A 141,869-nucleotide genomic window follows, 5' to 3' on the forward strand; every position below is an offset into this window, starting at 1 on the left:
CTGCGGGGAAAATAGACGGAAAAGGCAAGGTCAGGACTACCACAGCAAGTCATAAGTTCTTTCTCACATAAGTTTTGTATGCATTCGATTTCCACCTCCCCAAGTCCTTGATCCTCTCCGTGGAGAGCCCTAAGTGCACTGCGGTGGTGGCGGCCCCGATGCGGAAGGAATGGGCTGAAAATTCCTCGGCTGGAAAACCGCAAGCTGCAAGTGCCACCCGCAGCACGCGCGTGAACTGGTGTCTGGACAAGGATGACCCATCTGCATGGACAAGAAATGGGCCAGGGCCACTGGGTCTCAAATAGAGAAAACGCCGTGTGTCTCTTACGGGACAGGGGCCACTACCCTGCACGGCAGATAGTCGTAGGAGCGCGCCCTTACCGAGCTGGTCTGTCTTAGAACTCCGCACCTGGACAAACAGCTCGGACTCGGACAGGGGCAGATCACTTAGTAGTAAGCCTCTCTGAGGATGGGCCAGCCCGTGCTCGCAGACTAGCTCACCAATGCGCAGGGCGCCGAAGAATGCTATGGAATAGGCGGCCGAGAACAAGCGCGCCTCATATTTTGACCAGCATATAGAGCGTAACTTCTTGTGAATCTGAGTCAAAGCGTCAAATGTTATGGGCCTCCTCCTGTCTAAGCTGGGAGGGTGCTGCCGACGCCAACCCTCTAGGGTCTTACGGACGATAAAAGCTGAACATGGGTCAGCGGCAAAAAAGGCCTTACAAAAGTATGAAATTCCTGCGGACTGAATATTAAGAGTTTTAGGGGCCCTTCCCAACTCCCTTAGGTGAGCCAAATAGCGGAGAACCTCCCTCGTTGAGGGAATGGAATAAGGCCCCGTGCAGGGCCTGCTGCTGCGAAATTTTAAGAAGTCGGCCCAGGCCTTCTTGTATGATCTCATTGTGGAAGGGGCCACGGCACCGATTAAACCTTTCATCACTTCTTGCTCCCAACGCTCCAGAGATGCTCCGGGAAAGGCATAGATGATTGCTCGGCATCCGGCGCTAACAAGCGGAAGCGCTCCATCTGAAAGCGAGACAAAGCATCCGCGATGTCATTGTTAATGCCGGGTACGAATTTAGCAGAAAAGTATATGTTGTGCTCTAGACAGAAAAGGACAAAAGACCGTAGGAGGTTCCCCACCCTGGATGAACGCGCAGACTGCTTAGCTAGAACTGCTACGACTGCTTGATTATCTGTATTGAAGCAAACCCTGTGATTGCGGAACTGATCTACCCAAAGATGTACTGCTACCAGAATAGGGAAGAATTCCAGGAAAGTGAGATCCCGGGTGATGGGCTGGCCCTGCCATTCTAGGAGCCACCTTTTGGCGCACCACTGACCCCGGAAGTACACCCCAAAGCCCAACGCACCAGCGGCGTCTGACTGTACTTGGAAGTCGGCCATTAGGGACATGGAATTTTGCCATAGTGATATGCCGTTGTACCTGTCAAGGAATTGCAACCACATGCCCAAGTCCGCCTTAACTTCCCTGGAAAGCCGGACTCTATGCTGGGGAGCCCTGAGTCCTGCGGCCAATCTAGCTAGACGGTTGCAGAAGGGGCGGCCTGGCGCCACCACCCTACAAGCGAAGTTGAGGTGACCCAGCAAGGACTGGATTTGTCTCAGAGTGATTTTCTTTAGGGGCAGGAGCTGCTGAATCAGTGCTTTTAGAGCGGACAGCTTCTCCACGGGCAGCCGAGAAGTCTGCGCTACTGTATCCAATTCGATGCCTAAGTAAACCAAGGAAGTGGTCGGGCCCTCCGTTTTTTCAGCTGCCAGGGGAACCCCAAGTTCCTCTGACAAGGCTGTGAAGGCACCCAGGAGGGCGGAGCAGCCCTGAGTACTGTCAGACACCAAGATAAAGTCATTGAGATAATGGGACACGCCTACGGACCTAGATCTGAAGCGGAGGGCCCATTCAAGGAAAGTGCTAAAGGACTCGAATGCTGCGCAGGCCACCGAGCAGCCCATAGGCATCGCTTTGTCGACGAAATACTCCCCTTGAAATTTAAAGCCCAACCAGCGGAAATCAGCTGGGTGGACCGGGAGGAGTCGAAACGCTGACTCGATATCACATTTTGCAAGCAGCGCACCCCTCCTGAATTGCCGAATCATCTTAACTGCTTGGTCGAAAGAGGCATACTTGACCGTGCAGAATTCCTGAGGAATAGCATCGTTGACAGAGCCCCCTTTTGGATAAGATAGGTTATGTATCATCCAAAATTCCCCCGGGGTCTTTTTAGGAATGATGCCCAGTAGGGACAAGTGAAGCCCTTCAAATGGAGGCACGGCAAAGGGGCCCGCCACCCTGCCAGCTTTGATTTCTTTTTCAATCTTTTTCCTAGCTATATCGGGCCTTTCCCTAACCGACTTTTGATTTTCTGGCTCCCTGGGTGTAGGGGGAACTGTCACGGGGATTCTGAAGCCTTTCGAGAAGCCCTCCCAAAGGTACTGCACAGCTTTTCGGTCTGGATACAGATCTAGTAGGGTCTTCAGGGGCTGTAGACGGATAGGGGTATAGGCCAATGGGAGCTTGTGGTTACTGGCGGTTACTGGGTCCTTGATTAGCGGGGGCACCTCTAGCGTTGTGGAAGTACCCCCTGCCCCCACGAAAGGGCTGCTGTTTACTCTTAAAACACGCGGTGGCGGGGTGGTTACCCCAACACCGCTCGCATTCGTGAGAATACTTACAATAGGGGCGAGAACAGACACCCCGATTGAACTCCCAGCACTGGCGGCGCCTTTTTGTTTCAGTCTTACCATTTTTGGCCGTGTCCTGACTTTTCTTTTCTATGTAGGGATTGACGTCTACGCCCCAATAATTAGGATCGGTCAGGTCCCAACGAGTGGACGGCAGGAGAGATGCATTCCTGCGGAAATTCTCATCATACGTTAAGGCTGCGTTTTCTCCGGCGAGAGAGTACGCAGTTCTGACGTGTGTCAGATAGGCCACTAGATCCATCGATCTCTGTGGATAAGCGGCGCAAACAACTCCCATGAAGACTTGATACCCGTCTAACCAATTTTCAAATGTGCGCTCCGCCCTAGGCGTTCTGTACCTCTTTTTACCGTAAGAGCGCCTCTTTTCGCCCTTTCCCGTTAGCTTGGCCGGGGGGAGAAGAGTGAAGATATCGACATAGTCCCCGTTGAGGATCTTATTCCTCTTCCTTTGGGACAAATGGTTCCCCACTATGAAATCGGTTGGCTGGTTGGTGGATACTTTAGCGTCTTCAACCAACGCCCCATCCTTCCAGTCCAGTACCCCTTTGAAAGCTTTTCGGTGTGAGTTGGCCCTCCTTTCGTGTGCCCAAAGGGGAATCCCGTGATTGCTCTCACCTAAAACCCAGTACCCATCCATCTGATCCTCAGAGTCTGACCCCGAAGAAGACGTACCTGAGTCGTCCTCTGTTTCCGATTGCTTGTTCCGCTTCCTCTTGGCCGACGTATGTTTCTTCTTAGCCTTCCTCTTACCCCCCTGTGCCTCACCTGTTGGCGAGCCACCGATGGCCACCGGCTGAGCACTAGGAGGATCCGGCTGCTCCCCGTCTGAGCCGGAACACGCGCTGTCCTCTGTTGAGCTGTGCTGTGACTGATGTTCCTGAAAAACACTAGGGATGCCTGCGGCCTGTGAGAGGGTGTTGCTTCTGGCGGTCTTGGAAGGCGCCTTCCCTTTGCTGGGACCCTTTGCTGGTGCCTTCCCCTTACCTATGCCAAGGCTTGCCTTTTTAGCGATAGCTGTCTGGGCGCGCGTATTGGGGCAGCTTGTTGACGACGGCCTGGGGTGTGCGTTACCCCCTGCGTTCGCCTCTGACCCTTGTTGCCCCTGGTTATTTGGGGGCGTATCAGGGATCATGTCTTGTGATGGCTCGGGAGCCGGGAGCGCTCCTCCCGACTTGCATTTTTTGTAAAAGGTCTCGAAAGCCATAAAGAATTGGGCTATTCCTCCCGACTTGCATTTTTTGTAAAAGGTCTCGAAAGCCATAAAGAATTGGGCTATAATGCTATTCCCACCAAGTTTTGCTTATCCCGATTTACCTTATTCAATGCTGCAACCTCACTTTTGATATGTATTATTTACTATTTCTCACAAAATTATATTATTACCAATACAATTCTGTATATGTACTTAGCTATTACTTAATTGCTCCTCTACTAGTTTAGAAAATTTGCACCAATTGAATATATATTTCTTTTTGAAAATGCTAATATTTATCTAATTTCCTTATTATATAGTAATAAATCTCTTACAATGCCCAAAATCAATTATAGAGTAAATTGCCGGACTACTTACAGTGATAGAATGCTGTAGAAAATAAGGGATCCGAATTACTGGGCTGCAATATGACTCCTGCCGCTAGGTGGCAGTGTTCGCTAGGAATTAGGCCAACCAACCCTCAGCTGAGGACAGTAAAGCAGTTCACGCGCAAAAACCTAAAACAAAGATCGTTGTCCCCCAATAACAGCCAAAATTCACCAAAACCAATGCAATACCAATTAAATTCTACCAAGCAATTAAGGCAAAAGATCGGTGTTCCCCCGTAAAGGCTAAAAAACAGCAGAACAGAAGCGTGCCAAAGTTATTTTCCTCTGATTAAGCGCTGAGGAGAACCTGGGCTAGATAACCAGATATGTATGCAGCTGCTCCCCTACGGCCTACCGCCCTGGGAAAGGTGTGTGGCCAGGCAAATGAATACTTCTGAAACCGGGCAATAAATGCAGGGAAAACCACTAAAAAACAGACAAAAACGGAGAAAAAACACTTAAAATGGCCCACTCAAAATGGCCGCCGCGGCAGCACCACGTGGACCTTACCAAGATGGCGGCCGCTATAACTTCCTGCCTCACTATGTCCTGTAATGTCGGCCCCCTGCCCTGCTTCAATTGCCCTCAAAGATGGCGCTGCCCTCTTTTCCCCCGAATCCCTTGAAGACAATGGCGGCCTTAGCTTCAAACACCCGCCCCGCCAAGCCAGACGACTGAAGTGATCGCGACAACCCCCAACAGCGACCGGCAAAAACAGCAAAAAACAACCCCGAACGCAAGGCAAGTAAGCGGCAGAACGGGAAAGCAACGAGAGATGGGGGGGTTATTCCAGGACGTAGGACGGGCACCGGAGATGCAGCGCAGCAGGAAAAGAGTGGGGGGAAGCCGACGAATAGAGCAGGGGAAGCCGACGATGGACGTGGGGAAAAGGACCGTCAGGCGGCAAGCAAGCGCCGCGCAGGGGGCTGAAGCCCAAGCGGTGGCTACCGCGTTAACTTTACCCCTCTTCGTTTCCTGGTGTGATCCGAAGAAGAGCGCCAGATCCCGCGTCGTTTTGCCGCCGGACGAATTAGCGAAGGGAAAGACACACAAGCAGCGAAGGAGAAGAAAACCGCTCGCCAGCTGGTCGAAGAAAACCGCTCTGCAGCTGGCGAGGAGAAAAGAGGGCGGTCCCCGGGCGTGCCTGGACCTAAATAGCCCGGGCCACGCCTCCCCCGCCCGCCGATTGGCGGGCTGGGCGGCAGACACGCCCGGGGATTCCCCCAAGTCTCGCGGGGGCAAGGGAAGCCCCCGCGGATGTGGGAGGAGGATCCTGCCCGCAACACCCTCTCCGCTGCAGGGGCGGAAAGGGCTTTGTTGTTGTGAACCATCGCTAGATCTGTGAACGAAGGGCAGTACAGTGGACGCTCGGGTTGTGAACATGATCCATGCGAGATGCACGTTCGCAACCTGTAGTGTTTGCAACCCGTACACGCGCACACACGGGTTGCAATTTGGCGCTCCTGCACATGTGCAAAGCACAATTTAGCACTTCTGTGCATGCGCAACCCCCGAAACCCGGAAGTAACCTGTTCTGGTTCTTCTGGGTTTTGGTGGGTCTATAACCTGGAAAAATGCAACCTGAAGCGTCTGTACCCGAGGTTTGACAGTATACATCCATACGTCTGTGAGTGTGTGTGTGTGTGTTCACTGAATACATTCAGTCCCAGAGCAAGGAGCAGCAAAATAAAATGATGAGAAAAGAAATGTGCCTTTTTCTAATAGTGCACACAATTGAAAAAAATTCACAAAAGCAAATACAGTAAATGGCAAACAAATTGGCAGCTCCTTCATCAGGGCATAGGACCAACAGAAGCAATCACAAGATGAATCTCCTTGCCCCTTCTGGAGTTCAGGCATCAGGGTTAGTAGCCACTGAAAGCCTTCTTTTTTATTTTTATATACCACCCTATACTCGTAGGTCTCGGGGTGGTTCACAGACTAAAATCAGAATATAAAACCACAAAATGCTCAATCTCCTCCACAAATCTTCCAACATTCAGTTCATTTAATGCCCACATGTTTTTCAAAAAAGCATTTTCCTTCTCACATCCTCCAGCAGTGTGTTGTTGCAGACCAGGCATGTCCAAAGTCCTAATCTGGCCCCCGTGGCAGTATATATCCTGTGGTAAAACCCTTAAAAATTTGTAAAAAAAAGCTCAACAACTTTGGTCGGCCCTCACACATGTTCACTTCATCAAATTTGGCCCTCTTTGAAAAATAGTTTCGGCGCCCCTGGTGTAGACAGTCCCTTGAGAGCCAGTGTGGTGTAGTGGTTAAGAGGGGTGGACTCGTAATCTGGTGAACCGGGTTCGTGTCTCCGCTCCTCCACCTGCAGCTGCTGGGTGACCTTGGGCCAGTCACACTTCTCTGAAGTCTCTCAGCCCCACTCACCTCACAGAGTGTTTGTTGTGGGGGAGGCAGGGAAAGGAGAATGTTAGCTGCTTTGAGACTCCTTAAAGGGAGTGAAAGGCGGGATATCAAATCCAAACTCTTCTTCTTCTTCTTTCTAAGCAAGAGTAGTGGAGTCCAATAAATTCTAAATCAAATTTATTCAGCACATCCCCTCCTGCTGTTTCTGGCAACCGGTATTCAATGCCATACTGTGGCGTTAGACAGGAGAGGTAAAACATCAGAGTAAATAGCCATCAAAAGCCTTGGCCTCTGTGAATTTGTCTAATCCTATTGGAGGAGCGAGTTCCATAGTTTAGTGATGAACTGCTTGAATCTGTCCTGACTCTTCCAACATTCAGGTCCGTTTAATCCCCACGAGTGCCAGTGTGATGAGAAAGACCTGTCCCTCTCCACTTTCTCCATGCCTTAATAATAAGCAGGTGGTCTTCCCAACAGCTGCCATCCCATCTCTCACAGCTGGGGAGATGCTCCTCAGTTAGTAGCCTTCCTTATGTTTGAAGTAGGGGGTTTTCATCACGAGTTGTGTGAACAAGGACTGCCTTTCGTCTGCTGCAGACTTGTTGTCCATTAACTCCATTAGATTCTTTTGGCCGGCCACCCGTAACCTTTCTATCAGTAGATGACAGATCTAGTAAAGGGACCCCTGACTATTAGGTTCAGTCGTGGCCGACTCTGGGGTTGCGGCGCTCATCTCGCTTTACTGGCCAAGGGAGCCGGCCTACAGATTCCAGGTCATGTGGCCAGCATGACTAAGCTGCTTCTGGCAAACCAAACCAGTGCATGGAAACACCATTTACCTTCCCGCCGGAGTGGTACCTGTTTATCTACTTGCACTGCATGCTTTCGAACTGCTAGGTTGGCAGGAGCAGGGACTGCGCAACCTTTCTTTCAATAGATGACAGATCTAGAGGATACTATAAAATGCACAATCCCATTTCACAGATCTCAGGAGTCTCTTCTTCTTTTCTTCTCTCTCCTCAGGTGCCGATGGGATGCATCACTTTCTTCCACCTCCCCATTTCGGGCTTCCTGATTGCCTGCTCCTTTCTACAAGGTACATCCCACCTGGGCTCCACAAACCTGGACTGGGAGAAGCCAAGCAGATAGCAATCATTAGGAGAAAAGGCATGGCTCATGAGGCAAATCCTAGTAATATAGATTTGAAACATCATTCAGAGGACGAAACGGGGGCACCAAGGCTCCCTCCCTCCCTCCCTCCCTCCCTTCCTCCCTTCCTTTCTTCCTTCCTCCCTCCCTCCCTCCCTTCCTTCCTTCCTTCCTTCCTTCCTTCCTTCCTTATTGATTGGTTTTCACCTATTACATTACAATACAAATGTACCAAAGCCAACACCATTTCCTCCCCATCCCCCCATACATTTACATTTATATTTCCTCAGTCCATCATATTATTCTCTTCTCCCTCTTCCCACTTCCCTCTTCCCCCACTCGATTTCCTCCACATTATACAATTTACAATAATCTTTGCATTCTACAGTCTTCTCAAGTCATCTATATATTCTTATTATCTTTCCTTACTAATTTTTCTTCCATCCAGTACTTCACATTTTAATTTAGGCATATTAGCATATCTTTTTTTGAGCAATATTTTGCCAACCAAGGCTCTTTTTCAGCCGGAATTTCCAGTTTCAACCCTCAGTCCTGGGTGAACATCCCCCTCCTGCTAATAATCTGGATTGTGGATTCATCTCGTAGAGATCTCCTCCCCAAACTGACCTTTATAATGTTTTCCCTCTTCTCTGGCAGGCACAGAAACATCCGGCTGCCCTCAGAATTGGTTCAGGTTTCAGGGACATTGTTATTTATTAAGAAAAGTGAAGCGGAACTGGAATGATGCAGAGGTAATGAGAGATTCTCGGAAGCCCTGTGTTGCAAATTCCTCAAGACACCATGTTTGGTGTCAGAGAGACAGACAGGCACACCCATGCAGAACTTCACTAGTGTTCTCCCTTCCCTCTTGGTACATAAGACCTGCTTGGTAATGTACAAAAATACAATATATTAGGGGAAAACACTTGCAAAAAAAAAAAATGTGTTTCTTAGAGGAAACTTGCAATAAAGTGCTGGTGAATTTTCATGAGGATTAAAAAAAACAACACACACACCCAAAACTGATGTAGAAATGTGGGGTTGCGAAAAGGAGAAACTGGGGGAATAAAAATGGAGAAAGGAGAAATAGAAAAGGAGAAATCAAAAAATTCCACGAGAACTTCTTCTTTAATAAACCAATCAAAGGGATGTGGAAATCTGGTGGCGCTAAACTTAATGTTGGAAAAATGAGAAATTGGGGGAAATCAAAACGGACAGTTTCACCTCCACCTAGTAAGCACACAAAGAGCACCTGTTGAACCAGGGAAAGGATTCTAAGTACACCTGCCCTCCATTTATTCCCCACCTCGGATCTCTCTTTCTGGCCTCAGATGCCATCTTTGAGAGAAGCAGAACCAATCACTGTCTTGATCACACTGCTTTGTATCTCCCTGGCACCTGCAGATCCATCCATGGTTGTGAGGTCACAGTGATCTACACAAAAATCTTATCGTTGTGCTGTGGTCCTTGCACAATCCTGCTTGGGAAATCTTACAGGAGCCGCTCGATGCAACCAGGCAGCTTTCCCTCACCTCCAGGGCAAAACCCCTTATTCTTTTCTCTCTTTTTTATAAGATATTTATTAAGATTTTCAAAAAAAAATACAAAAGAAAAAGAAAAAAGAAAAATACAAAATAAAAATAGTTAAAAAACAGTTCAGTCTTTCCATCACATATTTTTCATTTGCTTATTTCCCGGACCTCCTCACGCCTTCCTTTTCTGTATTCCAGTTCAAATTGTTAATTCAGCAAATCCCTCCCCTCTTCATTCATCTTAATCTTCAATTTTTAAAATATTATAACAATTTTTTACCTATTAATAACCATTTTCTCATATTCCCTTATAGCATTACAGCAAAAGACCACTTAGTTTCTATCCAACATCATTCTAACATTCATTAATTTTACAGTATTTCTGTAAATAATCTTTGAACTTTTTCCAATCTTCTTCCACCGACTCTTCTCCCTGGTCTCGGATTCTGCCAGTCATTTCTGCCAGTTCCACATAGTCCATCACCTTCATCTGCCATTCTTCCAAGGTGGGTAGATCTTGTGTCTTCCAATACTTTGCGATAAGTATTCTTGCTGCTGTTGTGGCATACATAAAGAAAGTTCTATCCTTCTTTGGCACCAATTGGCTGACCATGCCCAGGAGAAAGGCCTCTGGTTTCTTCAGGAAGGTATATTTAAATACCTTTTTCATTTCATTATAAATCATCTCCCAGAAAGCCTTAATCCTTGGGCACGTCCACCAAAGGTGAAAGAATGTACCTTCAGTTTCTTTACATTTCCAACATTTATTATTGGGCAAATGGTAGATTTTTTCAAGCTTGACTGGTGTCATGTACCACCTATAAATCATTTTCATTAAATTTTCTCTTAGGGCATTACATGCCGTAAATTTCATACCTGTGGTCCATTACCGTTCCCAGTCAGCCATCATTATGTTATGTCCAACATCTTGTGCCCATCTAATCATAGCTGATTTCACCGTTTCATCCTGAGTATTCCATTTCAACAGCAAGTTATACATTCTTGACAAATTCTTGGTTTTTGGATCTAACAATTCTGTTTCCAATTTTGATTTTTCCACCTGGAAACCAACTTTTTTGTCCAATTTGTATGCCTCCATTATTTGATAATAATGGAGCCAATCTCACACTTTGTTTTTCAATTTTTCAAAGCTCTGCAATTTTATTCTGTCTCCATCTTGCACCAGAATTTCCCAATATTTCGGCCATTTGGCTTCCATATTGAGTTTTTTCTGTGCCTTCGCTTCCATTGGTGACAACCATCTTGGGGTTTTCTTTTCTAACAAATCCTTATATCTTATCCAAACATTAAACAATGCTTTTCTAACAATATGATTTTTGAACGCTTTATGTACTTTTACCTTATCGTACCACAAATATGCATGCCAACCAAATACATTGTTAAAACCTTCTAAATCCTATACTTCAGTATTTTCAAGAAGCAGCCATTCTCTCAGCCAGCAAAAAAAGCAGCTGATTCATAATAAAGTTTAAGGTCTGGCAGGGCAAATCCACCTCTTTCTTTGGCATCCATTAATATCTTAAATTTTATTTGAGGCTTCTTGCCCTGCCAAACAAATCTAGAAATATCCTTCTGCCACTTCTTGAAACAATCCATCTTATCCAAAATTTGCAATGTTTGGAACAAAAATAACATCTTTGGCAGCACATTCATTTTTATCACGGCAATTCGGCCTAACAATGATAACTTCAAATTTGTCCATACTTCTAAATCCTTTTTCACTTCAGTCCAACATTTTTCATAATTATCCTTAAATAAATTCACATTTTTAGTAGTCATGTTAACCCCTAAGTATTTCACTTTTTTAACCAATGTTAGTCCTGTCTCCTCCTGAAACTTCTCTCTCTCTCATTCATAGTTAAATTTTTCTCTAAAACCTTGGTTTTCATCTTATTCAACTTGAAACCTGCAACCTGTCCAAATTCTTGAATCAGTTCCAATACCCTTTTAGTACTAGGTCCTGGCTCCTGTAGAGTCAATACTAAATCATCAGCAAATGCTTTCAGTTTGTACTGTTTAGCTCCCACTTGTATACCTTTAACCTTTTGGTCCTTTCTAATCATGTTTAACAAAACCTTGAGGACCGATATAAAAAGCAATGGAGAAATTGGGCAACTTTGTCGTGTCCCTTTTTCAATCTTAAACTCTTCTGTCATCACATTATTCACAATTAATTTTGCCTTTTATTCTGAATAAATTGCACTTATACCATTTTCAAAACCTTGTCCTACCCCCATCCCCTGTAAATTCTTCTTCATAAAACTCCAAGAAATATTGTCGAAGGCTTTCTCTGCATCCACAAATATCAAGACTGCTTTTGTATTGATATTCACTTGTAGTTTTTCTAGAATATTAATTATATTCCTCGTATTGTCAGACAAATGTCTGCCCGGGAGAAAGCCCGCTTGGTCTATATTAATTTCTTCTACTAACACCTTTTTTAATCTTTTAGCCAAAATATCTGAAAAAAATTTGTAATCCACATTAAGCAGCGATATAGGGCGGTAGTTCTTAAGCTGTGTCTTTTCAGTCTCTGTTTTCGGTATAAGTGTAATGTAAGCTTCCTTCCACGACTCTGGTGCCTGTCTTCCTTCCAATATTTCATTACAGACTTCCTTCAATGGTTGTATTAACCATTCTTTCAACGATCTGTAATATCTTGAAGTCAAACCATCTGGTCCTGGAGATTTGCCTAATTGCATGTTTCGGATGGCCCCTTCCACCTCCTGATCCTTTATCTTATAATTCAACATTAACTGTTTTTCCTGAGAGATTTTACATAGTCCATTCATTTTTAAAAAACGATCAATATCCATTTCTTTTTGCTTCTCCTGTGTATAAAGTTGTTTGAAATATCTCTGAAAACACTTCCTGATCTCCACTGGGTTCTGTATATTCTTTCCTTCCACTTCCAAGTTCGTAATAGTATTAAGTTTTTGTCTTTTTTTCATCTGCCAGACCAACAATTTTCCACACTTATTTGCTGATTCAAATGTCTTTTGCCTCATCTGTTTAATCTTCCATCCTATTTCCTAATTCATCAGCTTCATATACTGTGTTTGGTATAACTTTATCTCTTTCAGGATCTCCTGTGACTTTGGTTTTGCTCTCAGTTTTTTTCTCTCCTTCCTTTATTTTCCCCAGGATTTTATCCTTTTTTTCATTCTGAATTCTCCTTAATTGCATTCTGTTGTATTAGGAATCCTCTCATAACCACTTTGCTTGCGTCCCAAATTACTCTTTTTTCCACTGTAGTATTCATATTTATCTCAAAATAATCTCTTAGAGTTTTTTGGGCCTTCTTAGTCACCTCTTCATTCCTGAACAGAGTATCATTCATCCTCCATCTAAAGGAACCAATTGACGTCAATTTCATTTCCATCTTCACAGCATTATGGTCAGAACAAGTTTTAGGGCAAATCTCCGTTTTGCAGATCTTCGGAACCAGTCCCCTGGTTACCCAGATTTGGTCAATTCTTGTCCAAGTCATTTTAGCCTCAGAGAAAAAAGTTCCCTCTCTTCCCAAAGGGTTCTTCATTCTCCAAATGTCAACTAAGTCCATACTTTCAGTCATGTCAAAAAAGGTTTTTGGTAGTCTACCATCTTTGGTGACTACCTGTCTCTGTGCCTTGTCCATATTTGTGGACACCACTCCATTCATATCTCCCATCAAGATCATATTGTAGTCCATATAGTCCATCAGAGTCTCATGTAGCTTCTTAAAGAACTCCGATTTTCCTTCATTTGGTGCATAAATACCTACAATCAGAAATTTCTCTCTTTGTAATTGAATTTCAATTGCAACAAATCTTCCTTGATCATCTTTGAATATGAATTTTGGTGATAGGCTCTCCTTTGCATAGAGGACCACTCCTTTTTTTAACTTTATCTGATGAGATAAATTCTTGGCCTAATCTTTTGTTACTCAATATCTTCCTATGTAGCCTTATCACATGTGTTTCTTGTAAACAAATCAAGTCCAAATGCTCTTTTTTCAATAAATGAAATACTCTCCGCCTTTTTTCGGGGGAGTTAAGTCCATTAACATTCCAGCTCAAAACCTGCAGTGCCATCATGTAATTACTCTGGTATCCCCCCAACTGCACCCAATGCTTGCTCCTCTTCTGTTGGTGGTGGTGGTGACACATTCACTGGAAGGTCCAATCCAAAGGATAATGTCAATATATCCAGTATTCCCCTATTTGGTGATCTTCTGTCTGATGCTCTTTGCTCTGGTCCTCTATCTGGTGATCTTCTATCCAATGCTGTTGGCTGTTTTCCAATTCCCTTCTGCAGATGGTACCTATTTATCTACTTGCACTTTGACGTGCTTTTGAACTGCTAGTTGGCAGGAGCAGGGACCAAGCAACGGGAGCTCATCCTGTTGTGGGGATTCGAACCGCCAACCTTCTGATCAGCAAGCCCTAGGCTCTGTGGTTTAACCCACAGCGCCACCCGTGTCTAATAATAATAATAATAGTAATAATAATTTATTATTTCTACCCTGCTCATCTGGCTGGGTTTCTGGGAGGCTTCCAACAAAAGATTTAAAATACATTAAAACATCAGTCATTAAAAACTTCCCTAAGCAGGGCAGCCTTCAGATGTCTTCTAAAAGTCAGGTAGTTGTTTTTCTCTTTGACATCTGATGGGAGGGCGTTCCACAGGGCAGGTGCCACTACCGAGAAGGCCCTTTGCCTAGTTCCCTGTAAGTTTGCTTCTCACAGGGAGGGAACTGCCAGAAGGCCCTCAGAGCTGGACCTCAGTGTCTGGGCTGAATGATGCAGTGGAGATGCTCCTTCAGGTATGCTGGGCCTTCAGGAATACTTCAGGTATATGCTTCTTTAGGTATACTATTTTTAGCAGGCACAGAAAGGTGAAGGCTCTTGCCCAAGTGGAACGGGTGATTATGTGGCACTGGTTAACTATGCCAGTTGCACTGATGGATGCAGCCGAGTGGGCCTTTGTGGGGCTAGGGGATCTAGGAGGTAAATTTATAGCTAACTAATTGCAGGGTCCAGTTGCCTCTTAAAGAACTCAGATGAGAAACTGCAAAATGGTTCCAGAATGTGCTGGTCTACAAAGGAAGTGCAGTTATCTTTGGATTCCCACTCTAAGTCCCACATCATCCTGGCTCTCTCCCGCTTCACGTTTCCCACTTTGGGAACCCTTTTCAAATGTCCCAGATCTTGCAGAGGATCTCACAGAACTGCAGCACAAAGATTACCCCAGCTGCGGCGTGTACTGATAGCATTGTGCGATGAATACCTTCGCAAAGGGAGCCGTCTATTGATGGCTATCTCCAATCAGCTGCTCATGGTTCAGAAACTTGATGCCATCAGGAAGTCACGCCATGCACCAGGGGGCCTAAAGTCCCCAGACCAGCTTGCAATCTGGCCACTAACTTCCTCAAGCCATTAAAAACCAAAGCAAGGAGAACTTTGCAAGGTGCAATTACCTCTCATCACCATTCACTGCCTCGGTTCCCCAGACTCCCCTTCCTGCAAAATTTAGTCAATTGGGCTTTGGTTGGGCAAGGGGAATCTCCCCTCCTCGCGCACAGTTGCATTGCTGTTCTGGATTGTTTTGCAATTATTTTGTTAGGTTTCTGTTATGCCGCTGTGCAGTTCTTGGAGTCACAAGACTCTGTTGACATTCCAGACTGTTGGAAGTCTCACGGGAGATGGGAGATGGATGTTGATGTTACTGATTTCCTTTTTCTTTGTCCTGTTGTTTTCTGTCTCTCACAGAGAGCAGATGCAAATTCTTTTCTGTCCTACGTAGCTAGAAATAAAGTGGCAATGTAGCACATATTTCTGTCTCCTTCTCCTGCTGTCTGGGTACTCTGCGCAATGGGGAGCGTGCCTGAAGCCTCATTCAAAGGCTTAGGTCATTATTCACTGTCGGAGGAGAGCCTAGATGGGTTCTGAAAATACAGAGGAGGAGTAGCCATTACAGCTCAGTCGTATGGAGGTTCCGACATATTTTTGGTAGGGGTGGTGTCGGCTCCCTCCCCCGGTGGCAGCCGAAAAAGCAGATAACACGAAGAGGCCTTACCACGTAATTTATTCAGTATTCACAGAGAGAGACAAAGGAATGTAGTCTCTAAGCCATGATGGTGTTGCTCCAAGTCCAACCCCTCTACATCATCCCTATTCTACGTCACCCCTGCGCCGGCTAATCTGAGCTTTCTGCCTCTGAGCTTTCTGTTCTCCTACTCTCAATACACGCCTGGTCCTGGGAGAGGGAGGATCAGGAATGCTTTCTAGAGACACTGAGTCTGTCAGCTGTCTCCCCCCTGCTGCTTCTTCCTGCTGTTCCAATATTTCTCAGGTTCTCCCCTCTGCAGCTTCTGAACTATGCCCTTCTGCAAACCACTGTTTTAAATCTATACTGTTCTCTTGTTCTTGGGAAGGTTCAGGAGAAGGAGGGGGGCCTGACATCAGGGGACATTCAGTGAGTTTTGCCATCTAGGACAAGTATGGGGGAAGCTAGTATCTTCCAAGTGGGGTTGGACTTGAAAACTCCCATTAGCCCTGGCAACTCACACAGTGAATGGTCGGGGATGATCAGGGCCGGATTTAGGTTCCTAGCGTCATAGAAGCAAAAACAGGGGTCACCGAAACGAGTCTCGTCGCTGCAGGTAGCAAGACTGGAGCAGGGCCAGATTTGGGTTTGATGAGTCTAGGACTTGCAGATCAGAAGGTCAGCAGTTCGAATCCCTGCGATGGGGTGAGCTCCCATTGCTCAGTCCCTGCTCCTGCCGACTTAGCAGTTCGAAAGCACCTCAAAGTGCAAGTAGATAAATAGGCACCGCTCCAGCGGGAAGGTAAACGGCGTTTCCGTGAGCTGCTCTGGTTCGCCAGAAGTGGCTTAGTCATGCTGGCCACATGACCCAGAAGCTGTACGCCGGCTCCCTCGGCCAATAAAGCAGGATGAGTGCTGCAACCCCAGAGTCGGCCACGACAGGACCTAATGGTCAGGGGTCCCTTTACCTTTACCTTTAAGCTACTGAAGGTAATGGGGCCCTTTATATGTCCAGCTGTCCTTTGTCAACAACAAACGGTCTTTTTTGTGTTAAATATATACTATATGGTAATTTATGGACGTAATAGGTATCTAAAGCCATTTGCACATGTTGTCATGCAACCAGGCGATGCAGAATGTAGGCACCCTATATATAGAAAGGAGCAAAGCAGTGATATTTTAGGGAGCAGGCGAGCAGGCAGGGCCCATGACTTATATCAGGCATAGGCAACCTTCGGCCCTCCAGATGTTTTCGCCTACAATTCCCATCATCCCTGACCACTGGTCCTGTTAGCTAGGGATCATGGGAGTTGTAGGCCAAAAGATCTGGAGGGCTGAAAGTTGCCTATGCCTGACTTACATCATAGGAGCCTACACAACACAAAACACGGTTGCTGTAGGTAGGTTTTATTTTATTTGTTTTTTATCTTATATTTTGGAAATGTACATCCAGGGGTTTTTTTCCCTTTAGATTTTTTTTGGGGGCCCCCAAGAGAGTGGGGCCCTAAGCTATATCTTGTTTAGCTTATACGTAAATCCGGCACTGGGGATGATGGGAGTTGTATTCCAGGGACAACAGAGGCTCTCCACCTCTGCTGTGTGGCGTGGAGCAAACCATCAAGCTCATATTAACTCAACCTTCGCCAACCCGGTGCCAACAACCCGGTGCCAACTACTGCCATCAGTTGGCTGGGGCAGAAGCGATCAACTCTCCCCTCTTGCGGTTTCCAGAAACTGATATTCCAGAAACATTGCTACTTCTGACTATGCAGGCATCCTGGCTAGGAGCCACCGAGAGCCCTCTCTGTGATGGCCTGGGACTCGGGGTCGGAGTCAGAGACAGAGGGGGTCTCAGTCTGAACCGGATCCTTTGCCTCAGACGGCAGCTGAACCAAATCTGGGGCTTGATCCTGAAGAGTCCCAGTCTGCACAGGTTCCCCTGCAGCAAACCCCAGGTGGGCCGAGTCAGGGGCCTGAGCCTGCCCTGGCTCCAGATGCGGGGATGACCTCGTTGCCTCCAGCTGGGCCATCACTTACAGCTGCTCCACTACCAGTTGGGTCAGGAGAGGCTGAGGCGGCCCCTGGGTCTAGTAACCCACCGACGTCTCCCGAGCTGCAGAGACTGAGGTCTGAGAGAAGGAGAGACCTGAGTACTTGCAGGAGGAGTGCTCGCCTTCAGGTGAGAAAGGGAGGTGAGTCACCGGGGGATCAGGACCGGCCGTTACCCTGACAGAGATAAAAGGCTGCTGGACCCCGCCCCAGGTTGTGGGAGCAACGTTGCTGTTTGCCAGAAACTGCCTGAGACCCTGCGCCTGACCTTGTCTGGTTTCCTGCCTTGACCCTGTCGGACTGACTCCAAGTGGAACCCTTGGATTCAGGGCCAGACCTGGACTGCGTTACTCGAGTTACCCCCGGGCCCAGCACACTCTCCTCCTCTGGGAATTGGTCCAATCCTCTTTCAAAGCTATCCAAGTGGCGGGCAAACCTGCCTCCTGATGGAGGGAGTTCTGCAGGTTAACTCTGTGCCATGTGAAGAAGGACTTTCTGTCCTCTGTCCCAAGTCTGCCAACGTTCAGCTTCGTCAGATGTCCTGGATTTCTAAAGGTTATCGGAGAAGCTATAAGAACTTCTTAAGCTTGGGCAAGCTTAGTTTGGTCGCCTAACCTGCAAGGACGAAGGGATCCAATTTCCTGTGTTCTTGCTGTGCCCATTTCCTTCCTCGCTCCGGGGGCACTGCTCAACCATGCAAGCCCTGAAATAAAAAAAACTACCTGAGTTTGGCTGGGGGCTGAGCCACAGCGGTTGTGCCTGACATCTGCAACCTGGGGAACATTTGCTCATTCACCTGTGTGGCTTCACTTCCCCTAAGAAGGACGGCATTTTGCAGCGGAGAGAGACGTGCAACAGGCAAGTGAAACCCCTTTGCACCCTTTTTGCACCCTCAGGGGAAGCACTTTGAAAGAACAGGTCTCCCCATGGGGAAAAGGGAAACAAAGGTTGCTGGAAGGACAAGTCGGTTTGGATAGACGTTCTGCAAAAGGCGCTCATCTCAGCTTTTGTTCCTCTTGTTCCTTCCTTCCTCTCTCTACCACCGAAGGTCCTGATCCTGATGTCTCCGATCTCCTGCTTCCACTGTGTCCTCCTGGGTCTCTTGGCCACCGGCTTCTTCCCGCAAGGTGAGTCCCCCTTTCTAAAGCCCTCAGAATCCAGCCCATGCTACACAAAGCAAACAAATCACAAATTTGAAGAGCTCAGAGGAAACCCCCAGCGGTCATCTAGCCCAACCCCCCTGAAATACAGGAACCGCAGCTAAATAATCCCTGAGAGAAGGCTATCCAGACATGGGAACCATCAGTCTCCCCAGGATTCGAGTTCCATTTACTGGTCCAGGACTAGCACGGCTTCTCCTGAGATCCCTGCACTGCTCGGGGTTGGGCTAGATGACCTTTGGGGGGGTCCCTTCCAAGGCAACGATTCTGTCATTCCTGACTCATGTGTAATAGAGACATGGAGCTGGGTATTGCCAGCATACTGTAAGCTGTCCCATTCCTCTGGGGGGTGTCCCTTCTGTGGGCACCATTTGGGTTGGGAAACTCCCTCTCTCTCTCTCTCTCTCTCTCTCTCTCTCTCTCTATATATATATATATATATATATATGTTTGCTTTCGAAGATTTTCACGGGTACAGGAATGTAGGTTTTGGTGTCTTCGGGTGTCTTCCCGTGTAAGAGTTGGGGTGTCTAGGCGACGTTTCGACGAGGTCTCACTCGTCATCTTCAGGCTGGTGCTTTCGGCTTCTTGTTACTAGAACAGAGCAGGATCTCAGTGTTTGAGTTCCTATAAATACTGTTGAGGGGGTGTGGTGTATAGCCTCCAACGTTCTGGGCAGATAGGAAGTTCCTAGGTTAATGTGCCTTTTCTTCTTTTGTTCATTAATTACTTGAGGGATATCTTGAGTGATTACTTGAGTGATATTCTGAGTACCACTTAGGAGGGTCATTAGGTGTGGATTAGTTGCTAAAGCTTTCGTGTCTTGACCTCTTGACCTTGTGAAGAGTTTTTCTGAGAAGATGGCTGTACTGCACTTAGTTGTGCTCTGGCTTGGCTTCGTGTATAGGGGCGAGCTGTGGTTTTGTGCCCTGTGCCAGCCAGATCTGTGTAGGGATTGCAGGGGGGTGCAGCATCCGGAGGTGCCACTATGGTTTGGCTACTGGATGGTGTCTGTAATTTATCTGTGGAGAGGGTCTGGGTTTGGGTCTGGTGTGGTTGATTGGAGATGGCGTTCTGTGTGCCTCTGGTTCTGGTGTCGGTTTTTGTGGGGAGGGCTAATTTCCAGATGTCTGGCAGGCGGGACGTGTCGTCACGCTTGTTCATGTTGTGAGGGTGTTTCTCTATCTCGATGGCTTCCATGATTATTCTCTTGTGGTGATGTTCCATGTTAAAGAGTAAGATGTAATCCCTACACAGATCTGGCTGGCACAGGGCACAAAACCACAGCTCGCCCCTATACACGAAGCCAAGCCAGAGCACAACTAAGTGCAGTACAGCCATCTTCTCAGAAAAACTCTTCACAAGGTCAAGAGGTCAAGACACGAAAGCTTTAGCAACTAATCCACACCTAATGACCCTCCTAAGTGGTACTCAGAATATCACTCAAGTAATCACTCAAGATATCCCTCAAGTAATTAATGAACAAAAGAAGAAAAGGCACATTAACCTAGGAACTTCCTATCTGCCCAGAACGTTGGAGGCTATACACCACACCCCCTCAACAGTATTTATAGGAACTCAAACACTGAGATCCTGCTCTGTTCTAGTAACAAGAAGCCGAAAGCACCAGCCTGAAGATGACGAGTGAGACCTCGTCGAAACGTCGCCTAGACACCCCAACTCTTACACGGGAAGACACCCGAAGACACCAAAACCTACATATATATGTTTATTTAAACATACCATTTTCAACAGTAATTAAACATATTTTTACATCTTACTCAATATTTTTGACTTCCATCAGTCCTGTCTGAAAACTTTCCAATCTTATCTCTTAGTATACATTTCTTATTTTCCCTGTTGCGTTTAAAACTCATAACCAATATCTCTGTTCTTTATCTGCTTTGCAGCACTTCATATATTCCTCCTTACAAAACTTCTTGTGCTCCTACTACCGTAATTTGTTGGCTACAATTGCTTTTCAAATAGTTCATCTACTTCTTCCAATCTTCTGTAAATCTCTGGTCCCGCAGGTTTCGAATCCTTCCTGTCCTTTTGTCCAATTCTGCATAGTCCATTGCTTTCGTCTGCCATTTTTCAGTTCGGGGAAACTATTTCCACCCCTCTCGTTCCAGTATTGTGTCCCTGACTATGTTTCTGTGCCCCACATACAGGCACCGAGGCGGTTGAGTGTCCCACCGACTGGCTGCTGCACGGAGCCTACTGCTATGGAGTCTTCAGCACTAAATTATCCTGGAAAGAGGCTGATGTAAGAGGGATGTTATTGTTGCTTGGAAGGCACTGAAACTCATCTCGAGAGATGCTTGCGAGCAGAAAAGGGTCAGGCAGGAGGAGCTGCGTCAAGCAAAGGCCTTTGTTAGAAACACAGTGGCCTTATGATGGCCACATGGTGTGTGGTTTGCTCCAAGGCAGCGTCCACAGCCCTCCCTGCCCTATTTCATCCTCGCAACCAGTGCCGTCTTTCCCATACAGCTTAGTTGTTCGTTGTACCAGGGCGATGGCCTCTCAAGAGTGCCCCAGCGAGTAGGGGAGCTGCGTGGCTTTGCCGGTGGCCTCCCCTTTCCCTGAACGCCCACCAGCAGCTCCCCGTCAAACATATGGCTGGCGGGCATGCAGCTTCCTTCCCAAGCCTCCGTGGGAGGAGAGCGATTTTGGCAGAGGCATGGGAAAAGGTCGACAACTCTGGGAAATGGAGGAGGGGCACCAGAGGGATCTTTGCACCACGGTCGTTCAGCACAGACACTGAGGTCCAGCTCCGAGGGGCTTCTGGCGGTTCCCTCACTGTGAGATTACAGGGAACCAGGCAGAGGGCCTTCTCGGTGGTGGTGCCCACCCTGTGGAATGCCCTCCTATCAGATGTCAAGAAAATAAACAACTACAGTGGTACCTCGGGTTACAGATGGTTCAGGTTACAGACTCTGCTAACCCAGAAATATTACGTCAGGTTAAGAACTTTGCTTCAGGGTGAGAACAGAAATCGTGTGGCGGCAGCAGGAGGCCCCATTAGCTAAAGTGGTACCTCAAGTTAAGAACGGTTTCAGGTTAAGTTAGGGCAGGGCAGGGTTGAGACTAGCAGATGACCAGGTGAAATCCACTTGGCAGCTTCCCATTAAACACCGAAGCTTCATCCCTTCCTCCTAGAACATGGGTTGGTAAACTAAGTGTCATGCGCTGGATCAGGAACATTTGCCTTCTGAATCTGGCCTGTGGACGGTCCGGGAATTGCCACGTGGATCGCCAGCGCATGCGTTCTTTCCCTCTCCCTCCCTCTCCCATGATGGCGGTGGCACCTCCTACTCCTCCCCCCGGCTTCTCCCCACCCTGCCTAGAGGAGGAAGGGGGCTGGGCTTTGTTGGTGCCAGCAGCAGCAGCAGCCCTACGGCAGCCACTATTTTAAGCAGCCCCTCTCCGGAGCCCTTTTGTGCGCTGCTCAGCGTCCCTCTGCCACCACCACCAGCCCCTGCCGCTTGCAAGACACAGGTAAGCAGCCACTGGGGCTCATGGTGCTCTCGCATCATTCCCCCCCCCAAAAAAAAATATAGTCCAGGCCCCCACAGGGTCTGAGCGACAGTGGAGCGGCCCTCTGCTGGAAAAGTTTGCTGACCTCTGTCCTAAAAGGTAAAGGGACCCCTGACCATTAGGTCCGGTTGTGGCTGACTCTGGTGTTACGGTGCTGATCTCGCTTTATTGGCCGAGGGAGCCGGCGTACAGCTTCCGGGTCATGTGGCCAGCATGATTGAGCCGCTTCTGGCAAACTAGAGCAGTGCACAGAAGCACCGTTTACCTTCCCGTCAAAGTGGTACCTATTTATCTACTTGCACTTTGATGTGCTTTCAAACTGCTAGGTTGGCAGGAGCAGGGACCGAGCAACGGGAGCTCACCCCGTCGCGGGGATTTGAACCGCCGACCTTCTGATCGGCAAGTCCTAGGCTCTGTGGTTTAACCCACAGCGCCACCCACATCCCCTTTTCCTTAGGACATCCTTATTTTTGTCGGAGAAATGTTGGAGGGTATGGAGTTATGTGACCCCCCTCCCCCCGAGCCAAAGAGATAAGTAGGTTGGGTTTATTTAGCCTGGAAAAGCTCTTGAGCTTTTGTTTTGGCAAAGTTTTTTTTAAGGAAAATCACCCAAAAAATCTAAACAGGTTGCCCTAGGGTCTTAGGCCCTGGTTCCCCCCGACATTTTAAATGATTTTCGGAAATTCTGCCCTGGCGCTATTTCCGGCAGACGGATCCTGAATATGTGTGGGGAATCTGAGACATATGGCAGACCTACTTAAAAAAAAGAGTGGCGTGTGCCATTCGTGGCTTCTTCAAGCGTGCAACAGTGAGCTACAAATCCAATAGTAATGAGCCCTGCTTTTTCTCGGACCAATTCAGGAGGACTGCATGGATTACAGCAAGCGAGGACACTTGGCTTCCATCCTCTCCTCGACTCAGGGTGCGATGATCAGCAGCCACCTCCAGACCATGGAGGTCGAAGAGGATTTTCCGACCGGTATCTGGATTGGATTGCATGACCCCAACAAGGTGAACGTCCAATCCCAGACCTGCAGACCCCTCTCTGCCAAAGCCCCACAGGGTAGAAGGCGTGGGTCGGAGAAGGCAGGAGCAGGGAGGTGCGAGAAAGCCAAAGAGGGGCACCAGGGATAATCATCATCATCATCAACATCATCATTTATTATTTATTTCCCCAGGTTTCCCCAGCCCCTCTGGGCGGCTTCCAACAAAGTATTAAAATACAGTGGTCTGTTAAACATTAAAAACTTCCCTAAACAGGGCTGCCTTCAGATGTCTTCTAAATAGTTGTTTATTTCCTTGACATCTGACAGGAGCGAGTTCCACGGGGCGGGTGCCACTACCGAGAAGGCCCTCTGCCTCTTTTCCAGGCTAAACATACCCAGCTCCTTCAACTGTTCTTCATCAGGCTTAGTTTCCAGACCCTTGATCATCTTGGTCACCCTCCTCTGCACACCTTCCAGCTTGTCAACATCCTTCTTAAATTGTGGTGCCCAGAACTGGACACAGTATTCCAGGTGTGGTCTGACCAAGGCAGAATAGAGCGGGACTATGACTTCCCTTGATCTGGACACCAGACTTCTGTGGTTGCAGCCTAGAATAGCATTAGCTTTTTTTGCTGCTGCATCACGCTGTTGACTCATGATAAGCTTGTGGTCCACCAAGACTCCCAGATCCTTGCTGTGAGGATTAAAGGGGGATGAGAATTATATAAGCATCCTTCAGCTCCTTGGAGGAATGGTGGCATACATATTAAATAATAACAATAATAATAATAACAACAACAATAATAATATCCGTCATCATCTTTGCAGAAGGGATATTGGAAATGGGCAGATCGTTCGATAATCAACTATCTACCTTGGAGTAAAGCGGAGGTTTTGCCTGAACCTGGTACCCCGACAAAAGGAGGCTGTGTCTACCTGTCTCCCAGAACAGGTGAGGAGGTGCTCAGGCAACCGGGAGTCAAGGATCTCACCCCAGGTCCCACAAGCCCCCTTCACTCCTTTCTCAATCAAAAGTCAAGTGCACCAACTCTGGCCTGTCTCATCATTTTCTGCTGGCAAAGGGGGGAACTGAGCTATGACCCCCGTGCTCTGTGTGTGAATCAGGCCAAAGTGGGACCATCTAGTCCAGTGTCCAGATTCCCCCAAATTCACCTCCGTCCCCACATTTCTACAGCAATTTGCAATGACCTTTTTTAAAAAAAATCCTCATTAAAATCTGCCAGTGTTTCACTGCACACTTCCCCCAATAAACACATATCGGGGTGCAGGTTTTGACTAAGGCACACATCCCCCCCTGCAAGCAACCTCCCCTAATATAATGGACTTATACTTTTCACCAACGTGTTGGCTTTTATGCGTACTTGTGCATTTTTGTAAAATTTTCAGGTTGCCAGCTTCAGATTGAATGTGATTTCTGAAGGTGTTTTGGTTCAGGTATAGCGTTGGAAAGTGAAAATTCGATAGCTTCGGTTTTAAACGTGAGCTGGATCGAATTTCTCCATCGTCCCTATCTATAAGCACCAGCAAAGCTCTGTTCCTCGGGGCACATCAGTGCTTGGAAAGAGGGGAACTTCTCCTCTACGTTTCCGAGCACAATTTAAAGTGTTGGTGCTGACCTTGAAAGCCCTAAGTGGCCTCGGTCCTGTATACCTGAAGGAGCATCTCCACCCCATCGTTCAGCCTGGACACTGAGGTCCAGCTCCGAGGGCCTTCTGGCGGTTTGTTCACTGTGAGAAGCCAAGTTACAGGGAACCAGGCACAGGGCCTTCTCAGCGGTGGCACCCACCCTGTGAAACGCCCTCCCACCAAATGTCAAAGAGGAAAACAACTACAGTGGTGCCCCGCAAGACGAATGCCTCGCAAGACGGAAAACCCGCTAGATGAAAGGGCTTTCCGTTTTGGAGGTGCTTCGCAAAAAGAATTTCCTATGGGCTTGCTTCGCAAGATGAAAATGTCTTGCGAGTTCCTGCGGGTTTTTTTTCCTTTCCCCCCCGTTTTTCCCAAGCTGCTAAGCCGCTTATCAGCTGATCCTAAGCCGCTAAGCCGCTTAACAGCTGATCCGCTAAGCCGCTTAACAGCTGATCCGCTAAGCCGCTAAGCCGCTTATCAGCTGATCCGCTGATCCGCTAAGCCGCTAAGCCGCTTATCAGCTGATCCGCTAAGCCGCTTATCAGCTGATCCGCTAAGCCGCTAATAGCGCTAATCCGCTAAGCCGCTAATGGGCTTGCTTCGCAAGACGAAAAAAACGCAAGACGAAGAGACTCGCGGAACGGATTCTTTTCGTCTTGCGAGGCACCACTGTACCAGACTTTTAGAAGGCAGCCCTGTTTAGGGAAGCTTTTAATGTTTAATAGGTTATTGTATTTTAGTGTTCTGTTGGAAGTCGCCCAGAGTGGCTGGGGAAACCCAGCCAGATTTGCGGGATATAAATAATAATTTTTTATTATTATTGTCCTCTGGGTGAATCGTAGAATCGTAGAATTGGAAGGGACCCCAAGTTTCATCTAGTCCAACCCTCTGCAATGCAGGAATCTCAACCGAAATATGCATTCACTGTCAAGGGCAGTGTAGGTAGAGACAGTGTCTGCCTTACTTTGCTCATATCTTCTTCTTTTAAAAAAAATGAACTTTATTATACATCAATTAAGATCAGTTTAGGTAAAGGTAAAGGGACCCCTGACCATTAGGTCCAGTCGCAGATGACTCTGGGGTTGTGGCACTCATCTCGCTTTACTGGCTGAGGGAGCCAGCGTACAGCTTCCGGGTCATGTGGCCAGCATGACTAAGCCGCTTCTGGCGAACCAGAGCAGCACATGGAAATGCCATTTACCTTCCCACCAAAGTGGTACCTATTTATCTACTGGCACTTTTTGGTGTGCTTTCAAACTGCTAGGTTGGCAGGAGCTGGGACTGAGCAATGGGAGCTCACCCCGTCGCGGGGATTCGAACCGCTGACCTTCCGATCAGCAAGCCCTAGGCTCTGTGGTTTAACTTTACATATTAGTAATAACATTCAACTTAGACAGTACAAACAAGACATCCAATACACACTACACATATTACAACATAAACACGCCACACACACCATTGGCACTAACTTCCGATTGCTTTCATTGTGCTATTTTTCATTTTGTTAACCTATACACATTTCATTATTTTAGTTTCCATTTCTTCCAACAGATTTTATTATATACTTTCTTTATATTTTATGGTTCATTCTATGTCTGCCAGGAGGTTAGCATTATCACAGTAATGTCTAATGTATTCTTTTTAAAATTACCCAATCTTTATTAACTTTTTGTATTGAGTTTATTCTTATTCTCCCTCTCATCTTTGCGAGTTGTAAACATCCAATCATTTTCACTCGCCAGTCCGTTTCGGCAGGGATGTTGTCACTTTTCCGGTTCTTAGCTATTAGAATCCTAGCCGCTGTGGTTACGTACATGAAAAGGGGTATCAGATTTTACATTATTTCTGTGGGCATTATCCCTAACAGGAAGTTTTTTGGGGGGAATGAAAATTTAAGAATCTTCTTAAGTTCATTATATATGGCATCCCAAAATCCTCTTATTCTTTTACACTCCCACCACATGTGCATAAATGTACCTTTGCTCATATCTTCCAGATTTTGCAAAATTTCACATTGCACCATGCTCAGAAAAGATGAGGTACATGTGCAAGATGACGTTCGGGTGAAAGCAGCTGTCTGACTGTGTCTGCAAAGGACCCCTGGCAGCAGAAAAGCAGCACTTGGAGAGTCCTTGGACAAGAAAAACGGCAAAGAATGGCCCCTTCCCAACTCCAGCACACCAGGCCCCTCTCCTTATCATCATGGGAGTTGTGATGAGGCAAACTGGCTCCTGCTGAACCCAATAAACCATGTTTTGGTCATTCAACCGCTGACTCCTTTCTGTCCTGCAGACAAACTGGGGATGGGGAGACACAGGAGAAAGGGGTTGCGGTGGGGACGGACCGCCCCGGGGTGTCTTCGCTGAGGGGAGTGGCATTCAGCGTGCCACCTTGTTACAGTTTGTGGGTCGTAAATCCTTTGACCCACGGAGTCTGCTGCAACGGCACTGCAATAAATTTGATTTATTGCCACTCCAACAAATTTCAATGGCGCCCACACGCTGCCACTCACACACTGACACTCTTCTCAGTTGTTGGAGCACACGCAGCGTGCACACACAGCATAGAATGGCTTTGTCTGTGTCAACGTGGCATCCTTAATAACTCAGCTTGACACCAGTGCTTCTAATCTATCACTCTTTATTTAGAAGCTTGTTATTGTTGTTTAGTCGTTTAGTCATGTCCTACTCTTCGTGACCACCTGAACCAGAGCACGCCAGGCATTCCTGTCTTCCACTGCCTCCCGCAGTTGGGTCAAACTCATGTTTGTAGCTTCGAGAACACTGTCCCACCATCTCGTCCTCTGTCGTCCCCTTCTCCTTGTGCCCTCCATCTTTCCCAACATCAGGGTCTTTTCCAGGGAGTCTTCTCTTCTCATGAGGTGGCCAAAATCTTGGAGCCTCAGCTTCAGGATCTGTCCTTCCAGTGAGCACTCAGGGCTGGTTTCCTTCAGAATGGATAGGTCTGATCTTCTTGCAGTCCATGGGACTCTCAAGAGTCTCCTCCAGCACCAGAATTCAAAAGCATCAATTCTTCAGCAATCGGCCTTCTTTATGGTCCAGCTCTCACTTCCATACATCATACTTCCATACATTTAGAAGTTTACAAAAACAGAAAAGAAAGACATACAGAATCTAGCTGCATATTCGCAGCTTTCTGTCTCTAACAAAACAAAATAATCTTGCTCACAGTCTCAGACAGACTGCTCCCAGGGAAAGCTCACCCCCCACAGAGCACAGATCAAAGGAAAATGCCCAGGTCATGTGGGCAGTGCACCCAGCGAATCAGAACGCTTCCTGGAGTGTTAACTCTTAACTGTGCAGAACCACAACACACCTGCCCATGACTCCCAAGCCCACCGGCGATTGCTGTGCGATCTCCAGTCCTTGGAGCAGCTTCAGCGACCCCAGTTTCAGAAGCTGGAGCACGCTCTATTCAGCAGAGTAAACGCTACGCAACAGAAGTGGCAGGGAGACGCTGTGATGAGCATATTTACAAGCAGTTTATTCAGCATACATCAGGACAAAAGGAAAAACATGTCTTCTCCCCCTTCATGTCCAAGCAAGCAGCTTAAGCAATAGCTACAAACAAAATGGAAGTTCCCAGCAAGCTGTGCTGGAGTGTAAACAGGCATGTGACACACAACAATCATGCCTGTACTTAAGGTGGAATGGAATATCCCAACAATTCGGTGTGCCACCCGCCCATGACTCCCAAGCCTGCCCCAGGGGAAGGGGGGAGCTGCGCTGTTTTGCCGGCGGCATTCCCCCCTCCCCCCTTCATTTTGACAGCTGAGGGAGGCTTGGGAGTCGCATGCGGGTGGTGCGCTGAACGCCCGCCATCAGCGGCTCACTCCGCCCCCAGCTGCAGAACACGCGCACAGCTCCGTGCACCCGAGCAGTTATCCCGGGCCTGGGAGGGCACCCTCCGTGCCCTGCGCCCCTGAGGAGCGTGCCCGCCCTGGGCAGTGTGGGCATGTGCTCTTCTGCTGGGAAGACATCCTCAAATTGCTTAGCAATCTCCTCCACGGGCATTTCCTATAAATAATAATAATAATAATAAATTATTGATTTTAATATCACCAGTCAACAGCATAACAAAGCAAATAACATACATAAATGAAAACATTTCTAGACATAAAAAAAATTCCTTCCACCTATATTGATTTCCACTCTCCCGATCCCGGGTTCCAAGTTTTCTTTATCAATTGCATATTATTTGATATCTACCTTACGTTTATCCACAATATCCATAATTGCAGGAGCCATTCCAAGTCTGCCAAAGATTTCATACGATTACAATGTTCTATTAAATATAATCTGCATTTATCCCATTCTCTTTTGAACCTTTGATCAGATAGGTTTCTGATTCTCCATGTCATTTTTGCCAATTCTACATAATCCAATAATGTCTCCTGCCATTCCAGTTTCGTGGGTATATTCTCTCTCTTCCACCCTTTGGCTATTAGTGTTCTCGCAGCAGTTGGTTGCATGCATGAAAACCTTTTTCAGATCTCTCAGTATACCCATTACAGTGGTACCTCGGGTTACATACGCTTCAGGTTACAGACGCTTCAGGTTACAGACTCCGCTAACCCAGAAATAGTACCTTGGGTTAAGAACTTTGCTTCAGGATGAGAACAGAAATCGTGCTCCGGCAGTGCAGCAGCAGGAGGAGGCCCCATTAGCTAAAGTGGTGCTTCAGGTTAAGAACAGTTTCAGGTTAAGAACAGACCTCCAGAACGAATTAAGTACTTAATCCGAGGTACCACTGTATACCTAGGAGAAAGGCTTCAGGTCTTTTGACAAAAGCTAAATTTAAACTTTTTTTTTTAATTCATCGTAAATTATTTCCCAAAATCCCTTTATCTTTTTGCAATTCCACCACATATGACACCTGGCACACTCAGCCTCTTTGCATTTCCAGCAGATGTTGGAGCTGGTTCTATACATTTTCAACCTCCACGGGCATTCACTTTCCCTTGAGCAACCCTTTATGTGCTCTGCACAAAAGCTCTCCTCGCGGACTCATAGAATCATGGAGCTGTAGAGTTGAAAGGGACCCCCAGCGCTCATCCAGTCCAACCCCCTGCAGTGCAGGAATCACAGCTAAAGAACCCCTGAGAGGTGGCCATCTGTTTCAAAACCACCAGTGAAGGAGTCCATCCAGTGCCGGATTTATGTATAAGCTAAACAAGCTATAGCTTATATATACTCTCTTAAGTCCCCACTCAATTCGGGCGCCCCCAAAAAATTTAAAGGAGGGCGAAAAACTGGGTGTACATTTCCAAAATATAAGATAAAAAATGGGAGGTGGGCTCTTTCCTGGACTCCAACTCTCGAGCCCTGGACTCTTGGCCTGGTATCCATTCAGGAAACGGAAAGTAGGTTGGTTTGCATTGAGAAGTGGATTCAGCCGACTCTGCCTACTTATCAAGTATGGGAGTCCGCCCTCTCCCTCCTGGTAGCTCATGGATATGAATTAATGAGCAGCATCTGGTAGATTTATAGTCTTTTTATGACAGTATCATGCTGTGAACACAGATTGGCATCTCTCTGCAAGGATCAGAGTTGCTTCCACTGGATCAGAGTTGCTTGGAAGGGCATTCCACAGGGAGGGCGCCACCACCGAGAAGGCCCTCTGCCTGCTTCCTTGTAGCTTCGCTTCTTGCAGGGAGGGAACCGCCAGAAGGCACTCAGAGCTGGACCTCAGTGTCCGGGCAGAACAATGGGAGTGGAGACGCTCCCTCAGGTCTACTGGAAGGTCAGCACCAACACTTTGAATTGTGCTCGGAAACCGATGTAGGTCTTTCAAGACCTGTGTTATACGGTCTCGGCGGCCACTCCCAGTCACCAGTCTAGCTGCCGCATTCTGGATTAATTGCAGTTTCCGAGTCACCTTCAAAGGTAGCCCCACGTAGCGCGCATTGCCGTAGTCCAAGCAAGAGATAACCAGAGCATGCACCACTCTGGTGAGACAGTCCGCAGGCAGGGAGGGTCTCAACCTGTGTACCAGATGGAGCTGGCAGGCAGCTGCCCTGGACACAGAATTGACCTGTGCCTCCATGGACAGCTGTGAGTCCAAAACGATTCCCAGACTGTGCAACTGGTCCTTTAGGGGCACAGTTACCCCATTCAGGATCAGTGATTGCTCCACAACAGCCCACCACCAACTGAGCTGAGTCTCTCCCCTCCCCTAGCTGCAGGGGACTGAAATAACTCGCTGTCTTGGACTTCCGGGTTGGCGCCTCTGGCAATGGCTGATTTCCTCCGATCGGGAGGAATCCGCTCCGTGGAAAACAGGGTCTGAACCGCCACGGCGAGGCGGAGACCCATCAAAAACCACAGGCGGTAGAAGCCTGTGGACGTGGGATTCGGCTGGCACCTTTGCGCCCCCCCCCTACTCGCGGGGAAACCCGGTTTTCGGGGATCCGGAGCAACGTGGGGTGAGTGGCGCGGTGCTTTGAATTGACTGCTTCTTTCACGGAGTGAAGCAGCATTGCTGTTGCCGGAGAGCGCTGACTTTCTCCTGTGGACAATTGGATTTTAAACAACTGCCCATGAGTAGAACGGAAAATTGGATTAAGAAATTTTTTAATTTGGCACTGAAGCGGGAAGGTCCAAACAGGAAGTCCGCCTTCCCCTTTTTGTAGATAGATTGAAGCAAAGACACAGCAAGCTAGAGTTTAGAAAGTCGTCTGTAAAGGACCAAAATTTCATCATTTAAAATTACTGAACCCCCCTTGGAAGCAGGAGAAGAGGGGGGAACCTTTTTTAAGACTGTTTAAACCTGCAGAAGAGAGAGTAAAGAAAGGCAATTTTCCACCGTCTTGAACCTGGGAGCGGGGTGTCAGGACAGACGTTCTGGGGAAGTTCATTGACTATGGACAAACGTTTTTGACAGATAGTTAAAAGAAGAGAAACATATTGATTCCATTGTTCCCCTTCGCATTTAAAAGGAACAAAATATTGACAAAATGTCCGAAAAAGGAAAACTTTGTTGCTAGATCTGCTTTTAAAAAAAAGAAAAGGATGGATACAAAAAGAAATTGTTTCCCCTAGAGGGAGCTTGTGAAACTGTTATTAAAACCGAACTGGGGAGCTTTGCAGCTGTAACAGATTAAGATTGTGGGACCAGACTTTGACCTTGAACAACAATGTACTTGGAGGCTCTGGTGCTTGCCTTTTGCAAGACAAGTGCTTTATTGGAACAGTTACATGAGAAGATGGATTTGATGACTGTTGCGATCAGAAATTTTGGACAGACAGTGGGTATCTATATAGAACCCACTCAGGAATTAATCCAGGAATGTGCTTTGACAGATGAGATGAAGGAGGAGGCTGTTGCTGGACCCCGGGTGGCAGAGATGGAGGGAGCTGTGGCCCAGCAGGAACATGAGTTGTTGGATTTGACGAATGAACCTGGAAAAAGTCAGATTTGGAGAGATGGAGTTCTGTTTAGCTTGGAGATGGGGGGCTGGATGGACCCCCCTATGCAGGGATGTTTTGATTTTTCAAGTCTGGCTTTGGGCTGGGGGGGGCTCGGAGTTGTGGGGGCCCTTAACTTTGGAGGGGCCTTGAAACATGCCTTCAAATACCACGTGGATTTCGGTGTTGACTATGGAAAAGGGGCTGACTTGTCGAGAAGGGACAAAAATATTGTCAAGCTGGAGTCTCCCCGAGTGAAAGGAGCAGAAGACAAAGTAAAGTACAGGTATAAATATGAAGAAGACCTGCGGAAGGGACATGGAAGAGACTTAAGAGCCTCGGACATAAGGTCACCAGGTTGATGGACTAGATGGATGGGATAGAAAGGACTGACAAAACCCGAGACCAGGAAGAAGAGATGATGGATGAAGATTGGTAGAAAGTTTTAAAAATTCATTTAGAAAAGTATTGTAAAATTAATGAGTATTAGAAAAATGTTGGAATGAAATTATTGGGCTTTAGCAGAAATGTTAAAAAGAATTATGTAAGATTATGTAATGGCTAAGAGAATTTGGTATAAATAAGATATAAATAAGATTTAAGTTTTAAGTTTTAGGACTTTTTATGGTAAGATAAGGTTAAAATAGATTAAGGTAATTTAATGACAGAATATTGTGAAAGATGGAATGGATTTGCTGAGATAATTAATAACTAGAATACAAAAAGGGAGGTGCGAGGAGGTCGATGAAATAAGGTAATGACAGTTAAGGATCTGGGAATATTGGATTTGTTTTTAAATTTTTTGTTTATTTTTGCTTTTTGATTTTGATGTATTGTGTGTTTTGTTTTTTGTTTTTAACTTTCATTTTTATTGATTTGTATTGTTTAATTGTTACTTTTATCTACTTTTTTCTTTCCTTTTTTCCTCTTGGTTTATCCTTCTTATTTCTTTGTAACCTTAAAATTCTCAATAAATATCATTTAAAAGAAAAGAAAAGAAAAGAAATAACTTGCTGTCTTGAAAACATAAAGCCATTGATGGATTCCAGCTGCCAAGTCCCATTTCTTTGTCCTTCCTGGTACCTAGATCACTGCTCAACCATGAGAGCATGAAAATGCACATTATCCGAGTTTGATGTAGCGTTGAAACACAGAGGTCACTTCCAGCATTTGCACCAGAGCAAAGAAACAGCACCCACCTTCGCCTCGAACCCCTGCAAGAAAGATTGAGTTCTCTAAGGAAGGGAAGTTGCCATCATTTCTAACAGACACGGGCAAATAAGTGAGTATCGTGGTTTCATTCTGCCCATGACTTAAGAGGCGCTCAGTCGCTGTCGGTGACACAGCAGTTGAAAAGGGGGCGATGGATGAACTCAGTTGGAGAAGGGAAAGCAAATGTTTCTGGATTTGACATTTGGGCACATATTGCAAGTTGTTTTCGAGGGACCTTCAGCAAAATCACCTCGCCCCCCCCCCCCATGCTGTTCCTGCCCTTCCCTGTTTTCTCTCTTTCTCCCAGATGGGTCCAGCCTCCAACCTCCATCTCTTCCTCCTGGGGCTCCTGATCACCAGCTCCATCTCGCAAGGTGAGTCCTCTTTGGGATCCAGCCCTGGCGACTGAACCTAAGCAGTCATAGAATCATAGGAGAGTTGGGAGGTCATTCCCAGGGGTCATCTAGTCCAACCCCCTGAAATGCAAGGGGGGAGAGAGTAGAAGCTTCAGGCTATAGGAGAAGACCAAGTCCCCAGCCTCAGGCTTTTAGCAAAGTTGTGCCTTAGCTCCAACCTTGATTGATTGATTGATTGATTGATTGATTGATTGATTGCATTTACAATCATACCTTGATTGTTGAACGCCTTGGTACTCAGCCGTTTTGGCTCCCGAATGCCAAAGTGAGCGTTCGATTTGCGAATGTTCTTTGGAACCCAAAAGTCTGACATGGCTTCCGATTGAGCACAGGTTTTCGAACGTTTTCGGAAGTCAAATGGACTTCCAGAACGGATTCCGTTCGAGAACCAAGGTACGACTGTATGCCCCATTTTCTATCTAAGGAGGTAGGCTAGGCTGGGGGGGAGAGAGAGACAGAGAGTGACTCTACCAAAGGGCAGGGATTCGAACTGTGGTCTCCCAGATCCTAATCCGACCTTCTGACCATTACAAAGGGACAGCCCAGCTCCCAGCTCTATCAGGGAGGAGACACGTGCCATCCTGTCCCTTGTTGTATAATGGAATTTGGGGGCGCTCCATTATCATCATCATCATCATCATCATTATTTATACCCTCCCCTCCCTGGCCAGAGCCAGGCTCAGGGAGGCTAACACCGGAAAATCACAATAAAAACATAATATTTTATTTTTATTTTTTATTTATAAATTTTTTCAAATATAACAATAAAGGAAAAACACTCCATCCAAAATTTACATCCAATTCTAATCTTTCTACTTGCAGACTTCCCTCAGTCTATCTGGAAATTTTCCATATTATCACAATTATTCACATTTCTTCCATCTATATTGTTTTTTTAAAAACCATATTAATCTTAACAATTATTATAAAACAATATTTCTTTCCATTATTATCACAGAGCTTCTTGAAAACCTACAAACGTTAATTGTTCTTCACATATATTTTTAATATACTCTGCAAATTTATTCCAGTCCTCGGTAAATCTTTGGTCTCGCCGGTTCCGAATTCTCCCCGTTAATTTATCTAATTCTGCGTACTCCATCAACTTCATTCTCCATTCTTCTTTCGTCGGGATTTTTTCCTGTTTTCATTTTTGTGCCCCCAGAATTCTTGCTGCTGTTACTGCATATAAAAACAACTTCTCATCCTTCTTTTTTATATTATTTCTTAGTATTCCTAACAGAAAAGTTTCTGGTTTCTTAACAAAAGTATATTTCAACATTTTTTTCAACTCATTGTAAATCATTTCCCAGAAACCTTTCATTTTTTTTACATTCCCACCACATATGATAGAATGTTCCTTCTTTCTCCTCACATTTCCAACATTTATTACTAACTTTATACATCTTTCCAAGTTTGACTGGTGTTATATACCATCTATATAACATTTTCATAACATTTTCTTTTATTGTAGTACATGCAGTAAATTTCATTCCTTCTTTCCACAGTCTTATCCAATCATCAAATTGAATATTATAACCAAAATCTTTGGTCCACTGAATCATTGCAACTTTAACCTCTTCATCCTTAGTATGCCACTCAAGTAATAATTTATACATTTTAGATAAAAATTTAACATCATTATTCAAAATTTCTTTTTGAAATCTAGATTTTTCTTCTTGAAAACCTCTTTCCAGCATCTCTTTTTTAAACATCGCATTCAATTGGAAGTAATGTAACCAATCATACACATATTCTTTAACTTCTTCGTATGGTTTCAATTTCCATTTATTTCCTTCTTTTATAATTAAATTCTCATATGTAATCCAACTCCCCGTCATATTGATCTTCTTAACACTCATTACCTCCAATGGCGACAGCCAAAATGGGGTTTTAAACTCTAATATATTTTTGTACCTATTCCACACTTCAATCAACGGACCTCGGAAAATGTGATTTTCAAAACCTTTATGCACTCTTTTTTCTCATACCATAAATATGTGTGCCAACCAAATCTATTATCATAACCTTCTAAGTCCATAAGTTCTGAATTTTCTAGCTTTATCCATTCTTTCACCCAGCAAAGACATGCGGCCTCAAAGTATAACTTTAAGTCTGGCAGGGCAAAGCCTCCTCTATCTTTTGCATCTGTTAAAATCTTAAATTTTATTCTGGGCTTCTTGCCCTGCCAGATATATCTTGATAATACTCTTTGCCATTCTTTAAATATCGTCACACCTTTAATTATTGGTATTGATTGAAATAAAAACAACATTTTTGGTAGCACGTTCATTTTTATCATTGCAATTCTTCCCCAAAGTGATAACTTCATTCTCCCCCACACTTCCAGGTCCTTCCTAATCTTATTCCATATCGGTACATAATTATTTTGAAAAAGATCAATACTCTTGGGAGTTAATATTATCCCAAGATATTTAACTTTCTTAACCACTTCAATCTCTGTTTGTTGCTGAATTCTTTCTAATATCTCTTGGTCCATATTTTTAACCATTATTTTCATTTTGTTTTGAAACCGGCAACTTGACCAAATTGCTCTATCTCTTCTAAGACTTCCTTAACACTTTTAATAGGGTGTTCTATTGTTATAATCATCAGCGAAGGCTTTTACCTTGTATTCCTTACAGCCAACTGTCACACCTTTTATCTGTTCATTACTTCTTAAAGCTCTCAACAAGACTTCCAGGACCGATATGAATAACAATGGTGATAAAGGACACCCTTGTCTTGTACCCTTAGTTATAGCAATATTTTCTGTCATTACATTATTAACAAATAATTTTGCTCTTTGTTCAGTGTATATTGCCTTTACACCATTCACAAACGATTGACCCATATCCATAAATTCCAGATTCTTTAACATAAATTCCCAAGAAATATTATCAAATGCCTTTTCCGCGTCAACAAATATCAACATCGCTTGCTTATCTTTCTTATTAGTCAGATAGTCTATTATATTTATTATGTTTCTTATATTGCCTTTCATCTGCCTCCCTGGAAGAAATCCTGTTTGGTCCTTATGAATCAACTCCTTTAATATCTTTTTCATCCTATTTGCCAAAATATTAGCAAACATTTTATAATCATTATTCAATAGCGAAATTGGCCTGTAGTTTTTAACTTGAGTTAAATCTGGATCCTGTTTGGGAATTGGTGTTATGTACGCTTATTTCCATGTTTCTGGTATTTGTCCTTCTTTCAAAATGTTATTCATAACTTCTACCAACGGTACAAGTACGATGTCCTTCATTTCTTTATAATATCTTGCACTAAATCCATCCGGTCCCAGAGTCTTCCCACTTTTTAGTTCTTTTATGGCCATTTTGATTTCTTCTATTCCAATTGGTTCATTCAATTTAGTTTTGTTTATCTCTGAAATTTTTTGCACCCCTTTCTTCCTTAAATAGTCCTCCATCATCTTTATCTTGGATTTCTCTTTCCTTTTATATAGATCTCTATAAAAGTCCACAAATCCTTTCCTTATCCCTTTCGAATTCTCAATGTCTTCTACTTTAATCTTCTACTTTAATCTTTTAAATTATATTTTGTTCTTTCCTTTTTTAAATTTAATTTAAATAAATAAAATATTTAAAAAATTAAAAAATATTTTTTTTAAAAAAAATAAAAAATTTATTTAAAAAAAATTTAAAAAATTGCAATAAAAACTTAATAGGGGAGGGGAAGAGGGGGAACAATTTAAAATATGAGTTATGGAGCCTCATTTTAATAGTAGCCCATAGATCAAAACCATAAGGGGAGGGAAACATAAGGGTCAGACTGAGTCCAAACCAAAGGCCAGGCGGAACAGCTCTGTCTTGCAGGCCCTGCAGAAAGATCTCAAGTCCCGCAGGGCCCTAGTCTCTTGTGACGGAGCATTCAACCAAGTCGGGGCCAGTACTGAAAAGGCCTTGGCTCTAGTTGAGACCAATCTAACCACCTTGTGACTTGGGACCTCCAAAGTGTTGTCATTTGTGTAACTTAAGGTCCTCCGTGGGTCATACAAGGAGAGGCGGTCCTGTAGGTACGAGGGTCCTAGGCCCTGCCCATGCATTCCCAGCCAGGGTTTCCATGTGCCCTCTTTTTCTAGGACACGTCCTCTTTTTCAGGGGTAACATTTGAGACAAGTTGCATTTCTTTGCTTTGAACGGCCATCATAGCGTCCTCTTTTCTACTCTTCGAAATGTGGCGACCCTAAATTCCCTGCCCCTCGAACAGGTGCACCAGAAAACTTGAGCTGCCCCGAAAACTGGTTGTACATTCAGAAAATCTGCTATGGAGTCTTCGACACACTAGCCACGTGGGAAGATGCAGAAGTAAGGAACGTTCCTACGGTGCCTTGAGGAGAACTGATTCTTGCCAAAATGAATGCAAATATTATTTTACTTGTGCTGCCGAAGCCGTTGCAAAGAAACCATAAAACAAAATAAGCCACATTGTGCAATTAAAATAATTAGAGTGGGGTAGGAGAGCTGAATGGGACGTGGGTGAAGCTGTACGCCGGCTCCCTCAGCCAGTAAAGTGAGATGAGCACCGCAACCCCAGAGTCAGCCATGACTGGACCTAATGGTCAGGGGTCCCTTTACCTTTACCTAGGAGAGCTGAAAATAACACCAAATACATTTCACCTCTGGCAATCCATGCTCCCCTTGGGTTTTAGATAGCACATGGGTAGAAGAGTCTAAAAAGACTGGGACAGGAATTTTCACAGCCCTCTAGTAGCTATAGTGGCCCATTTACCAGAAGTAATGTATGTAGCATGGGTAGGCAAACTAAGGCCCGAGGGCCGAATCCGGCCCAATTGCCTTCTAAATCTGGCCCTCGGACAGTCCAGGAATCAACGTGTCTTTACATGAGTAGAATGTGTCCTTTTATTTAAAATGCATCTCTGGGTTATTTGTGGGGCATAGGAATTTGTTCCTTTCCCCCCCTCCAAAATATAGTCCAGCCCCCCACAAGGTCTGAGGGACAGTGGACCGGCCCCCTGCTGAAAAAGTTTGCTGTCCCCTGGATAGAGCATCAATTCTGGAAGTGTATACTCCAGGGGTACCAACTTGAATAAAATATTGGAGGGGGGATAAGTAAGTTTTGCTCTTCATATTCGATCGTGCTGCACAGACACTATTTGAACGGCAATGTTTGTCAACTTGGGGGGGGGCAACCCTCTCAAATATTTGATTGGGGGGGAAGCAAAGACCCTTTGGCCCATAGGAGTTGACTCCTATAGTATATACTCGATTCTGACCAAACTAAGCCTCCTACAGCAAAATATACATCAGGACAGTGAAAAAGAACCATCTGAAACATCCAAAAGAACAATAATTAAGTCAGTGTTATGCTAAAATCCAGGGTTGCGGGTGGCGCTGTGGGTTAAACCACAGAGCCTAGCACTTGCCGATCTGAAGGTCGGCTTTTCGAATCCCCACAATGGGGTGAGCTCCCGTTGCTCGGTCCCTGCTCCTGCCAACCTAGCAGTTCAAAAGCACGTCAAAGTGCAAGTAGATAAATAGGTACCACTCCGGTGGGAAGGTAAACAGTGTTTCCGTGCGCTGCTCTGGTTCCCAGAAGCGGCTTAGTCATGCTGGTCACATGACCCGGAAGCTGTACACCAGCTCCCTCAGCCAGTAAAGCGAGATGAGCGCTGCAACCCCAGAGTCGGCCACGACTGGTCCTTATGGTCAGGGGTCTCTTTACTCTTTATGCTAAAAGCCAGATCAAAACATGCACCAGCATTCTGCATTTCTGGGCAGGCTGGCCGAGAGAAGAATGTTTTCCACAGGCACCAGAGAGTATGCAGCGAAGGTCCTTGTCAAGAGGCGGGGAGTTCCAAAGGATGGGGCCTGGTTTCTCACAAATGTGGAATTAAGCAGCAGCTTTAACGGAGCCAGTTCTGCAGAGTGAAGGGGTCGAAGTGGGTGCAAATGGAGTGGGGCAATTTCATGGGTGCACCACTCCCAAGTTGTTAAGGGAATTATACACTAAATAGGAACAACTTGAACCTGGCCTGGGAGCAAATGGTCAACCAGTACTGAGTTCTAATCACGGGTGTTATATGCTCACAGGATCTTCCTGCTTTTCACCTGCCCACCCCCAATGTGCAATGCTTGGAGAACTTTCAAGATATCCTTCAGATTTCCCTGCCCTCACCTTACCTTTTGAATGCACAGGGAATGGGCATAGTTCAGGCATGTCCAGCAGGTAGATCATGATGTAACGGTAGATCACTGGAAGTCTGTGGTAGATCACTGGTAGATCACTGGCTCCCCTAAAAAGCTCAGCAACTTTGACCTGAACCCCCCAAAATGGTCACTGCCAGTTTTTAACTCTGTGAGTAGATCGCAGTCTCTTGGGAGTTGGCCACCCCTATAGTTCAATGGAGGTGGACTCCATGTAGAGGCCTTGATTGATTGATTGATTGATTGATTGATTGATTGATTTTCTCAGTAGCACGTCTTAACTTCAACCCAACTCTTGGGAGTTGGCCACCCCTATAGTTTAATGGATGTGGACTCCATGCAGGCCTTGATTGATGGATGGATGGATGGATGGATGGATGGATGGATGGATGGATTTTCCCAGTAGCACGTCTTAACTTCAACCCATTGTCTTGCGCCAACGCAGAACACCTGCCAGAAATATGGCCCCAATGCCCATCTCTCCTCCATCCTCACCGAGACGGAGGCGGTTCTGATCAGCCGCTACATCCTGGACAAGCATCCCGGTTCTGAAGGAATCTGGATCGGACTCCACGACCCATTCCAGGTGAGTGTCTGAACCTCCCCCTGACACCCCGACTGGGCACAGAAGGTGTGGGTCCGTGTATGTGGGAGCAGGGGGGTGATGAGGTCCAGCTCCAAGGGCCTTCTGGCGGTTCCCTAACTGCGAGAAGTGAGGTTGCAGGGAACCAGGCAGAGGGCCTTCTCTGTGGTGGCGACCGCCCTGTGGAACGCCCTCCCTTCATATGTAAAGGAAATAAGCAGATATCTTATCTTTAAAAGACATCTGAAGGCCGCCCTGTTTAGGGAAGTTTTTAATATTTGATCTTCTATCATGTTTTTAATGTTTTATTATTATTATTATTATTATTATTATTATTATTATTATTATTCTGCTACCTCATGGCTTCGCCATGTTTTTTTGTCCTGCAACAGTCCTTGAAATGCAACTTTAAAGGTAAAGGGACCCCTGACCATTAGGTCCAGTCGTGGCCAACTCTGGGGTTGCGGCGCTCATCTCGCTTTATTGGCCGAGGGAGCCGGCGTACAGCTTCCAGGTCATGTGGCCAGCATGACTGAGCCGCTTCTGGCGAACTAGAGCAGCGCATGGAAGCACCATTTACCTTCCTGCCAGAGTGGTACCTATTTATCTACTTGCACTTTGACGTGCTTTCGAACTGCTAGGTTGGCAGGAGCTGGGACCGAGCAACGGGAGCTCACCCCGTTGCGGGGATTCGAACCGCCGACCTTCTGATCGGCAAGTCCTAGGCTAGGTGGTTTAACCCACAGCACCACCCGCATCCCTAAATGCAACTTTATTCAACCCATTTTTTACTGTGCACACAGAGCCCTCCTTGAACTTTAAGTAGAGTCAGTTTTCGCTCTCCTTTAACCGTTTTGTGACCAGGCTGGCCTCCTGCATACAAGGCGCTGTCCCGGCTAATAACGAGTTTTGCAGAAATTCCACGTCAGCTTCCGAAAACTGTATGACACCTTTCCAGGGCAACTGAAAGTTTCCAGTTTTTTCAGGGCATGTGCAGAGTGCTGGCCGAACCAAGCACTCCAGCCTTACCTTCTCTGAGAAATAAGTTGTCCGTTTTTTGCTCTCTTTGCAGAGTGGAAAGTGGAGATGGGCAGATTCCTCCACGGTCTTTTTCTTACCTTGGATTGATTCCGCCCCACAACCTTCGTGGACCGACTTATGTGCCATGCTGACATATGACAAAGGTAAGAGGGCAATCGGCCTCAAGAGCCTTTGCAAATGAGGAATGCAAAAGGGTTTTGAATTGCAGAAGCTTTGGGGGAGAAAGGGGGAACCTGGATGGCTGGATCTTCCCAGTAGTGATGTATGGAAGTGAGAGCTGGACCATAAAGAAGGCTGATCGCCGAAGAATGGATGCTTTTGAATTCTGGTGCTGGAGGAGACTCTTGAGAGTCCCATGGACTGCAAGAAGATCCAACCTCTCCATTCTGAAGGAAATCAGCCCTGAGCGCTCCCTGGAAGGACAGATCCTGAAGCTGAGGCTCCAAGACTTTGGCCACCTCATGAGAAGAGAAGACTCCCTGGAAAAGACCCTGATGTTGGGAAAGATGGAGGGCACAAGGAGAAGGGGACAACAGAGGACGAGAAGGTTGGACGGTGTTCTCGAAGCTACCAGTTTGCCCAAACTGCGGGAGGCAGTGGAAGACAGGAGTGCGGGGTGTGCTCTGGTCCAGGGGGTCACAAAGAGTTGGACACGACTAAACGACTTAACAACAAGAAGGATGGCTGGAAAGGAAACTTCACTAGTCTGGGACTCAGAAACAAAAGCCCAGTTGCTGATTTCTCTGCATTGGGAAGCGACAGACCAAGGAGAGATGATGTCATTTTCAAAAAAAAATCATTTTTTATTGTTTTTCCAAAAAAAAATATAAAACAAACATATTAACAAACAAACAAACAAACATAAATCTCAACTGTATTTAAACCAAACTTTGTATCATTGTTAAGTGACTTCCTCGTATCCCCCTGGTTGAAGTTTAGTGTATAACATTTTAACGGTTTTCCACAACCTAAATTCTTTAAAAATTTACTTAAACACTTAACATCTTTCTTTCTTTCCAATTCAGCATGAAACATATTAATTCATCACATTAAATCCTAAGCCTATCTGGTATTTGCAAGCTTTTCCAATTAATTTAACTTAACATATTTAACTAAATAGTCTTTAAATTTCTCATTCTGCCTAATGGTAGGACCGGCCCCAACAGGGATGCAGGTGGCACTGTGGGTTAAACCACAGAGCCTAGGACTTACTGATCAGAAGATCAGCGGTTCGAATCCCCATGGCGGGGTGAGCTCCCGTTGCTCGGTCCCTGCTCCTGCCAACCTAGCAGTTCAAAAGCACGTCAAAGTGCAAGGTAAATGGCGGGAAGGTAAACGGCATTTCCGTGCGCTGCTCTGGTTCGCCAGAAGTGGTTTAGTCATGCTGGCCACATGACCCGGAAGTTGTACGCCGGCTCCCTCGGCCAGTAAAGTGAGATGAGCGCCGCAACCCCAGAGTCATCCGCGACTGGACCTAATGGTCAGGGGACCCTTTACCTTCTGAAGGGATCTGAGACCCCCGCCTTACTTTATAACTCCTTACTTTATATAGTTGGTCCCTTCAACAGCCCGATTAGCTGTCTAGAAAGTGGAATGCTTTCCTTTTAATTTCTCCTTGGCAATCTGATTGTAGTTTTGTGTTGTGCACAGGAACAACTTGACTTAGTTGGATGCACTTGAGCAAACCTTGGGAAACGATTAGGGCAAACCATATTATTCTGCCTAATGGTAGCACCGGCCCCAATCACTGAGGACAGGGAAAATCAATCCTGTGCAGACAGACGCAACATGTTCCTTCCTCTGCCGTTGTCTTTCAGAGTTCACAAAATGGAAAGCTGCCCCCTGTTCGCTGAGGCTGAGGTATATGTGCAGCTTGCCCCTGGAATGATGGCAGCCGTTCGTCTGGGCACTCAACGAATGAAGCCAAGAAACCAGCCGAGAGGGACCCCTAACCAACCAGCCCCTGGCAAGCCAGCCCTCTTCCCCTCTGCTCCCCACAGCCTTGCAGTGGTAAAGATGTTGCGGTTGTGCTACCTAACCTCTTTACTCTGTAACTTTTGAGAATCCTTGCTAAGTAAAAAAATAAAATAAAAATATTTTAGCTGACTTTAGTCCCAGAGATTTCTTACCGAGTCCTAAATTCTTTGATTCCAAATGAACATCACCCCGTTCCAACGTGGTCTTTGCCACTTGTGGCTTAGGGCCCTCGTATTTATGGGACCGTCTCTCCTGGTCTGCCCCGCAGAGGACCTTAAGGTCCATGAATAATTATAGTTTAGAGGTCCCTAAGGAAGTCAGGCTATCCTCCACCAGGGTCAGGGCCTTCTCAGTGATGGCTCCGACCTGGTGGAATGCTCTGTCCCATGAGACTAGGGCCCTGCAGGATTTAACATCCTTCCGCAGGGCCTGTAAGACAGAGCTATTCCGCCTGGCTTTCAACTTGAACCTGGCCTGATCTTTTATTCCCCTTCCTCCCCCCCCCTCCCCTTTTATGAAGATTCCCTGCTCTGGGATCCCACAGCTAATTCTCCCCTGCTCTCCTCGCTGGCCCAAAGAGGACTAATTTAGCCAGCTAGCCCTGGTGATCATCCAATGTTTATTGGATTGATTTCCCCCTAAAATGATTTTTGAATTCAGAATTTATTGTTAGTCATGTTTTATACTGTATTTTATGCTGTTTTTTGTTGCATCAATTAAGAGTTTTAAATTTGTTGTTAGCCACCCTGAGTCCAGTTTTCTGAACCAGAAAGGGCGGGGTATAAATAAACATTTATTATTATTATTTGCTACAGTCTAGCTATCTTCTTCTTCGGCGATCCCTCATAGATTGTCTTCCACAAACACGGTTTTAACAGTGAGTCCTTAAGTGACTGTGGAGGCAAATTCTGGATCCACACGTCCTTCCACAGTGGGGACATTGGTTTCCGGACTGGAGTTGATCACGGTGAGGATTTGCCAAGCATGCCTTCCTCTTAGCACGTTTCTCCCTTGTGTCCTGAGTTCGAGTGTCTTCAAAGCCCATGACATCTTTGGGAAAGTCTGTTCTCCAACTGGAGCGCTCGCAGGCCAGTGTTTCCCAGTTGCCGGAGTTCATACTACATTTTTTAAAAGATTTGCCTTGAGATATCTTTTGTTTAAAGAAGTTGTGTAAAGAGGATGCGGGTGGCGCTGTGGTGTAAACCACTGAGCCTAGGACTTGCAGATCAGAAGGTCGGCGGTTCGAATCCCTGCGACGGGGTGAGCTCCCGTTGCTCCGTCCCTGCTCCTGGCAACCTAGCAGTTCAAAAGCACCTCAAAGTGCAAGTAGATAAATAGGTACTGCTCCGGCGGGAAGCTAAACGGCGTTTCCGTGTGCTGCTCTGGTTCGCCAGAAGCGGCTTAGTCATGCTGGCCACATGACGCCGAAGCTGTACGCCGGCTCCCTCGGCCAATAAAGCAAGATCAGTGCCGCAACCCCAGAGTTGTCCGCAACTGGACCTAATGGTCAGGGGTCCCTTTACCTTCTCAAGGGATCTGAGACCCCCACGGCTAAGGGGAGGGGGGGTCTGGCTGGCTGTGCAGCCCAAGATTTCCAGGCACACCGTCCAGGCTTGTGCCCAGGGAGGGGGTCACTTTGGTGCTACGAACGTAGCAAAAGCAGCGCAGGAGGGAGCAATGGAGAGTTGCCCGTCTCTGCAGCCACAACTGGCGCTGTGATTCCCCAGTGGTTTGACTTCACCCCCAGAGGTGCACTCCATTGTCTCTCGACAATGGTTAAGAGTAAGGTCAAGAAGCAAATCAAGGCTGTAAGTTATAGGAGTGCAGTGCTGGAAGGGACCCAGGGTGGGGGTCATCCTAAGGCCTGGGGGTGGGCAACTTAAGGTCCGGAGGCTGGATGCGGCCCAATCACCTTCTCAATCCGGCCCACGGACAATCCGGTTATCAGCGTGTTTTTACATGAGTAGAATGTGTCCTTTTATTTAAAATGCATCTCTGGGTTATTTTGGAGGCATAGGCATTCGTTCATTCCCCCCCCCAAAAAAAATATAGTCCAGCCCATGGTCTGAGGGACGGTGGACCGGCTCATGGCTGAAAAAGGTTGCTGACCCCGAGCTAGTCCAGCAGGAATCACAGGTGAAATATCTCTGACATGAACACCAGTGAGGCCATGAATTAGCCAGAGGGTGCTTCGAACCCAGGACATGGGCACAGGCTGGGATGACTGGGTTTCACAAACTGAGGAAAAACTTATGTTCTGCTGCATGCCTCTTACAATTGCAAAAAAAATGGTGGGTGCAGCTGGGTCCTGTCTTTGTTCCATTCATTAAGCCTGAGGACAGATGGCAATTTGACGGGCGATTACCTGGCTCATTCATTTGTGAATAAGAACGATCAGGAAACGTCAGCCGATAACATCAGCAGGCCTGTACATAACGTAAGATATAAAAATGCAATGACACGTGCGATGCAAAAGTCCATCGCACTGTCGTTAGGCAGAATGAAAGCCATTACGTAATGTTTTAATCGCTATACTGAGCCAGGACTGGGAGTCCTGTTTCTAGTTATGGGCATCGCAATTTAAGGAGGATATTGACAAGCTGGAAAGTGTGCAAGACCAAGACGATCAAGGATCTGGAAACCAAGCCTGATGAGGAACGGTTGAAGGAGCTGGATATGTTTGGCCTGGAGAGGAGGAGGCTGAGAGGAGATACGAGAGCCATCTTCAAACATCTCAAGAGCTGTCCCATGCTCTGTAGAAAGTGCAACTTGGAAAAAAGAGAATGCATGTATTTTTGTAAACTAAGAAATCTTTAATAAAAATATATTTTTTAAAAAAAGAGAGCTGTCCCATGGATGACTGAGTAAGCATGTTTGATCCCGCTCCACAGAGCAGCTGTTGAAAGAATTTAATATTAAAAATATTATTATTATTATTATTGATTCCACATAGCTCTGTGGGTAGAGCTCTTAATCCCAGGGTTGGGGGTTCAAACCCCACATTAGGCAAACGATTCCTGCATTGTGGTGGAGTTGGACTAGATGGCCCTAGTCTACAGTTCTCTGATTCTACTGTTAGCATGAGAATTATGAAGAGCAAGGCTTTTTACGCATGTTTGTTACATCTCCCTGGGCTTAGGCCATGGGTGGAATGTGTCTCAGAAAAATTTTACACATCACTTGGGAAGACAGGCGAACTAATGCCAGTGTACTGGAAGAAGCAAAGATCACCAGTTTCAAAGCGATGATTCTTCAGCATCAATTTCATTGGACTGGTCATGTTGTGTGGATGGCTGACTACCGTCTGCCAAAGCAACTACAGTGGTACCTTGGGTTACAGATGCTTCAGGTTACAGACTCCGCTAAGCCAGAAATAGTACCTCGGGTTAAGAACTTTGCTTCAGGATGAGAACAGGAACCGTGATACGTCGGCACGTTGGCAGTGGGAGGCCCCATTAGCTAAAGTGGTTAAGAACAGTTTTAGGTTAAGAACAGACCTCCAGAACGAATTAAGTTCTTAACCCAAGGTACCACTGTACTCTATTCCAAACTTAAAAATGGAAAGCATTATGCTGGTGGTCAACAGAAGAAGTTTAAAGACTGTCTCAAGGCAAATCTAAAAAAGGTATTATAAACACTGACAACTGGGAAACACTGACCTGCAAGCACTCCAGTTGGAGAACAGCCTTGACCAAAGGTGTCATGGGCTTTGAAGACACTCGAACTCAGGACGCAAGGGAGAAACATGCTAAGAGGAAGGCACGCTTGGCAAATCCACACCATGATCAACTCCCACCCGGAAACCAATGTCCCCACTATGGAAGGACGTGTAGATCCAGAATTGGCCTCCACAGTCACTTAAGGACTCATTGTTAAAACCGTGTTTATGGAAGACAATCTTACTCGGCTACGAGGAATTGCCAAAGAAGAAGAAGCAGATTAGAAAGGGCAAGCAGCCAATCAGGGCGCAGGAGGAGCTGAATGGTGAGGTTCTGGAATGTTCTGCATCAAATCTGAAGGTGGTCGAAGCCGTTGGAGGGAGGGGCATCTGCCGGAAGAGCCGGAGGCAGAGCAAAGGGGGATCGATCCATCAATGCGCCAAGGTAACCAACTGGGCAACGCAGAGGGAGGGAAATCGCCTTGTCTTTCATCAGCTCACTGGTGATCTGTGTCCCAGGGACTGCTGGAAACAGCTCCCCAAAATCTCTAGAGAAAGGAGATCTCTCCTGATTATAACCCCCAAGACCCTTCATCTGGGTCTTCGAACCCGGGTTCAACCCAGGAAACTCCCACGTGCAAAATACAGGCATTCAGCTTCAACTCACCAAAGTCCAACTGGACGGTTGCTTTACTTTTTAAAAAAACTATTTAGTTGGTTTTTCAAATTAAAATTTTACAGAGATATATCCAACATAAATCATAAAAACCAGATTCGAAGGAATCTCCTAGACTTCCATCCTCCCCTTTGTGGGTCCTACTATTAATCATGTCCTCCTGCATCTTTTGTGATAATCCAAACCCTTTACCTCTTCCATTGTGTCCAGAATTCACCATTAAACTACAGGTGTTATTCCAGTCCTACTAACGATTTTAACTGTTTACAGGGGTTTTTAAGATATATTATAAATTTCCCCCATTATTAAAATTTTGGTCTTCCTGATTTCTGACTCTTCCGGTCATCTTAGCCATTTCTGCATAGTCCATTAACTTCATCTGCCATTCTTCTCTGATAGGGACTTTATCTTCTTTCCATCTCTGCGCCAATAGCATCCGCGCAGCTGTAGCCACACACATAAGTAGTCTTTTCTGCTCCCTGGGAGGGCTACTAGACAGGAAGCAAAACATGAGATGTAAGGTGCGAAAGTTCGATATTCTGTAGATACCGGAAGAAGTCTTCAGAAGGTTCATCTTGAGTAATGATGCCATTGGCTTTGTTAGAACCGTCCGGAGCTATCTGTTTGTTTTCTCAATAAATCCTCCTTTTTAATTATCTATGCCAGGGGTCGGCAAACTAAGGCCCATGGGCCGGATGAGGCCCAATTGCCTTCAGGATCTGGCCCGCAGACTGTCCGTGGATGAGCGTGGGGATTCTATTCGTTTGAGCTGCACCATTTTTTCCCCTGTGCCATTCCATTTCTTCCCCCCTCTCCCTCACACACACCGTGGCGGCGCCTCCTCCCTCCCTCCTCCTGGCTTCTCCCTGCCCTGCCTAGAGGAGGAAGGGGACTGGGCTGAATTGGCTGAGCACCATTTTAAGCAGCTCCTCTCCGGAACCAGTCCTTTCACACCGCTCATCTTTCCTCCGCCGCTGCCACCCTGGTGCTCCTGTGGGCCAGAGAGTGGAGCGGATGAGCTCACTCTGTCTACCCATGAGAAGCAGTGGTGGCGGCGGCAGCAGCGGCAGCCCCTGGGAAGGTAAGTGCAGAGGCTGGGGTGGGGAGGAGTACTTGCCCCCCTCGGCTCTTCTTCCAGCCCCCAGCCCCCCCCCCCGCTGCTTCTCTGGCCTGCCACAAGGTCTGAGGGACAGTGGACCGGCCCGCAGCTAAAAATATTTGCCGACCCCTGATCTACACTTACTGTGTTATCAAGCTAGGAACCTGGACTCCTGACAGTCACAAAATCCCAAATGTGCCTTTTTTGTTTTGTTTTTATTATGTTTTTGTTGTGTTTTTGTTCTGTTCTTTGTCAGGGGGAGGGTTGCCAACCATTCCAGACCCAGGTGGATGAGGAAGCGGGTATAATTAGGTCGGCAGTTCGAATCCCTGTGACGGGGTGAGCTCCCGTTGCTCGGTCCCTGCTCCTGCCAACCTAGCAGTTCCAAAGCCCATCAAAGTACAAGTAGATAAATAGGTACCACTCCAGAGGGAAGGTAAATGGCGTTTCTGTGTGCTACTCTGGTTCGCCAGGAGCGGCTTTGTCATGATGGCCACATGACCCGGAAGCTGTACGTTGGCTCCCTTGGCCATTAAAGCAAGATGAGCGCTGCAACCCCAGAGTCGTCCACAACTGGACCTAATGGTCAGGGGTCCCTCTACCTTTACCTTGCCAGGGCGAGGGTTGGCAACCATTCTGGACCCGGGTGGACGAGAAACCGGGTACAATTAGGTTGCACCTTGTTTCTACATCCGGCATTTTCTGGCCTGGACTTTCCATGGGACATAGTGACAAGAAAGATTTGGGTGGTTTTTAGAAGTTCTTAGATGCCACAATGGCTCTGATCTGCCGCCACAGTCAGAGGCAGCAATGCTTCAGAAAACCAGTTGCTGGAAGCAACAGGACTCTTATCTGGCTTGTGGGTTTCTGTGTGAACAGGATGCTGGACTGACTACATGCCTGCTCCACCAGGGCTGGATCTACACTAATCTGCAAAAACCTTATTCAATATAACGTTATCTAACTCTCAACACAGTTCTCCATTGCCAAAGGTTCACTGTTCTGAAGCGCCCTCTGGTGCCACATTTTAATAACGCCTTTTTGTTTTTGTTAAATAATTTCTTCATTTTCAATAACAATCTTCCAATTTTAAGCAGAGGCTTGACAACCATATGTCAGGAGTGCTCTGATGGTGTTTCCTGCTTGGCAGGGGGTTGGACTCGATAGCCCTTGTGGTCTCTTCCAACTCTAGGATTCTATGATTCTATGACAAATCAAATCAAATCAATCCAAATTACAGTAATAACAATATACCAATTATATTTTCCAATAAAAAAAATTCTTGGGACTTCCCATGTTCCAGATGTCTAGAGGTAATTGTCCCCATTCATGTCTCTGCATTTTTGGTATTTTTCAAATTCAAAACTAATATTATTCATCTTTATTCTCAATCCAATCCATGGGAATCAATGTGTTTTTACATGAGTAGAATGTGCCCTTTTATCTGAAATGCATCTCTGGGTTATTTGTGGGGCATAGGAATTTGTTCTTCTTTTTTTCTTAAAAATATAATCTGGCCCCCCACAAGGTCTGAGGGACAGTGAACCGGCCCCCTGCTGAAAAAGTTTGCTGACCCCTGGTCTAATCAGCCATTGTTTCTTGGCTCGCATCTTCTGTAGCAAAGTTTTCGTGTTGTTAACCGCAAGAGGCATTTTAAAAAATAATGCCTTTTTAACGTTATAAACCACGAGTGTAGATCCATCCCAGGTCATTCCTATGTCCTTATAACCTTAAGTCTGCTGTGCACTGATATTCTCCATTCTTGTTTTGCAGAGAACATGAAAGGATGCCTGCAGTAGGTACGTATGCTGCCATGCCCATACCGGGTTCAGGAACAGACAGTGGAAGGGGGTGAGAAAGTCTTCTCTGTGGGTGCCCAAGCTAGACAGCCAGCTGCTTTGCCAAGGATTTCATGTCCTGCTTTTTCAAGGTTCTTCTTTCTTTGGCGATCCCTCGTAGCCGAGTAAGATTGCCTACCATAAACACGGTTTTATCAGTGAGTCTGTAAGTGACTGTGGAGGCCAATTCTGGATCCACACGTCCTTCCACAGTGGGGACATTGGTTTCCAGGCAGGAGCTGATCACGGTGTCGATTTGCCAAACGTGCCTTCCTCTTAGCCCATTTCTCCCTTGTGTCCTGAGTTCGAGTGTCTTCAAAGCCCACGACACCTTTGATCAAAGCTGTTCTCCAGTTGGAGCGCTCGCAGGCCAGAGTTTCCCAGTTGCCGGTGTTTATACTACATTTTTAAAGATTTGCCTTGAGACAGTCTTTAAACCTCTTTTGTTGACCACCAGCATTACGCTTTCCATTTTTAAGTTCGGAACAGAGCAGTTGCTTTGGAAGACGATCATCAGGCATCTGCACAACATGACCAGTCCAATGAAGTTGATGTTGAAGAATCATTGCTTCAAGCCCAGGGAACCCCATAAGGAGCTGGGCCGCATTGTGGTGGTGCTTAACATCACATCAACTAGCAAAAACGTATAAAAATGTTCCGGATTCATGCTGGAAATGCCAACAGAAGGAAGGGTTGTTTTATCACATGTGGTGGTAAAGGTAAAGGGCTTTCGGGAAATGATATATAATGAATGGGAAAGGATGTTTAAATTGATAATCCCTTTTAAAAAACAAACCCACAACCTGAAGCCTTTTTATTAGGAATAATGGGGACAGGGGTCCCAAGAAAGGTGGCTAGTTTATTTATGGACGCAACAACAGCAGCTAGAAGTTTATATGAACCGAAGTGGAAAGAGAAAGGATTGCCAACTAAGGAGGAATGGCTTATGAAACTGATGGAATATGTTTGTGCTGGTCCCATGGGTTACCTGAGAGGCAAGGTCCAAGTCCGCTCTGTGGTCAAAGGTGCAATGTGGAGGCAGTCCGTAGTAGATGAATCTGGGTGCAGGGCAGGGAGTTAGGTGAAGTCAGGACAGGCATGCAAGCAGGGAGCCAAGGCGGGTCAGGAGCTCAGGCAGAAAAGCAGGACAGGATTCAGGTAGGAACTAGCAACCAACAATGTTGCTCCCGCAACCTGGGACTGGGCTGGCTGGCTTTTATCTGCCCCGAGGCATAGGGTGGCCCCGATCCTCTGGTGACTCGCCTCTCCTGGCCTGGAGGTGAGCACTCCTCCTGCGGGAACTTAGTTCCCTCCGCCTCTCTGCCCTGAGCCTCTGCAGCTCAGGAGAGGCTGGAGGGTCACCGGACCCAGAGGCAACCTCAGCTTCCTCTAACGGGGCTGAGAGTGGAGCACCTGCAGGCAATGGGTCCTCCATCACCTCAGGAGCGAGAGCAGACTCCGTTGGTGCCTGCACCTGAGGACCCAGCAGAGGTGAGGACCCTTCAGGCTCAAGCCCCAGCCCCAGCTCAGCTGGTTCTGGAGGCGGGGAATCCTGTGCAGGCTGGGATCCCTCAGGTTCAGCATCTGATTCTGAATCCCAGGCCATCACAATGCTGATGGAAGTGATCCTGTTCTCCCGGGTTTCCTGATACAGAGGAAAGGGAGAGTGTAGTTGGACATGCACTCTGGACTTTAGGAAGGCCAGTTTCAAAAAACTGAAGGAGCTCCTGGGTGAGATCCCGTGGTCCAAAGTACTCAGAGAGAAGGGAGGCCAAGATGGGTGGGAGATTCTAAAAGGAGAAATATTGAAGGCTCAAAGGCAGACAATTCCAACAAGAAAGAAGTGGAACAGTCTCTCTTGGGAGGATGTGGACCAGTGGCATAGCGTGGGTTGTCAGCACCCGGGGCAAGCCAAGTAATTTGCGCCCCCTAACCTGTGGATTTGCGCCCCCTAACCTGTGGATTTGCGCCCCCTAATCCTAACCCCCAGATGTTGCGCCCGGTGCGGCTGGCCCCCCCTGCACCCCCCACGCTACGCCACTGATGTGGACTCTCCTTCCTTGGAGTAATAATAATAGTAATAATAATAATAATATACCCCACTCATCTGGCCTCCCCAGCCACTCTGGGCAGCTTCCAACAGGATTAAAAAAAAGAAAAACAATAAAAGATCAAACATTAAAAACTTCCCTAAACAGGGCTGCCTTCAGATGTCTTCTAAAAGTCAGATAGTTGTTTATTTCCTTGACATCTGACCGGAGGGCGCCACCACCAAGAAGGCCCTCTGCCTGGAGGTTTTCAAGCAGAGGTTGGATGACCATCTGTCATGGATGCTTTAGCTGAGATTCCTGCATTGAAGGGGGTTGGGCTGGATGACCCTCAGGGTCCCTTCCAACTCTACAGTTCCATGATTCTAGGAAGGCAGCTGCAAATTCCTGAAGATTTGTTGAAATAATAAGAGGAAGAAGAAAACTAAGAAGGAAATCGGTGTGACTGCATAAGGAGCTTACAGAAGGGTTGAGAGTTAAGAAGGGCATGAATAATAATTAATAATAATAATAATAATAATAATAATAATAATAATAATAATAGCATGCCCACTCTGGGCAGCTTACAGCATATATAAAAACATAATGAAACGTCAAACGTTAACAACTTCCTGATACAGGGCTGCTTTCAGATGTCTTCTAAAAGTCAGGAAGTTCTTTATTTCCTTGACATCTGATGGGAGGGCATTGCACAGGGCAGGTGCCACCACCGATAAGGCCCTCTGCCTGGTTCCCTGTAGCTTCACTTCTCGCAGGGAGAGAACCTCCAGAAGGCCCTCGGAGCTGGACCTCAGTGTCCGTGATGGACGATGGGGGTGAAGACGCTCCTTCAGGGATACTAGGCTGAGGCCATTTAGGGCTTTCAAGGTCATGTATAAGAAATAGAAGAAAGGAGGACTCTCAAAGGAGGCGTATACACAAGTAGCCAGCAGTTGCAGCGGGAAAGTCAGGCTGGCTAAAGCTCATAATGAGCTCAGGCTTGCAAGAGAGGTGGAAAATAATAAAAGGTTTCCTCAGCTATGTCTGATGGAAGAGGAAGAACAAGCAACTGGTAGGTGTTCAACTTGGAGAAAACGGAGAAATGGTATTGGGTGACAGAGAGAAGGCAGAACTACTCGACTTCTTGTAATTCTGGCGTGTGTTGCTGGCCTCTTCTAACACAGACATTATTTTGCAGATAAGAAAGCAAAGAAAGGAGGGGCAGAAGCAAAAAAAGGTGGGAAAAAAGGCGAAGAAGGAGAAGGAGAAGGAGGAGGAGAAGGAGGAGAAAAAGAGGTAGAAGAGGAAGTAGAAGGAGAGGAAAAAGAATTAACTGAAGAAGAAAAAGATCAACGTGGTCTGTATCCTGCGCACCTAATCAAAGAATCTTAGAGTTGCATTTTTGCAAGCAGTTGCCTTGAATGGAATCTATTTCGTACGTTACACAAGATGCACGTTCTCACATACATCTCAAAATCCAGAAAGCATGCCTTTCAAAGGCTACTACAGTAATAATATAATAATAATAATTTATTATTTATACCCCGCCCGTCTCATTGAGTCCATTACCTTCAGCAGCTGAGGGCCTCATCAAACCTAAATGTGGCCCTGGAAGCTGGCTGTCTCTTCCTCATTTACATAGTCTGCCACGGGATATTTCATTTATTTATTGCATTTATGCCCCCAAAGAGCTCAAGGGGTCGTCCATCATCATCATCATCATCATCATCATCATTTATACCCCGCTCATCTGCCTGGGTTTCCCTAGCCACTCTGGGCACCTCCCAACAGAATTAAAAACATGATAAAACATCAAACCTTAAAAACTTCCCTAAACAGGGCTGCCTTCAGATGTCTTCTAAAAGTCAGGTACAGTGGTACCTCTGGTTACGTACTTAATTCATTCTGGAGGTCCGTTCTTAACCTGAAACTGTTCTTAACCTGAAGTACCACTTTAGCTAATGGGGCCTCCTGCTGCCGCTGTGCCGCCACCACATGATTTCTGTTCTTATCCTGAAGCAAAGTTCTTAACCTGAAGCACTATTTCTGGGTTAGCGGAGTCTGTAACCTGAAGCGTATGTAACCCGAGATGCCACTGTACAGTGGTGCCCCGCAAGACGAATGCCTCGCAAGACGGAAAACTCGCTAGATGAAAGAGTTTTCCGTTTTGGAGGTGCTTCGCAAAACGAATCTCCTATGGGCTTGCTTCACAAGACGAAAATGTCTTGCGAGTTCCTGCGAGTTTTTTCCTCCCCCCCCCTTTTTCTAAGCCACTAAGCCGCTTATCAGCTGATCCGATAAGCCGATAAGCCGCTAAAAGCCGCTAATAGCGCTAATCCGCTAATCCATCAATGGGCTTGCTTCGCAAGACGAAAAAACCGCTAGACGAAGAGAATCACAGAACGGATTCTTTTCGTCTTGCGAGGCACCACTGTAGTTGTTTTTCTCTTTGACATCTGGCGGAAGGGTGTTCCACAGGGCGGGCGCCACCACTGAGAAGGCCCTCTGCCTGGTTGCCTGTAACCTCACTTCTCGCAGGGAGGGAACCGCCAGAAGGCCCTCAGAGCTGGACCTCCTCCTGCTATGCAATTAATCTGTGCAACGACCCTGTGAGACTGAGATCAGGCCACGGCCCTTCCCAGGTCACCCAGTGAAGTTCACGGCGAAGTAGGGATTCGAACCCAAGTCCTCACCTAGCACTGTAACCACTGCTCCACACTGTCTCCGATAGCCTTGCCAAAGTGATGAGAGGGGCATATTTGCTACTGGTGGCGCCGGATTAATTTCCATTCCCTCTCTTCCCTTTAGAAAAAGAGGAAGCTATCCAGAAAATTAAAAGGGGAGCAACGAATACATTCTGGCTGTGTTTGTTGATGATAATCGGCTCAAGTGTGCTGTACCATAACTGTAAGTACACCTCTGTTCAGAATAAGTGTGTTTTACTCCAACGTAGGGCAAGGCGGGGGACACACCTTGAAGAAAAAGGCCAGAATCGTTTTAATTTCAAATGTCCTTGCTCTTCTTTTAATAATTGATTCTAGGTTGCCCAATTACTTTTCATATTTATTTTTGTAACTGCAGTCACCCCGCCGATTGGCTCCAGTATCACCAGTTAAATAATATATTTAATATGGATAAAAAAATTAGGTTTCGGAAAAGAAGACTCTAAACTGCAAATTGTTCTATTAAGAACCAATAAGAATTTAGTATCTAAAATTCATGACTTACTACTAGAACGGGATCTGAAAGACGAACAAGTAAAAGATGTTATGATAAAATGGGCCCAGGACATCAGCTATACAATTATTTTTTTATTTTTATATAAATTTTTATTAGTTTTTCGACATATCATTTTCAACAGTAATTAAACATACTTTCATATCTTATACCATATTTTTTTTGACTTCCATCAATCACATCTGAAAATTTTCCAATCCATTCACTAAATAAACCTTTCTTACTTCCACAGCTACATTTAACTCATAACTAATATCTCTATTCTTTCTCTACTTTGCAATGCTTCCTACATTTCTCCTTACAAAACTTCTTGTAGTCCTACTGGCGTAATTTGTTGATTACAATTGCTCTTCAAATAGTTCGTATCGGCCATACAATTCAGATGGAACAGTGGGAGAGACTTTGGAGGTTGGATATTAGATTTACCGCCTGTAATGCCATCAAGGAAAACCTAATGTTTAAAATTTCAGTAGAAAAGATACTGCAGGCATATTTATTAGGGATTTTAGGAAAAGACATCCCACAGGATAAGAAAAAATTATTCTTATATGCTACAGCCGCAGCCGGATTATTACTTGCTAGAAAATGGAAAGGGGATACTATCCCCACAAAGAAAGATTGGATCAGTAGATTATGTGAATGTATAGGGTTAGCTAAACTAACGGCAGCCATAAGAAATCAGTCTAATCAGTCTAAGGAAGGAATGGCAATGTTTTGAGGAATATATGGCAAAACACTGTTCTAAAGAAAACACATTGATATGCATAGAATAAGTGTGTAAAGAGGAACTAATTCAAGGTAAAGTTATTAATAGATATAAAAGGATCAATATAAGGACACAAAGTAAATAAGATTATGCAGTAAAGGATGTCGAGTTGTGGTGGAGGGAAGCAGCACGGGTGCAAATTATAGTTATTTATTTCCCCACAGAGGAAAATGAGCCCAAGGGTCGACATGTCGACCGGTTGGACATCCCTGGACTATGACAACAATAAGTTTTTTTAAAAAGAGTAGGAATCGTCTATTGTTTATGTGCAAAAATACTGCAAACAAGTTGGTACATTGGTGGGGTTTTAAGTAAACACTTGCAACTAGCAGGAAATTAGATAAAATTAAGGGAAATAATAATTGGGAAAGTTTTAAGTATGGAAATGCAACCGAACTTTGTTTACATAGGGAACCAGGAGAGGGTAGGGAAGGAAGATTCAAAGCATCTCAAAGAGAAGGTTCGTGAAAATGTATCTGCATAAATCTAGATCTGATAGAAATGTGAGCTAACTTTTGCTTTTAATTGTAAAAACGTAACTGTGGAAAATTGATGAAAATTTATTGACAGAAAAATAAACAAATCCTGATGTCCTCTCTGCAGTCTGCTGCCCACACTCCGGGGCTGAGTCGTGACCTTGCAAAGAGGCGCTGGTGTTGAAGCCTGGTGTCAGCTCTGGCTTTCTGGGTGGGGTGGGGGGCAAGGGATGCCCAACCCGCCAGTCTCGCCTGGGACGTGCCCCCTGCGTTATAGCAGCCTGTCTTTCTTGCCTTCCTCCATGATAGATGAGCAACGGGTCATACGGCTATCAGACAACATCGATGCTGCGAAGACGATACGGGTCTTTTTCGTCAGTCACAATCAAACCCTTGATGCATTGAACGGTAAGAGATGTCTTGCCGCGAGAATGCCCACGTCCCGCCTACCTGCCCACCCGCCACTCTCACCAAGCCCCCAACCACTGTTAGGATATTTCCATTCCACCTTAAAAGGGAGCAGGATGTTTGTGTCACAGCCTGCGTATTTCCTGTTTTCACAGGATGTTTCTGCTGTGTCTTTGCTTTCGTTTCTCTCTGTGTGTCTGGAGACACTGACGCAGGCAGTCATGTCTTTCTTTGTTCTGATCAACGCTGAATAAAACTTGTAAATAATGCTCTCCTGAGTGCAACTTCTGGCTGTGCATTATCTGCTGATAGAGAGTGTGCATTGACTCTAGATGTTGGGCTATTTCTGGAGCTCATGTCACTAATTGCTGATACTGCGTGACTACGGGAGATCGATGGATCGTCCGGCAGCCGGCTTGGGGGCCATGATGGACTTTATCTCCCTGGCAGTATCCCAACAACCACTGCCCCCTGTTAGGATATAGTTCCATTCCACCTTTAGAACAGATGTATGGATTGTTGTATGTCACATGTCTGTTTCCTTCCACCACAGTCTGCTGGGAACTTCCATTGTATATAGCTTTTGCCTATGCTTTTTGCTTGGGTACAAAGGGAAGCAGACATGTTTCCTTTGTCCTGCTGCCGAATAAAAGGCTGTAAATATGCTTACACATGTCTCTGTCCGCCACTTCCGTTATGAAAAGTTATTCACTCTGCTAATTAGAGCGTGCTCAGTCTCTGAAGGTTTCTGAGGCTCGATAGATGCTGTTCCGAGAACCGGAGTTTGCCCGGCTGCCGGCCGGTGGCTGGAGCCAGCTGGGGGCCTGCCAAATGCCCCTGTATCCCTGGACCCATCCCAACACCCCCATCCTTTAGTATCATGGCTCACAGGGCCGTCTTAATTATATCCGGTGCCGTGGTGCAAAGATCCCTCCGGCCCGATCCCTCCCCATTTCCCAGAGTTGCTGACCTTTTTATGGTGTTTTGTGGGGCTAGAGGGGGTGGACAGTGGCTGGAGGGCAGGTCCTCCAGCGGGGTAGAGGCCAGAGGCTCTGGGCGCAGCGCTGCTTCAGCAAGGCGGGCAAGGGCGGTGAGCTGATGCCAGGAGGCACCGCATCCAGCCTCCACCTCTTCCCTGGCACCCTGCAGAACTTTGCGCCCTGGCGCCCTGCGCCATTTGCCTCTACGGGCAAGGCGCCCCTGGTGGCTCAGCAGGTGGGCTGAAGTGGGGAGGGGGCAGAGAGGGGTGTGCCCGCTTGTCATAGGATCATGTAGTTGGAAGACACACAGGGCCGATTTTATGTGATTCGTTGCATCAGTAGGTAGCTTTTATAATCCAACTAGGGTTCTGTCTAAACTTTTTTCAAAGAGAGCCAGATTTGATGAAGTGAACATGTGTGAGGGTCGACACCAAAGTTGTTGACCTTTTTTTTAGGGTGATTGAAGTTGTTTGCCTCAAAGTTGTTTTAGGATTGAAGTTGTTGGGATTAAACAGGTCGGCAGGCCAGATGGGGCCCCCAAAACAGACTTCGGACATGCCTGAGTCTACAGTATCCACTTACTACACTTTTAAGTGATCGCTGATCCATGGCCATTTGATGTACCTTTGGTTTATTTTGGTATGTGTTTCTTATTGGTTGTTCATATGCACGCCTGTCATATCATTCTCTGCATTGTACAATGGACGCTCGGGTTGGGAACATGATCCGTGCGGGATGCGTGTTCGCAACCCGCAGTGTTCGCAGCCCGCAGCGCCAAGCAGGTTGCAATTCGGCACTTCTGCACATGCGCAAACTGCGATTTAGTGCTTCTGCAGATGCGCGACCGCCGAAACACGGAAGTAACCCATTCCGGTACTTCCAGGTTTTGGCAGGTCCGTAACCCAAAAAAAAGCAACCTGAAGCATCTGTAACCCAAGGTTTGACTGTATTTGAATGCAATGGATTTCATTTTATATTATCGCCAGCTGATGAAGAATTGTCATTGGAACAGTTCGCTAGCCCGGAAGAACTGTTCTGTCTGCTGCTGTGCTGGGAGCAACCTTTTGTGACTTTTGGCGCACCTACCATCTCACTTCTGTGTTGCTGTTCTTATATTATTATTTTTTTATAAAATATTTATTAAAGTTTCACAAATTGTACAGACAAACACAACAATACAAACAAACACAAACAAAAAAAAGAACAAGTATAATTTCAAACCCTTATTTTCTTATAACTTACTTCTCCGACCTCCTCATACCTCCCCTTTCTGCATTCCAATTTCAAATTTTGATTCAGCAAATCCTCACCCTTAAATTTATCTAATTTTTAACCTTTCTTTTCTTTTAACTTAATCCTTACAACTGTAATCCATTTAATTTATAAACCAGCATCATTCTAACATTCATTAATTTTACAATGTTTCTTAAGATAGTTCTTAAATTTCTTCCAATCTTCTTCCGCCGTCTCTTTTCCCTGGTCTCGGATTCTGCCGGTCATTTCTGCCAGTCCCATATAGTCTATCACCTTCATCTGCCATTCTTCCAAGGTGGGTAGATCTTGTGTCTTCCAATACACCAATTGGCCAGCCATGCCCAGGAGAAAGGCCTCTGGTTTCTTAAGAAAGGTATATTTAAATACCTTTTTCATTTCATTATATATCATTTCCCAGAAAGCCTTAATCTTTGGGCACGTCCACCAAAGGTGGAAGAATGTACCTTCCGTTTCTTTACATTTCCAACATTTGTTATCGGGCAAATGATAGATTTTTGCAAGCTTGACTGGGGTCATGTACCACCTATAAATCATTTTCATAATATTTTCTTTTAAGGCATTACATGCCGTAAATTTCATACCGGTGGTCCACAACTGTTCCCAGTCAGCAAACATAATGTTATGACCAATATCTTGTGCCCACTTAATCATAGCTGATTTGGCTGTTTCATCCTGCGTATTCCATTTCAACAGCAAGTTATACATCTTTGACAAATTCTTAGTTTTGGATTCCAACAACTCTGTTTCTAATTTTGACTTTTCCACCTGGAAGCCAATTTTCCTGTCCAATTTATAAACCTCCATTATCTGATAATAATGAAGCCAATCTCTCACTTCGTCTTTCAGTTTTTCAAAACTCTGCAATTTCAATTTGTCTCCTTCTTGTTCCAGAATTTCCCAATATTTCGGCCATTTGGCCTCCATATTAAGCTTTTTCAAAGCTTTCGCTTCCATCGGTGATAACCACCTTGGGGTTTTGTTTTCCAATAAATCCTTATATCTTGTCCAAACATTAAACAATGCTTTCCTTGCAATATGATTTTTAAATGCTTTATGTGCTTTGAGCTTATCATACCATAAATATGCATGCCATCCAAATACATTGTTAAAACCTTCTAAATCCAAAATGTCTGTATTTTCAAGAAGTAGCCACTCTTTCAACCAGCAGAAAGCTGCTGATTCATAGTAAAGTTTTAAGTCTGGCAGGGCGAATCCACCTCTTTCCTTTGCATCAGTTAATATCTTAAATTTTATTCTAGGTTTCTTGCCCTGCCAGACAAATCTGGAAATGTCTCTCTGCCACTTCTTGAAACAATCCATCTTGTCCACAATTTGCAATGTTTGAAATAGAAACAACATTCTAGGCAATACATTCATTTTAATCACAGCAATATGGCCTAACAATGAAAGTTTCAAGTTTGACCATATTTTTAAGTCTTTTTTAACTTCTGCCCAGCATTTCTCATAATTATCTTTAAATAGATTCACATTCTTAGCTGTCATGTTAATCCCCAAGTATTTCACTTTCTTGACCACAGTTAAACCTGTTTCATTCTGGAACCTCTCCCTTTCAATAGCTGTTAAATTTTTCTCTAATACCTTAGTCTTTAGTTTATTCAATTTAAATCCTGCGACTTGACCAAACTCTTGAATTAATTCCAAAACTCTTTTAGTACTAGAGTCTGGCTCTTGTAGTATAAGTACCTGTAGTGGTTTGGAGTTACTCGTGCGTAAACTGTCCCCTTTTGGAGCTTGGCTGCCTGGGTTAAACCGTCCTGACTGCACAGCCCATCTCGGCGTGGCTGCCTCAGTCGCTCGCAGCCTCTGTCTGTGGGCGTTTCTTAAACCATTGCCAGCATAAGAGTTGTTTGACTCCCAATCGTCTCCGCCTCTCATTGCGCGGGAGTCTCCTGCGCGAGGAGGGCGTGGGTAGTGGAGGACCAGGGCTCTCCTCACTGACTTCCAAGGAAGAATCCCGGAGCCCTTCCACCTCTTCTCCCATTTGCTCTCCTGGCTCCTTGGTGTTACGCTGATTTCCTTCCCCCTCCATCAAGCTGCGTCTCCCCCTAGTGCTTGTTCCTTCTCCTGCAGAATCAGAGAGCCTCTCCTTCGCCTGTTGCTCTGATGTCAGTTTCCTGACAGTACCAAATCATCTGCAAAAGCTCTCAATTTGTACTGTTTTGCTCCGACCTGTACACCTTTAACCAGCTGGTCCTTTCTAATCATGTTCAGCAAAACCTCCAGGACCGATATAAAAAGCAATGGGGAGATTGGGCACCCTTGTCATGTCCCTTTTTCTATTTTAAATTCTTCCGTAACCACATTATTTACAATTAGCTTAGCCTTTTGCTCAGAGTATATTGCACCTATACCATTCTCGAAGCCTTGGCCTACCCCCATCCCATGTAGATTCTTCTTCATAAAACTCCAAGAGATGTTGTCAAAAGCTTTCTCCGCATCCACAAATATCAATACTGCTTTAGTGTTTATATTCACTTCTAGTTTTCCCAAAATATCTATTATGTTCCTCACATTGTCTGACAAATGTCTTCCTGGGAGAAAGCCTGCTTGGTCCTTATGAATCTCTTCCATCAATACTTTTTTCAGCCTTTTGGCCAAAATATCAGCAAAAATTTTCTAATCCACATTAAGTAACGATATAGGGCGGTAGTTCTTAAGCTGAGTCTTTTCAGTCTCTGTTTTCGGTATAAGTGTGATATAAGCCTCTTTCCATGATTCTGGTGCCTTTTTCCCCTCTAGAATTTCGTTGCAGACTTCCTTCAAGGGTTGTAATAGCCACTCCTTCAAAGCTTTGTAGTATCTGGAAGTCAGTCCATCCGGTCCCGGAGATTTGCCCAATTGCATGTTTTGAATGGCACCTTCTATCTCCTGTTCAGTTATTTTCTGATTCAAAGCTATTTCACTTTGATGAGAGATTTTTTGTAATCCATTTTTCTTGAGAAATTCGTCTATGTCCATTTCTTTCTGCGGGCCTTGTGAATATAGTTGTTTAAAATATCTCTGGAAGCAATTTCTAATCTCATTTGGATTATAAATGTTCTTTCCTTCCACTTCTAAATTTGTAACCATATTTAATTTTTGTCTTTTCTTCATTTGCCAAGCCAATAATTTACCACATTTATCTGCTGATTTGAATGTCTTTTGTCTCATTTGTTTAATTTTCCATTCTATTTCTTGATTCATTAATTCCATATATTGTGTCTGGTATAACTTAATTTCTCTCAGGAACTCTTGAGACTTTGGTTTAGATCTTAGTTTCCTTTCCCCTTCTTTTATCTTTTCCAAGATCTTATCCTTTTTCTCATTTTGGCTTCTCTTCTTTATTGCATTTTGTTGTATCAAGAATCCTCGCATAACAGCTTTACTTGCATCCCAGATTACTCTTTTTTCAACATTGGTCTTTATGTTTATTTCGAAATAGTCTCTCAAAGTTTTTTTGGCCTTTTTGTATACTTCTTCATCTCTAAATAAGGTGTCATTCATCCTCCATCTGAAGGAACCAGCTGTTGTTAGCTTCATCTCCATCCTTACAGCGTTATGGTCAGAGCACGTTTTTGGGCAGATTTCCACTTTCTTTGTGTTGCTGTTCTTATAACTCCACCGTGCTCCAGTTCACTCTAGACAGCATTTTGGATATAATATTTACTGTAGAAAGGTGTTTGGCCTCAATTTCAGTGATTCTTTATAGTGACATACCATTCTTATCATTCTGCTTATGGAATAGTTAGGTAAAGGTAAAGGTAAAGGTAAAGGGACCCCTGACCATTAGGTCCAATCATGACCGACTCTGGAGTTGCAGTGCTCATCTCGCTTTATTGGCTGAGGGAGCCGGAGTACAGCTTCTGGGTGTGGCGTTCATACGGAGCCCCCGGTCATCTCACAGACTATTGACCCGTACACCACTAATCCGCTGCCACCAACCAGGTCCTCCCTGGTAAAATCACTTCAGTCTCAGTCAGCTTTTCAATTAATAAAGAAGAGTGTATTTTATTTCAGACATAAAACAAAACTTGTACAGCGTTCCAAACGGTGTTCCTCTTTACTTTCTTAGTCTTATGTTCCTCTCTCTATCTCTGCTACCTCCCCACACTCAAGGACCAACTGCCCTAACTGTCTCTCTATTACCAACTGCCTTTCCCAACCAGCCAACCCATGAAACCCAACCAACTACCCACCCACAACTCCCAACGAACTCCTCTCAGAACTAGTTTTATATACCCACTGACTCCACCCCCCTGGGTCCTGTCTGTGCATTTAACTATTTCCCCTCCAGCACTCTCTCATATAGGTTAACGTCACACTGGGTCATGTGGCCAGCATGACTAAGCCGCTTCTTGCGAACCAGAGCAGTGCATGGAAACACCATTTACCTTCCCGCCGGAGCGGTACCTATTTATCTACTTGCACTTTGATGTGCTTTCGAACTGCTAGGTTGGCAGGAGCAGGGACCGAGCAACGGGAGCTCACCCCATCGCGGGGATTCGAACTGCCGACCTTCTGACCAGCAAGTTCCAGGCTCTGTGGTTTAACCCACAGTGCCACCGGCGTCCCTTTATGGAATAGTTACTTGACTCTTATTAGTTTGTGACTCCCTGCACATATTACATGTCTTCTGCTTATGAATTTTGAAACAGTTTGAATAGGGTTATAGAAATATTGTCAATATATTATTAGCCTATGTGTTGCTTGATGTTGTTCGGATTGTTCTGTTTTGCAACACAGGGGGATTTTTCGGGTTTATTATTCTCCGGACTGGAGGCAGGCCACGTCGCTTGTACCCAACGCAATCGGCAGGCAGACACACTTCACACTCCTGGGAACCTTTCTATATATTTATGCTTGACTGCCCAAGACCTCCCTGACTTGCACTTTTGCAAATTGTTCTAGATACGGAAATCCTAGGGTTGGCAGAGAATTTAGCGGGGTTTCTACGCGACATCAAGACAAGGACTGCTGCAGTGAATGTCGCAATTGGTAAGTTTGTCTGCAGAAGAATCGGGGAGGGGGGGAGACACAAGCTGGAAGCCTTTTCTCCCCCCACCCCTCATTTATTGGTAAAAACCTCTTGGTGTTTCGCAAGTTTCTGACTAGTTGCAGGACCTTAGCCAGACCTAGCAGGGTAAACGCAGAATCCACGGAAGCAATTGGCAACTTGGCTGCAGACAGGATAGACGAAGCAGGAACCAGGAACTTGTAGTTGGGTGTTTATTATATACAGTGGACTATTTACAGGAACAGAACACGGATCTTTAGCTAGCTCTCTCTGACACGACTCACAACTCCTACACTGACACACAGAACTCTGAACCTCTGAACTCACGAACTAACACATTCCAGTTAGTAGGCCATTAATTATCACTCCCTTGAGAGAGCTTGACCAATCAGGGAGCTGTCTCCATGCCTCTGTTATCACCAGGCAGACGTACTCCTTCACATGACCTTCTGGCTGTCTGCCAAACCTTAATTGCCTCTGTGTGAGTAGCTGCACATACACAGTTTCCCAACACCATTTCCAGAACTGGAGAATTTATTCCCTTCCTCAATTCTGGCTGCCCTTGCTGAAGGCCAACCCAGCAATGACCTGTATTTGGTTTAGGACCAATGGCTGGAGTTATAATGCACATTTGTTACAAATGTGTGTTCACTCTTAACCTTACACCCACAAGTTCTCACACAGGAGGTGTTATGTACTGAAGTTCTCACCCTGGGCTAGCAGGGGGATATGTTCACCCACAACTTAACAGGAGGAATGAAGAAAGATTCAGGGGGTGTTGTTTTTTTTACATGATACAGTGGCGCCTTGGTTCTCAAACGCCTTGGTACTCAAACAACTTGGAACCCAAACACTGCAAACCCCGAAGTAAGTGTTCCGGTTTGCAAACTTCTTTCGGAAGCCGAACATTCTCCGTTTTGAGTGTTATGCTTCCGTTTTGTAGAACCCAGTTCAGCTACTGATAGACTGATTGTGTGACTGCAGTACATTGTTTGTTGCTTTCATTTTATCGATCAATGGTCTCGTTAGATAGTAAAATTCATGTTAAATCGCTGTTGTTTTCCAAAGTCTGGAACGGATTAATCCATTTTGCATTACTTTCTGTGGGAAAGCGCACCTTGATTTTTGAACGCTTTGCTTTTGAAGCAGACATCCGGAATGGATTAAGTTTGAGAACCAAGGTACCGCTGTATTAAAGAAAAGGTATATGAATGCTGCTTCAGGTGGCAAAATCGCAATATAATCAGGCAGGAAATCCCATAATATGCATGTATAGTTGTTGTTTATATAGTATATGTATAGCCTGATCTTCGTTAATTGTTGCAACAGGGTCCCCACTCACCACGCGCAGGGGGGAGGAGAACCCTGAGCAATGGTGCGTAAGCCCTTATATAAACTTTTGAAATTGCCCACCCTGTAGCTCAAGACCACCCCCCAAAACATCATACATATATCACAAAAGGAGGTGGTCTACAGCAGAAATCCTTTCTGCCAGAATACCTGATAATGGTCACTGACTGCTTTACATGGACAGCCCGGCCATTCTTTTGTGTGATGGTTAATACTTTAATTCCTGGGTCCAGCTCACAGACTCATCCTATTCATCCACAAATACGCCCTTAAGTCAAGTAAGCAAAAGACAATGGAGAGGCTTTCCCATTTCCTTCCTCCTTGCAGAGAAATATTTGAGGTCACTGGGAGAGTTAAAATAGCTTCAGGATTGTTCTCCTGTACTATAAGAATAAAAATAAATATAATAATAATAATTTATTATTTATTATTTATACCCCGCCCATCTGGCTGGGCTTCCCCAGCCACTCTGGGCGGCTTCCAACCAAATATTAAAATACAGTAGTCTATTAAACATTAAAAGCTTCCCTAAAGAGGGCTGCCTTCAGATGTCTTCTAAACATCAGGTAGTTATTTTTCTCTTTGACATCTGGTGGGAGGGCGTTCCACAGGGTGGGCACCACCACTGAGAAGGCCCTCTGCCTGGTTCCCTGTAACTTGGCTTCTCGCAGTGAGGGAACCGCCAGAAGGCCCTCAGAGCTGGACCTCAGTGTCCGGGCAGAATGATGGAGGTGGAGACGCTCCTTCAGGTCTACTGGACCGAGGCCGTTTAGGGCTTTCAAGGTCAGCTCCAACACTTTGAATTGTGCTCGGAAACATACTAGGAGCCAATGCAGATCTGTCAGGACCGGTGTTATGTGGTCTCGGCGGTCGCTCCCAGTTGCCAGTCTAGCTGCCGCATTCTGGATTAATTGTAGTTTCTGGGTCACCTTCAAAGGTAGCCCCACGTAGAGCACATTGCAGTAGTCCAAGCGGGAGATAACCAGAGCATGCACCACTCTGGTGAGACAGTCCGCTGGCAGGTAGGGTCTCAGCCTGCGTACCAGATGGTTTATATACTTAGGTCTGCGTTTGCCTCCTACATTTATGAATGCTTATTTTATATTTGGGACCTGAGAATTCTAACACAAAGATTACCTTTGAGGTGCATTAAACCTGTAACTTAAACATTCCATACATTAGCATTTCCTTTTATTTATTTGTACACTGGATTGACACACCACCTTTATCTCAAGGGGGTGTGCTTGGTTCACCCCTCCCCATTTCATCTTCACAACAACCCTGCAAAATAGGCCAGGCCAAGAAAGGCGGCCACTGACTCCAAGGTCGCCCCATGAGCTTCATATTTGTGTGGGGATTCAAACCCAGCTCTCTCATCTCAGGCCTTAGCCCAACACTCCAACCATTACACCACATCGGCTCCCGCAAAGGAACTTTTGATGATTTTCCGGTGCTATTCTGCTGTCACAGTAACATAAGCACTGGCACACACACACTGGCACACACATGAGGATTGGCATCATTCATTCTGGACCCTAATCCAGAATGTGGCAGCTAGACTGGTGACTGAGAGCGGCCGCCGAGACCACATAACACCTGTCTTGAAAGACCTACACTGGCTCCCAGTACGTTTCCGAGCACAATTCAAAGTGCTGGTCCTGATCTTGAAAGCCCTAAACGGCCTCAGTCCAGTATACCTGAAGGAGCGTCTCCACCCCCATCGTTCTGCCCGGACACTGAGGTCCAGCACCGAGGGCCTTCTGGTGGTTCCCTCTCTGCGAGAAGTGAAGTTACAGGGAACCAGGCAGAGGGCCTTCTCGGTGGTGGCACCCGCCCTGTGAAACGCCCTCCCACCAGATGTCAAAGAGAAAAATAACTACCAAACTTTTAGAAGACATCCGAAGGCTTTTAATGTTTAATAGGTTACTGTATTTTAGTGTTTGTTGGAAGCCGCCCAGAGTGGCTGGGGAAGCCCAGCCAGATGGGCGGGGTATAAATAAATTATTATTATTATTATTATTATTATTATTATTATTATTATTATTATTATTATTATTATTATTTTATATTATTATTATTATTATTATTATTATTATTATTATTATTATTATTATTATACAGATGGACTGGCTGATTTATAACACATCTCCTTCTCTCTCTCTCTCCTGCATGCTTCTGGTTCGCCTCGCAAGACAACATAATTAAACTAATCAACGGCGGGTGGCAGCCCTTCAAAGGCCGCCTCTTTTACCTCATCTCGCACCCGATGGGTTTTGATTTCGCTCAGAGTGAATGTGAGAAACTAAGGACAGTATTGCCCACCATTGTCACGAAGGAAGAGGAGGTAAGTTTGAGGACCGCGATCCACATGTTCGCTCTCCCCAGGAAAACCCACTGTGGACCGTTGGATCAGGACAAATGTCTACCATTTTTTTTCCTGCAAATGGAAATTTGTTATAGCCGGGAGGGGTCCCAAAGTCCGTCTAGTTCCAACCCCCTGCAATGCAGGAATCTCAACTAAAGCACGCATGACAGGATCACAGGTGGAAGGAAACCAAGTCAATATGCTCCCGTGAAGCTCTTTTGCAGAAATACTCTACACCAGGGGTCAGCAAACTTACCGCGCCTCGGGCCAGTGTCTCCAGCACCGATCTTGGGGCAAGCCAGAGGGCAGGGGAGCCTGTACCCATAATCGTGCGCACATGCTATTTCCGGCGCACTTCCGGGTCAGGGGAGCACCGGAAATAGCTTGTGCACATGTGCACGGGCCTCCTCCGACCCAGATGTGCACCGGAAATAATGCTTGCACAGGCGCACAATGCTTGCGCATGCGCACAAGCTATTTTCGGTGCTCCTCCGACCCGGAAGTGGGCGGCCGCACAGCGCAGATGCAGTAAGAGTGGGCAGCGGGGGGCGGGGGTCGCCGCGGGCCCGATAAACGAGTCCCTCAGGCCTTATCTAGCCTGCAGGCCATAGTGTGGAGACCCTTGATCGACACCTTGTGGAAATAATCAGAAAGCAGTTTGGGTTTATGAATCGTTTAATAAATTGGAGTTCTTGTTATTATATATACCAAGAAAAAGGCACACCGAGAACTCTGGCCAATATAAGTTTCAGCAGTGGGAGGGGTCCCTACTCGCAAATCAATAATCAATTGTAACAAACACTAATCCATTCAAAAGTATGTATTCTGACAAGGATTACAAACTCAAATAGAGATTATAAACCCAGAGATTACAAACTCAAACTCATAAGGATATGCATAGCACAATAATTTGTTACAGAATTAGAGATAAGAGTTTATGAGTAAAGATAAGTTCATGTTAGTCCATAGTCAGATTTGATGTGAAGGTCTTAGTTTCAATCACTGAGCAGACTCCTGACTTCTGCGCAGTGGTTGAAACTAAGACCTTCACATCTCTATTTGAGTTCGTAATCCTTGCTATCCTGCAGACAATTCCAGCGGTGTAGCGTGGGTTGCCAGAGCCCGGGGCTATGGAGGGAAATGGACAGAGTATGTGTGTGTGTAATCGGCTGCCTAATGACGCCCGCGTCACCCAATAGATTGTAGACGCAGAGATAAGAAAAGAAGAATTGTTCCATTGGTCTGGAGAGGTTCACTTCCTGGTCTCATGGAGAAGCTGTTTTCAACAGAGTCCAGCGACGGAAGAGCGCAGCTGCATTGCGGCAGCACCGGGCGTTGATATTTTGCATCCCTAATAATTTTGTCGTCCCGTTCCCCCACCACCAGCACGCTATGCCACTGGACAAATCTGAACGCATGGTCAATGAAGCCAGGGTTTCATCTGACCTTGCGTGGCAAGGGGTGTAGATCAATTGGTAGAGAATGTACCTTGCAAACAGAAGATGCCTGGTTCATTCTTCCTGAAACCCTGGAGAGGCATGGCTGCCTGCCAGTGTAGGGTCTGACTCAGTACAGACCGCTTCATGTTATATTCTTTCAGGTTACACCTCGCGGCAACCTGGAAGTACCGGAAAGGGTTACTTCCGGGTTTCGCCGCTTGCACATGCACAGATGCTCAAAATGACGTCACACGCATGCGCAGAAACGGCGACCCGCACCCCGCGCATGCGCAGACGTGCTGCTGTGGGTTGTGCTCTTTTCATGTTGCGAACAGGCCTCCGGAACGTTCGCAGCCAGAGGTACCACTGTATAGCACATCTACCTCACTCCTGTGTGAGCTTTCTGCCGGAAAATTGACGAACAGTTCTCCCGAAAGGGTCCTTCGTCCCAGTCAGGCCTTCTGTTTGGCTCTCTTGCAGCTTTTCATTGAGGCGATTGCCAAGGAGTCGAGTAAGGGAGTGTGGATTGGGCTCAAAAAGGACGGCCTCTCATGGAGTTGGCTTGATGGGACACCGTACAATGTAAATAGCAGGCAAGTGTCTGGAGAAACCTCTATACCGTAAAGAAACTCTCGGGTGTTTTCTCCTTCCCACCCTGAAAGCAGCTTACGGAAGGTTGCCTTTCCCCGACTTCAACTTCACAAGAAGCGGGAATAGGGCAGACTCGGAAAACGAGGTTCTCTTGGCATTCTGACGAGAAGCTACCTTGTTCACATCTCCAGTGTGGTGTAGTGGTTAAGAGCGGTAGTCTCGTAATCTGGGGAACCAGGTTCGCTTCCCCGCTCCTCCACATGCAGCTGCTGGGTGACCTTGGGCCAGTCACACTTCTCTGAAGTCTCTCAGCCCCACTCACCTCACAGAGTGTTTGTTGTGGGGGAGGAAGGGAAAGGAGAATGTTAGCCGCTTTGAGACTCCTTCGGGTAGTGATAAAGCGGGATATCAAATCCAAACGCTTCTTCCAGTCAATGCACAGACCGAAACACAATCGTGCTTCGAATTTTGGTCTTGTCCGAATTTCGCAGCACAATTCACCAGCCATTCTAGGCATTCCTGTTTGGATAGGCCTACTACGCAAGGTGCTTGGAAGTTTTGTAAACAAAAATCTGCCCTTTTTTCCCTTATGGGGTACCCAAGAGCCCATATAGAGCCCTTACGAAGGTTCCCTATTGGTAGGAGAAAATAACAGAGGCCAACCAGAGAATATTGGGAAGCAAAGCAGCTCGTAAGCCTGGTCTTTATTGATCTGTTGCAATAGGGTCCTCGCTCACCACGCGCAGGAGGGAGGAGGAACCCAGAACAAAAGTGTGCCTGCCCTTATATAGACATTTTTAATTCCCTCCCTGGAGTCCAAGACCACCCCCAGAAACATCATACCTACGTCACAGAAAGGGCGGTCTACATCAGAAATCTGAGTGCTTTGTTTACCTCCTGTCTGCCAGGTTACCTGTTTAATGGTCACTTGATTGGCTTGCCTGGGGAGCCTGGCCAGTCTTTTGTAATGATAAATACTTAGTTCCTGAGCCAGGTCACAGCCTCACACCCTATTCATACCTTAAATGTGCCCTTAAGACAGGATTTGTGAAGGAAAAGCCAACGGGGAGGTTTTTCCATTTTCCTTTGACCTTGCAGAAGAAACATTTGGTCAGTTTGGGAATCAAAATGGTTTCAGGTTGGTCTTCCTGTGCTGATCTTTGTATGTGCTTGGTTGGTACATTTATGAACATTTCATCTATATTTGAGACCTTAAAATTCTTATCACAGAAGGTGGATGCGAGTTCCCTGTAACTTGGATTCTCGCAGTGAGGGAACCGCCAGAAGGCCCTCGGTGCTGGATCTCAGTGTCCAGGCAGAACGATGGGGGTGGAGACGCTCCTTCAGGTATTCTGGACCAAGGCCGTTTAGGGCTTTAAAGGTCAGCACCAACACTTTGAATTGTGCCCGGAAATGTATTGGGAGCCAATGTAGGACTTTCAAGACCCTTGCCACATTCTGGATTAATTGTAGTTTCCGGGTCACCTTCAAAGGTAGCCCCACATAGAGCACATTGCAGTAGTCCAAGCGGAAGATAACCAGAGCATGCACCACTCTGGCGAGGCAGTCCACAGGCAGGGAGGGTCTCAGCCTGGGTACCAGATGGTAAACAGCTGCCCTGGACACAGAATTGACTTGTGCCTCCATAGAATACAGTAAATGCTCATAAATGTGCAAGGCAAACACACATACATAAGCAGATAAGCCACAGGTCTGAAATAGTACAGGAGGGCAATCCTGAAGCCATCTGGACTCTCCTCAAAGGGCCTCAGATATTTCTCTGCAAGGAAGCTTTCCAATTGTCTTTTCACTTGCAAATCCCATGAACAAAACTTCCTGGAACGTAGTTGTGGCACCCAGAACTGGACACAGGTGTGGTAGTTTGAAAGGAGCTGGACACAGAGGCGGGACGCATCAAATTGCTGAGAAATTTTGTTATGGTGTACAGAACAGAACCAAAGTAGGATTGCAATCTGCAAACTGACGAACGTTGCCTCTTCTTTTCAGTTACTGGAATGAATTAAGCAAGATCCCGGGGCCAGTACTGGAAGAATGTGTTGAAGTTCTCAATGAATGCAGTACTCCAGGCCTCTGCTGGGAAGATGCAGACTGCACTGATCAAAGAAGCCCAGTTTGTGTGATGTTCCCAGACTCAATATATTTGCCTTAAGCTCTACACAAGAGGGAAAAAATGGACAGAGGACCATTTCATCCCAAGAAACCAAAGGATAACCCAGTCAGCTAGCAGACGCAGAGAGACGGGGAAGGAATCCACTCCGCTTTCTGGCTCTCACACCTTATCAATAATGTTGCTTCCCTAAATTGGGAGACCTTATTTTGAACCCCTCAAAGATGCAGATGATGAAGACCCAAAATAAAACCATTTGCCTCCTCACGTTCTCCTTTCCCAGTTTTCCATCTTTGGGGGAGTTTCCTCACGAGCACCACGAATAATAATATTTTAAAAAAATATTTATCTGGAAATGTCATGTAGCAGGAAAGGAGGAGAAATGCTTTTCAAAGTTCCCCACCAAACCTCTTCGTTGAAATAAATAAAGGAGTGTCTCTCCACCGTGGCGTAGCACGTGTTCCTAATCTGGACAAGACACCCTTTTAAGATCCATCGAAAGGCGAGAGAGACAGCGTGGTGTAGTGGTGAGAGGATTGGGCTAGGACCTGGGAGAGACCAGCGTTCGGAGCCCCACTGGGCCTTGAAGCTCACAGGGTGACCTTGAGGGGCCAGTCCCTGGCTCTCAGCCTAACCCATGGGTCAGCAAACTAAGGCACGGGGGCCGGATCTGGCCCAATTGACTTCTGGATCTGGCTCGCGGACAGTCCGGGAATCGCCGCGTGGATCTGATTCTGATTGTTCAAGATGCATCATTCTCCACACACACACACAGCGGCAGCGCCTCCTCCCTCCCTCCTCCTGGCTTCTCCCCGCCCTGCCTAGAGGAGGAAGGGGGCTGGGCCCTTTCGTGCACTCCACCACCGCCGCCACCAGCCCCTGCTACTCGTAAGACAGGAGCCATGGTTGGCTGAGCGCCCCCTCGAGCGGCCGCCATTTAAAGCAGCCCCTATCTGGATGTGCTGAGCCCGGGGGGGGGGGGTAACCCGAGTAACGCGGTCCAGGTCCGGTCCCGAATCCAAGGGTTCCGCTAGGAGTCAGTCCAATGGGGCCAAGGCAGGACACGAGGCAGGGAACCAGCAAGGTCAGGCGTAGGGTCTCAGGCAGGTTCTGGCAAACAGCAACATTGCTCCCGCAACCTGGGGCAGGGTCCAGTAGCCTTTTATCTCTGTCGGGGTAACGGCTGGTCCTGGTCCTCCGGCGACTCACCTCCCTTTCTCACCTGAAGGCGAGCACTCCTCCTGCAAGTACTCAGGTCTCTCCTTCTCTCAGACCTCAGTCTCTGCAGCTCGGGAGACGTTGGCGGGTAACTAGACCCAGGGGCCACCTCAGCCTCCCCTGACCCAACTGGTAGTGGAGCTGCTGTAAGTGACGGCCCAGCTGGAGGCAACGAGGTAATCCCCGCATCTGGAGCCAGGGCAGGATCAGGCCCCTGACTCGGCTCAGCTGGTGCTTGTTGCAGGGGAACCTGTGCAGACTGGGACTCTTCAGGATCAGGCCCCAGACTGGGTTCAGATGCCGCCTGAGGCAAAGGATCCGATGCAGACTGAGACTCCTCTGGTTCCGAGTCCAAGCCGAGTCCAAGCCCTTTCGCACGCCGCTCATCGTCCCTCATTCATCCCCCCCCAAAAAAATATAGTCCACCCCCCCACAAGGTCTGAGGGACAGTGGACCATTCCCCCTGCTGAAAAATTTTGCAGACCCCTGGCCTAACCTATCTCAAGGTCACAGACTGGTTGGATGCAGAGGAACAGAGAGGGGAACCAGATGTGGAGCCCCCATGGGAAGGAGTCTCAGATCCCAGGAAGGGGTGGTGGGATGACGATGAGGGGTCAGAGGGAGAAGACTGGGAGGAGGAGGAGGAGGAGGAGGAGGAAGCAGAAGAGGCAACAGGACTTAGTGAGCTGGGAGAGTTGGTGGCAGACAGAAGTCCAGAATCAGAGGCGGAAGCTGAAGCAGGAGAGGAAGGGGTCCAAGAGGCAGGCAGGAATCAGTCATGGGTATCCCCTCCTGCTGCTGAGACAAGCTCTCCTCTCCCTGGTCTCCCAGAACCAGGAGTGGCATGAGCAAAGACAGACTTGCACAGTCTCTGATTGCTTGGGGGGAACCCCAGAGAGGAGGGGACAGCTTTGGGGAGGCAGGAAGCTGTAGTCTCAGCAACTGCTGCGTGGGGGGCAAGACTTGAGCTGCTGTGCTCATTCGGCCTGACCCTGCTCTGCAGATCCTGTTTTGCTAATATCTGCCCTCCCTTCCCCACAAGTGGCGGGGTTTGCGGCACCGAGCGGGGCTCACCTGGGCGGGTGCCACCCACCTGCTTGAGCTGGCCTTTGACCCGCCCTTGGACAGGGAGGACAATGGACGGCTGGCCGGGGGTGGGCCTAAGGCCAAAAGAAAAGAGGCTGACTCCTTGGCCCAAGCCTCTTTTGCTGTTCCTCCTTCCAGGATCACCCACCCACCCTCAAATTAATAATTTCTTGCCTTATTAATTTCAGCCTAGGCCTGCGATCTCCAAGTTAATGATTCTTTTTTACAGGCTAATATTTTGCATTCCAGGTCAGCGGGCGCTGCTGCGGTCGTAAGATGGTTGCTATATTCAGAACCGGGAAGGAATTTTCCCTGCATTGGCAGGTTTCGCCTTCCCCATAGCATTTTCGTCACAACTTTGGCGGTTTTTAGGCCTTGGCAAGGTAGCCTTTAGTCTAACATCAAGTTGGGGCGATGCATTTATGCTCCCTGCCCATGCGGCGGCGCTTGCAGGGCCTGTTAAAGGGCAAAAACCGGGAGTCCCTGGCCCTAGAGCGGCGGCATGTAGGTCAAACTCCTGGGAAGAGGTCGGTGGAAGGGCAATCTGTGTAAGTTTGCGCTTTGCAGTCCCCTCTCACTGGGCCTCAACTGCCTGCATACCCTCAGCCAGGCGGGCTGAGAGGGTTACCTGCCAAGGCCTGTGCCAAGTTTCCCACTTCTGAAGTTCAATAAAGTTGTGGCCAATTTGAACCCATACTCTGGTCTCTTGTCTCATCATTTGGGATAATGGGGTAGGCACCACAGACAGGGTTTAGCACGTGTGCCTGCAATAAAGAGTTAACTGCAACTCATTTGGTGTGATTTACTGCTGGTTCACTGTTGGTTAAATGAGGCTCCTTGAAGGAAAAGGTGGGGTAGAAATGCAATTAACAAACATATTAGCCAGGTCCTTTGCTGTTAAGCAGCAAAGACCTTTGCCTTTGCTTTGTGTACCAATCACCGTTCCAGGACCACTGCGTCTAATATTGCAAGAATTCAAAGAAATTTGGATTTTGAAGGATGGCTGTTTTGGTTCTCATGTTGTTCCGGAAAGTTCAAATGAGTTGAGTTCCCCTCTAAATGTAAACTAAATCCATTTGCCCCCATTCTAGCTCCTCCAGATCACCCGATTTTTTAATGTTTTCATTTAATTATTGATTTCCCCCTTCCCTCCCCCAAAGATTAAGTGGAGGTTAGAAAATGTCCAGACTTCACTGAGCATTTTTTCAGCTTAATCAGGGCAGTTATATTCATTCTGCCTCCATCCTGATTTGCTTGCAGGATGTCCACATGTACTGCTGTTATTCATTCGTTCACCACACTTTTCCCAATGAATTTTCATCTGTGGCTATTTTAAGTGGAATCGTTGTGCTATGGCAGGCACGTCCAACAGGTCAATCGCAATGTACTGGTCGATTGCGGGGTTTCCCTGGTTGATCTATGGACCCCCTCCACCAGGGCCAGGGCCTTCTCAGTGATGGCTCCGACCTGGTGGAATGCTCTGTCCCATGAGACCAGGGCCCTTCAGGATTTCACATCCTTCCATGGGGCCTCTAAGACAAAGCTATTCCACCTGGCTTTCAATTTGAACTTAAACTGATATTTTATTCCCCTTCCTTCCCTCCCCCTTCCCTTTTTTATGAAGATTACCCGCTCTGGGATCCCACAGCTAATTCTCCCCTGGTCTCCTCACTGGCCCAAATGGGACTAATTTAGTCAGCTAGCCCTGGGATCATCCAATGTTTATTGGATGGCTTTCCCCCCTAAATTGATTTTTGAATTCTGAATTTATTGTTTTTCACATTTTATGCTGTTTCTTGTTGCATCAATTAAGTGTTTTAAATTTGTTGTTAGCTGCCCTGAGCCCGGTTTTCTGAACCAGGAAGGGTGGGGTATAAATAAAAAATTATTATTATTATTATTATTATTATTATTATTATTATTATTATTGAAGAATGAAGTCGCTACATCAGGAAGTAATGGACGTAGGTTTGCAACAGGAGCGGAAAACCTGATTTTTTAAAAAAAGAAATTGTATTAAATTTAAATACTTTGGACCGATTTGTAAATATGTGGAAAAATGATAAAAAATAATGTGTGTGTGTGGGGGGGGGAATCAATAGTCTCAAGACATTCTGAGAAATGGAAATTTATTTACTGTAATGTTCTGGGGACTTCTGAAGGGAAACGGCCACAACATTGCCGTGAGATGGGGGAGAGGAGGGGGTCCTGATCTGACGGGATGCTGGGATCACAACCGCATACCCACACCGGCTTCTGCGCCTCCTTCTCCTCTTCCAGCCCCTCCACAGCTGCTCAACTCCAGCCAATTCGGAGCGCCGTCTGACACATGACGTAAGCCAATTCCTCACACTCCTGGGAGAAAAGCGATCCGTTTTGGAGGTAGGCGCAGCCCTTGGGTGGCAGCTTTCCATGCCTGCAACACAGAAAGGGAGAAGATGTTGGTTTGTCTTTATCTTAAGGTCAATGGCGCTACTCAGAGGTGCATGTTTGCAGTTTGACCTACTTAGCTGCACACCTGTGGTCCCTCTCTCTCTCTTTTTTTAAAAAATAATTAATTGGTTTTTCCATGTATACATCCTCTAACAATATTACTCTAACAATTTTCCATACTCCCCCCCCCCCCGCCTCCCCTGGACTTCCCTCATATTCCTATTTTGTTTTATTTCCTTTTTACCCACCCTGCGTGTTGTTTCCCAAAATTTTCCCAATCCATATCATCTTACTTTTTGTTATATACAATTGTGTTTGTTTATTCAAACCCTGCCAGTGAGTCCAATTCTTCACGCTGCTTCTTCATATATCTTGTAAATGGTTCCCATTCTCTCTTAAAGTCTTCGTTATCCTTTTCATGTAATTTATCTGTTAATTTTGCCAGTTCTGCATATTCCGTAAGTTATGCACTTATGCACACCTGCGGTCTCTTGACTGTTTGACTAATTAAACGGGGAGTTTGCTTTCTGCACCGGCTGCAGGAAGGGATGTGATAGGATAACTGATTATTTGAAAACTGCATTTAAGTTGATTACAGTGGTACCTCAGGTTAAGTACTTAATTCGTTCTGGAGGTCCGTTCTTAACCTGAAACTGTTCTTAACCTGAAGCACCACTTTAGCTAATGGGGCCTCCTGCTGCTGCCACGCCGCGGAGCACGATTTCTGTTCTCATCCTGAAGCAAAGTTCTTAACCCAAGGTAATATTTCTGGGTTAGCAGAGTCTGTAACCTGAAGCGTATGTAACCTGAAGCGTATGTAACCCAAGGTACCACTGTAAATGTTTTGTATGCTGCTGGTGAGGAGGAGTGATGGCTTGCAGTTTTTGACGGTTACATTTTTGAAAATAAAACTAAGCAAAGATATTGTGGACAGCCTTTTATTTCTATGCAGGGCCGTCTTTACCATCGGGCGTGGTGGCGCAGCGAGCCAGGGCACCAAGCAGTGGAGGGCGCCAGGCGGAGAGTCCAGGGAGGTAAGTGAGGCGGAGTGGGGGCTTGGTGCCTACGCACCTCCAGTGCCCATCGGAGGCGGGAAGGCTTCGGGTGCTTTCCCGTGGTCCAGAGCTCTCTCCGCTGGCTCCGCAACACACCACCTCCTCGGCTGCGTGGTGTGTGCTTGCCTCCCAAGCTCTGCGCATACAGTATTTTCCGCTCAATAAGACACACTTTTCCCCTGCTAAAAAGTAAGGGGAAGTGTGTGTGCGTCTTATGGAGTGAATGTAGGTGGGAGGCTCTGATCAGCACTCCCTTTAAAGAGCCGCGTGGAGCGTGTGTGTGTGGCTCTTGGGGGCTTTTCCCCAAACAGCCGCACCCACACTCCGTGTGCTCTTTAAAGGGAGCGTGGCTCTTGGGAAGGCCTTAGCTGCGTGCAGCCTCTCCTGGGCAGGGGATGAAGGCTCCCCTTGCCCGGGAGAGGCTACACGCAGCCAAGCAAGAAGCCAGGACAGCCAGCGGGATCGCTGCACTGCGATCCCACTGGCTGTCCTGTCTTCTTGCCTAGCTGCACGCAGCCTCCCTAGTCTGGGAGAGGCTGCACGCGGCTATCCCATAAGCCAGGGCAGCCAGCGGGATCGCAGCGATGCCGCTGGGTGTCCTGGCTTCTGGGAATCAGAATTTTTTTTTCTTGTTTTCATCTTCCAAAAACTAGGTGCGTCTTATGGTCTGGTGCGTCTTATAGAGCGAAAAATACGATAATAGATGTGACTCTATCATTGCTCCCCCTGTCCACTCTACCTTGAAAGATCCCCTCGCTCGAGGCTACACACTGCAACTGCTGCCTCCTCCAGCACCCCTCCCTCCTTCTCCTGCTTCTCCACCACCTTGCACGGAGCCTGCTTCCTCCCACTGCCCCCCCCCCACCTCATGGTTTATTGAATATTTACAAGTACAGTGGTACCTTGATTCTCAAACAGCTTATCTGCTGAACAAATCGGCTCCCGAATACCGCAAGTAAGTGTTCCAGTTTGAGAACGATTTTTGGAAGCCGAACGTCCGACGTGGCCTCCACTTGAGTGCAGGAATTTCCTGCAGCCAAACGGAAGTCGCGCCTTGGTTTTTGTATAGTTTCGGGAGGCAAACGGACTCCCGGAACGGATTCTGTTCGAGGACCAAAATACCACTGTAAACTGTAAACAGACAAGAACACGGACAGGATTATTGTAATAACCTCCAGTTTTATAAGAGTATATATTTAAAGTACAGTGGTACCTCGCAAGACGAATGCCTCGCAAGACGGAAAACCCGCAAGACGAAAGGGTTTTCTGTTTTGGAGGCGCTTCGCAAGACAAATTTCCCTATGGGCTTGCTTCGCAAGACGAAAGCCCATAGGGAAATCTCCGGGGACCTCTTTTAAATGCTGGTGGTGGGGAGCAAAGTCTTTCCCCCCCTCCGGCCTTCAGAAGAGGTCCAGGAAGGCCGGCGGGGGCCGAAAGGCTTTGCTCCCCACTGCCAGCATTTTAAAAGCAGTCCGGGATAGCAGGGAAGCGCTTCCCGCTATCGCGGACGGCTTTTGAAGGCAGGCGGGGGGGAGCAAAGACTTTCGCCCCCCACCCGCCTTCAGAAGAGGTCCAGGACCTCTTCTGAAGGCGGGCGGGGGGCGAAGGTCTTTGCTCCCCCCTGCCTGCCTTCCTGGGAGAGCGGAGAAAGGCAGCACGTTTCTCCGCTGTCCTGGACGGCTTTGGAAGGCAGGCGGGGGGGGGGCAAAGACTTTCGCCCCCCGCCCGCCTTCAGAAGAGGTCCAGGACCTCTTCTGAAGGCGGGCGGGGGGCAAAAGTCTTTGTCCCCCCTGCCTGCCTTCCCAGGGGCTTTTACATCGCCCCCGACAGCGGAGAAGTCCTCCGCTGTCCCGGGCGATTTTAAAATGCCGCCCGCCAGCATTTTAAGATCGCCCCGGACAGCGGAGAAGTCCTCCGCTGTCCCGGGGTTTTTTAAAATGCTGGGGGTGGGAAGAAAAGCCCTTGTCCCCCCCCCCCAGCCTTCAGAAGAGGTCGGGGGACAGACTGTCCCCGGACCTGGTCTGAAGGCGGTTTCCATAGGAACGCATTAATTGATTTTCAATGCATTCCTATGGGAAACCGTGCATCGCAAGACGAAAAACTCGCAAGAAGAAAAAACTTGCGGAACGAATTAATTTCGTCTTGCGAGGCACCACTGTAGATGAATAAATGAGGAAATTAAGTTAATTTGGAATATGCAGAAAATATATTTTTTTAAAAAAATTAAGGAGCTGCAGAGAGAAAGGGAAGGAAGTCGAGATTTGAAATGTTAAAACGTGCTTTTTAACATGTTAAAGGTGCGCTTTACCTAATGAGGCCTCCCGCCACCAGTGCCCTTCCACCGTTCGGCTTTTGTTCGCAAACCGGGACACTACTTCCAGTTTTGCTGAGTTTGCATACCCAATAGTTAGTAAACAGGGCTGTTCTTTAACCAAGGTACCACTGTACTGAAATGTATATAATTGAAAATCATAAATATAATAATAATAATAATAATAATAATAATAATAATAATAATAATGATGATGATGATGAAGAAATATAGCTTAATAATGATTACCCAATCTTGTGACAAATGAGTTAGGGAGTATGGGGGTGCCAGAGTCACTTACATTTTGGGGTTATAGAGAGAGCCATCAGCCCATTTCCATTGCTTCGTGACGATGTCGTACGTCAGGCCCATCCAGAATTTGTAGTATTGACTCTTGCCGTGGCGCTGGCGGAAATGTTTCTTTGATTCAAACCTCAGGAAGTTCTGCAAGGCAAAGCCACAAGCACCATGCCTTCAGGAGGGGAGTTACACCACTGCCCTTCAACCTAATGTTCAAAAGCCCGAGTATGTGAGCTGTCAGTTCAAGACTCTGGCAAGAGAAATCTGCCTCTCTTCCCTAGCAACCAGCTCAGCAAAAAACGGGAGGAGAGGAGCAAAGGGACGGCAGAAAGCAATAAGGCAAGGGTCGGCAAAGCCAGATCACTCCCGCGGAGATCCTCTTTACCCCCCATTTCCTTGACCTCTGAAGGGAGGGTGGCACTACCGAGAAGGCCCTGTGCCTGGCTCCCTGTAACTTGGCTTCTTCTTACCTTTTTAGGAAGGGGAAAGTGTGTCTTATAGAGCGAAAAATACGGTATATGGTGGGGGCACAGCTGAACTACTGCTAGGTGATATGGGGGTGAGGCATGGGGAGGGGGGACCCTGAAGCTATCGAGCCTTGCCCATCTCCATCCCCGCAGCAAAACGGACAAGCCCCAGTACCATCTGTTCTTTGTTGTTGTGGATGACGGCCAGGGAGGAGAACTCATCTCTGCAGAAGCCCATGCTGGAACGCCAGCCCATTTTCCTTTCTCGGAAAAGGTAGCAGGAATCTCTGTGCTGCAGCCACTGCATCTTGCACACACTGCAGTTGATAGCTAAAGGGGGGGTGGTTGTGCATGAAAAGCTTGACAGTTGTACAGAAGTATCATTTATCCCCCTTCCCTACCCCTGAATGTGCCGAAATGGTGATAGGCAGTGCCAGATTTACATATAAGCTAAACAAGCTATAGCTTAGGGCCCCGCTCTCTTGGGCCCCCCAAAAAAATTTAATGGGTAAAAAAACTGGGTATACATTTCCAAAATATAAGATAAAAATAAAATAAAATCTACATACAGTTAGAGCTTAGTAATTATTTTACTATTAATATACAGCCATACCACGGGTTACAGACGCTTCATGTTGAGCTTTTTCGGGTTACAGACATGCCAGAACCTGGAACGAGTTACTTCCGGGCTTCAGCAGCCGCGCATGTGCAGAAGTGCCAAATTGCAACCAGCGCATGCGCAGATGCGCCACTGCAGGTTGCGGACATGCATCCCGCATGGATCACGTTCGCAACCTGAGCGTCCACTGTACTTCTTCTTACTTGTATTTCACTATTAATATGTTGTTGTAGTTTAGTCGTTTAGTCGTGTCGGACTCTTCGTGACCCCCTGGACCACAGCACGCCAGGCACTCCTGTCTTCCACTGCCTCCCGCAGTTTGGTCAAACTCATGCTGGTCTCTTTGAGAACACTGTCCAACCATCTCATCCTCTGTCATCCCCTTCTCCTTGTGCCCTCCATCTTTCCCAACATCAGGGTCTTTTCCAGGGAGTCTTCTCTTCTCATGAGGTGGCCAAAGTATTGGAGCCTCAGCTTCATGATCTGTCAGCTTCACAGTCTTCTTAATTGTATTTCAATTCAACCATTACTTTGATAAAATACATTTTTTGTCCTGTGCAAATGGCTTGAGATACCTATGAGGTCCATCAATGACCATATAGCATTTATTCAACACACAAAAATCAGCGACAATTTGTTGTTGACAAAGGGCAGCTGGACATATAAAAGGCCCCATTACTTTCAGGAGCTTAGGGCCTCATCAAACCGAAATCCGGCCCTGGAGATGTTTGTTGCAATAGCTGGAGGTGCCAGGAGGTGCAAGGAGATCAGAAGATCTCCACGGTTCTTTATTGGTTTGTGTTTCCTTTTACTGCAAATTACAACGATTCTGTCCAGAGTGTTCTATATATTATACATTATCTGTAAATGGATAAATCACTAGCTCCGGCACCAATAATTACCTTCTTACTAAAAACTTTTCCCATCTGCAATCCTTGCCCGTTGTTTCTCCTGTGATACGATTTATTTTTTAAAAAATGAACGAATGAATAAACTGGTTTAAGAGAAGGGTGGGGGGACACAAAACAATGCCCACATCTACCTTTGCCGATCTGTAGCTGCCTCAGAATTTCAGTCAGGATGATGATCTGTAGCTCCATCACGTCCTTCTGACTCTCTGCCTGTTTCGACAGCTCGTCCACTTCAAAAGAGAACCAAAGACAAGACAGGTTGAGTAGATTGTAGACCCAAATTCATCTGTGCCATTCTCACAAAGCCCCTGAGAAGGACGGGCTGCCTCTGTGAAGAACATAGCTGTCAACGTTTCCCTTTTCTTAAGGGAAATTCCCTTATTCCGAATAGGATTCCTCACAAGAGAAGGGACAGCTTGACAGCTATGGTGAAGAAGCAGCCCTGGTTTTGAAGCCATTGTTTCATTTGATGACTGAAATATACTCGGAGTTGAGTGTGGATGTCATGCTCTTTATTCAGCTCATAGCAGTGAGGAGGAATGGAAGTTCCCCAGAATGTCTGCTTTATATACATTATTTACACAATGGGCCCCATGTGATTGGCTAATTCCGGGATTCTCCTGTAGGCCAATCAGGTTGCGGATTCACTTCCACCTGGAGCTGGATTGGGTGGCTCCTGTGGACCAATCAGACTGCTGCATTCTGGACCCTATTATTCTAGGACCAATCAGACTGCTGCATTCTGGATCCTATTGTTCTAGGACCAATCAGACTGCTGCATTCTGGACCCTATTGCTCTAGGACCAATCAGACTGCTGCCTTTTGGATCCTATTCAACTCAGAACATAACAATGACCTAACCCTGCCGCAATGACCCAGAAGGATCCCACGGTTTATAACAGGGGGCGGCAAACTACGGCTCCCGGACTGGATCAGGCTCGCCAGGGTTCTAAACCCGGCCCGCCGGCGCCCGGCAATTGCCCTGGCGCTGCACACAGAGTGAGCAGCAGGGCACACAATCGTTTCAGCTCAGGCAGCTCCACATGGCGATGCAGCCTTGCTGCGGAGTCAGGAATTACTCGGGGCAGAGAAGGCCTTTCCCGGGAGGGGCTGTGCGCAGACGGGCACAGGAGAAGCCCAAGTCCCTTTCCATTGCAGGAAACATCGCAGGCGGCACCTCCCTGGCACCGCTCTAGCTGTTGCCATCTCTATTTCTCCTCCGAAAGGGGAAGGAGCAGGAGGCGGGGAGGCGCGCATGGCTTCTTGGGTTGGGATCCCTCAGCTGGGAAGGGAGGCTTTGCGCTGCCTGTCGGAGCAGCCCCGATCCCATTCCTACTTGTGTGAAAGCAATAGGGGGCAAGTAGCTCTCAGTTAGGCAGCGTGAAGCCTCCCTTCCCATCGAAGCAGCCCTGATCCCATTCCTACTTCCGTGCATTCCTACTTGGTGCATTTTTTTTTTAAAAAAAATAAATTTAATTTAAATCCCTTGTGGGGGGCCGGACTATATTTTTTTGGGGGAAATAATGAACGAATTCCTATGCCCCACAAATAACCCAGAGATGCATTTTAAATAAAAGGACACATTCTACTCATGTAAAAACACGCTGATTCCTGGACCGTCTGTGGGCTGGACTGAGAAGGCGATTGGGCTGGATCCGGCCCCCGGGCCTTAGTTCCCCTACCCATGCCTTCAGTCAGGGGTCAGCAAACTTTTTCAGCAGGGGCCCGGTCCACTGTCCCTCAGACCTTGTGGGGGGCCAGACTATATTTTGGGGGGGAAATAATGAACGAATTCCTATGCCCCACAAATAACCCAGAGACGCATTTTAAATAAAAATACACATTCTACTCATGTAAAAACACGCTGATTCTCGGACCATCGGCGGGCTGGATTGAGAAGGCGATTGGGCAGGATCCGGCCCCCGGGCCTTAGTTTGCTTACCCATGCCTTAAGCCAACACAAAAATGAGGTTCGTGTTTTTCTTTAAGGTGAAGGAACACGGGCAGCCTCTTGCTCCCTTACCTTGGAAGGACATGAGTGCCACCAGCGTGGCCAGAATGGCAGAGGTGAGCAGGACCCCGAAGGTGGCCGAGCGCCAGTAGCTTGTTTCTTGGAAATGGGAAGGAAAGAGACAGGTGTGAGAGGAGGAAATCCCAGGTTGCCAGGGAGATTGGTCTCTTGAGAATGAAGGTACGCAGGCATCTCAAGCCGCCGAGATATGGCGAGGGAGGGAGATACGGCCAAGCGCATGGGCTGCATGCAGGACTCGAGTTTGATCCTGTGAAATGCTCCCCTCTGCTGCCAGTCTGAGTTGGCAACACTGGGCTAGATGGAAGAGCTCCAAAGTTTCCGGGTTCGGCCCATCGTAAACATACAGAGAGCTAGAAATGGTGCATGGTTTTGGTTTCCCGATGGTCCGGTCCGCCATATGCCCTGCGTTGTAACTCACGAGGTGCCCCCTCTGCTTACGGATCTGAGCAGGAGGAGAGCCCTGATGGATCAGCCCACATTTCCGCAAATGCAACCTCAGGTTTCCAAATGGGACAGTTCCACCCGCCCAGTTTGCACGCACAAAACCCCCAGTATCTCGCACTGGTATACTGGGCACGAAAGGCTCCAACGCGCTCCAATAGGCCGGGATAAACGTCTCCCTGCTACATACGCTCCAACATTTCTCCGAAGAAAATTGGGACATCCTATTCTACATCAGGAAGCTTCTCCAGCAAAAATAAATAAAAATTTATTATATTATTTAAAAAAGAGAGTCCCCTTTACCCTGAAAATAAAATACCTGCAGCGATCGAAAGCCCTTCCTACAATTTCGAAGGAAAAGGTCACCTTAAATTCTTTATTTAACAGGCAACCATTTCTTAGGAGTGTCGATTCCTTTCTTGTCAAGCCTTTATAGGTCAACTCAAACGTAAGTCCCACAGTATTTGACGGAGCTTACTCCCGTGTAGCTGGGTAAAGACTGTGCAGCCTTACACTGAAAGCCTAAGGATTTCTGCCAGATTGGCAAAAATGTACAAAAACTGTAGTAATGTATGTTGGAGATACAACAATGGGGCAGGAACCTTTCTACATATGTGGTGGGAGTGAAAAGAGATAGTGGGATTCTGGGGAAATATCTATAACGAACTGAAAAAGATGTTTACATTTTCATTTGGAAAAATACCAGAATCCTTTCTCCTAGGGATCACGTCAGAGGAAATAAAAAGAACGGTCAGATCAATGTTTAAGTATGCAACTACAGCGGCAGGGTTCTTGATTGCCAAAAACTGGAAAAGCAGCAGCGTCCCAACTAAAACAGACTGGTTATCTAAAATGATGGAATACTTCCATATTGCCAAAGTAACAGGAAGGATAAGAGGAGATCTGGTACAAAAAGTGAATAAGGAGTGGGCTATCTTTAAGAATACATCAAAACGTATGTGGAAAAAGTAGAATTTCTGACAGATACTGAGTGAATCCAGAAAATGATTAGAGTGAAAGGAGAGTAAAGTTAAGATAAAATAAGAGATTAAAGAAATAATGAAATGCGTTTAAACTAGTTGGAAAAATAAAGTCGCGTAACAAGATTGTCTGGAAGTCAAGTCACTTGGTGGGTGTCCGTGTGGGGAAGGAGTGTAGGTAGGTTGATATGTAAAGTATAGGTAGGTATTATATAGAGTGATGTAGGTATGTTTTGTGTTGTGGAAATAAGGTAGTGTGTTGTGTACGTGTATTGTGTAAATGTATGTGTTTTATATATTAATAAAAGAAAAGAAAAAGAAAAAAAGAAATCCTAAGGATTTTTACTCTGACCTAAGTTCTACTCCCTTTCAGGATTTACTCTCTTTTGATCATTCTCACAGTTTTTATTATTATTATTATTATTATTATTATTATTATTATTATTACCTGCCTTTTTCCCTGATACCTCACAGCTAAAATTTTATTTCATTCCATTTATCTGCGGAGGGGACGTGGGTGGCGCTGTGGGTTAAACCACAGAGCCTAGGACTTGCCGATCAGAAGGTAGGCGGTTCGAATCCCCGTGACGGGGTGAGCTCCCGTTGCTCGGTCCCTGCTCCTGCCAACCTAGCAGTTCAAAAGCACATCAAAGTGCAAGTAGATAAATAGGTACCACTCTGGCGGGAAGGTAAACGGCGTTTCCGTGCGCTGCTCTGGTTTGCCAGAAGCGGCTTAGTCATGCTGGCCACATGACCCAGAAGCTGTACGCCAGCTCCCTCGGCCAAGAAAGTGAGATGAGCGCCACAACACCAGAGTCGGCCACGACTGGACCTAATGGTCAGGGGTCCCTTTACCTTTATTTATCTGCGGAAGGCGTTGCACACGACCCCTTCCCTTGCCCATTTGCCACCTTTGCAACAACCCTGCGAGGGAGGCGAGGCGGAGAGGTCGCAACCGGCTGGAGGTGGCCAGCGTCAATGCGCCTACGGCGTCTACGTGTGCGCTAAGATCAAACACGGGAGAAGCTTCCGGGCGCAGAACAGGGCGCCCCCGTTTTCGCCGGAGAAATGTGGGAAAGGTACGCACCCTTTCCAAAAGTCGGAATTTCTTGCCTAGGTGCCCAAAAATGAAGTTCATCTATCAGCCTGCATGGTGGAAGATTGCCCACAGGGCAGCCTTTTTCCCCAGGACGGAGAGCTCTGCGCCATAAGAGCATGGGTAGATTGCCTAAAAAAAATGTTAGATTGTTTTTGTATGCCACAACTGCAGCAAGGATTTTACCTGCCCAAAATTGGAAATCACAGGAAATACCAACATTGGAAGACTGGCAGATGAAGATGTTGGACTTTTTGGAGCTGGCCGACCAAAAAGAATCCGCGATCAGAAAGAGGAGGAACATCAGGAAAAATGGAAGAAATTTAAGGAATATTTAGTAAAACGTAATAATATAACATAAGTGGAAATACTTGCAAGTGCTAAATTTGGCTTAGGATTAAATTATGTTGAATTGTATAAGATAATGGCTTGAGAATATTATGAAAGGAAAGGGAGTTAGTCATTTGAACAAGTTAATTTTATTACAGATAGGTGGCCGTGTTGGTCTGCCATAGTCAAAATATAAAAAATTCCTTCCTGTAGCACCTTAAAGACCAACTAAGTTAGTTCTTGGTATAAGCTTTCGTGTGCATGCACACTTCTTCAGATACACTGAAACAGAAGTTGCCAGATCCTTCTATATAGTGAGAAGGTGGGGAGGGGTATTACTCAGAAGGGTGGTGGGAATTGGAGATTGGCAGATAGCTGAGATGAGCCTGTTGACGACTCTTAACGACTGTAATAGGTCTTACAGGAAAAGGCAAGGGGTGGGAAGGTGAGAAATGGCTTAGTCATGTATAATGAGATAAGAATCCAATGTCTCTGTTCAGACCAGGTCTCTCCATTGTTTTAAGTTTGGTAATGAGTTGCAATTCAGCAGCTTCTCTTTCCAGTCTATTTCTGAAATTCCTTTGTAGTAAAACAGCTACTTTGAGATCTTGTATAGAATGTCCTGGGAGATTGAAGTGTTCTCCTACTGGTTTCTCTGTTTTGTGATTCTTGATGTCAGATTTATGTCCGTTTATTCTTTGGCGTAAGGTTTGGCCTGTTTGTCAGCTCTCTATATTGGACAAACAGTCGTTAAGAGTCGTCAACAGGCTCATCTCAGCTATCTGCCAATCTCCAATTCCCACCACCCTTCTGAGTAATACCCCTCCCCACCTTCTCACTATATAGAAGGATCTGGCAACTTCTGTTTCAGTGTATCTGAAGAAGTGTGCATGCACACGAAAGCTTATACCAAGAACTAACAGTTGGTCTTTAAGGTGCTACAGGAAGGAATTTTTTTTATTTTAATTTTATTAGAAAGTGGATATTGGAAAATTGCTAAAATGAGATTGAATGAAAATCACTTAGGAAGGATTTGAGGAAGTCACCCAATAATGGAATGCAATTTGGAGTTTTAACTGTAAGAAGCTGTGAATGTATGTTTGTTTTTCTTTTTATATGTTTGTTATTTTGTGTTGTGTTAAATCTGGAAAATTAATTTTAAAAAATTTGAAAAGAGCATGGGGTTGAATTTCGGTGTATATCATTTTAACGGTTTTCCAAAACCAGTCTTCTTATAAAATTAACTTAATCACTTAACATCTTTCTTTCTTTCCAATTCAGCATGAAACATATTAATTCATCACATTACGTCTTTAAATCCTAAGCCTATCTGTTCTTTGCAAGCTTTTCCAATTAGTTGAACTTAACATATTTAACTAAATAGTCTTTAAATTTCGTCCGTTCTTCCTGGTAATCCTCCTCCTTCTGATCACGGACTCTCCCAGCCAGGTCAGCTAGCTCCGATAAACCCATCATCTTCGTGGGCACGGCCGTTTTCTCAAGCCAAGCTGTGGCTGGGAGTTCCACAGGCCTGCCGCGCGCTCCTTGCTTCCTGAGGTCTTAGATATATGGTACTGTTCATAACCGCACGTACATAGATCAGCACAGGAAGACCAGCCTGAAGCCATTTTGATTCCTAAAGTGAGCAAACGTCAAAGTGGAAAAGCCTCCCCATTGTCTTTTCCTTCACAAATCCTGTCTTAAGGGTATGTCTGTGTTTGAATAGGGTGTGAGCCTGTGACTTGGCCCAGGAACTAAGAACCGTATTTTTTGCACCATAACACTCACTTTTTTCCTCCTAGAAAGTAAGGGGAAATGTATGTGCGTGTTATGGAGTGAATGCCTGTGGGTGGGGGGTGGGGATCTGCTGCAGTCGTGAGCAGAGGATCCATGGTTCCCCTTCCTTCCCTCCTCCGTGGTTACAAAGCATGGATCCACATGGATCCTCAGGATTTTTGCATTGGGCTACTCCAAACTCAGTCAGATCACATGTCTGTGGCCACAGCATGAACCACAAAAATCATATATCCACTATTTCGTTTAGAATATTTTTTTCTTGTTTTCCTCCTCTAAAAACTATGTGCGTGTTATGGTCTGGTGCGTGTTATAGAGCGAAAAATACGGTATTTATCATTACAAAAGACTGGCCAGGCTCCCCAGGCAATCCAATCAAGTGACCATTAAACAGGTAACCCGTCAGACGAGATAAACAACGCACTCAGATTTCTGCTGTAGACCGCCTTTTCTGTGATGTAGGTGTGATGTATCTGAGGGGTGGTCTTGGGTTACACCCCTTCTGTGATGTATGTATGTATGATGTTTCTGGCGGTGGTCTTGAGCTCCAGGGCAGGCAATTAAAAATGTCTATATAAGGGCGGGCACACCTGGGTTCTGGGTCCTCCTCCTTTCCTACGTGTAAGAGGAGCACCCTGTTTCAACAGATCAATAAAGATCAGGCTTACGAGCTGCTTTGCTTCTCAATATTCTCTGGTTGGCCTCTGTTATTCTCTCTTACCGATAGAGAACCCACAAAAGGACTCTATATGGGCTCTTGGGTACCCCATAAGGGAAAAGGGCAATTTTTGTTTACAACAGGCTCGGCTACCTTCCTCCTCACTCTCTTCATCCTCCAGGCGTTTCCTGCTGGCGATGGTGACCCGCGACCTGTCGGGAGTGTTAGAGCGGAAAGAGCGCGCCGAGCGGGCAACGTTGAGCATGTTTTTTCCGGGGAGCGCCTTCCGGCGACTGCACCTGCCCAAAAAACCCCCAAAATAAACCTCCCGAGGGACAAGGAGGGTCTTTTTTGACCCACGTGCCCCCCCAAAAAAGGGTTCAGGCACCCTGCGAGGCTGAACCGCGGCCTAAAGGCGCCCGCCTTTCGCACTCGGCACCGGGGAAAGGGAGCAGGCTGCCACTCCCCAGGAAGACCTGCTTGGAAAGAGGGGCTCCTCTTCCTGGGGGGCTTCAGGGCACAGCCACAAGGGGGGGCAGCCTCAGGATGGGGAAAGGGAGGCAGGATGGGAGTTGTAGTTCCCAGGCGCAGGCGAATCCCTCAGGGCGTGGAATCTGGTGGGGTGGCGGACTCCATTTCCCACAATGCACCCCTCCGGTCCCACAAAAATAAATTCCCAGATGCCTCCTCAGGGCCTCAAATCTGGCAGGGGGGCGGATGAGGGACTACGTTTCCCACAATGCACCTCTGCGGCCCCACAGAAGGCGGAAAAACAAACAACAACCCCCCCCAAAAAAAACAAAAAAAACTCAGCAACACTGGGTTAAAGTTGAACACAAAAGTTTAAATTATTATTATTATTATTATTATTATTATTATTATTATTATTATTATTATTATTATTATTATTATTATTATTATTGTTATTATTACCCCGTTCATCTGGCTGGGCTTCCCCAGCCACTCTGGGTGGCTCCCAACTGAACATTAAAAACACGATAAATACATCAAACATTAAAAACTTCCCTAAATGAGAGAGAGCACTGAAATAGATTCAATAAAATAAATAAATAAATAAGTGAGGAATGGTGGCAACCAATCAATCAATAAATAAATGACGATTGCAAACAAATAAACCACAAATAATGACGAGTGAATAAATGCATAACGACCGATAAAATGAAGAATGAATAGACGAAATCGGTGGTTCCGTTCGTGGGGTTTGCCGCTTGCTCTTATCTTGCACCGCGAAGATAAGGCTTGCAAAACCCACGAAAGCGAAGAAGGGAAAGTCCTTTAAAAAGATGCATCGAATGAAGGAATGAATGAATGCAAAGTGGAAGAAATGCATTTATTTAAAACAAAACCGTCCGGTTTCTAAAAGGCCAGCGACAACGGTGAAAGGCCAAAGGCCGGGTTGCAGGAGAGAGTTTTTCTGGATTATTTTATTTTATTTTATTATTTATGTCCATGCCAAAAGAAAGGGTGGGGAGTGGGGAGAAGAAAAGGGCAACATGAGGAAAAACTCCATTTAATGCCACGAAACGCCATTTGGCGCCTTCCAGAAACGGCAGCCATTTTGTGCCTCTTCATGGCCTCCCGGCAGCCATTTTGTGAGACCACGTCAGCCATGTTTTGACAGGCGCTTGCATTGCATTCTCAAATTTAAAAATGTCCCCACATTTCCCCCAAGGGACCCCTGAATTTCTCATCTTACTGTGGGGTCTGTCCCTGAGGGGGGGGGACTTATCTAAAGGATCCTAGAAGATTTTTGGAAGTGGGACCCCTAAGGGTCATCCATCCCAACCCCGGGCCATGAAGAAACCTTGGCAACATGGATCTCTGGGACGTCCCGAAACCTTGGCCTCCCCGGCTTTATTTATTTTATTTTTTCAGTTCCTACATCAATTCATTACAATTAACCTATTTTAACAATATATAAATAGTAATAGAAAATTACACAACGTCACTTTCGACTTACTGAAGTTTTCATATTACACTTTTAGCTCTTTATCTCTTTCTTAACATATCAAAAAGAGAAAGACCAAGAAAGGAGACACACACAAAAAAAAGGAAAAAGAAGAGGAAAAATAAGGGGGGAAAGGAAAAAGAAGACAAGACAAAACAAACACATTTGGCTTCTGATTAGACTCGTTGTATTATTATTTCTACAATATTTTCACACACAGTTCCATGTTATTGTATTTCTTCCTTTGTTTTCGCCGGATATCAAAAAAACATTATATTTGTTGTTTTACAAGGATCGTTCTATTTCTGCCAGGAGATATTGGTTATTGTAATGCTTTTCCAAATACTCTTTAAAGACTTTCCATTCTTTCTGTACTTTCTCTTTTGGATAACCTCTATTTCTCCCTGTCATCATGGCCATCTGTAAATATTCTATCATTTGGACCTGCCACTCATTTATCGTAGGTGTTTTGTCACTTTTTCAGTTTCTTGCGATTAGGATCCTGGCTGCTACTGTTGTATGCATAAAAAGGGGTCTAATTTCTTTTCTGATTTCTGGTGACATTATTCCCAGGAAGAAGGTTTCAGGTTTTTTTCTTAAATGAAAACTTAGGGTTTTTTAAATTCATTATAGATGTTATTCCAAAATTCTTTAATGGCTGTGCATTCCCACCACATGCGCATATTTGCCATCTTTACACCTCCAGCAAATTGCTGATCTGTTTTTATACATCTTTGCAAGTCTTGCTGGAGTCCGAAGCCTTGAAAGGGGTGGCAATGTTTTCCTTTTGTTATAATATTTTATTACCGTATTTTTTGCGCCATAACACTAACTTTTTTCCTCCTAAAAAGTAAGGGGAAATGTCTGTGCGTGTTATGGAGGGCATGCCTACGGGTGGCATGCCTACAGATTTTCCTCCTCTAAAAACTACATGCGTGTTATGGTCGGGTGCGTGTTATAGAGCGAAAAATACGGTAATTTAAATGGTTTTTGTTTTTTTTGCTATTGGGATTGTAGTTCCATTTGTGTTTCACAAGCTGGTCTCTGACCGTAATCAATTTCATGTTCATGCTTCAATATTTTATTAATTTTCCAAAAATAACAACAAAACAACGTCAAAACAAAATAAAAACAGAACGACTTCCCCCAGTCCCTTCCTTGGTTCCATTATTTATCAACATACCGCATGCCCATGGTTAAATTTTAAAAATCATTTGAATTGCCTATTGTCCATTCCTAAAAAAATTGCAAGTAATCCTAAAACCCTGCTAATGTATTAACCTGTGTACAATGCTTCTGTATATATGCAATATTCCATTGTTCCTTCAATTCATTGCCGTCTCTTCCTCTCAATTTCATTGTCATTTTTGCCATTTTAGCATATTCCATTAATTTGACTCCATTAATCTTCTTTAGCTGGCACACCTTCTTCTTTCCAATATTGTGCTAGCAATATTCGAGCGGCCGTAGTTGCATATATAAATAAGTCCTTTTATAATCCTGGTTTATCTTATAATGCCTAGTAGGAAAGCTGTTGGTTTTTTTAAACAAATGTTGTTTTAAACATCTTCTTCATTTCATTATAGGTCATTTCCCAATACTTCTTTATGATTTTACAATCCCACCACATATGAAAAACAAATCTGTTATTTTACATTTCCAACACTTGCTTTCCTTAGTTTTGTACATTTTTGCTGATTTAACTGTAGATATCTATACATCATATTCATATAGGCTGACAATGTTTTCAACCCACCCCATAGATGTTAAAATCAATAAAAATTATATATATATAAAAAAGGAAAAAGCAGAGTAATAAATATAATAACAACAACAACTTATTTATTTATACCCAACAACAATTCATTTATTTATACCCAACAACAACAATTTATTTATTTGTTTATACCCAACAACAACAGTTTGTTTGTTTGTTTATACCCAACAACAACAACAACTTATTTATTTATACCCCAACCATCTGACCGGCTTACATTAAAGAATACAATAAAACAACAAGACATTAAAAACTGGAACCATAGATATCTGAGACCTGGAAGAATCAATAGAATCGGGGTCTGAATCCGTTCCCCCGTCCCCCCGCTGCCAGGCTGTGCCCCCCACCCACCCCCAGCTAGGCCTGACCCGGGCTGACCCCCCCCCCACCCACCCACCCTGCTTTTAGGGGGCACCCTCTGCCACCCAGCAAGAGCCCCCATCTCCTGACCCCCACCCACCCCCTGCAAAGGGGTCCCTGAAGCCTCTCCCCCCCCCCAGGCCCTTGCCCCACGGAGGCCCCGAGATGCCCCTGGAGCCCAGGCCCCCGGGGGCCAGGGTGGTCCCGGCCTCCAGCCTCCAGGCCAAGTCCCAGGTCTTGAGCGCCAAGTCCCGCTCGGCGGAGGTGAGGGCCCCCCCAAAAGGACCGGCCTTCTGGAGCAAGTCTTCGCCCCAGCTGCGCCGGGAGCTGCCCAAGCCCCCCAGGCGGCCCTCCTGGGTCTCCTGGGCCCTGCAGGACAGCATCCCCGGCCCCCCAGGTGAGGGGCAGGTGGGGCGCGCACCCCAGCGTGGCAGCGGCGACAAGGATCAGCCACGCATCCCCAGAGCCCCTTGAGATTCCTCGCTTTTATATTTGGGGTTTAGATTTTTTATTTCATTTACTGCCCCCCGAGATCTCTGGGGAGCATGCATTGATTGATTGATTGATTGATTGATTGATTGATTGATATATACAGCGGTGTCTTGGTTTACAACCATAATCCGTTCCGGAGGTTCCTGCTCCCTTGAGATTCCCCATTTTTTATTTTGGGTTTGCGTTTTTTATTTCATTTACCGCCCTCCAAAATCTCTGGGGAGCATGCATTGATTGATTGATTGATTGATTGATATATACAGTGGTACTTTGGTTCACAACCATAATCCGTTCCGGAGGTCTGTTCGTAAACCGAAACGGGTTGTAACCCAAGGCGCGCTTTCGCCAGTGGGGCTTCCCCAACTAAATTTGTCGGTAATCCCCCCAAAAAATGGGTTGTAATAATAATTTTCAAAAGGTCAGAAACCGAGACACACACTTCTGGTTTTGATATGTTTGTAATTCAGAATGTATGCAAACCAAGATGTATGCAAACCAAGGTACCGCAGTATAAATTTTTATTTATTTTCCATTTCTTTTTTCCTTTTTCCTTTCTCCTCCTGTGATGAGGCTGCATTTTAATATTTTATGTTGTATTTTAATCTTGTTTTTAAGTTGTATTCATTCAACTTGTTTTTATTATTGCTTGCTAGCCGCCCTGAGCCTGGCCTTGGCTGGGGAGGGCGGGGCATAAAATAAAAACTATTATTATTATTATTATTATTATTATTATTATTATTATTATTATTATTATTATTAGACATCCACATTATCATTATCTGCTTTACTTCCCTGGCTCTTTGCAGCCTGGTTGAGGAAGGCCGATTTAAAGCCCGTGGTCTGGAACCGGCTGCCGGCTTTCGTCTACGTCGTTTCTATCAGTCCTCTTTGTTAATTTTATTTATTTCGGTTGAGTTTAGCAGGTCCTCACACGGCTCCCTCCGAAGGCAGAATTCCTCCTGTTAAAATACCGGATTATACAGCTACCGTATTTTTCCGTCTGTAAGACGCCCCCATGTATAAGAAGACCCCTATTTGGGGGGGACTCCGGTTTAAGAAAATGGGCGGAGATGGCCTCCGTGTATAAGATGCCCCCAAATTCTGGACAATATTTTTTTTTGGGGGGGGGGACCTAGTCTTATACATGGAAAAATACGGTAACTCTGCAAAACAGAAAGTAACAATAGCAGCGTCCCAGTGGGTGGGGTTTTTAGGACACTGTTCCCCACACCCCATCCTGGCTTAATTCGCCCACTGCCTTTTATATATACAAAAACCAACAACATTATATTTATGTCTTTGTTTACGTACTACGGTGGGCTGGACTAGATGACCTGTGGGGTCCCCTTCCCCTTCTGCAATTCTGAGATTCCAGACCTTCCAAGTGTCCCTATTTTCCAGGGACAGTCCCAGATTTCGAAAATCCCTGTTTCTGATTTGATCCCCCTTTTCCTTAGGACATTTCTATTTTGCATCAGAGAAATACTGGGGGGTATGGAGATTTGCGACCCCCCAAGCCATCTGAAGGCACCCCCGTACATATAGGGAAGATTTTAGATGTTTATTGTGTTTTCGTCTATGTTGGGAGCCTCCCAGAAAAAGTTGGAGCGACCCAGTCAGATGGGCGGGGTATAAATAGTAAAACTATTATTATTATTATTATTATTATTATTATTATTATTATTATTATTATTGATTAGGACGTCTCTGTTTCTATCGGAGAAATGTTGAAGGGCATGCCCCCACCTTAAAAAAAAAACAACTATACAGTGGACGCTCGGGTTGAGAACGTGATCCGTGCGGGAAGCAGGTTTGCAACCCGCAGCGTCCGCAATCCCCAACATCGCAAATTGCGCAGGGTGCCTTTGCGATTCTGCTCTTATGCGCATGCGCAAAGTGCAATTTAGCGCTTCTGTGCATGCACAAGTGCTGAAACCCGGAAGTAGCCCACTTCAATACTTTTGGGTTCAGCGTGGTGCTGTTGTAAACAAAAATTGCCCTTTTCCCTTATGGGGTATCCAATATCCCATATAGAGTCTTTATATTCCCTATTGGCCCCTATTGGCAGGAGAAAATACCAGAGGCCAGCCAGAGAATACTGAGAAGGAAAGCAGCTAGTAAGCCTGATCTTTATCGATCTGTTGCAACAGGGTGCTCCCCTCACCAGCAGGAGAGAGGAGGAACCCAGAAAAATGGCGCACAAGGCCTTATAAAGACTTTTGAAATTGCCACCCTGTAGATCAAGACCACCCCCAGAAACATCATACGTACATCACAGAAGGGGTGTAACCTAAGACCACCCCCCAGATACATCATACCTACATCACAGAAAAGGCAGGTCTGAAACAGAAATTTAAATATTGTTTTTCTCCTGTTGTTGTGTATCTCCTGTCTGGCAGGTCACTTGATTGGATTTCCTGGGGAGCCTGGCCAGTCTTTTGTAATGATAGATACTTAGTTCCTGGGCCAGGTCACAGGCTCACACCCTATTCATATCTTAAATGTGCCCTTAAGACAGGATTTGTGAAGAAAGAGACAACGGGAGCTTTCCCACTTGCAGAGAAAACATTTGCTCAGTTTAGGAATAAAAATGGTTCCAGGTTGGTCTTCCTGTGCTGATCTATGTACGTGCTTGGTTGATACACTTATGAAAATTTAACATATATCCAAGACCTCAAAATTCCTATCACAGTGCGCAACCCGAGATCGTGCAACCCGAAGCGTATGCAACCCGAGGTATGACACTGTTGCATTTCTGTATCTGTTCCTGTACTGCAAGGGGTTGGACTAGATGGCCTCTGAGGGTCCCCTTCACACTCTGAATTCTGCAGTTCTTCAGAGGCCTCGGCGTGCCAGGCAGAAAAAGCAGAATGGGCGTTCTTCTAATGTTTCTCCTTTTCCCTCCGCAGATGTTTTGGGCATCTCCACCTGGTGGCAAATCTGGGCGCTGCTCTTGGTGGCTATTTCCTTGGCCTTGTTCTGCACTCTGCTCATTTTGATTTACAATTGTGAGTACCAGGGTGGGGTGGGGCTTCGAAAGAGGCTTCCGACACCCCCAACCCGGGTCTCCCTTCCTCTGGGGCCTGCACGCTGCCCTAGAGCGGGCACCCGCTGCCCTGTTTGGGGTGGAAATAATCATAAAGGGGCTGGGCTGCATGATCCATGATGCAGCGCGTCGTTCTCGATCGTTAACTGGCTCTGGGACTGCAGAACTCAAGGGTATTATTATTATTGTTGTTGTTGTTGTTGTTAAGTTGTGGGTGAACATGACGACACAGCGATTCTTCAAACAGCTCTTGTTCAGAGGCCAGAACAGAACTGAACTGAAGAGCTCAGTCAGCCTACTTATATAGAGCTCCAGTACAATGTTACTGTAGCAACTTTCTAAAACTATCCAATCACTGAACGTCACTTTCGATCCTTCATTTGCATAACTATCTGCAGTATCCCCCTGCTGGCCCAGGGTGAGAACTTCAGTACATAACTTCTTCTTCTTCTTCTTCTTCTTCTTCTTCTTCTTATTATTATTATTATTATTATTATTCTGCAGTCCCAGGGCAAGTTAACAAGACTGGCAGCCAGGAGAGTTTCAAGAGCATACCTTTACATCTGCAGAAGGAATGTGTTCTGTTGCCCCAGTGCAATAAATTTATTATTATTGTTGCAGGAATTTATGTATAGGTTGGGGCAGCAGATATCATGCACATGCAGCCCACTACCAAAATCAGCACAATCGCTTTTGTGATTTGCCCCCACAAAACACCCCATCACAGTTTCTTCCTATCTATTCAAAGGGCCTCTGCTGCACGATACCAAATGTAAGAATTCACTGGTAATTTTATCTATGTACTGGCTCACTAGGGAAACGTCAGAAATTCATATGGACATGTGAGCTCAGCTCCTCAGCAGCCCCTCTGCCTGAGTGATAATCCCTGGCATCCTGATACCTGAGTGCCAGACAGGTAGCCATTCCAGAAATAACAAACCCAGATGAAGACAAAAGGGTGTGATGAACTTGGCTGGGAAACAGGGAAATGTAAATATCTCTTCTGTTACACTTGATGGGTATTTGGTGGAGGCAAGGGGAACCATGGGGCAGGGTCCAGGGTGCTCAGATTACGGCCACCAGACCTCCCTTTTCATGATGTAAACATGATGTATTAGTGATGTAGTTGGGGGGTGTAACGTGGGGATTAGCAGCTAATAAAAGTTTGGGTTCTCTTTTGTTCGGGGCTTCCATCTTGTTCCACTTGGTGGCAGGTGGGAGTTCTGTTGCAACAGTCTTCAATAAAGACCAAGCCTACTGGCTGCTGTTTTGCTCTGGTATTCCTGGCTGGTGTCCTTGTTTTTTGTCCAAGGGAGCCCTCACATTTCTCCGTTAACATTATTATTATTCAAAATAAAAAAATTCCTTCCTGTAGCACCTTAAAGACCAACTAAGTTAGTTCTTGGTATATTATTATTATTATTACTATTTAAAAAAAACACAGAGAGAAATATGTTTTCATTTCAGACACCCACGTGGCGACAGAAATCACTGCTGAATCTCAACTGCTGCAGCGTTCAGAGAAGAGGCTGAAGATGGCCGTTCAGCAGCAAGCAGAAGGCAAAAGTGAGAAGAGCTCTCGATATTTTCTTCCCCTGTTTATTAAAGCAATAGCGGCAATCGTTATTACAGGAGAGATGCAACAGGGAAACCAGTGGGAATTGGTAAAATGGTGAAACCAATTAGTCTCTGGCAAATAAGCAGCCCTTGCTTCTCATCAATGAAGCTCTGGTGCTGAAATATGCTCGGAGTCGAGAGTGGATTTCATGCTCTTTATTCAGCTCATAGTGGTGAGGAGGAATGGAAGTCCCCTCAAAGTATCTGCTTTATATACATTATTTACACAATGGGCCCCATGTGATTGGCTAATTCCGGGATTCTCCTGTAGGCCAATCAGGTTGCGGATTCACTTCCACCTGGAGCTGGATTGGGTGGCTCCTGTGGACCAATCAGACTGCTGCATTCTGGATCCTATTGTTCTAGGACCAATCAGAACTGCTACATTCTGAATCCTATTGTTTTAGAACCAATCAGACTGCTGCATTTTGGATCCTATTCAACTCAGTACATAATAGGTGCGCTTATGAGGAGTCCCTGGGTCTGGATCTGTGACACCAGCCTCTGAATTCCCCAGCCAGGCTGTGGAGGAGCCACGGTTTGCCAACCCTCCTGGCGCTGGTTTTCCTGACTCTTCTGGGGATATCCGAGGCCCAGCCCAGTCCAGCTCGCTCCAGGGAGAATTGATGTCGCTAGAATGCCACATCACTTGTGCTCTGCAAAGGGAAAAAAATAATTTGACAATAATGCAGTGGCGTACGGTCAGGGGACTACGGGTACAAGGCTAGTTCCCTAAATGTTCCTGGTAAATTAGAGCACTGAAGTATTAAAGCCTGGCACCTCTTTCCCAAGGCCCGAGAAGATTTCTGTCCAGCTTACCGTATTTTTCGCCCCATAAGACGCACCGGCCCATAAGACGCACCTAGTTTTTTTTGGGGGGGGGGGAATTTATTTCCCCCTCAGGTGCGCTGCGCTAATCCCGAAGCTTGGGGCGTGCGGAGCTCAGCACGCCCCAAGCTTCTGGGTGCCGGCAAGCAGTCCGCTAGCCCTGGGAGAGCCGCGGGGCTCTCCCACAGCTAGCGGATAGCTTCCTGAAGCCTGGAGAGCGAGAGGGGTCGGTGCGTACCGACCCCCCTCGCTCTCCAGGCTTCAGCGAAAGCCTGCATTCGCCCCATAAGACGCACACACATTTCCCCTTCATTTTTGGAGGGGGAAAAGTGCGTCTTATAGGGCGAAAAATACGGTAAATGGGGAGGCACGATGCTCATGCCGTTTAGCTTATACGCTATAGCTCATGGGTAGGCAAACTAAGACCTGGGGGCCGGATCCGGCCCAATCGCCTTCTCAATCTGGCCCACAGACGGTCCACGAATCAGCGTGTTTGTACATGAGTAGAAGGTGTGCTTTTATTAAAAATGCATCTCTGGATTATTTGTGGGGCATAGGAATTTGTTCACTTTTATTTTCAAAATATAGTCTGGCCCCCTGCAAGGTCTGAGGGACGGTGGACCGGCCACCTGCTGAAAAAGTTTGCTGACTACTGCACGGTATAGCTTAAATGGTGGATTTGGGTATAAGCTAAGCAAGCTATAGTTTAGGTCTCCATTCTCTTGGGGGCCCCCAAAAAAATTAAAGGAAAAAACAACTGGGTGTTCATTTCCAAAATATAAGATAAAAAACAAATACAATAAAACCTACCTACAGCAACAGTGCTTTGTGTTGTCTAGGCTCCTATGATGTAAGTCATGGGCCCCACCTGCTAACCTGCTCCCTACAATATCACTGGTTTGCTCCTTTCTGTATATAGGGTGCCTCCATTCAGCATGGACTGGTTGCATGGCCACATGGGTAAATAGCTTGAGATGCCTATTGGGTCCATCAATGACAAAATAGCACATATTCAACACAAAAAACCAGTGACAATTTGTTGTTGACAAAGGACAGCTGGACATATCAAGGGCCCCATTACATTCAGTAGCTTAGGGCCTCATCAAACCTAAATCTGCCCCTGCTCACGTCACCACCAATTGCCCTCGAAGGCTGGTGCCTCTGGCCTAAGCCTTCCCCTATGAAAAATTTCACTGCTGCAATTACGGGGTGCAAAAGGGGATTTCTTGATACCAACACTCTTGCCCGTCCTTCCAGCATCGCATATCCGGCTCTTCTGCAAAACGAATGTGGAAATCAGTGCAGTGAAAATATATAACGCAGGGTTTTTGCGTGTGTGTTTCAAAAAATAAACGCAGCTGATCAGAGGCTGGATGCTGCCAGTTTCTGGAAACCGCAGGATTGGAGAGTGTTGCTCTCGTTCTCGGATCCTGCTCGCGGATGTCCAGTAATGGGCACCTAGTTTGAGGCGTTCTCAAAGTAAAGGAAGGATTGAACTCTGATTAATTAGAATACACACAGAGGCTTGAACCAGCAAGACTCTGGGAAGGGTGCGTATAATAACCTGTCTCCACCCTCCAGCCCAGGTCGTTTTATTCACAAAAGAACTTTTTACAGAGTGTTCTTAAGAACCAATCAGATTTCTTCTGAGCATTTCAACAAACCCACATGGGGACAAAGTTAAACTACAAACACTAGTTAGGCATGCATACTTTTGGGGTAAATAAATGAAAACTACAAAGGAGTGCATTCAGCAACCCCGGAGGTCATAAACAATCAATACACATGATAAGAAGGATGGCCAGGAAGACAGCGATCATTATCACCTTAATGTGAGACCTGTTTCCTGGCCCTAAGATTAACATCCTAAGATTAACATATCAGAAAAGCTACATCAAAGAAACTGCCCACTATCTTTGATGACCCAGGAGCCTGCCTGTCCAAGTGTGTACGTGACTTGTGAAGAAAGAGAAATGGAACAGGGATGCAGAGGTGTGGATTGATCAAGAATCATATCAAAATAGTTTAAACCCAGTCAACGCAATGCTTTCATCGCTGACACAGATGGCTTACTCTATATTTGTTATAATTCCTCATAGCAATCCCACCTGATCACTACACTAGTTGGCCGCTTGGAGAAGAGATGGGCCCTTGGACCTAACCCAGCCACCTCCTTGTACCTTCTCCATCTCTGCTCAACCTCCGGAAATCCTCCGAAATATCTCTCTCCCGCCAACCCTTGTGCTTTATCTCCACAGCCCTGACATGCAGATCCTGCAAAAGGCACTGGATGCAATGGGGAGACAGCTGCTACTTGCATACCACTGAGCCCATGTCCTGGAGAGACTGCTTGAGCCACTGCAAGTCACTCAAAAGCGGTCTCTTGATCGGGAGCACCGAAGGAGAAATGGTGAAAGCTCTTTGGAGTTGGGGGTGCGGGGTTCCTACTCTGGCACGGGGTAGGGGGCGTGTGTCTAGGGCAGAAATTGCATAAACCTCCCCGATAGGTGTGCAGTTCTCACACGCAACCCTGACACTCCTTTTTAAAAAATATAATAATAATAATAATAATAATAATAATAATAATAATAATAATAATAATAATAATATCTTTATTGTCATTGCCCCCTTCGGGGACAACGAAATTACTTGACTGCTCCATAAAAACACTAATTAAACAATACAGTATAATACAGCAAGGGAGATTAGATGACTTTCAAAGTCTGGGCTTCCCATTCAGGGCCGAGATCGCTCTGGAGAAGAAGCTGTTCTTAAGACGGCTCGTTCTTGTCTTCATCGTCCTGTATCTCCGTCCCGACGGCAAGAGCTCGAAGAGACAGTGACCAGGATGCGATGGATCTTTTACTATGTCCAGTGCCTTCCTATGGCACCTTGTGGCATAAATCTGCTCTAAGGTGGAGAGTGCGCAGCCAACAATGCTCTCTGCTGCCTTAACAACCCTGCACAACCCCATCCTGTCCTGGGCAGTACAGCTTCCGTACCACACACATAAGCCAATGGCACAGTGATAGAAGGCAAGCAGCAGTTTCTGCGGAAGATGGTTTTTCCTTAGTATTCTCAAAAAGTACAGTCTCTGCTGCGCCAGTGGCGTAGCGTGGGGGGTGCCAGGGGTGCCAGCCGCACCGGGCGCAACATGGGCGGGGGGCGCGCTCGCACTAGCAGCTCTCTGCCCCTACTAAAATCCACGGGTTAGGGAGCCCGCGCTCGCTCGGCTTGGCGAGGAGGTCGCAGAAGGGGGAGAGCGAAGCCTTCTGCCACGGGCAAAAAAAGGAGAGGAAGCCGGGTGGGCGGGCGGGCTGGCTGCCTGGCGGGGGTCTGGCTGCGCCTGCTGCTGCCGGGCTTTGACAGCTTGGCGAAGCGGAGGGAGAGGAGCTTTATGGTAATTGCGGCTCTCTCTCCACTGGCCGCCTGGCTAGTGAGCCGAGCCGAGCAGGGAGTCTGGCGAGGGGGCGGGAAGAGACTTTTCCACCTCGCCTGGTCAAAAAGGAGAGCGGAGTCTCCTCAGGGCGCCCTCAGGCAGGGCAGGGCAAGCAGAGCGAGGAGGAGAGAGAGGGGAAGGGGGGGGGGAAGCAGCCAGGAAACGCTGCGGTGTGGAGGAGGAATCAATTAAGGAGAGAAAGCGAAAAGCCTTGGAGAAAGGGAAAAAAAGGAAAGAAAAGAGGCAGCTCCAGGAGAGCGCGGGGGAAAGAGAAGCCTCGCTGCTGCTGCTTGGGAGAGTAAATTACTGTACTTGCCTTGCCCCGGGTTAGGGGGCGCAAATTAATTGCCTTGCCCCGGGTTAGGGGGCGCAAATTACTTGCCTTGCCCCGGGTGCTGATAACCCACGCTACGCCACTGTGCTGCGCCTTCTATTTTGGGCTCTTCTATTTTCGTTGCACGTTGGGACCTCATATATTGTGCTTGAAATTTCTTAAAAAACATGGAAGTCCAAACTCCTGCAATGCAGGAATCTCAGCCAAAGCATCCCTGACAGATGGCTGTCCAACTTCTGCATAAAAACCTCCAAAGAAGGAGAGTCCACAACTTCCAGAGGGAGTCCGTTCCACCGTCAAACACCCCTTACTACCAGAAAGTTCTTGATGTTGTTGGAATCTCTATTCCAGTAATTTGAATCCATTGGATCGGGTCCTACCCTTCGGAGCAGCAGGAAAGCAAGCTTGCTCTATTTTCCATCTGGCAGCCCTCCAGATATTTATCCTGTCACCTTTAAGTCTCCTCTTCTCTGAGGAAAACATCCCCAGCTCCCTTAACTGTTCCTCCTTTGGCGCTCAAAATAATAATAATAATAATAAAATTGTATTTATATCCCGCCCTCCCCAGCCGAAGCCGGGCTCAGAGCGGCCAACAACAATAAAAGCAACACAGTTCACATAAAATCACAATCAATCATTTGAAGTGCATTCTAAAAGCAATTCATTCTAAAATCAGTTCAAAATCAAATTAATGGCAACCATTGGGCTAGAGTGCTATGAGGATTACCAAAGGAGGGGGTCAGACTGCGCCTTGGCCAAAGACCTGGCAGAGCAGCTCCGTCTTGCAGGCCCTGCGGAAAGATGTCAAGTCCCACAGGGCCCTAGTCTCTTGGGACAGAGCGTTCCACCAGATCGGGGCCACAGCCAAAAAAGTCGTGAAAAGAGAAAATACAGTGGTGCCTCACAAGACGAAAAGAATCTGTTCTGTGATTCTCTTCGTCTAGCGGTTTTTTCGGCTTGCGAAGCAAGCCCATTGACGGATTAGCGGATTAGCGCTATTAGCAGCTTTTAGCGGCTTATCGGCATATCGGATCAGCTGATAAGCGACTTAGCGGCTTAGAAAAAGGGGGGGAAAGGGGGAAAAAACCCACAGGAACTCGCAAGACATTTTCGTCTTGCGAAGCAAGCCCATAGGAGATTCGTTTTGCGAAGCACCTCCAAAACGGAAAACTCTTTCGTCTAGCGAGTTTTCCGTCTTGCGAGGCATTCGTCTTGCGGGGCACCACTGTAGTTAAGCCTCCTGCCTGATATAGATAGGCAGGGATTTCTACATCCATCTTTCTGTTAATCAGTTGTTCAGCCAGGCTTTTCAGTGCCTTTCCCCATCACTTTCCTAACTGCAAAAAGTCTGGGTTTTTGTAAGTGTTGTGCTAGAGTGACAGAGCGCTTTGCTTGTGTAAATCTGAGTTTCCTGGTGTGCACTTGCATGCTCCCAGGGACGCCTTAAACATATCTGGCGCCGTGGTGCAAAGATCCCTCCAGTGCAACACCCCCACCCCCCCACCCCCGTTTCCCAGAGTTGCTGACCTTTTTTAGGGAGGACGGCACTGCCCTTCCAGCGACGAGCCCAGCTTTGTGGGGCTGGAGGAGGTGGGCAGTGGCTGGGGGGCAGCTCCTCCGGTGGGGAAGAGGCGGAGGCTGGAAGTGACAGCTCCTGGTTCAGCTGGCCACTTTGTGCCGCAGTGGCCACGGCAGGTGGAGACTCTGGGCGCGGCACAGTTTCGGCGTGGCGTGGCGGAGGTGGGTGAGGGCGGCAAGCTAATGCTGGGAGGTGCCACGTCCAGCCTCCGCCTCTTCCCTGGCACCCTCCAGAACTTGGCGCCCTGGCGCCCTGCGTCACTAGCCTCTATGGGTAAGGCAGCCCTGCATGCACCCTGCAAAATTCTGGCAGCCCTGCATGATGCGCCCCACATGATGGGCCTTGGGGGTTCCTTCTCCCACAGGAATTCCTGCTGTCGCAGACGGTGGACTGGTTCATGATGCACAACAACCGGTTCCGAGGTGGAAGCTACTGGATCGGCCTGATGTACAACACGTCCGACAGAATCTGGAAGTGGGCCGACGGGGCAAATCTGCACATCAGGATGTGAGTCTCCTCCTTTTTCTGCACGAGAAGCAAGGGTGTTTGATGTATAATGGTTTTGCCTACATATAATATTGATTTAATAATAATGATGAAAAGACTGTGTACTATTGTGAGGGCTTTCGGAGATCTACCCAAGTCCTTTGAGCGCGGGGAGTAGCTGCATTGGCCAAGGGTCTTTCTGGTAATTTCTTACAACAGTCCAGTCAAACCTCGGTTCTCGAACGGCTCCATTTTCTAATGTTTTGGTTCCCAAACGCCAGAAACCCAAAAGTAAATGCTCCGGTTTCCGAACTTTTTTCGAAACCCGGACATCCGACGCAGCTTCCGCTTGAGTGTAGGAAGCTCTTGCAACCAATCAGAAACTGTGCCTTGGTTGTCAAACGTTTTGGAAGTCGAACAGTCTTCCGGAACGGATTAGGCTCGATGACCGAGGTTTGACTCTACGCACTACATATTTAGAAGAAACTTGTTCAAAAGAGGTGATACATCAGTATTCCAAGCCAAGACATAAACAGGGGATGAAAAACTCATATAATGGAAAAACAGTGACAGGCAAAATCATAATTGGGTGGAATTTGCCACCAGTGAGGCTGTGTCCCTAAATAAGCTAATAAAAAACACAAGACCCGCCAGACAGTTGGGTAGCCCAAAATTTCCGCTTCCCCTCTGAGAACCCAGAGTTGGTGGGTCCGTTTCTCTGGTTATGAATAAAACTTTTTAAAACCCGTCTGTAATAGCGGATGCAGAAGCCGCAACTAGGCAGGTAAAGGTAAAGGGACCCCTGACAATTAGGTCCAGTCGTGGCCGACTCTGGGGTTGCGCTGCTCATCTTGCTTTATTGGCCGAGGGAGCCGGCGTACAGCTTCCGGGTCATGTGGCCAGCATGACTAAGCCACTTCTGGCGAACCAGAGCAGCGCACGGAAACGCCGTTTACCTTTCCGCCGGAGCCGTACCTATTTATCTACTTGCACTTGACGTGCTTTCGAACTGCTAGGTTGGCAGGAGCAGGGACCGAGCAACAGGAGCTCACCCCATCGCGGGGATTCAAACCGCCGACCTTCTGATCAGCAAGCCCAAGAGGCTCAGTGGTTAAGACCACAGCTAGGCTCAGTGGTTAAGAGGCTCAGTGGTTAAGACCACCCTTCAACTAGGCAGGTAGCTGTTAGCAAATGCTTTAGTAGTAGCTCCTTGCTATGCGAATTGCAGTTATCTCCCACAATCTCTGCTTGCAGCAGATTCTTCCCGTTTGCTATGGCAGCCTGCTACCCCGATCCCAGGAATTGCATTAAAAAAAAAAATAGGCTAAGCTTCCTTATCCCTAACAGGTCTGGAGGCTGGCAGCACGTCTCCGCCCTGGTGGAAATCTGCGTCAACTTCAGAAATGGCGATTCGTACATCTTTGAATGCAGCAGCAAGCACCAGTGTCTGTGCAAGAAGTCGGTGGAATGAAGCAGGCAGCAATCCCGGGTCCAGGCGCCCCTCTCCAGAGCCCCTCACGAAAACAGCATCCACGGACATCTCCCGTCAAGGGGTGCATCTTACCCTACGAAGGCGCACGGTGTGGGCCTGGTCTTCCGGCCACTGTCTCTGCCGCGGCCACAAGCTGCTCTCTCTCTCTGCAACGGCCGGAGAAGTCATCCGCCTCTGCTAGCGATCTTCTTCTTCCCCTTAAGACTTGTCTTTTCGCTTCAGCCTTTGGAGGCGTACTGGGCGAGATCCGCCGAAATGCAAACTCCCCGTTTGCCGCTGAAATCCCAAATGCGGCCGTTCTTTTTACTGTTTGGCCGGCCGTGCATCGGCTTGGCTGTTGGTTTGTTGATGTTTTCGTTGCCGTTCTCATGTGCTTATGGTAAACCACTCTGTGATCCTGACAGATGGAAGGGTGATCTGGAAGAATTAGTCAATTGATGTTAAAAATAAATATGTATTATACTATCTCTGTAGCTCTCGGCCGTTGATCTCTCTCGGGTTGCCCTGGAACTGATGCTCAGTGGTGTTGTAAACAAAACCTGCCCTTTTCCCCTTATGGGGTATCCAATAATAATAATAATAATAATAATAATAATAATAATAATAATAATAATAATAATAATAATAATTTATTATTTGTACCCCGCCCATTGGCTGGGTTTCCCCAGCCACTCTGGGCGGCTTCCAACAAAGAGGAAAAATACACTAAAATGTCACATATTAAAAACTTCCCTGAACAGGGCTGCCTTCAGATGTCTTCTGAATGTCAGGTAGTTGTTTATCGCTTTGACATCTGATGGGAGGGCGTTCCACAGGGCGGGCGCCACTACCGAGAAGGCCCTCTGCCTGGTTCCCTGTAACTTGGCCTCTCGCAGTGAGGGAACCGCCAGAAGGCCCTCGGAGCTGGACCCCCTCAGCAGAACGATGGGGGTGGAGAGCCTTTATAGAGTCCTTACGTAGGTTCCCTATTGGTAGGAGAAAATAACAGAGGCCAACCAGAGAAAATTGAGAAGCAAAGCAGCTAGTAAGCCTGATCTTTATTAAAGCTGTTGCAACAGGGTGCTCCCCTCACCCGCAGGAAAGGAGGACCCAGAACCAAGGTGTGCCCCCATTATATAGACATTTTAAATTCCCTGCCCTGGAGCTCAAGACCACTCCTCAATACATCATACATACATCACAGAAGGGGTGTAATCCAAGACCACCCCCCACAAACATCATACCTACATCACAGAAAAGACAGTCTACAACAGAAATCTGAGTGTGTTGTTTATCTCTTGTCTGGCAGGTTATCTGATAATGCCTTATCTGAACGCCTTTTCCTGGTACAGCCATACCTCATGTTCCGGATGCTTCAGGTTACGTCTTTTCAGGTTGCCTCCTGCGGCGACCCGGAAGTACCGGAAAGGGTTACTTCCGGGTTTCGCCGCTCACACATGCGCAGAAGCGCCAAATCACACCGCACATCTGTGCAGATACGGCATTTCAGGTTGCTCTCTTTTCAGGTTGCGAACGGGCCTCCGGTACAGATCCTGTTCGCAACCAGAGACACCACTGTAGTCTGTCACCCTTTGAAATGCGGACTACTAAATTCCTGTAACGAGGAAGGTTTTTTCCCCACCTCCTCCCTCCTTGCAGAGAAACATTTGGTCAGCTTGGAAGTCAAAATGGCTTCAGGACTTTCTTCCTGTGCTGCTCCAGACATGTGGTTTGCTTGGTACATTTATGAACATGTATTTTATATATATAAGACCTTAAAATTCTTACTATAGTGGCTCCACTTCAAGATCTTTCCTTTTGTAGCCTTCCACCAGAGGTGGGAAGCCACAAGTGTGGGCTAGGGAAGAATGCACTCTCTTCAGGGGTCTTCTTCTGCCAGCCCACCACAGTGAAATGTCTCTGCTCGTCAGGCAGGAGTCCCCGGCGCTCATGTCATTGCAGATACACTGGAACCTTGGTTCTCAAACTTAATCCATTCCAGAAGTCTGCTCCAAAACCAAAGCGTTCCAAAACCAAGGTGCGCTTTCCCATAGAAAGCAATGCAAAACGGATTAATCCGTTTCACTTTTAAAAACAACCCCTAAAACAGCAATTTAACATGGATTTTACTATCTAATGAGATCATCGATCCATAAAATGAAAACAATAGTCAATGTGCTGCCCTATAAAATAAGACAGTATTGTAGGTGATAAAAATTAAGATTCTTATTATTTCCTTACCTGCACTGATGATAGTCATTGTTTGGATGGGGGGGCTTTTATCCATTTCCGCAGTCACACAATCAATTAATCAGTAGCTGAACTGGGTTCCACACAGTCACAAAAGCAAATTAACTGAAAAAGCCTCAAAAACAAAAAAGCAAAATAAATAGCAAAGAAAAAGCGCCAAACTTAATCCGTTCCAGAAGTCTCTTTGACTTCCGAAATGTTCGAAAACCAAGGCGCAGCTTCTGATTGGTGACCATCTCTTTCTTATGCAGACACCTTTGGAATGTGGTTTCACAAGATGTTCTTGTTGTTGTTTAGTCGTTTAGTTGTGTCCGCCTCTTCGTGACCCCCTGGACCAGAGCACGCCAGGCACTCCTGTCTTCCACTGCCTCCCGCAGTTTGGTCAGACTCATGCTGGTAGCTTCGAGAACACTGTCCCACCATCTCGTCCTCTGTCGTCCCCTTCTCCTTGTGCCCTCCATCTTTCCCAACATCAGGGTCTTTTCCAGGGAGTCTTCTCTTCTCATGAGGTGGCCAAAGTCTTGGAGCCTCAGCTTCAGGATCTGTCCTTCCAGTGAGCACTCAGGGCTGATTTCCTTCCGAATGGAGAGGTTTGATCTTCTTGCAGTCCATGGGACTCTCAAGAGTCTCCTCCAGCACCAGAATTCAAAAGCATCAATTCTTCGGCGATCAGCCTTCTTTATGGTCCAGCTCTCACTTCCATGCATCACTACTGGGAAAACCATGGCTTGAACTATACGGACCTTTGTTGGGAAGGTGATGTCTCTGCTTTTTAAGATGTTGTCCAGGTTTGTCATTGCTTTTCTCCCAAGAAGCAGGCGTCTTTTAATTTTGTGACTGCACCTTTGGAATGTGGTTTCACAAGATAAGGTACTACAAAGAAATAATAGGCACCTTCTCCGTACACCTGGAGACGTCAAATCAACCTTGGAGGTCCAGCAATCCCAGTTGACATGCTCTGCAATGGTGCAAATGAACGATGTGACGGCTGGCCTAACCCCTCAGAAGCCAGTAATAAATTGCTAAATAGAATCATAGAATTGTAGAGTCGGAAGGTACCCCAAGGGTCATCCAGTCCAACCCCCTGCAACACAGGAATCTCGACACGCAGTCCCCCATCCAATTGGAAACCATACCGGACCCTGCTTAGCGTTGCAAATGTGCTAGCAGTTTTTGACTGCACCGTGTAATTCAGGTGAGTAGCCGGAGAAATGAACAGAGCACAATTCAAAGTGTTGGTGCTGGCCTTTAAAGCCCTAAACGGCCTCGGTCCAGTATACCTGAAGGAGCGTCTCCACCCCCATCGTTCTACCCGGACACTGAGGTCCAGCACCAAGGGCCTTCTGGCGGTTCCCTCCCTGTGGGAAGCGAGGTTACAGGGAACCAGGCAGAGGGCCTTCTTGGTAGTGGCACCCGCCCTGTGCAATGCCCTCCCATCAGATGTTAAGGAAATAAACAAATACCCGACTTTTAGAAGACATCTGAAGGTGGCCTTGTTTGGGGAATTTTTTTAATATTTGATGTTTTATTGTGTTTTTAATATTCGGTTGCAAGCCACAGAATGGACATGGCAAATGGGTACTAAGACCAGGTGTGCAGCCTGGGAGTCATTTTGGACTCACAGCTGTCCATGGAGGCGCAGGTTAATTCTGTGTCCAGGGCAGCTGTCTGCCAGCTCCATCTGGTACGCAGGATGAGACCATCCCTGCCCGCGGACTGTCTCGCCAGAGAGGTGCATGTTATCTCTCGCTTGGACTGCAATGCACTCTACGTGGGGCTACCTTTGAAGGTGACTCAGAAACTACAACTAATCCAGAATGCAGCAGCTAGACTGGTCTCTGGGAGCGGCCACTGAGACCACATAACACCAGTCCTGAAAGATCTCCATGGACTCCCAGTACATTTCTGGGCACAATTCAAAGTGTTGGTGCTGACCTTTAAAGCCCTAAACGGCCTCGTCCCAGTATACCTGAAGGATCATCTCCACCCCCATTGTTCTGCCCGGACACTGAGGTCCAGCTCCGAGGGCCTTCTGGCGGTTCCCTCGCTGCGAGAAGCCAAGTTGCAGGGAACCAGGCAGAGGGCCTTCTCGGTGGTGGCACCCGCCCTGTGGAACGCTCTCCCTCCAGATGTCAAAGAGAAGAACAACTACCTGACATTTAGAAGACATCTGAAGGCAGTCCTCTTTAGAGAAGTTTTTAATGTTTAATAGACTATTGTATTTTAATGTTTAATAGACTATTGTATTTTAGTGTTCTGTTGGAAGCCACCCAGAGTGGCTGGGGAGGCCCAGCCAGATGGGCAGGGTATAAATAATAAATAATAAATTATTATTATTATTATATTCCCACGCCAAACAAACACGCCACACACCGAAAGTGCATTTCCCCCCGCCCCGCAAAGGATCCTGGGAAGCCTAGTTTCTAGGGTGCCGTGAAACGTAGTTCTGAGTTGGGTGTCTGCAACTACAGTTCCCATGATTCTTTGCAGTTGTTGGGGGGGGGGAAGGGAGCCATGCCATTCAAATGAGAGCTACGCCCAGAACCCGCTGCAGGCCACTCTCTCCTGCAGCACGCTAGCGGCCCATTGGCCGGCCAGAAGGACACGGCTGCTCTTGGGGGTCCCTGATTGGCTGGCTGCTTGGTATAAGAACCCAGGGGACAGGCCGGGCTGAGCCCATTTGGCTCTGACCTCCGAAGGCTCCACTTCTCCCTTGGTAGGGTTTCTGCATGTGGGGATTGGGCCAGGAAGAACTGGGGGAGGACCTGCTCAGCTCCACACAAGGGAAAGGCACCCCCCAGTGGGGCAGGCAGCCCCCAAGCATCTCCTTGGGCTGGTGGTACGTAAAATGGGGCAGGCGGAGGGATGGCTGGAACTCTTTTGTTCGGTCCTGGGTTCAAATGGTGCACCCTGCTCCGTTCATCTCTATTTCTTAGCAAAAACTAAAAAAAATCTTGGGTTTTTTTGTTCCCCCATTCCCAAAAGAAATACAGTTAAGATAAATGTTTGTCTGTTTGTTTCTTTTTATATAAATATTTTGTAATGTAATGTTTTTTCTTTTATGTTTGCTATAAATTTGGAAAAATAATAAATTTAGGGGGGGATAAAGAAAGATGAGGGGTCTTCCTGTTTGCTAAATTTAGCTGCCTGCCTGCACCACCATCGCTTTTATTGCACTTAAATCCCACCAGCTAGCTCTAATTGAATTTTAGAATTTTATTGTTATTCATGTTTTCATACTGTATTTTATGCTGCTTTTATAATTAAGGGTTTTAAAGTGTTTTAGATTTGTTGTTAGCGCCCTGAGCCCGGGTTTTGAACCCGGAAGGGCAGGGTATAAATAATAATTATTATTATTATTATTATTATTTTCCTCCTGGAATCTCAAGGTGGCCTAGGCAGTTCTCCCTCTCTCTGTGTTACGCTCACGATGACCCTGCGAGGTGGGTGAGGCAGAGAGATGGGTGACCCTCTGCGCACCCGTAACCATTGAAGCAGCAGGAGGGTGCGGGGTTGCAAAGGGAGGCTTAATTCATCAAAGGTCGTCAAATCGATTTGGATGAATACATCGTTGTTATTGAACCAGATTTGCACGCCTCTGCGTCGTGAGAAGACCACAGAGCGGTTTACAAAAACCACACCCTGCTTTCCCTTGCTCCCATTTTCAATAATAATAATAATAATAATAATACTGTAATGGTTTCGAGTCCTACCCTCCAGATCAGGAGAAAACAAGCTTTTCCCACGTGAAAGCCCTTAAGATATTGGAAGATGGCTCTCATATCTCCTTTCAGCCTCTTCTTCTCCAGGTTAAACACCCCCGACTCCTTCAACCGTTCCTCATCAGGCTCGGTTTCAAGATCCTTCATCATCTTGGCCATGGGTAGTAAAATGTACTTGGAGTCGAGAGTGGATTTCATGCTCTTTATTCAGCTCATAGTAGTGAGGAATGCCAGTTCCCCCAAAATGTCTGCTTTATATACATTATTTACACAATAGGCCCCACGTGATTGGCTAATTTCGGGATTCTCCTGTAGGCCAATCAGGTTGCGGATTCTCTTTTATCTGGAGCTGGATTGGGTGGCTCCTGTGGACCAATCATACTGCTGCATTTTGGATCCTATTGTTCTAGGACCAATCAGAACTGCTGCATTCTGAATCCTATTGTTCTAGGACCAATCAGACTGCTGCATTCTGAATCCTATTGTTCTAGGACCAATCAGACTGCTGCATTCTGGATCCTATTGTTCTAGGACCAATCAGAACTGCTGCATTCTGAATCCTATCGTTCTAGGACCAGTCAGACTGCTGCATTCTGGATCCTATTGTTCTAGGACCAATCAGAACTGCTGCATTCTGGATCCTATTGTTCTAGGACCAATCAGACTGCTGCATTCTGGATCCTATTGTTCTAGGACCAATCAGACTGCTGCATTCTGAATCCTATCATTCTAGGACCAATCAGACTGCTGCATTCTGAATCCTATCATTCTAGGACCAGTCAGACTGCTGCATTCTGGATCCTATTGTTCTAGGACCAATCAGAACTGCTGCATTCTGAATCCTATTGTTCTAGGACCAATCAAAACTGTTGCATTCTGGATCCTATTGTTCTAGGACCAATCAGACTGCTGCATTCTGGATCCTATTGTTCTAGGACCAATCAGACTGCTGCATTCTGGATCCTATTGTTCTAGGACCAATCAGACTGCTGCATTCTGAATCCTATCATTCTAGGACCAATCAGACTGCTGCATTCTGAATCCTATCATTCTAGGACCAATCAGACTGCTGCATTCTGGATCCTATCATTCTAGGACCAGTCAGACTGCTGCATTCTGGATCCTATCATTCTAGGACCAATCAGACTGCTGCATTCTGGATCCTATTGTTCTAGGACCAATTAAGCTGCTGCATTCTGGATCCTATTCAACTCAGTACATAACAGGTAGGCAACCTAAGATCCGGCCCAATCGCCTTCTCAATCCGACCCCTGGACAGTCCGGGAATCAACTTATTTTTACATGAGTAGAATGTGTCTTTTTATTTAAAATGCATCTCTGGGCTATTTATGTGGCACAGGAATCTGTTCATTATTATTTTTCCCCAAAATATAGTCCGGCCCTCCACAAGGTCTGAGGTATGGCGGACCGGCCCCCTGCTGAAAAAGTTTGCTGATCTTGGCCTTGCCCAAATTCCAGCTTGTGGATATCCTTCTAAAATTGTGGTGCTCAGAAGTGGACACAGGACTCCCTGCCCTGGCCCAGTATAGTGATTTTACATTGCGCAGGCCATTAATAGTTTTATAATTTAAATGATATACAGGCCTGCTGATATTATCTCCTAACATTTGCTGGCCATTTTTATTCAGCCAGGCAGTTGCCCATCCTGTCACCATCGGTCCTTAGGACCCATTCTCTGCCCAGTCCCCTTTTAAATTTTTATTTGCAATTAAACGAGGCTTGCGGCGGGACAGAATATTTCCTCTGCAGTTTTCAAAATTGTAGACATTTGAAAACGTTTCTAGGTTTGAGCTGAAATGTTTTGCCATGTTAAAACAAGGAGCTATTTTACATATAATGAGGTGAAGTGTTAAAAGAAGGGGGAAAGTGGTTATAGAAATGCTAAGAATTTATTAAAAGATGTTTGGAAGTCAGAAAGAGGGAGGGAAGGTGCTCTGTTTGAGCAATGCTTAAGGTGATAGATTTTTGTAATAAAATGTGATTAAATATGGAAAACTCAATTAAAAATTATATAATAATAATAATAATATTTTCTCTGCAGTTTTCTTGCTATACTGTGCCCCTTCTCCGTCCTCTGTTCCCCAGACTAAACAGGCTTGTTTCTATTGTACAGTGGTGCCCCGCAAGACGAATGCCTCGCAAGACGGAAAACTCGCTAGACGAAAGAGTTTTCCGTTTTGGAGGTGCTTCACAAAACGAATCTCCTATGGGCTTGCTTTGCAAGACGAAAATGTCTTGCGAGTTCCTGCGGGTTCCCCCCCTTTTTCTAAGCCGCTAAGCCGCTTATCAGCTGATCCGATAAGCCGCTAAAAGCCGCTAAAAGCCGCTAATAGCGCTAATCCGCTAATCCGTCAATGGGCTTGCTTCGCAAGACGAAAAAAATCGCTAGACGAAGAGAATCACAGAACGGATTCTTTTCGTCTTGCGAGGCACCACTGTATTTTAATATTCTGTTGGAAGCTGCCCAGAGTGGCCGGGGAAACCCAGCCAGATGGGTGGGGTATAAAGAATAAATTATTATTATTATTATTATTATTATTATTATTATTATTATTATTATTATTATTATTATTATTATTTCTCTTGGTGCCAGGGGTTCGTGCCATCATGTCCTTGAACTGCCTGCCACGGAAATGGTCTCTGGCGCTGGGACCAGTCTGCTTTTTGCTTTTCCTGGGGCTGGCCCTCTTGCTGCTGCAAAGAGCAAGGTAAGTTTCCGAGGATTAAAGGCAGGGGTTAGATAATTTATTACGGCCAAAGACCAGCTCAGATAACATAACACCATGAAAATAGCGTTCATAAAGGTAAAATATACAATCGGAGCAGATTGTAGCAATAGCTCATGAGTTAAAATTGAGTGCACAGCCTGGGAGTCATTCTGAACTCACAGCTGTCCATGGAGGCGCAGGTCAATTCTGTGTCCAGGGCAGCTGTCTACCAGCTCCACCTGGTACGCAGGATGAGACCCTCCCTGCTCTCAGACTGTCTCGCCAGAGTTGTGCGTGCTCTAGTTATCTCCCACTTGGACTACTGCAATGCGCTCTACGTGGGGCTACCTTTGAATGTGACCCGGAAACTACAACTAATCCAGAATGCGGCAGCTAGACTGGTGACTGGGAGTGGCCGCCAAGACCACATAACACCGGTCCTGAAAGATCTACATTGGCTCCCAGTACATTTCCAAGCACAATTCAAAGTGTTGGTGCTGACCTTGAAAGCGCTAAACGGCCTCGGTCCTGTATACCTGAAGGAGCGTCTCCACCCCCATTGTTCTGCCCTGACGCTGAGGTCCAGGTCGGAGGGCCTTCTGGCAGTTCCCTCACTGTGAGAAGTAAAGCTACAGGGAACCAGGCAGAGGGCCTTCTCGGTGGTGGCACCTGCCCTGTGGAACGCCCTCCCACCAGATGCCAAAGAGATAAACTACCACCTGACATTCAGAAGGCGTCTGAAGGCAGCCCTGTTCAGGGAAGCTTTTAATGTGAGACATTTTAGTGTATTTTTAGTCTTTGTTGGAAGCCACCCAGAGTGGCTGGGGAAACCCAGCCAGAGGGTACAAATTATTATTATATTATTATTTCTGCCTCCGGCTTCCTTTTCCAGAGAATGGGCTCAAATACAAGAGCAGAAGGAATGCCAGGAACTGATTTGGCTGCTGGAATCTAAGAACCTCTTCTTCGGAAAGTGAGTTTTGACACAGCCCAACGCTAGAGGTCACGAGCGACACGGGGGCTTTTTCCGGCTTGCAACCCAAAATCCACCTTCGCTACGATCTCTTTTCTAGTCCCTTTTCAAATTCCTGCCCGCGGCTTCAAAAACTTTACCACCTCTCTACCTTCTCTCCATCTAAGCACCGGGAGTGAGCCTGCGCCAACCTTGCGCCCCCATACTACAATTCCCAGCATTACATATCTTTAGGGGCCGGGTAAAAATGTTCATTTTCAACCAGGCCTTGGGCTGATTAACATCTTATTCCCCTTTTAATGTGTTTGGGGGAGGGGCTTATTGGTTTGTTTTTGTTTTTATCATGTAATATCGATAGAGTGATGATAGATTAGATAGATAGATAGATGATAGATAGATCATTGATAGATGGATAGATAGATGATAGATAGATAGATAGATAGATAGATGATAGATAGATAGATGATAGATAGATAGATAGATAGATAGATAGATAGATAGATAGATAGATGATAGATAGATAGATAGATAGTAAATAGATGATAGATAGATAGCTATGATAGATGGTTGGTAGGCAGATAGATAGATAGATAGATAGATAGATAGATAGATAGATAGTAGACAGGTGATAGATAAATGATAGATAAATGATAGATAGATAGATGATAGATTAGATGATAGAGATAGATGATAGATAGATGATAGATGATAGATAGATAGATGATAGATAGATAGTGCTTGTGGGCCCTGCTTTTGCCACTTACCATCTGGCTTGGGGCGGGGCCTGGGGCCTCACAAGGACTGCGTGCTGCTTGCTGCCTGCTGCCCAGGAAGACTCCCTGAGTGAGTGCTTGTGGGCCCTGCTTTTGCCACTTACCATCTGGCTTGGGGCGGGGCCTGGGGCCTCATAAGGACTGCGTGCTGCTTGCGGCCTGCTGCCCAGGAAGACTCCCTGAGTGAGTGCTTGTGGGCCCTGCTCTTGCCACTTACCATCTGGCCTGGGGCGGGGCCTGGGGCCTCACAAGGACTGCGTGCTGCTTGCGGCCTGCTGCCCAGGAAGACTCCCTGAGTGAGTGCCTGAGGGCCCTGCTCCTCCCTGCCACTTACCACCTGGCCTGGGGCGGGGCCTGACAGGCCTCACTAGGACAGTTGTTACTGCCGGAGAGGCACAGAGTGTTTTTAAAATGTTTTTTAAAAATTTTCTTTGGATTTTTTGTATGTGGGGAGTGGGGGTGGGATGGATGTTTGGTTGGGCTTGGGGAATTATTATTTTTTTATTTTGATGTTTTTGTAATTTTTACATTTTTTTGTTTGTATTGTTTTATTGGTTTTGTTTGTTTGTTTAAGGTGTTATTTTGTTTTTAGGGGGAGGGTTCAGGGCTGCCGGGGAGTGGGCCCCAGCCCACAAAATGGCTGGGGCATGTTCCACAGGGGGGGATGCACTGGGACAACCGATCTCAGTGATCACGGGTAGGAGGAGGAGCTACGCTAAGACCAGACCATGTCATTACAGAGGAGGCAGGTTTAGTCGTTGTCTGAGGACTATCCCTGCCTCCGGGTCTGGTCCTGTCCGGATGGATACTAGAATCAGCAAGGGATACCCACGTGACCTGAAGGTGCTGCTGTGCAATGCCAGGTCAATGATTCGTAAGACCACTGCCATCCATGACTTGATCATGGATGGAGGATTTGACCTGGCATGTGTAACAGAGACTTGGTTGGATGAAGCAGACGGGCCTGTCCTTGCCGCTGCTTGTCCACCAGGTTTCTCTTACGCACAGCAACCCAGGTCACGTGGGCGGGGAGGGGGGGTTGCAGTGATTTTTAGGAAGTCATTAGTTTGCACCAGGCGTCCTATTGGGAAGACCCAGTTTTCTGAGTGCATGTTCTGGAAGTTGGGCAATAGGGGCAGTACAGGATTCCTTTTGGTGTACCGACCTCCCCGCTGCACCAAGGATTCCCTGCCCGAGCTGCTTCAGGTCGTGGCGGATGTTCTCCTGGAGACACCTAGCCTGGTCGTCCTAGGGGATTTTAACATCCATGCCGACACGACCTTACAAGGGGCCGCTCGGGACTTCGTGGAAAGCATGGCCTCCATGGGGCTGTCCCTGAATAAGTCTGGCCCAACCCATAGCCGTGGACATGCCTTGGACCTGGTGTTTACCTCTATGGATGTTGGTGATCTGACACTAAGTAAAAGCGAAATGAAAGAAGTGCCATGGTCAGATCACTTCCTGGTGCAACTGAACTTCTCTGCGACCCATCCCCTCTGCAGGGAGGTGGGACCAATTCGGATGGTCCGCCCCCGCCACTTAATGGATCCAAATGGTTTCCAGAGAGTGGTAGGGGATGCTTTATCCCATGTTGATGGCCTTTCAGCCGATTCCCTGGTGGCCCGCTGGAATGTGGAGTTAACCAGGGCTATTGACTGTTTGGCTCCGAAGCGCCCTCTCCGATTGCATGGAGCCCGGACAGCCCCGTGGTTTTCCACGGATCTGAGGGCAATGAAACAATCGTTGAGACGGCTAGAGCGCCGGTGGCGGATAACTCATTCCGAATCTGACCGGACACAGGTTAGAGCTCAACGTCGAGCCTACCAAGTGGCGATAGCGACGGCGAAGAAGAATTTCTTCACCGCCTCTATTGCATCTGCAGAAAACAGCAGCAGGAGACTTTTTCAGGTGGTTCACAATTTAGCGGAACCACCTGCAACATCGGGGCCCAGTACGGGCCACATGTTCTCCTGCAATGATTTTGCAAAGTTTTTTGCAGATAAAATCGCCCAGATTCGGGAAGAAGTAGACTCCACCGTGGGAGCAGGGCCGGGGCGGGAGAGTGCTAGAGTTCTGTCTAGTCAAGTTGAGTGGGATCAATTTCAATCTGTTACCTCCGAGGATGTGGACAGGCTGCTTGGACGAGTGAAACCAACCACCTGTCTCCTGGATCCTTGCCCATCCTGGCTTATAAAAGCTAGCCGGGAAGGACTGGGCGATGGGCTTCGTGGGGTGGTGAATGCTTCCCTCCGTGAGGGAGCCTTCCCAGACCCGCTGAAAGAGGCGGTTATTAAACCGCTTCTTAAAAAACCATCTTTAGATGCGGCCACGATGGCCAACTATCGCCCAGTCTCAAATCTTCCATTCCTGGGCAAGGTGATTGAGCGGGTGGTTGCTGAACAACTCCAGGCACGCCTGGAAGAAGCGGACCATTTGGATCCCTTCCAGTCGGGATTCAGGCCTCATCATGGGACTGAAACTGCCTTGGTCGCACTGGTTGATGATCTCCGGCGGGCTAGGGACAAAGGTGAGAGCTGTTTCCTAGTTCTGCTGGATCTCTCAGCGGCGTTTGATACCATCGACCATAGCATCCTTCTGGACCGTCTTGAGGGGCTGGGAGCTGGGGGCACTGTTATACAGTGGTTCCGCTCCTTCCTCCTGGGCCGTGTTCAGAAAGTGGTGGTGGGGGATGAGTGTTCAGACCCTTGGGCCCTCACTTGTGGGGTGCCTCAGGGTTCTGTCCTCTCCCCCATGCTTTTTAACATCTATATGAAGCCGCTGGGAGAGATCATCAGGAGGTTTGGGCTGGGTGTTCATCAGTATGCGGATGACACCCAGCTCTACCTCTCTTTTAAATCAGAACCAGTGAAGGCGGTGAAGGTCCTGTGTGAGTGTCTGGAGGCGGTTGGAGGATGGATGGCGGCTAACAGATTGAGGTTGAATCCTGACAAGACAGAAGTACTGTTTTTGGGGGACAGGAGGCGGGCAGGTGTGGAGGATTCCCTGGTCCTGAATGGGGTAACTGTGCCCCTGAAGGACCAGGTGCGCAGCCTGGGAGTCAGTTTGGACTCACAGCTGTCCATGGAGGCACAGGTCAAATCTGTGTCCAGGGCAGCTGTTTACCAGCTCCATCTGGTACGTAGGCTGAGACCCTATCTGCCTGCGGACTGTCTCGCCAGAGTGGTGCATGCTCTGGTTATCTCCCGCTTGGACTACTGCAATGCGCTCTACGTGGGGCTACCTTTGAAGGTGACGCGGAAACTACAACTAATCCAGAATGCGGCAGCTAGACTGGTGACTGGGAGCGGCCGCCGAGACCATATAACACCGGTCTTGAAAGACCTGCATTGGCTCCCAGTACGTTTCCGAGCACAATTCAAAGTGTTGGTGCTGACCTTTAAAGCCCTAAACGGCCTCGGTCCAGTATACCTGAAGGAGCGTCTCCACCCCCATCAGTCTGCCCGGACGCTGAGGTCCAGCGCCGAGGGCCTTCTGGCGGTTCCCTCACTGCGAGAAGCAAAGCTACAGGGAACCAGGCAGAGGGCCTTCTCGGTAGTGGCGCCCGCCCTGTGGAACGCCCTTCCAGCAGATGTCAAAGCGATAAACAACTATCTGACATTCAGGAGACATCTTAAGGCAGCCCTGTTCAGGGAAGTTTTTAACGTGTGACATTTTACTGTATTTTTGGTTTTTATGGAAGCCGCCCAGAGTGGCTGGGGAGGCCCAGCCAGATGGGCGGGGTATAAATAATAAATTATTATTATTATTATTATTATTATAGATAGATAGATAGATAGATAGATAGATAGATAGAGATAGATAGATAGATAGATAGATAGATAGATAGATAGATAGTAGATAGATGATAGATGATAGATAGATAGATAGATAGATAGATGATAGATAGATAGATAGATAGATAGATAGATAGATAGATACATAGCTAGATATAGACAGATAGATTTAGATGATAGATAGATAGATAGGTGATAGAATGCTGTGAACTGCCCCACGGTCTACAGATAAAGGGCAACGTGCAAATTTAATAAACAAATAAACAAAACGAAACAAAAGTTCCAGTCTCTACCCCCCACACAGTCGCCTACCTGTGGTTTATTTACCCTGGTTTCATTTCATCTCTGTTTGCGTTTGGCAGTGATGTGCAATTGTACATTGTCTATGCATATTGCCATCAGATCCTGTCTGGTAGCACTGTATTTTGCAGCGATCTTGCATAACCTTTTCGAAAAATATTATTATTATTATTAGTAGTAGTAGTAGTAGTAGTAGTAGTAGTAGTTTTACTAAACAAGCACCCCACCAGGTACCAGGTGCAATTCCACACAGCCCTGACCAGAAAGCGAAGTCCTGCCTGCGTGAGAGCCTTTGATCTTCTTCTCTCTTTCTGTCTCTCGGTGGCAGCTTCCAGTACCGCAAGACGTCCAGGAATCAGAAAAGGATCCGTGCCGTCAAGAAGTGGGATATCTGGACTGAGGACAAGAATATCTTGGAGCACGTGCTGCTCACGGAGGAATGCCAGTGGGACCCGGATGCGGCAGTTGTGGCCCAGTACAGGTAAAAATACCCTTCAGCGAGGGACTGTGGAAAAGGGACCTTTTGGTGGGAAGGAGGCAAAAGCATTATTAAATTGGAGATCACACGAGTGAAAAGAAAATATGAAGAAAAACAGTGGAAGGGACGCGGAAGAGATTTAAGAGCCTCAGATATTAGATCACCAGGTTAATGTGCCAGTTTAATGGGACAAATGGACTGACAAACCCGGGACCTGGGGGATGGGACGTTGGATGAAGATTTCCTTTTTCTTTTTCCTATTTTTTGTTATTAGGATTATTCTACATAATTGATGAATACTAGATGGATGGATGAAATGAAATTGCTTGGCTCTGGTATAAAGGTTTAAGGGATTAGGAAAGAATATAATGGTTAAGAGAAGTTATTAAAAGTAAGATTTAGGTTAAGGTTTTTATAGGACAATGAGGAGAATAGAGTAAGGTAATGTAATGAAAGATTAGAATAAGGGTAAAAACTTGATGGTAAGGATTTGCTGAACTAACAAATTTAACTGGAATACAAAAAAGGGAGGTTTGAGGAGGTCTGGGAAAATAAGTGTATGGAAGATATGTTATGAAAATTAATGTGTTTTTAACTGTTTTTATTTTGTATGTTTTTCTTTTCTGTATTTTCTTTTCACTTTTCTTGTTATAATTTGGAAAACTCTAATAAAATATCTTAAAAAAAAAATACCCTTCAGCGAGATGCCCTTGGAGGCGACAGGTGAGGAGGTGTGTGGACTACCTGCCTTTCCCAGTGCATCCCTAACCTGCCTTCCCTTCCCTTTGCAGGGCAGAACTGGGCCAATGTTGCAACGCTTCCTCCTTGCTCATCCTGACCAAGGAAAACACCCTTCTGGGATCAAACATCGTCTTTGGGAAGGACGGACGAAAAGTGCCCGTGAGACCTGACCTCGTGGACCTGCTCCCTGAGGTGCTAGGAAGACTGTTGTTGTTGTTGTTGTTGTGTACCTGAAGGAGCGTCTCCACCCCCACCGTTCTACCCAGACACTGAGGTCCAGCGCTGAGGGCTTTCTGGCGGTTCCCTGCCTGCGAGAAGTGAGGTTACAGGGAACCAGGCAGGGGGCCTTCTCGGTGGTGGCACCCGCCCTGTAGAACGCCCTCCCGTCAGATGTCAAGGAGATAAACAACTACCAAACTTTTAGAAGACATCTGAAGGCAGCCCTGTTTAGGGAAGCTCTTAACGTTTGATGCATTACTGTATTTTAATATTTGGTTGGAAGCTGCCCAGAGTGGCTGGGGAAGCCCAGCCAGATGTGCGGGGTATAAATAATAAATTATTATTATTATTACTACTACTGCAGTGGTACCTTGGTTCTCAAACGCCTTGGTACCCAAACAACTTTGAATGCAAACACTGCAAACCTGGAAGCAAGTGTTCTGGTTTGTGAACTTTTTTCGGAAGTCGGACGTTCTCCGTTTTCAGCACCACACTTCCATTTTGAGTGTTACGCCGAGGTTTTTGCTATGTATTCTGCATTTTTGCAGGTGTGTGTGTGTGTGTGTGTGTATGTGTGTGTGTGTGTGTGTGTGACTGGTGGAACCCAGTTCTGCAACTGATGGATTGATTGTGTGACTGCAGTACATTGTTTATTGCTTTCATTTTTATGGATCAATGGTCTCGTTAGATCGTAAAATCCATGCTAAATCGCTGTTTCAGGTTTTGTTTTTAAAAGTCTGGAACGGATTAATCCGTTTTGCATTACTTTCTATGGGAAAGCGCGCCTTGGGTTTGGAAAGCTTTGGTTTTGGAACGGACTTCCAGAACGGGTTAAGTTTGAGAACCAAGGTACCACTGTATTATTATAATTTCCAAAATGGCTTCAGAATTGCTCTCCCGTACTATTTCAGACACATGGTTCTTATATTTTGATGTGTGTGCATTTATGAACATTTCTTCTATATTTGAGACCTTAGAATTATTATAACATATCCTTGGGGTCTCCCAGGGTGGAATCAGCCTTTGGCCAAACTGACATCTACCAGCGGTCACAGGGATGCCCAAGACCGCACTCCTGCGTACAAAACCCGGCATTTCTTTCGCACGCTGATTTTGAAAACGTTTTAAGACACAGATGTTTTGAAACCTCTCCCTTTCCCCTCAAAACCTCCAGAGATCCACCTTCTCGGAAGTTCAGTACGAGCATTGTGCCATAGTGGGCAATGGCGGGATCCTGCAGAGAAGCCGCTGCGGGAAAGAGATCGACCAGGCAGACTTCGTAATCAGGTAACTCTTCTTTGAGAGTGATTCAGAGCCCTTGATGTCAGGGGAACATTCCTTGCTACACTTGGAAACTCCCTGGCGATTGAGATCGATCAGGCAAGTGCCTTTGCTGTAGTACCCTTTTGGCCAAAATATTGTTTAGGCCAGCTCCTGTTGCTCGGTCCCTGCTCCTGCCAACCTAGCAGTTCGAAAGCACATCAAAGTGCAAGTAGATAAATAGGTACCGCTCCGGCGGGAAGGTAAACGGCGTTTCCGTTCGCTGCTCTGGTTTGCCAGAAGCGGCTTAGTCATGCGGTACGCCGGCTCCCTTGGCCAGTAAAGCAAGATGAGCGCCGCAACCCCAGAGTCGGCCATGACTGGACCTAATGGTCAGCAGTCCCTTTACCTTTACCTGGGTGTTTTAAAAAGTGAGGCGAGCTTTAACCTGTTTTCAACCTGTTGTTATTTTAACTTTTGAAAGTATTCGGTTATTGATTAAAAAACAAATAAATCTTGTTGGTGGATGTGATGGGATGATGAGCTGCTTGTGCGTAAAATCGTAGTCCCTCAGAGTTGTGCAAGTCCACAAACCTCTGTCTGTGACGGAGCCCCTCAGACATGGCTGCTCTAGTCACTTGCAGATTCCGACAGTGGTTGCTTTCGGAATCGTTTCCAGCATAAAAGCTCCTTAACGGAAACACGTCTTCTGGACTCGCGGCGTGACAGTTTCCGGCGAGGAGTGGGTCTCCCTATGGGAGCTTCAGATACCTCCCCACTGTTCTCGCTGGACGTGTCCCTGAGCCCTCCCTCTTGCTCGCTTTCCCTCAGAGATCCACCTCTCCCCCTGCTGGTTCCTGCTTCAGCTGCTGAGTCTCTACCAGCCTCCGTGAGCCCTTCCACCAGAGACCCACCTCTCCCCCTGCTGGTTCCTGCTTCAGCTGCTGAGTCTCTCCCAGCCTCCGTGAGCCCTTCCACCATCTGTTCCTCCGATGGCAGTTCCCTGACATCCACCTCCCCTCCAGGGCCCCCTTCACCCCCTCCCGTTCCCTCTCCTCTGGGCGGTGAGGAGGTAAAACCCCGAAAAGAATCCTCTTCATCTTCAGACGTCTCGAACATTTCCCTCCATCAGTCGCCGTTCCGGCTCGCTGAATCCTCCTCCTCCTCGGAATCTGTGAACCCCTCCAACTCCTCTTCTTCGTCGGTGGTGGCAAAGTATTCCCTCCGGAACCTTGCTACAGGCTGAGGTTTACGTGGGAACCTCTGATGAAAAGTTTCTATTAAAACCTCGTCATTGACATCCTCTGCCATGACCCAGGTGTTTTCCGACTCCGGTTCCCCTTCCCACATTACCAAATACTCTACTTGATCTCCCTTCCACCTGGAATCGAGGATCTCCGCTACATGGTAGCTGTGTTGCCTTTCCTCCATTGCTGGTCCCCGAGTGACCCTCCCTTCTCTGTCCCCTTTATACGGTGACAGCAACGACCTGTGGAAAACTGGGTGCAGCTTCATGTGGTTCGGTAACCGGAGTCTGAAAGCCACTGGGTTGACCTGTTGTGTGACTTCAAATGGGCCCAATCTTTTGGGTCTTAACTTCTTACAACCCCCTTTGAATGGTAACCCTTGGGTTGACAGCCACACCTGGTCCCCCACCCTAATGGTTTCACCTTCTCTTCTGTTTTTGTCTGCCTGTCTCTTATATTCCTCCTTGGCCCTGTCTAAGTTAAGTTGGAGCTGGTGATGGATCGCTTCCATTTCTTCTACGAACTGTTCGGCAGCTGGAACGCTCCATCTCTCCCCTTCCCCCCCTGGGAAAGCCCTGGGATGGCACCCGTAATTAGCCAAAAAGGGGCTCATCCCCGTGGACACGTTCTCCGCATTGTTGTAGGCAAATTCCGCCAACGCCAGCTTCTCCACCCAATCATTCTCTCTGTCATTGACATAACACGCCAAATATTGCTGGAGGATGCCATTGGCTCTTTCCGCCTGCCCGTTGGTTTCAGGATGCCGGGCAGCCGAAAAATTGACCTCTACATGCAGTAAGCTCATGAGCTTCCTCCAGAACCTGGAAGTAAATTGTTTCCCTCGGTCTGAAACCACCCTCAAGGGGGCGCCATGCAACCTAAACACATTTTCTACAAACAATTTCGCTGTTTCTTCTGCCGTGACAGCATGTGAGCAGGCTATAAAGTGGGCCATTTTGGTTAACAGGTCTACCACAACCATGATGGCTGTTTTCCCTCTGGACTTTGGCAGATCAGTCATGAAATCTATTGCCACTGCTTCCCATGGTCTTTCAGGTGTGGGTAGCGGTTCTAATAACCCTGCCGGTGCCCGCCTCTCCCCTTTGGCTCGCTGGCATTGGTCACACCCTCTCACATACTCCCGCACATCTTCCCTGACCTTGGGCCACCAAAATTCCCTGGTAACCAGCCACATGGTTTTGTGTTGCCCAAAATGCCCTGCTGTGGGGCTATCATGCAGCTGCTTGAGTACCTTCCCCCTCAAATCTCCTTCAGGTATATATAACGCTCCCTTGTAATACAACGCCCCGTTTCTCTCCTCAAAACCTCCGGGTTTATCTCCCTCCCTCCTGAGACCCCTGAGTTTGTCCTGGGCGTATTCATCATTCTCCGTTCCCTCTACCAGTTCTCTTTGCCCCACCAATGCCGCCCCACACACCCAGCGGTCCTCTGGAATGACATGTCTTTCTTCGGGTGCTCCCTCCCCCTCCAAATATTCAGGTTTGCGTGAGAGAGCGTCCGCCCTAACGTTCTCTGGGCCTGGCACGTAACAAATCTCAAAGTTAAATTTGGAGAACTCCTGGGCCCATCTCAACTGCCGTTGGTTGAGCACTCGTGCCGTTCTCCAATACTCTAGGTTCTTGTGGTCAGTGCACACTTGCACCTTATGTTGTGCGCCAATTAGCAGGTGCCTCCATCTCCGGAAAGCCTCATGAATAGCAAGAAGTTCTCGGTCATACACCGTGTAGTTCCTCTCGGATTTGTTCAGTTTTCACGGAAAAAAAGGCACACGGTCTCCACTCTGACCCCTCCTTCCCTGGCTGCAGAAGAAGCACCGCCCCTATGGCTCTGTCTGATGCATCTGTTTCGACTCTCATCTTTTTTTGTAAATCCACATGCAGAAGTTGTTCTTCAGAGGCGAAGGCACTTTTCAGTTCCTCAAAAGCTCGCTCCGCCTCCTCAGTCCAAACGAATTTCTTCTTACTGCTGAGACAATCTGTAATGGGCGCCGTCAGGTGAGCAAAGTTTCGGATGAACTTACGATAAAAGTTCCCAAACCCCAGGAACCTCTGCACATCCTTCTTTGTTTTGGGTTTTTTCCATTCCAGCACTGCCTGGACCTTTCCGGGATCCATGGCCAATCCCTTGTCTGACAGGCGGTACCCCAGGAATTCCACCTCCTTGGTATGAAACTGACACTTCTCCAGTTTCACCCACAGCCGGTTGGCTTGCAGCCTGCTCAACACTTCTCTGACGTCTCTCACATGCTGCTCCTCATTCTCAGAATACACCAACACGTCATCTAGGAAGGCCACGCAATTCTTGTAAAGCAAAGACCCCAGTACGTGGTTCATAAACGATTGGAAGCACGCCGAGCCTGCTTGTAGGCCGAAAGGCATTACTAAATATTCAAATGCCCCCCAAGGGGTGAACATGGTAGTTTTCCATTCATCCCCTTTCCTTATGCGTATCAGATTGTACGCCCCCCTGAGGTCCAGCTTTGTAAAAATCTTTCTTTTTTTTTTTAATAAAATTTTTATTGGTTTTATAAAGTTTTAAACAACAAACAAACACTTAAAAAGACAAACATACATGTATAGTTTCATCACCCATTTTCATAAACCTCTTTTTTCAGACTTCCCCGTACCCCCCCTTTCTGCATCCCAATGTCCACATTTTTATAGCAACTCCCAACTGTTACTCTTGACCTCTGTCATCTTAGTCCTCTCTATATTCTGACCTTGTGTCACTGTATCCCTTTGTTTCTGGAAACCAAAACACTTTAACATTCATTAAGTTTATAATGGTCCTTAAGATAGCTTTTAAATTTTCTCCACTCTTCTTCCACCGTCTCTGTTCGTTGATCACGGATTCTGCCTGTCATCTCGGCCAATGTCATATAGTCCATCACTTTCATCTGCCATTCTTCCAGAGTGGGTAGATCTTGTGTCTTCCAATACTTCGCGATAAGTATTCTTGCTGCTGTGGTAGCATACATAAAGAAAGTTCTATCCCTCTTTGAGACCGATTGGCCGACAATGCCCAGGAGAAAGGCCTCTGGTTTTTTAAGAAAAGTACATTTAAGCACCTTTTTCATTTCATTATAGATCATTTCCCAGAAAGCCTTAATCTTCGGGCATGTCCACCAAAGGTGGTAGAAGGTACCTTCAGTCTCTTTACATTTCCAACATTTGTTATCGGGCAGATGATAAATTTTTGCCAGTTTGACTGGGGTCATGTACCACCTGTATACCATTTTCATAATATTTTCCTTTAAGGAATTACATGCCGTAAATTTGATACCGGTGTTCCATAACCATTCCCAGTCATCTGACATGATGTTATGACCGACATCCTGTGCCCACTTAATCATAGCTGATTTGACTGTTTCATCCTGTGTATTCCATTTCAGCAACAAGTTATACATTCTAGATAAGTTCTTAGTACTGGGTTCTAACAATTCAGTTTCTAGTTTTGATTTTTCCATCTGGAAGCCAATTTTCCTGTCCTGTTTGAAAAATTCCATTATTTGATGATATTGAAACCAATTTTGTACCTTATGTTTCAATTTCTCATGACTTTGCAATTTAAACTTATCTCCATCTTGTTCCAAGATTTCCCAATACTTCGGCCATCCGACCTCCATATTGAGTTTCTTCACTGCCTTGGCCTCCACTGGTGAGACCCATCTAGGGGTTTTGTTTTCCAACAGATCTTTGTATCTTATCCAAACATTGAACAATGCTTTCCTAACAACGTGATTCTTAAAAGCACTGTTGACTTTATCGTACCATAGATATGCATGCCAACCAAAAGCATTATTAAAGCCTTCCAGATCTAATATATCTGTATTTTCGAGGAGCATCCATTCTTTCAGCCAGCAAAATGCTGCTGCCTCATAATACAATTTCAAGTCCGGCAGGGCAAAACCCCCTCTTTCTTTAGCATCTGTCAATATTTTCAACTTGATTCTAGGCTTTTTGCCCTGCCAGACAAATTTTGAAATATCTTTCTGCCACCTCTTAAAACATTCCATCTTATCCAGAATCTGCAAGGTCTGGAACAAAAACAACATTCTAGGCAATACATTCATTTTAATCACAGCAATTCGGCCTAACATTGACAATTTCAAATTTGACCATATTTCTAGATCTTTTTTAATTTCTGACCAACATTTTTCATAATTGTCTTTATACAAATTCACATTTTTAGATGTCAAATAAACCCCTAGGTATTTCACCTTCTTGACCACTGTCAACCCTGTCTCCTCTTGAAATTTCTCCTTTTCTGTATCTGTTAAGTTTTTTCCTAAAACTTTGGTTTTTTGTTTATTCAACTTAAATCCAGCTACCTGGCCAAACTGTTGTATTATTTCTAAGACCTTTTTCGTACTAGTGTTTGGCTCTTGCAAAGTCAATACTAAATCATCTGCAAACGCTCTTAACTTGTAATGTTTGGCTCCGACCTGCACTCCTTTAACCTGCTGGTCATTCCTTATCATGTTCAGCAACACCTCCAGAACCGAAATAAAAAGTAATGGGGAAATTGGGCACCCCTGTCGTGTTCCTTTTTCTATCTTAAGTTCCTCCGTCACTACGTTATTTACAATCAGTTTGGCTTTTTGTTCAGAATATATTGCAGCCATACCATTCTCAAAACCTTGACCTACCCCCATCCCATGAAGATTCTTTATCATAAAACTCCAAGAAATATTGTCAAAGGCTTTCTCCGCGTCCACAAAAATCAATACTGCTTTAGTGTTTATATTCACCTCTAGCTTTTCCAAAATGTCTATTACATTCCTTACATTGTCTGCTAGATGCCTTTTAGGGAGAAAGCCTGCTTGGTCCCTATGAATCTTCTCCATCAACACTCTTTTAAGTCTTTTTGCCAAAATGTCTGCAAAGATTTTGTAATCCACATTAAGTAATGATATTGGGCGGTAGTTCTTAAGTTGTGTCTTTTCAATCTCTGACTTTGGTATGAGTGAAATATATGCTTCTTTCCATGATTCAGGTGCCTTTTTTCCCTCAAGAATCTCGTTGCAAACTTCTTTTAGTGGTTGAATCAACCATTCCTTCAGCGATTTGTAGTATCTTGAAGTCAGTCCATCTGGTCCTGGAGATTTGCCCAGTTGCATATTCTGAATGGCAGCCTCTATCTCTTGTTCTGTTATTCTCTGGTTCAGATCCATCTTGCTTTGATGAGAGATTTTTTGTAATCCATATTTATCAAGGAATTTGTCTATATCTTCTTCATTTTGCGGGCCTTGAGTGTAAAGCCTTTTAAAGTAACTCAAGAAACAATTTCTAATTTCATTAGGTTTAGATATATTTTTCCCATCCACCTCTAGGCTTGTAACTGTATTTAATTTCTGCCTTTTCTTCAGTTGCCATGCCAGAAGTTTGCCGCATTTATTTGCTGATTCAAAGGTCTTTTGCTTCATTTGTTTTATCTTCCATTCAATCTCATGGTTCATCAATTCCATATATTGTGTTTGATATAGCTTGATCTCTCTTAAAATCTCCTGGGACTTTGGTTTTGTTCTTAATTTTCTCTCTCCTTCTTTTATCTTTTCCAAAATCTTTTCTTTTTTCTCATTTTGTTTTTTCCTCTTTATTGAATTTTGTTGAATCAAGAATCCTCTCATCACCGCTTTACTTGCGTCCCAGATCACTCTTTTCTCCACGTCGGCCCTCAGATTTATTTCAAAATAGTCTTTTAAAGTCTTTTGGGCCTTCGTGAGGATTTCCTTGTCTCGAAAGAGGCTGTCATTCATTCTCCATCTAAATTGACCAGTTATTGTAAGTTTCATCTCCATCCTCACGGCATTATGGTCGGAGCAAGTTTTTGGGCAGATTTCCACTTTCTTAATCTTTGGAGCCATACCACTAGTAATCCAAATTTGGTCAATTCTGGTCCAGGTCATCATTGCTTGAGAGAAAAAGGTTCCCTCTCTCTCCAGAGGGTTCCTTGTTCTCCAAATGTCTATCAAGTCCATGTTTTCCGTCATTTCAAAGAAAGTCTTAGGAAGTCTCCCTTCCTTACTAACTGTTAGTCTCTGTGCCTTGTCCATATTAGTGGAGACCACGCCATTCATATCTCCCATAATTATCATATTGTAATCCAGATAGTCCATCAAGGTTTCATGAAGTCTCTTAAAGAAGTCAGATTTGCCTTCATTTGGTGCGTAGATTCCAACAACTAAGTATTTTTCTCCTTGTACTTGTATCTCCACTGCCAAGTATCTCCCTTGTTCATCTTTGAATATCATTTTTGGAGCCCATTTCTCTTTCACATATATTACAACTCCTCTTTTCTTGACTTTATCTGATGAAACAAATTCTTGTCCTAACCTTTTGTTTGTGAGTAGTCTCCTGTGGGCTCTAGTTATATGAGTTTCTTGTAGGCATATCAAGTCCAATTGTTCTCTATTCAATATATGAAATACTTGTCTTCTCTTCAGAGGCCCGTTGAGCCCATTACAATTCCAACTAAGGAATTGCAGAGCCATCTTGTTATTTTCCTAAAGCTCCTCCAACAGCTCCAAGTTGTTGCTCTTCTTCTGATGGTGGTGGTTTTTGTCCAATCGAGAGATTCAGGATATCTAATGCTCTCCTCTGTTCTGCAAGTACGTCCACAGTCCCCTTCTGCAGGTCCTCCTGATTTCTTGCCAAAAATTTGTCTTTATCTTGAATTGTCTTTATTTTCACCTTCTTTGCCTTGTAGTCAAATGACAGTCCTTGTGGAAATTCCCACCTAAAGCGGATGGAATTTTTCTTTAACAAAAGAGCCAAGTCCTTGTAAAAGTTTCTTAAGTCCAAAATGTATTTTGGGATGTCTTTGAAGATCTGTGCAGCTGAGTTGCCAATTTGCAGAGCCTTTTCAAAATGTAGTCCTAATATTTTGTCTCTTTCCTCCTTAGATCTAAATGTAATCAGGCAGTCTCTCGGGGTCTTTCTGTCCTGCTTTTTACCCAGTCTAAAAGCTGTTGTAATTTTAAATTCGTCTTCCTCCAAATCCCAGCAGTCCACAAACTCCCGTGTCAGGTATTCCGCAAGGTTGTCTCTCTCGTTCTCCGGAATCAATCTTAATTTCAAGTTTCTCTCTTTCCTCTGTAACTCCCACAAGGCCAAAGTTGCGTCGTGCTCATAAACCTTCTTAGCAATCGGCTCTAATTTCTCTTGCATCTCCCCAGCAGTGGCTTTGGCATCTTCGGCAATTTTCCGTGTGGTAGCGTTTTCCTCCACCAATTTATTTATAGATTCTGTGTTCTGGTTTAGTCTTACCGATATTTCTGTTAATTTTTGTGTATTTTCTGAAGTCTGTTTTGTCAAAGACTCCAAAGTTTGATTTATCTTGAGCAGAGCATCTGTCACAGCTTCCATGGAGGCAGCTGCTCCTTTTTCTTGTTCTGTTGTTCCGGCTGGTCCTGGAGTTGCAGCTGATATTGAGCCTCTTTTCTTTGTCTGTTGCTGTTGCAGCTTTGTAAAAATCTTTCCCTTCCGCACCCTGGTCAAAATGTCGTCAATCCTGGGCATAGGGAAGGCCACTGGTTCTGACACTGCGTTTAAAGCCCTGAAGTCACACACAAGTCTCGGCTTGTCCGTGTTTTTTTTATCCACAAAAAACACTGGGCTACCTCCCACCGCTCTGGACTCTCTGATGAAACCTCGCTTCAGGTTCTTGTCAATAAACTCTCTCAACTCCTGCATCTCTCTGTCTGACATAGCGTACAACTTGCCTACAGGGAGCTGTGCCCCAGGGAGTAAATTGATTTGACAGTCAAAGGGTCTATGCGGGGGTAGTTGGTCAGCTTCCCTTTCGCTGAACACGTCTCTGAGATCTGCATATTGTCGTGGTACCTTCACTTTCTCCATTACTTCCGTCCCTGCTAGGGTGGCTTGGGCCCCTGCTGAACCCTTTCCCTCCTTGCAGTGTTCTAAGCAATGTGCGGAACCAAAGGAAACCACTCTCTGATGCCAGCCCACCAGCGGATCATGTAACTCCAGCCAGCTCATCCCCAAAATAATAGGAGCCCCTCCCAAGGTGGCCACATTAAACGCTATCAGTTCGGTGTGCCTTGCCACCTTCATGATCATTGGGACGGTCTGCAAGCTGACTTCTCCTCCCAACAGCTCCCTGCCATCGATCGTGGTCACCTGCAGGGGTTTGCTTAAAGGGATCGTCTGTATCTGGTGTTCAGCTGCAAACTCTTTGCTCATAAAATTGCAGGAGCTGCCTGAGTCCAACAGCGCCTTTATCTTTAGAGGGTATCCGTTTTGCAGCTCTAGCGACACTTCTATCACTAGGGCAGGTTTAGGAGGTTCTGGCGTGGGCACTTTCACTGCTCTTTGGCCTGGCTGCTGTGCCCCGACGGTGGCAGCCAGGCGTTGGCTTTTACTTGCTCCGGTATTTCTTCCTCTCTTCCCTCAACAGCTCCCACCATCCCTTGCCATTCCTTCCTCTGGGGGCAGACTCTGGCAAAGTGACCTGGCTGTTGGCAGAGATAGCCTTTCCGGGCGCCTTTTCCCTCCTTCTTTCCCCCCTCACTGGGTTTTGAAACTGCGCGCGCGCGCGCTGTTCCGATTTCCATCGGCTCCGCCGGCGGGAAAGTTGGCTCTGGAATGTCTGGAATGCGGAACTCCTTCCACCGTTTCCCCTTCCCCTCCCGCCTCTCCAAGGCTCTCGCCTCCTGGCGCGCTCCTATGGTCAGCGCAGATTTGGTCAGCTGATCCATAGAAACCGCCCTGGGACTCCGGGAAAGTTCGTCTTTCACAGCCGAAGCAAGACCTTCTTCAAATAGCATTTGAATGGGTTCTGCCGATAAGTCCCACCCCAATCTGTGAACCAGCATGGTGAACTCAGTCCAGTACTCACGGACAGATCGGCTCCCCTGTTTGCAAGCCATTAGCTGTCTGCGCACCACTCCCTGCTCAATATCGCTGGAAAACATCAGATCCATTGCACGAAAGAACTTCATTGTGTCCTTTAGGACGTCATTATTCGTTGCCATCAGGGGTCTAACCCAGTCACTCGCCCCCCTTTCAAGATGCCCAATCACGAAAGCCACTCGCGATTCCTCGTCAGGGAATTCATCAAACTGCACATTGAGGGCATATTGCATCTCTGTCCTAAAGGCATGGTAGTCCTTGGGGTCCCCCCCAAACTTCTGCACCTATCCTGGTACCTTTCTGGTGAACTGGGTGGCTTTCCCCTTCTTGTCTGCATCCTGAGCCCTTCTCTCCTCAAGCCTCGCCGTCTGCAGCGCCAGTTGGATCTCCAACGCTCGGTACCTTTCTTCCAAGCTTGGACCCGCTCCAACTCCTGCTTCTCCGGTTCCGGCTGGGTCGCTCATGATGCCTTCTCCTGCACAAACAACTTACAAAGACTGTCGGAATGCTGTGATGGGATGATGAGCTGCTTGTGCGTAAAATCGTAGTCCCTCAGAGTTGTGCAAGTCCACAAACCTCTGTCTGTGACGGAGCCCCTCAGACATGGCTGCTCTAGTCACTTGCAGATTCCGACAGTGGTTGCTTTCGGAATCGTTTCCAGCATAAAAGCTCCTTAACGGAAACACGTCTTCTGGACTCGCGGCGTGACAGTTTCCGGCGAGGAGTGGGTCTCCCTATGGGAGCTTCAGATACCTCCCCACTGTTCTCGCTGGACGTGTCCCTGAGCCCTCCCTCTTGCTCGCTTTCCCTCAGAGATCCACCTCTCCCCCTGCTGGTTCCTGCTTCAGCTGCTGAGTCTCTACCAGCCTCCGTGAGCCCTTCCACCAGAGACCCACCTCTCCCCCTGCTGGTTCCTGCTTCAGCTGCTGAGTCTCTCCCAGCCTCCGTGAGCCCTTCCACCATCTGTTCCTCCGATGGCAGTTCCCTGACAGTGGACATACTGATTGGTTTTGTTTTTGAGGGTTTATTTTTTTAATCCAGCGGTGTATAGATTTTATGAACTGGATATATGGATGAATCACAAAGCCATGGTTCATTCAGCTAATGCATGCTGCTGAATTTGCTCGGCTCAAGTTCAGCAGATCTGGGAAGGAAGGAGGTAGGAAGGAAGGAAGGAAGGAAATGTTTCTGGAATTGTTCTCAAATAGAAATTAAATCTGATCCGGCCCAGATCTCTTGATATGTTTGTTGTTGTTTAGTCGTTGAGTGGTGTCCGACTCTTCGTCACCCATGGACCAGAGCACGCCAGGCCCTCCTATCTTCCACTGCCTCCCGCAGTTTGGTCAAACTCATGCTGGTCTCTTCGAGAACACTGTCCCACCATCTCGTCCTCTGTTGTCCCCTTCTCCTTGTGCCCTCCATCTTTCCCAACATCAGGGTCTTTTCCAGGGAGTCTTCTCTTCTCATGAGGTGGCCAAAGTCTTGGAGCCTCAACTTCAGGATCTGTCCTTCCAGTGAGCACTCAGGGCTGATTTCCTTCAGAATGGAGAGGTCTGATCTTCTTGCAGTCCATGGGACTCTCAAGAGTCTCCTCCAGCACCAGAATTCAAAAGCATCCATTCTTCGGCAATCAGCCTTCTTGATGGTCCAGCTCTCACTTCCATACATCACTGCTGGGAAAACCATAGCTTTAACTATATGGACCTTTGTCGGCAAGGTGATGTCTCTGCTTTTTAAGATGCTGTCTAGGTTTGCCATTGCTTTTCTCCCAAGAAGCAGGGGTCTTTTAATTTCGTGGCTGATTTCATTAATCAGCCACTTCTGCTTGGTTATCTAAAAGACACTAGTCTGGAAAATGATGCAAAAATAACGTTCAACCTGCTGCTAAGATAACGTTACCAGATTTTTTTCAATGAATCCGGGGGGCGCTTTTCAACTTCAGTAGAAATGATAGGATTTTGTCAGGGGCCTGATTTGTAAATCCAGGGACTGTCCCCGGGAAATGGGGACGTCTGGTAACCTTATACTAAAATTCTAACAGCTAAATATTGGGATGGTACAGCAGAATATCTCCTACATTTATGAAATAAGTAAATAGGAGAGTGTTTATATGAGAGCTGATGCAGACTTTGATTTCTTCTTCCATCTCACCCTCTCCTCTTGCAAACCAGGTTCAGCTTGCCTCCCGCCAGGAATTCCTCAGAAGATGTGGGGTCCAAGACGAGTCTGGTGGCCTTGAACCTCAGCAGCCTGGACTCTAAGTAAGAGGAGTGGGGGGCCGGAGGGGGGGTGGCACGCTGAGACGTCTTGTCCATTTGGGGAGCAGGTGCAGTTGGCGATGGTGAGGGCGATGCCCAAATTAGGTCCAAACTGATACTGGCCTGCTCTCCCAAGAGCGACACTGAGCTCAGCGTAGCTCGCCGGAATAGTAAAGCATTTAAAAATCAGCAAAATGTAAAAAAAAACAACACACAACAGCACATGAATAGCGCAAAACCAAGCAGCTCAAGAAAGAGCTAATGGTGTTTGATACAAGCTCATGATTAAATTGTTCAAAAAGGGCCTTGTGCCTAAACAATGGCCGAAAAAGGGCTTCTGTGCCCCAGCGAAAGGGGTTTCGGCACATCAGAAGAGGCATTGGCTTCATCAGGCCCATGTTGGACTCAGTGGCGTAGCAGAGTCAGGTGGTACCCGGTGCGGAAACGGCCTTCGTCCAGTATACCTGAAGGAGCGTCTCCACACCCATCGTTCTGCCCGGACGCTGAGATCCAGCTCTGAGGGCTTTCTGGCGGTTCCCTCCCTGCGAGAAGTGAGGTTGCAGGGAACCAGACAGAGGGCCTTCTTGATGGTGGTGCCTGCCCTGTGGAATGCCCTCCCACCAGATGTCAAGGAAATAAACAAATATCTGACTTTTTGAAGACATCTGAAGGCAGCCCTGTTTAGGGAAGTTGTTAATGTTTGATGTATTTATCGTGTTTTTAATATTCTGTTGGGAGCGTCCAGAGTGGCAGGGGAAACCCAGCCAGATGGGTGAGGTATAAATTATTATTATTATTATTATTATTATTATTATTATTATTATTATTACAGTGGTAACTCGGGTTAAAAACTTAATTCATTCCAGAGGTCCGTTCTTAACCTGAAACTGTTAACCACTTTAGCTAATGGAGCTAATTTCTGTTCTCATCCTGAAGCAAAGTTCTTAAACCGAGGTACTATTTCTGGGTAAGTGGAGTCTGTAATGTGAAGCGTCTGTAACCTGAAGCGTCTGTAACCCGAGGTAAAGGTAAAGGGACCCCTGACAGTTAAGTCCAGTCGTGGCCGACTCTGGGGTTGTGGCGCTCATCTCGCTTTATTGGCCGAGGGAGCCGGCGTACAGTTTCCGGGTCATGTGGCCAGCATGACTAAGCCGCTTCTGGCAAACCAGAGCAGCGCACAGAAACGCCGTTTACCTTCCTGCCAGAGTGGTACCTATTTATCTACTTGCACTTGATGTGCTTTCGAACTGCTAGGTTGGGAGGAGCAGGGACCGAGCAACGGGAGCTCACCCCGTCGCGGGGATTCAAACTGCCTACCTTCTGACCAGCAAGTCCTAGGCTCTGTGGTTTAACCCACAGCGCCACCCGCGTCCCTCCGTAACCCGAGGTACCGCTGTATTATTATTATGTATCCCCACACATGTGTTACTTGTTTCCTGAAGGCAGCTTCCTTCTCCTTTCCTCCTCCCACAGGTACCAGGGCTCCCAGCGGAAGCGTCTTGCGGATGCCCTGCGCCCCTACCGAGACGCCCTCCTCCTCCTCCTCCCCACCCTCCAAAGCCGCACCAGGAACCCCCCTCTGCACCCGCTGGAGGACTCAGACGTGCTGCAGAAGGCCTCCTTCTTGAACCCCCAGTACCTGGACGCCCTGGGGAGCTACTGGACCGGCGAGGGCTTCCAGCCCGAGTGCCTCTCGCCCAACTTCGCCTTCGTCAGCCTGTCTCTGGAGCTCTGCCAGCGCATCACTCTCTACGGGTTCTGGCCCTTCACGCACGGCCTGAGCGGCCAGCCCTTCCCGCGCCACTCCCAGGTGCGCATCAGGCCCAGCGAGTTCTCCTGCTACCTGAAGATGTACCTGCAGGGCATCCTGAGATTGCGGCTGGGCAAGTGTCAGTGAGGAACAGGGAAATATCTCTCTCTCGGGGGTAAGGAGGAGGTTGTGTTTCCGCGCAGACTTCAGTTCCGGCGTGGGCAAGCCATTTTGGAGAAGCTTTCGGTGTTGCTGGACTCCATCTCCCATCTTCCACCAGGAGTGCAGAAGGATGATGGGAAGGGAGTCCGGCGATACCGCTTGGAGGGACCCCACGGGCTTCTGGAGGAGGAACAGGGTTGTTTAGTACTACCGGAATCTCCCGAAATGGGGGGAAAGGGGTCCTTTCAGAAGGCTAACGTTGTTCCCCTGCTCTGTTTCTGAGAGTAGAGTTCTGTGAACAGCCTGAACGAAGAGCTGGAGTTGGACATGCGCCCATGCACCCCAGAAATAAGCGTCGGGCAATGGACCTCTTGGACCCATCCCCATAACTAGCCCTTCAGTCTAGAGCCAGCTGGTTGTCAGGGCTTGCAAAGCCCCCTTTCGACCCAGCTGCGTCTTCTTTCCCTGTTCTTGGCCCTCTGCCTTTGCCGCGAGTGGTCAAAATGGTCTCATGGGCCAAATGAGTAGGGTTGGCCGGCTGCGGGGCCACGCAAACAGAGGTTTCCCCGTCCCTGGATAAGGGAGGTCGTTGGTGCATTCCTGAAGGGGACAGTCTCCCAGCTGCGGAGACAGAGGTACAAGGAACCCCCCAAATTTTTCTGCAGTGCAATGGCGTTCAAACCCCATCCGCTTATTCCGGCTGCTCCTAAACAGTCGGGAGCCAGGGAGCAGCTTCAGCCACCGTCACCGGAAGTGAGGATTTTCCCCGGTAGAGTTTCTTGGTTTCGTTGGCGTTTGTTGTGTTTGTGGGATGTCTGCGGCGGAGAGCAGGAACTGGCCATCGCACTGCCTTCTTCATCTCAGCTCTTTGGGAAACTACTCGGTCCATTTTGGAGCACATCAAAGTGCATTGCTGGGCGCTTGGGCAGAAAGTTGCCCTTGCCAGGGAAGCAGAAAGACGCTTCCCAGATTTATAGCGGAGCAATAGGCGGTCTGACCCCCAACCTGCTTTCCACGCCAATCCTACATTTACTGTGTTAGTTGTTGTTTTACGGTTGAATGCTTTTTCATGTGTTCTGTTGAGGCCGCAGGGCCCAGGTTTGTGTCGGTTCAGATCTTCAGAAACAAGTGTAAAGAGAAATCAGAGAGGTTCTGAAATAAAACTTGATACAAGCGCAGCTCTACTTTCCCCAACAGCAACTCAGCTTGCATAGAACTTAAGTCTTAAGTTTAATGAACTCCGAAGCCTCAGCTGGGGTCTGCAAAGGTCTTTGTTCATCTTCCCCACTAGAGTCAAGAGGGGGACTTATAGAGGAAATGGCAGGTCAGTCATCTTAAGGAAAAAGCGCACCAAGAACTCAGGCCAGTGTAAGTTTCAGTAGTGGGAGTGGTCCCTACTCACAATTCAGTAGTCGATAGAAACAAAAACTAACCCATTCAAAAGTATGTATTCTAATAAAGATTACAAACTCAAATAGAGATTACAAACTCTAACAGAGATTGCAAACTCAAAGAGATATGTATAAGACAATAATTCGTTACAAAGATTTTCTCCTTTTCACTCGACAATAATGTTGATCCTTATGATTTATCAGGTTGCAGATGGAGACTCAGTTTCAATAATAATAATAATAATAATAATAATAATAATAATAATAATAATAATAATAATATATTATTTGTACCCCACCCATCTGGCTGGGTTTCCCCAGCCACTCTGGGTGGCTTCCACAAAGACCAAAAATACACTAATATGTCATACATTAAAAACTTCCCTTAAGGGTTGCCTTAAGATGTCTTCTGAATGTCAGGTAGTTTTTTTTCCTCTTTGACATCTGGTGGGAGGGCATTCCACAGGGCGGGTGCCACCACCGAGAAGGCCCTCTGCCTGGTTCCCTGTAACTTGGCTTCTCGCAGTGAGGGAACCGCCAGAAGGCCCTCGGCGCTGGACCTCAGTGTCCAGGCTGGATGATGGAGGTGGAGATGCTCCTTCAGGTCTACTGGGCCGAGGCCGTTTAGGGCTTTAAAGGTCAACACCAACACTTTGAATTGTGCTCGGAAACATACTGGGAGCCAGTGTAGGTCTTTCATTGAGCAGAAGTCAGTTATGGATTGGAAACCAGGACAGGGCCCTGTTTCAATGTATTCACCTTCATCAGCTAATTTTTAAGTTTGTAAGTTTGAGGACTTTCGGATAAATATGTCCTGTTATTCTCTACGT

General features: G+C 46.5%; 6 protein-coding genes across 7 annotated transcripts; 5 read left to right on the forward strand and 1 right to left on the reverse strand.

The window, feature by feature from the left end:
• The first annotated feature begins 18,484 nt into the window (after positions 1-18,484).
• Positions 18,485-27,062, forward strand: LOC308595823 (C-type lectin BfL-2-like). The gene is made up of 5 exons (XM_081210561.1): positions 18,485-18,586; positions 20,794-20,888; positions 23,021-23,170; positions 23,974-24,097; positions 26,792-27,062. The coding sequence occupies exons 1-5, from the start codon at positions 18,520-18,522 to the stop codon at positions 26,860-26,862; spliced, it is 507 nt and encodes a 168-aa protein (XP_081066687.1). The 5' UTR covers positions 18,485-18,519; the 3' UTR covers positions 26,863-27,062.
• Positions 27,063-33,316: 6,254 nt separating this feature from the next.
• On the forward strand, positions 33,317-43,722 carry LOC308595825 (C-type lectin APL-like). Its single transcript, XM_081210563.1, has 6 exons — positions 33,317-33,504; positions 33,742-33,808; positions 38,084-38,181; positions 40,487-40,627; positions 41,697-41,808; positions 43,483-43,722. The coding sequence occupies exons 2-6, from the start codon at positions 33,742-33,744 to the stop codon at positions 43,551-43,553; spliced, it is 489 nt and encodes a 162-aa protein (XP_081066689.1). The 5' UTR covers positions 33,317-33,504; the 3' UTR covers positions 43,554-43,722.
• A 3,937-nt stretch (positions 43,723-47,659) lies between these two features.
• On the forward strand, positions 47,660-73,236 carry LOC308595796 (uncharacterized protein). Its single transcript, XM_081210515.1, has 8 exons — positions 47,660-47,745; positions 50,849-50,874; positions 54,139-54,297; positions 55,749-55,847; positions 57,729-57,827; positions 64,991-65,077; positions 68,639-68,790; positions 70,731-73,236. The coding sequence occupies exons 2-8, from the start codon at positions 50,862-50,864 to the stop codon at positions 70,872-70,874; spliced, it is 753 nt and encodes a 250-aa protein (XP_081066641.1). The 5' UTR covers positions 47,660-47,745; positions 50,849-50,861; the 3' UTR covers positions 70,875-73,236.
• Positions 73,237-77,385: 4,149 nt separating this feature from the next.
• LOC308595775 (C-type lectin domain family 1 member A-like) lies at positions 77,386-96,167 on the reverse strand. Of its 2 annotated transcripts, XM_081210477.1 has the most exons (7): positions 96,087-96,167; positions 90,866-90,999; positions 85,393-85,479; positions 83,501-83,599; positions 82,015-82,169; positions 81,374-81,516; positions 77,386-77,689 (listed from the first exon to the last, which is right to left on the reverse strand). In XM_081210477.1, the coding sequence occupies exons 2-7, from the start codon at positions 90,963-90,965 to the stop codon at positions 77,569-77,571; spliced, it is 705 nt and encodes a 234-aa protein (XP_081066603.1). In that variant the 5' UTR covers positions 90,966-90,999; positions 96,087-96,167; the 3' UTR covers positions 77,386-77,568. The 2 variants fall into 2 exon arrangements, with proteins under 2 accessions (XP_081066603.1, XP_081066602.1); XM_081210476.1 differs by lacking the exons at positions 90,866-90,999; positions 96,087-96,167 and adding an exon at positions 87,910-88,262.
• On the forward strand, positions 94,815-108,584 carry LOC308595788 (C-type lectin domain family 1 member B-like). The gene is made up of 6 exons (XM_081210504.1): positions 94,815-95,203; positions 98,208-98,306; positions 99,812-99,910; positions 103,048-103,199; positions 106,506-106,648; positions 107,975-108,584. Exons 1-6 carry the CDS (start codon positions 94,972-94,974, stop codon positions 108,096-108,098), a joined length of 849 nt encoding a protein of 282 aa, XP_081066630.1. The 5' UTR covers positions 94,815-94,971; the 3' UTR covers positions 108,099-108,584.
• Positions 108,585-113,077: 4,493 nt separating this feature from the next.
• LOC308595718 (alpha-2,8-sialyltransferase 8F-like) lies at positions 113,078-140,826 on the forward strand (the record flags this gene model as incomplete). The annotated part of the gene is given in 9 exon segments (XM_081210368.1): positions 113,078-113,104; positions 113,106-113,187; positions 116,685-116,799; positions 117,692-117,772; positions 122,968-123,120; positions 123,909-124,050; positions 125,252-125,364; positions 137,650-137,739; positions 139,210-140,826. Coding segments are annotated over 9 exon segments (1,227 nt in total). The 3' UTR covers positions 139,634-140,826.
• Between the last annotated feature and the right edge of the window lie 1,043 nt (positions 140,827-141,869).

Source organism: Podarcis bocagei (genome assembly GCF_964188305.1).
Source record: "Podarcis bocagei genome assembly, chromosome: 10".
Classification (NCBI taxonomy): Eukaryota; Metazoa; Chordata; class Lepidosauria; order Squamata; family Lacertidae; genus Podarcis; species Podarcis bocagei.

Coding starts and splice junctions, on each gene's coding strand:
- LOC308595823 (XM_081210561.1), top strand. CDS start 18,520: ATGTCTCCGATCTCCTGCTTCCACTGTGTCCTCCTGGGTCTCTTGGCC. Junction 23,171..23,973: donor GATTGCATGACCCCAACAAG/GTGAACGTCCAA, acceptor TCATCTTTGCAG/AAGGGATATTGGAAATGGGC. Junction 24,098..26,791: donor CTACCTGTCTCCCAGAACAG/GTGAGGAGGTGC, acceptor CATATCTTCCAG/ATTTTGCAAAATTTCACATT.
- LOC308595825 (XM_081210563.1), top strand. CDS start 33,742: ATGGGTCCAGCCTCCAACCTCCATCTCTTCCTCCTGGGGCTCCTGATC. Junction 40,628..41,696: donor GACTCCACGACCCATTCCAG/GTGAGTGTCTGA, acceptor CTCTCTTTGCAG/AGTGGAAAGTGGAGATGGGC. Junction 41,809..43,482: donor CATGCTGACATATGACAAAG/GTAAGAGGGCAA, acceptor GTTGTCTTTCAG/AGTTCACAAAATGGAAAGCT.
- LOC308595796 (XM_081210515.1), top strand. Junction 55,848..57,728: donor AAGTGTGCTGTACCATAACT/GTAAGTACACCT, acceptor CCTCCATGATAG/ATGAGCAACGGGTCATACGG. Junction 57,828..64,990: donor AACCCTTGATGCATTGAACG/GTAAGAGATGTC, acceptor AAATTGTTCTAG/ATACGGAAATCCTAGGGTTG.
- LOC308595775 (XM_081210476.1), bottom strand. CDS start 88,222: ATGTTCCTCCTCTTTCTGATCGCGGATTCTTTTTGGTCGGCCAGCTCC. Junction 85,480..87,909: donor AATTCCGACTTTTGGAAAGG/GTGCGTACCTTT, acceptor CCCATTTCCAAG/AAACAAGCTACTGGCGCTCG. Junction 83,600..85,392: donor GGCACTCATGTCCTTCCAAG/GTAAGGGAGCAA, acceptor TCTCTTTTGAAG/TGGACGAGCTGTCGAAACAG.
- LOC308595788 (XM_081210504.1), top strand. CDS start 94,972: ATGCCCCTGGAGCCCAGGCCCCCGGGGGCCAGGGTGGTCCCGGCCTCC. Junction 98,307..99,811: donor GCTCATTTTGATTTACAATT/GTGAGTACCAGG, acceptor TTTTCATTTCAG/ACACCCACGTGGCGACAGAA. Junction 99,911..103,047: donor GCAGCAAGCAGAAGGCAAAA/GTGAGAAGAGCT, acceptor TTATCTCCACAG/CCCTGACATGCAGATCCTGC.